This window comes from Lepidochelys kempii, chromosome 3 (assembly GCF_965140265.1).
Source record: "Lepidochelys kempii isolate rLepKem1 chromosome 3, rLepKem1.hap2, whole genome shotgun sequence".
NCBI lineage: Eukaryota > Metazoa > Chordata > Testudines > Cheloniidae > Lepidochelys > Lepidochelys kempii.
In genome coordinates this window covers 65,147,247-65,269,392 of record NC_133258.1, presented here as the reverse complement: position 1 = coordinate 65,269,392, position 122,146 = coordinate 65,147,247, and the positions used below count along the sequence as shown (strand labels likewise).

Here is a 122,146-nt window from a genome sequence, read left to right as displayed (position 1 = left end):
TAGGCGGGGTCTCCCAGGATAGCTATGGACAATTGCACATCCCACATTGGAATCTTCTGGTCCAGAAAGAAAGTCCCTGCTTGAAGCTTTCTGTACAGTCCAGTGTTCCTAAAGATGCGTGCATCATGAACTTTCCCTGACCAACCCGCACTGATGTCAGTGTAACTGCCCCAGTGACACTGGGCCCTGCAAAACCATGGAAAAGTAGCCCTTTTGGTTGATGTACTTTGTCACAAGATGGTCTGGGGCCAAAATTGGGATATGCATGGCATCTATGCCCTGCCACAATTCGGGAATCCCATTGTTGCAAACCATCAATTATTTCTGCACATTACCCAGCGTCAGAGTCCTTCATAGCAGGAGGCGATTAATGGCCCTGCACACTTGCATCACGGCAACCCCCACAGTGGACTTTCCAACTCCAAACTGATTCATGACTGACCTGTAGCAGTCTGGATAAGCCATTTCCACACAGCAATTAATTACCACTCACATTTCCACTATTAGGACAGTTCTCATTCTGGTGCCCTTGCGCCACAAGGCAAGGTCGAGCTCTGTGCACAGTTCCAGAAAGGTGGCTTTGCACATCCAAAAGTTCTGCAGCCACTGTTCATCATCCCATACATGCATCATGATGTAATCCCACCACTTAGTACTTGTTTCCCGAGTTCAGTACCGACAGTCCACCATGTGGAGCTGCTCTGTGAATGCCAGCAGCAATCTTGAATTGTTTCTTTCCATTGTAGACAGCAGGGCAGACACCACAGATTCACTCTCTGTTTCCCAGCTCATGAAATACTGTAGGACCAGCTGCATTGTGGTCATAATGCTCATCACCAGTCTGGTCAGCAGCTCAGGATCCTGTTTTGAGGAAGAGATGACAGGTGCACAGTTAACAGGGGCTGTTGAAAAACAGCATGAAATGAAATCAGAAGCCCATGGAATGATGGGCTGGAAAAAACTGCATCATGGTATGGTAAGCATGCCCCCCATGATGCACTGTGATCCGTTCCCAGATCTCCCAGCGGCAGAGGGTGGCAAGTTGTAGAGTGGGATAGCTACCCATGATGCAACGCTCTGTCGATGCAAGGACATTAACTGTGGATACGTTCTGCCAACACAAGGAGTGTTGTGTGGATGTGCACAACCAATGTAATTAAAGCGGCATATGGTCATCAATGTAACTTAAGTCGACTTAAATCTGTAGTGTAGACAAGGCTTTAGTAACAGCTCATGATCTCAGTCAAGAGAGCGACTAGAACTCAGAGCAAGCTGAGCCCACTATGTAAGGTTCTAGAAATTGTAATTTTTGATCCAATTAGAATCACAGAGAACACTGCATAGAAAAATGGTACAGAAATGAAAGCTGACATTATTTGATTACAAAGCAAAGGTAACAACTCAATAAAACAATATCTGCTATAGATATGATTTTTATTCTCACCTAATTTGCTAAATTAAGTGCTTTCAGATTCAAATTTTACGAGACAAGATTAGTGTTTTTAAGTTTAAGGTTTATTGAACAATTTAACTTATACAGTTTTGAAAAACCCCCAGTTTTCCTCTTTCTGAAAACTTAGTGCTTTATCTAAACAAATCAGACTCATCTTGGGTCTAAGACTTCATATTTGCTTTCCAAATTGGTTTCCAACTAAAGCTAGTCCACAGCTTGTTATTTTCTCATATGGATTGTGGGCTTTGGAAGTTCTGTACTTTTTGTTTCAAAAGTGTTCATAGGTGTTGCCTGAAGTCTACAACATTCAAACACCATCCTGCAGCTTTTTTAAGGTCCGTCCTTATAGAATTTACAACGTCTGAAGGCATTGTCTAACCTTACAATGTTTGCAGATCTTACACCGTAAGAATAATGAGAGGCTCTTAGTAGTCATGAAGGAATTGCATAATTTGCAGGCTGTAAGTTTCATGCTGACTAGTAAGACCGTCCCGCCCGCCATTTCTTACAAAGACGACAGAACAAGAGTTTCCCCAGGAAACTCTCAAGCTGTGCTAGCAAATCTACATTTTGTGAAAAGAGTACTGCGGGAATTTATGAATTATTAAGCTTGCTATGGTTGCTTTTTGAGAGTTTCAGGAAGTGCAGAGGGGTTCCTGTATACAATTCCCCCAGACTAAAAGCTTATTTCTCAAGAAACCTCTGGATAAAAAAATTATCATGCAATATTTTCTGTTGAAAGATTTCTCTGGTTTTCTACACAGAAAACAAAATTCTTCATTAAGAATGTTTACTTCAGAAGGGTTTTTGGGTCAATACACCTATTCTTCCTCCAAGGGATGAGACATAGAATCATTGCTGGATTGAAATTTATATCTACATGGGTTATATCTGCACTTTTTGGGCTATTAGATATATGTTTTTGTGATGTCAACTCATGTTAAGAGGATAAAGCTAAGGATGATGGAAGGAAGGAAGGAAGGAAGGAAGACTGACCTTGAAATTCTCAACATCTGAGGGGCTGGAAACAGTTCTGACATATGGGAGTTACTGTACATGTTTGAATATCAGACCCTCCAATAGGAGCCCAAATACAGATGTTGGAGAGAATGTCAAAGGTACAAATGGCTGACTGGAGATTAACTCCCATGATTTTCACTGACTGCCATTTGTGCCTTTGAAAAATAACCCTTGTAGAGGCCTAACTTCAGGCTCCTTGCTTTATTCAAATCTTGGACAGTGGTTTTGGTTTTTTGAACTATGTATTCACTCTCTCTCTCTCTCAGAGGTTTGCTTGACTGGGCTTTTGGCACTAACAAGGTTTGGAAAACTAGAAAATGGTCCTAATTAAAAATAAAATTATCTTAAATATTTTAAAATGTACTTTTCTGTTATATAAGGCATAATCAAAAAACCATGATGCAGAATGAGCAGGGAACTTGTCCCTCTCCCCAGAGCAGCAGATGGTCCAAGGACCACATAAAACTCAGGAAAATCCTTGGAGGGCCTGTACCTCTGCCCCAGCAGCCTGACCTCCCCTGGTAGCATGCCTCCTGAAGGAGCTATGGCGTCACTGACCAACTCATTCCCTAACTTTTGAGTAGCAACATTACATCAGTAACGATGCTGCTTCAAGCGGCATTAATACGGAATCTGATATTTCAGGGTCAGCAGGGGAGAATGCTGCAGAGTTCAGCTGTTTTGCCCTTCCCTACCTGTCCTTGAGAAACCTGTGGGTACTTGACTACATAGAACTCAAATTGAGAGTGCCAGCTGTGAAGCATGCACTCACTCATTTTTGTCCCATCTTCGGTCAGGGGCCAGATTCTGATGGTTTTGCCTCCCCCTTTTCTCAAAAGTAGAAGAGAAAATACTCAGAAGAGAAGTAGAAGAGAAAATCCCAGCATGCGGTACATAACAGGTAAGACAGAGAAGCGTAGTCCAGATTATATAACTGGAAAAGTAACATCAACACTTGGGTTTCTACCCACCAAATCATTTAAAATACTTGAGGACAATGTTAGCATTAGACAGCTTGTTATTATACATGGATACTTTTCTAAAGAAAACCAATCAATGTTTTATCAGCGTAAATGAGTCAACACATGATCTTCAAATAGCTAATGAAAGTTAGGACAAAACTAGCATTTCATTCGTCCTCTATGCAATTTCCTACATATTACAATTTCAGTAGAAATAGGATACATTTATTAATATAAAAATCTCCAATATCTCAAAGACAAGGTATTTTATAGATATATGTTCTGTAATTTGTGGATTTTATGTTACAGTTGATACTGGAATAAGTATTTATTTTCAACAAAATGTTATTTATTACTCGCAAAAATGTGCTTCTTTTCTGTAAATGTGTAGGAACTGCCATAAGAAGCAGAAATATACAATATACATACCAGTATACAACAGAAAAGATATAAAGGAGAAAATATATGAAGCTTTCATTTGAAAGATATGGGACAAATAATTGATATGATCAAATAGGGCCCATTTTCAGCATAATCTTCACCTGTATTAATGAATGCCTTTAAACTGCTATTGGATAAATGATCTCTCAACAGGACAAGCCTACCAAAATAGCACAAGTGGCTTCCATGCAACTGTAAGCCCCCTTTCTTTTTATTATTTCTTGGTGTTCAGCTCCGATGGAGTGTCTGCCCCACACCAGCATGGAAGGGATTAACCCCAGGAGGGAGCAGTGGAGATGAGTCCTCCGAGTAGCCTAAAGCAGCTGTGTGGGCCACAACCAATCAGAGCCCTGGTCTACACTAGGAGTTGAGGTTGAATTTAGCAGCATTAAATCAATTTAACCCTGCACCCGTCCACACGATGAAGCCCTTTTTTGACTTAAAGAGCTCTTAAAATCGATTTCCCTACTCCACCCCTGACAAGGGGATTAGCACTTAAATCAGCCTTGCTGGGTCTAATTTGGGGTACTGTGGACACAATTAGACAGTATTGGCCTCTGGGAGCTATCCCAGAGTGCTCCATTGTGACCGCTCTGGACAGCACTCTCAACTCAGATGCACTGGCCAGGTAGACAGGAAAAGACCTGCGAACTTTTGAATTTCAATTTCCTCTTTGGCCAGCGTGGCAAGCTGCAGGTGACCATGCAGAGCTCATCAGCAGACGTGACCATGCAGAGCTCATCAGCAGAGGTGACCATGATGGAGTCCCAGAATAGCAAAAGAGCTCCAACATGGACTGAACAGGAGGTACGGGATCTGATCGCTGTATGGGGAGAGGAATCCGTGCTATCAGAACTCCGTTCCAGTTTTCAAAATGCCAAAACATTTGTCAAAATCTCTCAGGGCATGAAGGACAGAGGCCATAACAGGGACCCGAAGCAGTGCCGCATGAAACTTAAGGAGGCAAGCCTACCAGAAAACCAGAGAGGCGAACGGCCGCTCCAGCTCAGAGCCCAAAACATGCAGCTTCTATGATGAGCTACATGCCATTTTAGGGGATTTAGCCACTACTACCCCAGCCATGTTGTTTGACTCCTTCAATGGAGATGGAGGCAACACGGAATCAGGTTTTGGGGATGAGGAAGATGATGATGAGCTTGTAGATAGCTCACAGCAAGCAAGCGGAGAAACCGGTTTTCCCGACAGCCAGGAACTGTTTCTCACCCTGTATCTGGAGCCAGTACCCCCCAAACCCACCCAAGGCTGCCTCCCGGACCTGCCAGGCGGAGAAGGGACCTCTGGTGAGTGTACCTTTTAAAATACTATACATGGTTTAAAAGCAAGCATGTTTAATGATTAATTTGCCCTGGCATTTGCGGCTCTCCTGGATGTACTCTCAAAGCCTTTGCAAAAGGTTTCTGGGGAGGGCAGCCTTATTCCGTCCACCATGGTAGGACACTTTACCACCCAGGCCAGTAGCACGTACTAGGGAATCATTGTAGAACAAAGCATTGCAGTGTATGTTTGCTGGCATTCAAACAACATCTGTTCTTTATCTCCCTGTGTTATCCTCAGGAGAGTGATATCATTCATGGTCACCTGATTGAAATAGGGTGCTTTTCTTAAGGGGACATTCAGAGGTGCCCATTCCTGCTGGGCTGTTTGCCTATGGCTGAAGCAGGGGAGGGATGAGGGGCTAGCCATGCGGTGTGGGGAGGCAAAATGCGATCTCGGAACGAAAGCACATGTGCTATGTATTGTGACAGGGTTGGTCCAGATGGCTATAGGAGTGTAATAGAAGGCAGATATATTAGCCCCAGGCTAAGTAGATCCCTTTTCCCTGGGTAAGGTAACAGGGAAGGTTTTTTTTTTTTTTTTTTTTTTTTTTTAAAACAGAAAGGAAATTTATTTGTAACAATTACAGAGAATACAAAAGGAGAAAGAAAAACTTAGTAACAAAACAACGCAATCAAGAGGTATAACACAACAGCTTTCAGGAGGGAGAGGTGTTCAGGTTAGCCCGGGCCCAGAGCGGGGGGGCTTCCTCGGCACTCGTGGTCTTCCACCCTCCTGAGTTACCTGGTGGCCTAGAGCGGGGGGGCTTCCTCGACACTCGTGGTCTTCCACCCTCTCGAGTTACCTAGTGCCGCGCCCAGGGTCACCGACCCTCCCTCTCCTGAGAGTGCCCAACAAAATGGGCACGGCTGCGGGGTGGGTGGTTGGGAGGGAGGGGGGGTACACCCATGTATTATAGGACCCCTCCTAGAAAACAATAATGATGGTATTCACAGCAACTAACGGCTGTGACTGGCGGCTCTCGCTCTTTCCCTCAATCAGAGGGTCAGACGGAGAGAACCGGACGGGGTCACCGAGCAGAGAACCCCGGACAGCGCCCACCGCTCCTCGAAGGTGTCAAGGGAGTCGGTGGACGCTGCCCAGAGGAACTCCGCCCGGATACGTGAATGTACTGAGAGCTGGAAAACGGCCTCGCAATCGCAGGACGCCTCATGAGCCAACCTCCGCTCTCTGGTCTTATAAATGGCTGTTTTAGCCAAGGCTAGGAGGAGGCTAACCAGGAGATCCCGCGACTTGGTGGGGCCACGGATGGGGAGTGTATAGATAAAGAGGTGGGGGGAGAAATGAAGCCAAAAGCGCAAAAGAATATTTGTGAGGAGCCGAAAAAGAGGCTGCAATCTGGCACACTCTAAATAGACGTGCGCCAGGGTTTCCCTCACATTGCAAAAAGGGCAAGTCTCCGGAAGGGAGGTAAAACGTGTCAAAAACACGCCCGTGCTCACAGCCCCGTGAAGGAGCCGCCAACTGATGTCCCCGATGGGCCTCGGGACCAAGGTGGAGTACAGGCTGGCCCACCGAGGTTGCTCGCCCTCCAAAGGTGGTAAGAGATCTCGCCACTTTGTATCGGGGCGGGACACCAGGGTGCGGGCATGAAGGGTATGGAGCGTGAGTGTATATAAATATTTCCGTGATGCAACTTGAAAACCGACCGGTTGCAGTTCATGCAGCCGGCTCGCAGTGAAAGGATGAGGGGTGTGTTGGGATCGGCAGGGTAGGGGCCCGATGGAAAGGTCCGGCGGGCCTGGGGTAAGGGATGGGCGGGGCGCGCCCTCGCACAAGGCTCGGCTAACATAAGCCCGAGCGGCGGGGGTCAAAACGGCCTCCACCTCCTGAAGCACGCGCCGGGGGGTGCGAAGGCTGGAGAGCCCCATGCGTCGAGCGAGCGTCAGGGGATCCAGCCAGTCCCCCCGGTCGTAGTCCAGGAGGTCCCCGACCCTCGTAACTCCCGCCAGGACCAACCTCTGGCGCACCGTGCGGGACTCCGCCGCCTGCACACAAAGTTGGGGGTTGTGTAGCAGGGGCTCCGTGAGGAGATCTGCCCCCACGATGGCCGCCACGGACCTGGTCATTGAGAACAGTTTCCAGGCCCGGAGGAGGTCCTGGTAGAAATCCGGTAGCCCAGAGAGGTCTCGCGGAAAACCTCTCGGACAAAGATAAAAGAGCTGTCGGTCATATCGGAGCCCATGGAAGCGGCGTAAAAAGGCATGCGCCAATATGCTCCACGTCGAACTACCTGCACTATAAAGGAGCCTCTGCAGGGCCTGGAGGCGGAAAACGCGGACCTGAGTGTACAGACACTTCAGGCCCTGCCCTCCTTCCTTCAGGGGCAAGTGGAGAACTCCAACAGGGGCCCAGTGCAATCCTGACCAAAAGAACTCCAGAATCAATCTCCGGAGGTGGGACAGGAAACCCGGGGCCGGGGCTAGGGTGTTGAGCCGGTACCAGAGCGTGGACAGGACTAGTTGGTTAAGCACCAGTGCTCTCCCCCGAAGGGAGAGACATCGGAGTAGCCTCGTCCATTTCCTGATCCGCTCAATCACGCCGCCTTCCAAATTTTGCCAGTTCTCCGGCGGAGAAGGGTGCGTGGCAGAAAGGTAAACGCCGAGATAGAGCAGAGGGCCGGCACTCCACCGGATGGTCTGAAGCGCGGGTGGGAGGGGGCTTACCTGCCGCCAGCCCCCCACCGCCAAGCCAGAGCTCTTGACCCAGTTGACTCGGGCGGAGGAGGCTGCCGAAAAGATGGCTTGGCATGCCTCCACTCGCGCCAAGTCGCCCGGGTCCTGGACCACGAGGAGGACGTCATCGGCGTACGCCGACAGGACCAGTCGCAGCTCCGGCTCCCGCAGCACCAACCCCGTCAACCTCCTGCGGAGGAGACAGAGGAAAGGCTCGATCGCCAGAGCGTACAGCTGGCCTGAGAGGGGACACCCCTGCCGCACCCCTCGCCCGAAGCTGACCGGTTCGGTCAGGGTCCAGTTGAGCCTAACCAGACACTCCGCGGAGGCGTACAGCACCCGGAGAAAACTCACAAACTGAGGTCCGAATCCAAACGCTCGCAGGGTGCTCAGGAGGTACCCATGATCTACCCTATCGAACGCCTTCTCTTGATCGAGAGACAGGAGGGCGAACGACAGACCGTCTCTCCGCCCGAGTTCCAAAAGGTCTCGGACTAAAAAGAGGTTGTCAAAAATGCTGCGACCCGGGACAGTATAGGTCTGGTCTGGGTGAATCACGTCCGCCATCACGGACCCTAGCCGCAGCGAGATTGCTTTCGCTACGATTTTGTAATCCGTGCTAAGGAGTGAGAGGGGACGCCAGTTTCGTAAATCGCGGAGGTCCCCCTTCTTCGGCAGCAAGGCGAGCACCGCTCGTCTGCACGAGAGAGGGAGGGCCCCGCTCTGCAAGGACTCAGCCCAGACAGTGACTAGGTCTGGGCCAAGGATGTCCCAGAACGCGCGGTAAAACTCCACGGTCAGCCCGTCCATGCCCGGAGATTTATTGGTGGGCATGCGACGGAGGGCGTCCGAGAACTCGGCCAGGGTGAGAGGCAGCTCTAGCCGGTCTCGGTCGCCCACGCTGACCGTGGGGAGTTCCTCCCAGAGCACCCCGCAAGCGCCAGGATCGGTCGGATCCGGGGAGAAAAGGTTTGCGTAGAAGTCACGGGCCCTCCCACACATCTCCTCCGGATCCGTGAGGGGGGTGCCGTCTTCCGCTAGAAGGCAGGTGACGTGTTTTTTGGCCCCCCTCGTTTTCTCCAGGGCGTAGAAGAAGCGGGAGCCGCGATCCATCTCCTGAAGGAGGCGGATGCGGGACCGGACAAAGGCACCTCGGGCCCGGTGGTCCTCGAGGGCTCGAAGTTCCTCCCGCTTCTCCCGGCACGCTCCGCAGAGGGACGGGTCCCCGGGGCTGGCGGCCAGGCGCCTCTCTAGCTCTAAGACCTCCCGTTCCAACTGCTCTATCGCCGCATTTCTCCGTCGGCTGGTGCCCCGAGTGTAGTTGCGGCAGAAGAGCTTGGCGCGTACCTTCCCTAAATCCCACCAGCGCCGCACCGAGGGAAAGGCACGCCACTGCTCCCGCCAGGCCAGCCAAAACTCCCGGAAGGACATCACAAAGCTCTCGTCCTCCAACAGGCTGTTGTTAAAATGCCAGTAAGCCGGCCCCGGTCCCTCTGCACGGAGGGAGACCGTGACGGCAACCAAATGATGGTCGGAAAAAGGGGCCGGCCGAATGGTGGAGGAGTGGGCCTGTGAAAGATGGAGACGGGATAAATAAATACGGTCTAACCGAGAGCGGTGCGACCGACGGGCCTCCACCCGAACGAAGGTAAACGTGGAAGTATCATCTGGGTGATGGTCACGCCAGACGTCCACTAGGGAGTGATAGTCGACTATGTCTCGAAGAATGGTCGCGGCGGCCGGGCTCGGCTCGGCCCCCGAGCGGTCCCGTTCCTCGAGGGTGGTGTTAAAGTCCCCTCCCAGGATCAGGCACTCGTGTGAATCCAGGGTGTCGAGAAATTCGGACACCTGCTGGTAAAATTGCGGCCGCTGTGAGCTCACTTGCGGGGCATAGATATTAACAAAATTGACCACGAGCCCCTCCAAACGAACTCGGAGGTGCAACAAGTGGCCCGGCACGGCCTCAGTGACTCCGAGCACCTCGGGCCGCAGGGTGGGGGAGAACAGGGTCGCCACTCCAGCTTGCCAAGCCGTGCAGTGGCTAAAGTATACCCCGTCCCCCCATTCCAGCCGCCACCTATCCTCGGCGGTTGGGTCCGTGTGGGTCTCCTGCAGGAAAACCACAGAGTACCTCCCCTCCCGAAGGTAGGAGAGCACCTGGGACCTGCGGAGAGCCATCCTACAGCCCCTGGTGTTCAGGGTTACAATGATGAGAGGTGTCATGCGGAGGGCTGGGGGGGTGGGGAGTTCTCAGGGGTGGGGGTACTCATGGCCCCCGGCGGGTCGCGTAGCAACCCGTGTCCCATCCCGTGAGTAAGTAACTCTTTCCGGAAGCTGCGGGCCCGCTCGTAGGCCGCGGCACCGCCCTTCCCTTGCCCTCTACCCTCCCTCATAAGGGCTCTCGCGGCCCGAAGGAGTCGATCAAAGTCCCCCCATTGCTGGAGAGCCAGCTGTGCCCTATCGCGGGCACCACGGCATCGTTTCAAGAACTCCCGTAATGCATGCTGCAGCTCATGGGGGGGTAGGGTTACAACTCCCAGAGCAGTCCCTGGTGGGGCTTTTGATGCAGCTTCGTGGTCCGCTAAGGCGGGTAGGCAGGGTGCGGACCGCCGACGGGGTGTCTGACAGGCTGGGGTTACTAACTCCATCTCGTGCCTTGGGGCGGACGGGGATGGCAGGGGGAAAGGTGCAACTCCTGGGGAGTCGCAACTAGAAAACATAAAGACTGCTCCCTGGGGGGAATCTGCAAAAGGCGGAAAAGAAATAACCCCAGGGGCGGCGGTAGCCTTGCAGGAGGAGGGAGACTGAACCGGAATAGGGGTGGGGGCAGGGGCAGAGGTAAGGCCCTGGGCTTCAGGAGGCACACAGTGAAAAGAAGGCGCCTCCCGAGCAGGGTCGGGGGTGAAGGGGCAAGGGAGGGGGCTCCGAGGAATGCTAGGTACTGGCTCCGGGGTGGTCGTGGCAGCCATGGCCCCAGGCGGTAAACCACTTTCCGTGGGGTGCTCACCCGGAAAGGCAGTCAGGGGGAAAGGGCATGGGGAGAGGGGGCCTGGGGTGAGATTGCCCAAATCGAGGCCGGCCGGCAGTAAATCATCCCCTCCCTGGGTGACCGGGGTCAAATCCAGGGCTTCAATCTCTGCGTACACAGAGGAGAGGCCGACTCCCACCACCCCAGGGGCCTCTCCGCTAGGGCCCGCCTCGGCGGTCACGTCGGGGTTCGTTGGGAGTTCAGGTGGTATCTGGTTAGAAGGGGCTTCCCCCGGGGCTTCGGAGGGGAGGGTCCCCCGCGGAGGGGGGATTCCACCCTCCAATGCTGGTCTATCTTCACCTCCCGACACCAGCGAATGGATCTCACTCGTGGCCGAGGCGGGAGGCTCAGGGTCGGTACCTCCCTTCCTGGTCTTCCGGGGGGCTTCCGCGTCAGATGAATGCAGCGGAGCTCGAGCCCTCCGCTTGCCTCGCTTCCCCTGGACTACAGTCCAGCCCTCCATGGCGTCGTCCGGGGGTGGAGTAGCAGGGGACGGAGCGGGGCGCGGAGGCAGAGGTTCAGGGGTTTGGGGGGGTAGCGGTAAGGCAGCATTAGGGGCGGGGGGTTCTCCTTGGGGCGAGCCCTCTCCTGCACCCGGTAAAAGCTTTGCCACACCCCCCTCCATAGGCTCTGCCGAGGTGGTTACGGCAAGAGTGGGACTCCCGTGGTCGCCCGGGCGTTGTTGGAGGGGTGCCTCTTGGGCCCGGACGGGGGCAGCGGTGGATCGGGTGGGAGGGGGGGTGGTGTCGGGTGCCGGGTGGCCAGGGGTGTCGGCAACAACAGGGCCGATATCCCGCCGGGTCTCGGGGGTCTCAGGTGCCCCTCTCCCCCGGGCCAAAGGGCAGTCCCTGCGGACATGCCCTGCCGAGCGGCAGAGGTAGCACCGGGCCTCTCCGGTGGAATAAAAGACCCTATAGCGGGCTCCCTGGTAGGGAACTAGGAAGGACCCCTCGAGCGCCTCTCCGTCACGCACCCCCGCCGGCAGTAAAATCTGCACTTGCCGGCGGAACGATAGGACGTGACGGAGGGCGGGGTCCTTGCAGCCTAACGGGAGAGGGCTAATAACAGAAACAAGCTTCCCCAGGGCAGAAAGAGCAGGTAACAGGGCAACATTAGGTAAAAAGGGAGGAACGGAGGTGAGGACGAAGCGAACGCCCAGATCTTCTAGCGGTTCCAGGGGGAGAAAACACCCCCCCCACCACTAGGCCCTTCTCCACCGCCTCCTGGGCGGCAGTCTCCGAGGCCAAAAAGAGAACGACCTTCCCATACATCTTGGAGGCCGCCACAATGGCCATGGGTCCTACCACTTTCGCCAACGCCTGCACGTATGCCTCCACGTGGGGCGAGGCGGGTACTAGGAGGCAACGAACACCGTGCTTCCTGGTCAGGGCGGGAAGAGGGCCCCGACTACTAGTAATGGCAGCGGAGGCAGTGGGAGGGCGAGATGAGGAGGCGGCAGGTGAGGGGGGGCCTGTCGCCACCCGGGCATACGTCCTGGGGGCCGGGGGAGGGATGGTCGCAGAGCTGGTGGAGGGAACAGCTGGGAGGGGTGCCGCGATCGATGACGAGGCCACTGTGGTGGGGGCGGCCTCTGCCACGGAGGGTCCAGCGGCATTAGCGGGGCCCTTCCCTTTTGGCCCGCTTCGATTTTTCCGTCTAACTGGGGGGGGGTTCCTAGAATCTAGTGGGGCAGGAACCAGAGCAGCAGTAGTAATCGCCCCGGTGCCTCCCACTGCCGATGCCCCAGCGGGGGCGGTGGCAGGGGTTCTAACAATGGAGGCGGTGGGGAAATCTTGAGGGGTGGGCAGGAGGGTAGATGGGGAAGGGGCAACCAATTTCGGTGGAGGGGCCTTGCGTCCCTCCTTCTCTGCCATTGTAGGCAGGGAGAGACAGGGAAACACTGGGAGGGGGGGGGGGCAAAAATCGGGGTCCGGTAGTAGGGGTAGGCTATGGGGTAAACAATCCGGGGGGGGGGGTGGGGGGAGGACAACCCACCACAAGTGTCCAAAGAGTCTCGCTTGGTTGGTTGTTATGCCTGGTCCAAAAGGCAAAGTCCAAAGCAAACAGCTGGATCCGAAGGCAGATGGCAGATTGCCAGCAGGGACGAAGCAGCGGGGGCCGTGATAGTTGTAATAGTGGTGGGGGGGGTTGGGGGCACCGATGGATCTGGGGGTAGCTCCCTGCTACACCCCTGTGCCGCCGCAGGCACAGCTGAAATGCAGTCAACTCCCCCCCCCGAGGGTAGAAATTCAAAAGAAATCCCTCAGTCTTACGGCCTCTCTCCACGATGATTCATAGCTGCCCGGGAGTTCTCCGGCCTCTGGCGTCTGCTACAGCTGTTGGCTCTGTCCCAAGGCCCTCGGAAAAAGTCCAGGCAAAAAGCAAAACAGCTGGGTCTGGGGGGGTCCACTCCCCTCTCCGGACAGCAGGTTGGCAGTCCTCCCCCCCTCCTCCGGGGGTTTCAAGTAAGCAAGGAGCAAAGTCCAAAAGCAGGCATCGGGGGGGGGGGGGGGGTGCTGGCGACCGGCCAGCACACTGACGCAGCTCAAAAGAACGAAAAAAAACGAAACCAAAAAAACAAAGCGTCCGGCCCAAACGCGGGGGGGGAAACTAAGCAAAAGGAAAAGTGTGAAAAATCCGGGCCGGGGGGCTGTAGGAAAGAAAGGAAAGCAAATAGCTCAGGAGCGAGTGAAGAACGATTCCGGCTCCTTAACAGGGAAGGGTCCAGAACAATCAGGAACCTTCTGGAGACAATTAAGACAGGCTGATTAGAACACCTGCAGCCAATCAAGAAGCTGCGAGAATCAATTAAGGCAGGCTATTCAGGGCACCTGGGCTTTAAAAAGGAGCTCACTTCAGTTTGTGGTGTGCGTGTGAGAAGCTGGGAGCAAGAGGCACTTGGAGCTGAGAGTGAGAACATGGACTGTTGGAGGACTGAGGTATACAAGCATTATCAGACACCAGGAGGAAGGTCTTATGGTGAGGATAAAGAAGGTGTTGGGAGGAGGCCATGGGGAAGTAGCCCAGGGAGTTGTAGCTGTCGCACAGCTGTCCCAGGAGGCACTCTAGACAGCTGCATTCCACAGGGCCCTGGGCTGGAACCTGGAGTAGAGGGCGGGCCTGGGTTCCCCCCAAATCCTCCCAACTCCTGGTCAGACACAGGAGGAGTCGACCTGGATTGTGAATTCAGAAAAACGGCCAAGCTGAGGGCTGCCATGAAGCTCCAAGGCAAGCAAATCCGCCAATAAGCGCAAGACCCACCAAGGTAGACCAGGAACTTTGTCACAGCATGTAATGTTAACTGCAAGGTTTACCATGAAAGAGTGTACCCATTGTTCTATAAAATGTGTCTTTTTAAATACCACTGTCCCTTTTTTTTTCTCCACCAACTGCATGTGTTTCAAGGATCACAGGACGATCTTCTTGCCAGAGGCTAGCGAAGATTAGAAGGCGAAAAAAACGCACTTGTGATGAAATGTTCTCTGAGCTCATGCTGTCCTCCCACACTGACAGAGCACAGACGAATGCGTGGAGGCAGACAACGTCAGAGTGCAGGAAAGCACAAAATGACTGGGAGGAGAGGTGGTGGGCTGAAGAGAGTACGTGGCATGCTGAAGCTGAAAGGTGGCGGCAGCATGATGAGAGGAAGTAGGATTCAATGCTGATGCTGCTGGAGGATCAAACTAATATGCTCCAGCGTATGGTTGAGCTGCAGAAAAGGCAGCAGGAGCACAGACCGCCACTACAGCCCCTGTGTAACCAACTGCCCTCCTCCCCAAGTTCCATAGCCTCCTCACCCAGACGCCCAAGAACGCTGTTGGAGGGCCTCCGGCCACTCCACCCCAGAGGATTGCCCAAGCAACAGAAGGCTGGCATTCAATAAGTTTTAAACTTTTAAAGTGCTGTGTGGCCTTGTCCTTCCCTCCTCCACCACCCCTCCTGGGCTACCTTGGTAGTTATCCCCCTATTTGTGTGATGAATTAATAAAGAATGCATGAATGTGAAGCAACAATGATTTTATTGCCTCTGCAAGTGGTGATCAAAGGGAGGAGGGGAGGGTGGTTAGCTTACAGGGAAGTAGAGTGAACCAAAGTGCGGGAGATTTCATCAAGGAGAAACAAACAGAACTTTCACACCATAGCCTGGCCAGTCATGAAACTGGTTTTCAAAGCTTCTCTGATGCACACCACTCCCTCCTGTGCTCTTCTAACCGCCCTGGTGTCTGGCTGCGTGTAACCAGCAGCCAGGCGATTTGCCTCAACCTCCCACCCCGCCATAAACGTCTCCCCCTTACTCTCACAGATATTGTGGAGCGCACAGCAAGCAGTAATAACAGTGGGAATATTGGTTTCTCTGAGTCAGTAAAGCGAGTCAGTAAACTGCGCCAGCGCGCTTTTGAACGTCCAAATGCACATTCTACCACCATTCTGCACTTGCTCAGCCTGTAGTTGAACAGCTTCTGACTACTGTCCAGGCTGCCTGTGTATGGCTTCCTGAGCCATGGCATTAAGGGGTAGGCTGGGTCCCCAAGGATAACTATAGGCATTTCAACATCCCCAGTGGTTATTTTCTGGTCTGGGAATAAAGTCCCTTCCTGCAGCTTTTGAAACAGACCAGAGTTCCTGAAGATGCGAGCGTCATGCGCCTTTTCCGGCCATCCCACATTGATGTTGGTGAAATGTCCCTTGTGATCCACCAGTGCTTGCAGCACTATTGAAAAGTACCCCTTGCAGTTTATGTACTCGCCGGCTTGGTGCTCCGGTGCCAAGACAGGGATATGGGTTCCGTCTATGGCCCCACCACAGCTAGGGAATCCCATTGGGTCCTGCTTTTAAGCAGGGGGTTGGACTAGATGACCTCCTGAGGTCCCTTCCAACCCTGATATTCTATGATTTTATGATTGCAGCAAACCATCCACTATGACACACACACACACAGGTTCTGCAAGGTTGTTATCACAGTTACCAGCCTTAGAGTTGCTCATGCCAAGACACTGGCCAGGTGTCCTGGACACGAGGAGGGAGCAGGGCCTTGTCAGATGCTCATCTGATGCTCCTGGAAGTTGTTTTGCAGAATCAGACCCCAAACTTCTCACTTTCTAGAGTCCATTTTTATAGGAGTTTCTTCCTATGCCAGGCTATGGGAATTGCTTCATCGTGCTGTTGCTGAATCAATCAGCAGATAGCACATTCCTGATGGCTCCGTGCTGCTAGATGTTATATTGTTCTTTAGTTCTCCCATTCTTGAGGCTGTTGGGTGGATTCCAGTCTGCCCTCCGGGGGTCCTCTGGTTATTTTCACTTGACGCCTTCTTCAGCCGATGGACACTGGATTCTTAGGCTGGCACCTCCCTGATCATTCGGTTATTATCCACACCAAGCATCCATCCACATACATCCTCTATCTCTATTTTAATCACAATTCTTAATACAACAAAAGGGCGGGGAGTCTCTGGGTGCTGTTTCTGTTGTTACAGAATATTGCTTTGAGTCTCTCTCTGTGTGAATTGCTTTGAGAACAGACTCTGTCTTAGAACGTACTAACGCAATTAGCAGCTTTCAAGTTTCACACATAGAGGGAGAGAAATGGTACCAAAAACCAAGAGACCTCTTAATTAGTAATACCCTGGAATTTAAACTATGGGGAATCAAACTCATTTGTGATTTTAATACAGAACTTCTTTAATATGATCCAACACTGTGGGATAGCCACCCATAGTGCAATGCTCCAGAAGTTGACGGTTGTCTCGGTACAGTGGACACACTCCGCCGACTACATGCACTTAGAGCATTTGTGTGGAGGGACACACAATCGACTGTATAAAAATGCTTTCTACAAAACCAACTTCTATAAATTCGACCTAATTTTGTAGTGTAGACATAGAGAGAAGTTGCAGTGAGCAACCAATTTGGGCTCAGCAGGGCTCATGTAAAAGGAGCTGCAGGGCCAGAGTCAAGCAGTTGCGGCCTGGGGCTCCAGGGGTAAGGACTGGGTTCCTAGCAGGTGAAAGAGGTGCTAGCACCATGGACAGAGCAGTTGTTGGCAAGGAGCGGGGGAGCGAGAGGAAGCTCCTAGCTGGCTGTTATGACTGAGTAGCAGAGTGACAGGGTGCAAACCACGGATGGGAGGGCATCTTAGGGAAGTGGCTGGATGAATGGACTATGAGATACTGACCCCAGGAAAGGGGAAAAACACAAAAGGTGACACAGCCAGAGGGCTGAGTCATGAAGAGGAAGTGGCAGTTCCTGGAGAGACTGCCAGCAGAAGCGGAGACAGAGTTAGGGGGTGCAAGTTGCAGACAGAGGGTGTCATCCTTGAGCTAATCCCAGAGAGACCAGGAGGAGGAGCCAGTCCAGTGGTGATTGTTGTGCCCCATGGTATCATCCAAAAACACTTAGGGCAGGTCTATACTTAAAAAGCGTGACAGCTATATTGGTGCAGCAGAGCCACTGTAGTGAAAATGCTACTACACCAAGAGGAGAGCTTCCCCATCAGCGTAGTTAATCCACCTCTGCAAGAGGCGGTAGCTACGTCAACAGGAGAAGCTATCCCATCAGCATAGCACTGTCTATGGCGGGGGTTAGGTCAGTATAACTGCTTTGCTCAGGGTATGGATTTTTCAGACCCCCGAGCGACATAGTTTAACCGATGTAAGTTTATAGTGTAGACCTGGATTTATTGCTGTAATTACAGCTGTTTCTACTTGCTCTCAGACAAGATGGCAGCCTTGAGTGACTGCTGAAATAGCAACTACTTCTTTGAATACTAGAGGGTGTGCAGGAAGTTGTTAACCCTACTCAATAGCTATTTTTAACCTGGTGTGGAAGGCTTCATTAAGGACAAACATTCCTGCATATACACACACATACCTCCTTAGTTAGAGGCTAGCAGCTTCTGGCCAGTCAGTAGAGAGTTCTGTCAGCAGTATAAAATTGGGAGCCATGTTGAGTGCTGCTCAGATCAAATCCAGTCCTGCAGGGAGAAGAGAAAGCTGTCCAGGGTAACCCAGACTGATCTGTGGGTTGGATCTCAATACAGTTTCCTACAGTTTTACAGAGACAGTGGGATTAAAACCTGGAAAATACCATAAAGGAACAATTGCAAACTGGTATCCTAATATCTTCAGGAGGTGTACTATGTCATTGAACCAGAGAGTGTGAGAGAGCTTAACAGCTGCAGTAATTAAGTGTTTTTTTCTTTATTTGAAGTTTTGAATTTGCTCAGTAATGTGGATGCTGAAACAATGGGTTAAGTAGTACAACTGAATGTTTTACTTAAATGTCAACAGTAATATCCAGGGTGAGCATATGTGAAAGCAGATGATCTCTGATTGTCAGGAGTCCCAACTTAATCCCTATATTGATTTTGTAAAATATTATAAATAAATATATATTTTGCAGCCTTAGGTTCTGTGTTATAGTCTCCATTTTAAAGGAAAAATAACATATCTCTAGGGAGTGATGTTAGTCCAGTTAGGGTGCACGGTAACTGCTGTGCTGTAATGGTTTACCTTTGGTGCATTACTCATAAAAAGAAATGTGAAATTATTAATTGTATGTGAGTGTAGCTATTTTATGGTGAAGACTGGTACCGGTGATTCCGAAGAAGAGAAGGAAAGTGAATCCTATTATAATTTCCACTTCTAGTATTTGGAAAGGTTCCTATAGAACATCCCGCTGTAGACTCTTGCAAGGATAGGAATTCATGGTCTGTGCAAATAGTTTAAGTCAGAGAGAGGAACTCTGTAGCATAGAATTGATAAGCAGATTGACTTACGTACCCTTTGCATAGGTTACACAATAGTCAGCAGAAACCCCTTAACAATATGCTTCCTGCAGCTTTTTATGATACAAGTGTCCTGAGCCGGTCTCCAAAGCCAAGATAAAGGATAAAATGTATTACCCCAGGTCATCAGCTGGTGCAAATTGGTATAACTCCCTCCACTGAATTCAATAGAGCTATGAGAACGAGGAGTAATGGTCTCAAGTTGCAGTGTGGGAGGTTTAGATTGGATATTAGGAAAAACTTTTTCACTAAGAGGGTGGTGAAACACTGGAATGCATTACCTAGGGAGGTGGTAGAATCTCCTTCCTTAGAGGTTTTTAAGGTCAGGCTTGACAAAGCCCTGGCTGGGATGATTTAACTGAGAATTGGTCCTGCTTTGAGCAGGGGGTTGGACTAGATGACCTTCTGGGGTCCCTTCCAACCCTGATATTCTATGATTCTATGAGAATTTACACAAGTTAAGAATCTAACCCTTTCAGTTAACACGCCCAGAAAGGGAGATAAGAGCTAAAATCCCTCAGAACCATGCAATTACATTAATAATTGCAACATTTTATCTTTCGTTTAATTGCTTAAGCCATGAATATTTTTTATAACCAGGGCATCCCATCTGACCTTCATTTCCATTTTTTGCTTGGTAACTCAGTATGTCTGGCCAGATGAAGAAGTTCTTCTGCATCCTTGCGATTGACATCAGCATTAGTATGAGTCTAGTTTTTAGTGTTTTCATAAGAACAGCTTAAGCCTCTATAAAGAACAATTTATCTTCACATAAAGATAACTATTTGTCCTTATTTATAATTATGTGTCCTTATTCAAGTGATATCTTCATCATTCACTGGAGATGAGAGTTTCTTCAGAAAACTGTTCATTCTGTGCTTTATTCTGTTCTCATACACTCACTGTTTGACCTTTGCTTTCTTTTGCCTAACTAACTTGATGCGGAAACCCATGCTTTATTGTCCTATCATATATGCATTACTTAATCAGATTTCTTTAAAGGGCCCAGAATGCAGAAAAGGTGTCTATGTATGCAGTCTGTTAAAACAAAGCCTTATGTATTGGACCCACCCAAAACAAATGCTTCCTTTATACTCTCCCTTAATTGGGCCAATACCTGAAAACAGGACCTTCCAATCTCTCCTAAAATCACATTCCCGCACCATGCTCTCCCACTCACTAAACTCTCCTCCTGAAGTAGCCAGATCCAAGCCATTTAGGCCTGACAGGTTGAAATGAACACCTTAAACTTCACTCAGTGAAGATCAATGAACACGGGTGTAACAGGCTGAACACCACTTTAAGTGAGTTGGTGTGCTCTTGACAAGCTGCACTTTCACAGTAGTTATAAGATGTTGCTCTATGGGGAGTCCCCAAGACAGCAAGGATGGTCTTTTAGTAAAAGATATTAGATATTGGAACTCAGGGGATCAGCCCAAGGTTTCTGCTACTCCCATATGGGAACTGTTTCTGTAATTCGCCTGTTCTAACCATACCCTTCCTTTTATTTCCAGTTCTTAAGTAGTTGTTACTGGAGAGCCTCCCTTTCAAGTTTGACAGCCAGGCAATTTATGCAGGGTGAGGCTGTTTCCTCTTAGCTGTAATCAGTGGAGTACCTTAACCCCTTCTCATCCCAGAGCAGTGTGGGTGTGTTCCCCACTACAAACAAACCTTTATTTTAATTCACTGTGACTAAACTGATCTCTGGTCTTCCAGTACACTTCAAAGAGTTTCTTTAGTTAGGCTGTAAATATCTCAGAGGCAGGACCATGCCTTCTGTCTCTAGTATAGCACTTGGTAGACTGTCAGCACTCACCATAAACATGCGTAGACTTCTCATAGGGAACAACAAAAGACAACAAAATATGGAGGAAAGAGATAAAATTAAGTTTTACAGGCTATCATCGCTTCTGCTTTAATACATAAACTAAAATTTTCTGCAATTTTAACATACTGCAGTTATTTGCGCTATGGACACCTCTACACCTTCCTCTGAAGCAGCCACCCTTGGCCCCCTGATGGAGACAAGACACAGGACAAGATGGGCCATTGTTCAGCATTGATTTGACAGTTCTAATGGTCCTAAATGAAGTTCTTATCTATGTTGCCACAGCAACCCAGCTTCCAGTTTGTGTGGGATGACAGTAAACTGGCTCCATGGGAACCAAACACCTACGCTTGTGTTGAAACTTGAGCTTGCTAAACCCGAAATTGTGCTAGGAAGAAGGAAATGGGGGGAGGAGGGGGAGTAGTAGGAGGAGAAATTATATTAAAAATACTTGTAGTGCACTGGAGGAAAGAACTGGGAAAAGTAGCTCTGACTAAAGGATTGATCAGATTTGGACTTCAGCTAGGATACTGAAACATTGACGGCATGTACTAGGGTGCCTCTACTAATATGTTTGTGCTCTAAAAGGGTTTTCAGTGATCAACTAGACATGGAAACTAGACACTGAGGCAGCATGGTCAAGAAGTTAAATGACAGGTGGTGGTGAAGGGGAGGGGGTCAGACAATTTGTTTTCTACCCGTGGCTCTCCACAGATGTATTGTGTGACCTTGGACAAGTCAATAGTTCCATTTCTGCATATGTAAAATGGAGATAAATTATTGTTGCCTCAAAAAACAAAGCAAAGGTATAGTGGAAGATTTGAAGGCACACACAGAATTTCATACGTACATGTTGGCATTATTCAAGATAGCAGTGGCCGTGTACCTACAGCCCAGAAATTCATCTGGGTTAGGGGCAACTCCCCTTCCTGCCAAAGGTGGCAAAATGTGGTGATGAAATCCATAGGCTGGGCTCCACCTAACACAGTAAGACCCCTCCTTTTCACTCTGGGGTGCACAGTGTGGGCATTCCTGTGCAATGAGCACCATCACTTTCAACTGTCTTCAACAGCAGTCAAGGGTGCTTTGAACTTCACAAGCGTGCACAGCTCCTTCCTCGATCAAGTCCCAGGGTTATGACCCTTGAGATCAGTAACCATACGTTACCATTAATACTACTCTCTCGCTGAAAATCATTTACAATCCTCAGTGTATATTGGTAAGAAGCAGTTTTACAGAATTTTGCAAATTCAGAAAAAAAAAATATTTGAGACAGCCAGCAAAAACTCAAGTACTTGAGTTCAATCACACCTCATCCCAAAAGTACATACTCAGGTGGCTAGCCCAAGCAAACACCCGTGCTGCTGTGGCCACACTGCTATTTTTAGCATGCTAGCTCAAGCAGATCTAGGATGTGTGTTTACATGCACTGGGAAGCACACTTCCAGCTGCACTGTAGACATACCAAAGACATTTATGGATGCAAATTCTGGATAATATGGGATAAAGTAAGACACAAATAATCAGACTACCCACAATAGAAGGACCTGAAATTAGGTTAGCTACACTAAACTAGAGCACATAAGAACAACCATACAGGGTCAGACCAACGATCCATCTAGTTCAAAAAGAAAAGGAGTACTTGTGGCACCTTAGAGACTAACAAATTTTTTTGAGCATAAGCTTTCGTGAGCTACAACTCACTTCATCAGATGCATTCAATGGAAAATACAGTGGGGAGAACTGTATTACACAGAGAACATGAAACAATGGATGTTAACATACACACTGTAACGAGAGTGATCAAATAAGGTGAGCTATTACCAGCAGGAGAGAAAAAAAACCTTTTGTAGTGATATTCAAGGTGGGCCATTTCCAGCAGTTGACAAGAACGTCTGAGGAACAGTAGGTGGGGGGAAATAAACATGGGGAAATAGTTTTACTTTGTGTAATGACACATCCACTCCCAGTCTTTATTCAAGCCTAATTTAATGGTATCCAGTTTGCAAATTAATTACAATTCAGCAGTCTCTCGTTGGAGTCTGTTTTTGAAGTTTTTTTGCTGAAGAATTGCAACTTTTAGGTCTGTAATCAAGGGACCAGAGAGATTGAAGTGTTCTCCGACTGGTTTTTGAATGTTCTAATTCTTGACTTCCGATTTGTGTCCATTTATTCTTTTACGTAGAGACTGTCCAGTTTGGCCAATGTACATGGCAGAGGGGCATTGCTGGCACATGATGGCATATATCACATTGGTGGATGTGCAGGTGAACGAGCCTCTGATAGTGTGGGTGATGTTATTAGGCCCTGTGATGGTGTCCCCTGAATAGATATGTGGGCACAGTTGGCAACGGGCTTTGTTGCAAGGATAGGTTCCTGGGTTAGTGGTTCTGTTGTGTGGTTGCTGGTGAGTATTTGCTTCAGGTTGGAGGGCTGTCTGTAAGCAAGGACTGGCCTGTCTCCCAAGACCTGTGAGAGTGATGGGTCATCCTTCAGGATAGGTTGTAGATCCTTGATGATGCGTTGGAGAGGTTTTAGTTGGGGGCTGAAGGTAATTAATGGTCCCTCAACTGGTTTAACAGTTGCTCTATTTGGCTTGATAGCTGGTGTTTGAACCAGAGTATACTTGTTAGAAAGACCTCCAATTTTGATTTACGCCTGGTCTACATGGAAAAGTGTCATCGGCATAGCTACATTGGTCAGGAGATGTGAAAAAGCCCCACCCCCATCTCTGTCTGAGGGGTTGGAGCAAATGCGGTTGTATCTTAGAGCTTGGCTGTAGACAATGGATTGTGTAGTGTGGTCTGGATGAAAACTGGAGGCACGTAGCTAAGTATAACTATGCCTACATGTATACAAGCTCTAAGATACACCACATTTGCTCCAACCCCTCAGACAGAGGTGGGGGTGTGGCTTTTTCACATTCCCTGATCAATGTAGCTATGCCGATGAAACTTTTCCATGTAGACCAGGCCTAAATCAAAATTGGAGGTCTTTCTAAAAGGTATACTCTGGTTCAAACACCAGCTATCAAGCCAAACAGAGCAAAAGTTAAACTAGTCGAGTTTACTATAATTAGAAAACGTAATAGTAAACTAGTCTAGTTTACTATAATTAGAAAATGTCTGAAGCATTCTGCTAGTAAGTCTGTGGTGCAGCATGAATTGAACCCAGGAAGTCTGTGGTGCAGGGTGAACTTGAATCCAGGACTCTCAAGTCCTAGGCTAGTGCCCTGCCCACTGGACCATCCTTCCCATCTGCCTTTCACTTTACCATATATGACAGTGATACTCCACTCATCATGTGCAACAAGAATCCATTATTTACCTTTTTATTACTTACTGCATCTTTACTCAGTTTGCCATACATATGGAGCACCTTATTTATCAATATTATGTACAAGAACAACAACATGTTTTGATCACTTAAAAGTCAAACATGGTTTTAGAATATCAATAAGAACATAGTGTAAGTGATCATTTACCTGAGTTAACAGTGCAATACATACATTCAGACAGTATTGCTAAGACATTTTACAGTAAAGAAAAGTGTTTCAAGTAAAAATCTATATAATCAGTACTTAGAATGGTAATAAATCAGATCTAGAAGGAAAAAGTTCTAGGCTAACAAAATTAAATATCTAATATGGACTGTACATATTTACTTGCCTCTGCAATAAATTAATATCCTAGCTGAATTGTAAGTATTAGCAAAAATACAAAAGCAAGAAAACAGTATAAAATTCCTTTACCTCAAATGCACATGCCATTCAAGAAATATTTTCATACCAAGAGTCAAATTTTAATGCATACAAAATATTTTTCTTTTTAAGAATTTAAACTTATTTATGAATGTAAATAATGAAGATTGATGCATTAAACTGTCATATCCTCAATGTTGCTTTATGCAGTAAAACTATGGACCTCTTCTTTGGAATATCCAAGATTCTGCAGAAACCTGAAAATCAGTAATCAAATTTGTTACTTCACATGTAGGGAAAGCTAAACAGTTTACAGTTCAGCAACAGTCTCTCTCTTTTTCCAAAAGATGACATGCTGAAATCACTCTGGCTATGCAAATACATTAAGAACAAATGACATGTCCATACAGAAATTCATACATATAGCATCATTTTAGTATTTTTGTGCAGTATCCAGTTCTAAAAAACCAAAGAATGTGTAACATTTTGAAGTATTTCAGATTTAGTTCCCACTGTTTTGTGGTGTTTGTTTTTGTTTAAAGATTTCAGAGACAAAATATATTGGTCAGATTCAATATTTTGTTAGATCTATGAAACTGCTCTGACTTCAGGAGATGTAACCAGCATTGATATTTGGCCCAATGTCTGGAGGATGGATGTGCTTGTTTAAACTTGCATCTTTTCTTTTTTATATTCCATGTGTTTTTAGTACGGCAATAAAATGAATATAAATGAATATAAATACACTGAAAGCTTTAATGTCTCCACAAGATTTTAACAGAACAACACCTTCAAATTCAATTCTGACTCAGCTGGCACTGTCAGAAACAGGCACCACTCAGACAGCTCTTTTCAGTAATTCCTGTATATCAGAGACATAATCCCATTTGGAGAAAGTGGTAAATTTCAAAATTCTTAAACAGCACTTAGATCTACCAAAACGTGTGACGTAGCTACAAAAAATAACTGGAAAGTGATATTTTGCTAAGAGTAAAAGCTTTAACAACTTGATGAAACTTGGGCTGTAGTTAATATTTGCATGAATGGATGTTTCTATACGTTTTAAGCTAATGTGGTCCTAAAATTTTAGTAACCTATATGACATAAAAAGAACGGCACATAGTAGTATGGAACATTAGTTTAAAAAACAAGATTTTCCCTATGATTGTATTCTATCCTTTTGTAACTATCTACTGCTTAATAAACACAAACATTTACAAAAATGGTTTTAACTTGCATATAAGGAAAATTCAAAGTACCTTTTAGAAATTCTAAAAGGGGGTAAAATTATACAGTTCACCTCAGGCACAGGAATAATTATTTTTACACTCACTGTATTCCTTGCTCTGTGAAAGGTGCTGGACCGCAGACACAAATAAGTATTTTGGAGTCTTTTTTGCTTCTTTTCACAAACTCAGAAAGGAGAGATGAAGAAATTTTTCCCTGTTTGCCGGTCCCTTCTTTTTTTGGCTCTGAGAGAATAAATTGAACCTCAAACCTGCAAAACAGGAGGAAATGTAAAAATATTGCTTCCATACAGACATCTTTAGCACTATCAATGAATCTCAGGGTAGATAAAAATCAGATATGTTTGCTGCCAAACCACTGAACTGGTGAAATGTACTGGCTTCGCACCTGGAACCAGAGTTTGTTGAAGTGCTAAACCATCTTTTGAGGGCAGTAATCTCCTGCAGGTATAGAAAGAATATTTTCTTCATTTCACTTTATTCAACTAGTTCAGTTGAATGACTAGTTCATTCAAAGTTAAGAAATCAACTGGGAGTTGAAAAAGATGTTTTCCACTTCCTCTTACACATTTTTTATTCGTAGCTGAGCTTTATTTGTTCTAAAATCTTGAAGGACACAGTGGCCAGAAAAAATTGGTTCCATAATTATTTTCTTTCATAAATCAGTTAGTTTTACATCTAAAACTTGTTTTGAAACATTGATAAACTCTTTTTTCTTATGTATCCAGCATATTTTAACGAATAAACACAATTTTACAATGCTGTTTTTGTCCATTTTTAAATTGACTTTGAATTTCCATCCAAATAGAGCTTGACACAAAGCTCAAGTAAAAAATTAATCACCTCGTAAGAAATGCATCATTCACCATTGTCTAACATAAAAATTAAGAATATGAATAAATGTAAGTTAAACTATGTAATTGTTTAAATAAATCATAGAATCGTAGGATTGGAAGGGACCTCGAAAGGTCTTCTAGTCCAGTCTCCTGCACTCATGGCAGGACTCGGTATTATGTAGACCATTCCTGACATGTGTTTGTCTAACCTGCTCTTAAAATTCTTAGAGCACAGAGATTCCACAACCCCCCCCCCCATGGCAATTTATTCCAGTGCTTAACTATCCTGACAGTTAGGAAGCTGTCAAGGTTCCTCCCCTACTCTGAACTCTAGGGTACAGATGTGGGGACCTGCATGAAAAACCTCCTAAGCTTATCTTTACCAGCTTAGGTCAAAACTTCCCCAAGGTACAAAATATTCCACCCTTTGTCCTTGGATTGGCCGCTACCACCACCAAACTAATACTGGTTACTGGGGAAGAGCTGTTTGGACGCGTCTTTCCCCCCAAAATACTTCCCAAAACCTTGCACCCCACTTCCTGGACAAGGTTTGGTAAAAAGCCTCACCAATTTGCCTAGGTGACTACAGACCCAGACCCTTGGATCTGAGAACAATGAAAAAGCATTCAGTTTTCTTACAAGAAGACTTAATAAAAATAGAAGTAAACAGAAATAAAGAAATCCCCCCTGTAAAATCAGGATGGTAGATACCTTACAGGGTAATTAGATTCAAAAACATAGAGAACCCCTCTAGGCAAAACCTTAAGTTACAAAAAAGATACACAGACAGAAACAGTTATTCTATTCAGCACAGTTCTCTTCTCAGCCATTTAAAGAAATCATAATCTAACACATACCTAGCTAGATTACTTACTAAAAGTTCTAAGACTCCATTCCTGGTCTATCCCTGGCAGAAACCAGCATATAGACAGACACACAGACCCTTTTGTTTCTCTCCCTCCTCCCAGCTTTTGAAAGTATCTTGTCTCCTCATTGGTCATTTTGGTCAGGTGCCAGCGAGGTTACCTTTAGCTTCTTAACCCTTTACAGGTGAGAGGAGCTTTCCCCTGGCCAGGAGGGATTTCAAAGGGGTTTACCCTTCCCTTTATATTTATGACAGAAGCTTTTCCTAATGTCCAACCTAAACTGCCTTTGCTGCAATTTAAGCCCATTGTTTCTTGTCCTATCCTCAGAGGTTAAAGAGAACAATTTTTCTCCCTCCTTGTAACAACCTGTTATGTACTTAAAAACTGTTATGTTCCTGCTCAGTCTTCTCTTCTCCAGACTAAACAAACCTAATTTTTTTTCAATCTTCCCTCATAGGTCATGTTGTCTAGACCTTTAATCATTTTTATTGTTCTTCACTGGACTTTTTCCAAAATATGACACTCAGAGCTGGACACAATACAGGCAGTCCTCGGATTTATGACACAATTCGTTCCTGAAAATTGCGTCGTAAGTCGAAACGTTGTAACTTAGAACCGCAATCCACTCCATTGCGGGACCAAGTGTCGTAAAGTCGAAACAAATTGTCGTAAGTCAAATCAGGGTGTGAATTCATAAACAATGAACAGCACTGACGACGTAAGTCAAATGTTGTAAAGTCGAGGACTGCCTGTACTCCAGTTGAGGCCTAATCCGCGCGGAGTAGAGCGGAAGAATTCCTTCTCGTGTCTTGCTTACAACACTCCTGCTAATACATCCCAGAATGATGTTTGCTTTTTTTTTTTTTTTTTGCAACAGTATTACGCTGTTACTCATATTTAGCTTGTGATCCGCTATGATCCCCAGATCCTTCCACAGTACTCCGTCGTAGGCAGTCATCTCCCATTTTGTATGTGTGCAACTGACTGTTCCTTCCTAAGTGGAGTACTTTGCAATTGTCCTCATTGAATTTCATCCTATTTACTTCAGACCTCCTCTCCAGTTTGTTCAGATCATTTTGAATTTCAATCCTATCCTCCAAAACACTTCCAACCCCTCCCAGCTTGTTACCGTCAGCAAACTTTGTAAGTGTACTCTCTATGCCATTATTTAAAATCATTGAAGACGACATTGAACAGAACTGGACCCAGAACTGATCCCTGCAGGACCCCACTCGATATGTCCTTCCAACTTTACTGTGAACCACTAACTACTTTATGGGGACAGTTTTCCAACCAGTTATGCACCCACCTTATAGTAGCTCCATCTAGGCTGTATTTCCCTAGTCTGTTTATGAGAAGGTTATGTGAGATCTATCAAAAGCTTTACTGAAGTCAAGATATACCACATCTACTGCTTCCCCCCTATTCACAAGGCTTGTTACCCTGTCAAAGAAAACTATTAGGTTGGTTTGACATGATTTGTTCTTGACAAATCCATTTTGAATGTGACTTATCTTATTATCTTCTAGGTGTCTGCAAACTGATTGCTTAATTATTTGCTCCATTATTTTTCCAGGTACAGAAGTTAAGCTGACTGGTCTGTAATTCCCCGGGTTGTTCTTATTTCCCTTTTTATAGATGGCACTATATTTTCCCTTTTCCAGTCCTCTGGAATCTCACCTATCTTACATGACTTTTCAAAGATAACCACTAATGGCTCAGATAACTCCTCAGTCAGTTCCTTGAGTATTCTAGGCTGTATTTCATCAGACCTTGGGAACTTGAAAACATCTAACTTGTCTGAGTAATTTTTAACTTGTTCTTTCCCTGTTTTAGCCTCTGATCCTACTTCATTTTCACTGACATTCATTAAGTTAGATGTCCAATTGCTACTAAACTTTTTGATGAAAACTGAAACACAAAAAGTATATAAATATAATGTATCCTCCTGGTTAGCAAAAAGAAGCACCACATTTAGTTGCAATTCAATCTGTTTAGATGGTTACCAACCAATGAGAATCAACCTTTCTTTTGGAAAATAACTAAAAGTGCAAGATGCAAAACAAGATTAAAATTGATTAATTAAATCAAGATGTCATACTTGCTGATTTAAATCATGGTTAAAATTGGTGATATAAACCACTGATTTAAAATAAATCTGCTCTGATTCATCTTAGAGCTAACGATTTCTATGACATACTGACTGACCTCTTCCTCTGCTAAAGGCTGACTGCCAAGACAGTCACTACCTGACAACAACATAGGATGGGAAGGGACCTCCTGGATCATCAAGTCCAGTCTCCTGTTATTGTAGGCAACCCTATCATAGCCCCTTTCATAAACTTACCAAGCTGCATCTTAAAACCAGTTATGTTTTTTGCCCCCACTACTCCTATTGGGAGGTTGTTCCAGAAGCTTACTCCTCTGATGGTTAGAAACATTCTAATTTCCAACCTAAATGTACCCATGGCCAGTTCTTGTGTCAACATTGACCATGGCGTTAAATAACTCCTCTCTCTCCCTGGTGTTTACCCCAAATGTATTTTTGTCTTTTATAGAGAGAAATCATAACCCCTCATCTCAGCCTTCATTTTGCGATGCTAAATATGCCAAGCTCTTAGTCTCCTTTTGTAAAATAGGCACTACATTGCCTGATCATCCTATTCAATTCAGTTTTAAATTTGCACTGGTATGCAGAGCAATTTGATACATGTAGTAGGAAAAGAAGAAAATTGGATTTGTGTATTAAGCTACAAGACATAATTGACAAGTCATGGAGGAAGTGACTGTGACAGTCAGGGTCCAGACACCCCAAGGGGAGAACAGGTGTTTGGACACTAAAGAATAAGCAGCTGAATTAACTGATTGCATATAATATTATTGTGTTAGAAAAATGTTGACTAGGGTCTTATGAAAGCTTGTAATGTTCTAAACTTAATAATCATTATGGGATATGTATAAAGGCTACCATGATGAATTTATAGAGAGAGAGATCTGGGCTTAAACTTTGGCTCCACCTCACAGTAGGACAGTGAGTTATCAGACAGGGAGTGGCACCTACCAAGCCAGGTGTTTGCCCAAAACCATGAGTCTCCATGCCAGGAGAAAGGGAAAAGAGCCTTTTAAACAGGTGGCTTAAAACTGGAGTTTTCTTCCAGAACTTGAGGGACAGTCTTAAAGATGGCAGGCTGTCTGTGAATACTGGATCCTCCCCATGGCTAGGGTGTAAGCTGGGAAACTGTTCAAAGGCAACAGGCAACTTGTACTAGAAAAGGGATTTTGTCTAATACAGAAGTATAAAGCCTGAAGTTTTGTCCGTTTATTTACTGTATAACTTGTATGTTTGCTGTCCCTTATTTCATCTTTGAATCTTTTTCTATTAAATAAACCTTTTGTTCATTTTTACCCCAAGCAGGGTTTGTTATGCAAGCTATGTGGAGCATGGGGGCCCAAGTGAACTGATAACTGGGGGACTGGTTTCACATCTTTGGGGCGACAAACCAGAGGGGGAAGTCCAGGTGTCTGGTAATTAAGAACCCAGGAAGGATGGATATGAGGAGGCTCAGGACCAGAAGGGCTGATGGCAGAGGTGAAAGTAAGCTGGTCCGGTCCAGTATGGTGTACCGGCAAGAACATAACGTTCTCTAGACCCCAGAATGTTCTAGTCCTAATTAATTAAGAGAACATTGAAGCGAAGTAACCCCCTGCAGTTGTTAGTGTTAAACACATTTTTCTGCTACATTAAATCTCATCTCCCACTTTAAAAGTTTAAAGAAACACATCCCTGACGTTGTTTGTCTTATTTTACACACATTCCCTGTTTAATAAAAAAAAATTAGGGGTAGTCTATTTTTTGTCAAGGTGAAAATTTCTTCGTCAAGCCAAGATCGAGACTCCAGAGGAACATTTTTCACAACGCAAAACCTGTTTTATCCGACACTTCACCAACCGGGAAGCTCTATAAACTGGCATTTCTGATCTTCACTCTGGCACAGGGCTGGGGTGCCAGACCCAGGGGCCACTCACTTGATGCGGCTTCCCACAAGCGGCGACCTGTCCCGGCTGCTCTGCGCATTGCCTCCGCCAGCACATACCGCCCCCACAGCTCCCATTCCCAGCCAATGGGAGCTGCAGAGTCAGTGTTTGGGCGGGGCAGGACGGGACAGAGGCAGGGCGTAGAGCCACCTGCCGTGCCTCTGCCTAGGAGCAGCTGGGACAGGTCGCCGCTTGTAGGGAGCCGACCAAGGTAAGTGGCCCCCGGATCCGGCACCCCCTCCTGCACACTAAGCCCCCTCCCACACCCAAACTCCATACCAGAGCCTGCGCTCCGCGCCCCCTCTTGCACCCCCAGCCCCACACCCAAACTCCCTCCCTCTTAGTTAAGTGGCATTTTTCTCTAACTTGCACTCTCCCATCATGCCAGATAAAACAGCTTTTACTATAATAATAAGTAAATAAAAAGATTTTTGTGGTCCACTCAATAGTGTCTGTCAGTCGAGATTTGGCCCGTGGTCCCCCTATTGACGGCCCCTAAAATAAATTGTTCTCCAATAATCAGCCTTTACATCTGTTTGCTCAGTAACTTTAATGAACATTATTGATAAAGATCACATTAATTTCAAAGAATTTGCCCTAATCCTCAACTGTGCATTTTCTGTAAATTTGAAAAATCTCATTGATTTTTTATTCTTTGTGGTGGGCAGTCTGATGGCATTTGTTATCTGAGGAAAAAATATTACATATAATTAAAATATTAACATTACTTTCCACTTAAGGATCTTAATATTCTGAAGCTCTCTCAGTTTCTATCATTTTTTCAGACGTTGGATGGCACATAGAATAATGTCATTTCTAAGAGCTTTTAAGCCATTCTGTTGCTATTTCTATATTTTATAATCCCAAATTTAAAAAAAAATCAGCAACCAAATTTTCAAACAGATATCGATATCCACCTCCTTTAACTCTGGGTTCTAATTTACTATTTGAGATCTTATCCAAAAGGCCTTTTTGTCTGTGTTTAAAATTTTAAGAGATTTTGGCTGTTTCTGAAGTGTACTGTAAAATGCCAGAGAACAATTAAGCACTAACAGCTGTTAGCAGAACCACAGAGAAACTCTAGCCAGATCACATCACCCTTTGCAGGCAGACAGCGCCAACAAGCAATGCATCTTAACAACTTCATGAGCACTTGGATGAGTTCAGATGTTCCAGATTCTATGCATAATTTTGCTGGAAGGTGGAAGGTTTTGTGTTTTTTTTTTAATTCTTCCAAAATTGTATAACTATCACATAGATTTGACTGAAAAATAGGTGCCACGTCTCCTCCCACACCAAACTTCATGACCAATAAGGAATATAAAAAACACACAAAAGGCTACACCATTTCTCAGTCCAGTCAGAAATTTTAATATATGAACCCAAATAAGTACAGCGATTTTTTTTTGTTTGATTGATGTTGACTTTCACAGCACACAAGCTTTCTGCTCATCCGAGCAAGTTATATACTGGTTCTGGAGTGTACTTGAGGTAATTGCTCTCTCCCTTCACTGAGGTTAAATGAAAAGTTATTCACCCAAAACCAGAAAATTTGTCTTTAATTAAACAAAATCATTTCTGAGTTACCTCAGTGGGGCTGTTATTTTCTTTAGAATTAAAAGTATTGGATTGTGGGGGTGGGACAGAGGATAACTTTACATCTCCGTCAATATGCTTTATCATGTGGGATATTCAGATTAGGAAGCAGTCTTTGGCTTCCTACTCTCCCACATTAGCCAAACCTGGTTATAATACCAGGATGTTATTTACAGTAGACTGGGGAGCAGGAATTAAGCTTTGTCATTTTGTAAATGTGGATGTCAGCTACTGTCACACAAAGACACGGCTATCCAACTTAAGTTATCTAATCTTCTTGCCAGAATAACTTTAGGTTTACTGAACTCTGGTATTTTTATAGCCTCTGTTGGAGAGCATGTATCCTTGATAACCCCTCTCAGTCTGTCTGGAAGAAATACTACCCTTGACCTTTACCTGGTTCTCCAGCCCCCACCCCACAAATATACACTCTGTCTAGTTAGGACAGGGGTCGGCAACCTTTAGCATGCGCCCCGCCCATCAGGGTAATCTGCTGGTGGGCTGCGAGACATTTTGTTTATGTTAATCGTCCGCAGACATGGCCCCCCACAGCTCCCAGTGGCCACGGTTTGCCATTCCTGGCCAATGGGAGCTGCGGGAAACGGCGGCGAGCACGTCCCGCAGCTCCCATTGACACTAAGCTGTCCTGAGCCACATCTGGAAGGAGTGAAGGTGCAACCTTACAAACTGGACCACTTACATGCAAGTGGACATGTGGCCCAAGAGCCTCAGGCATATCTGAACTGTTGTGGATGGCTGAGACAGCAGACTGAGGCAAAGTGCTGAATGATGTGAAAATGGTTGGTCAGCAGAAACGCTCTGTGTAAGCTCGAAAGCCTGTGTCTCTCACCAGTAGAAGTTGGTCCAATAAAAGATATTACCTTACTCACCATGGATCTTTAATATCCTGGGACAGACACAATTACCACAAAAGTGCATACAAAGAAAATATTGACATTTTGGGGTCAAAGTGCTCTTTAACACTACCCTGCCCCCAAGTAGAGGGGTTATGATATATATACACACTAATTTAAGATGAAGAATTGCTAAATGGTAAGATTAAGGGCCTTTAGGTATACTTTAATAATTTATAATTATGGATAGTGAATGAGTTTAGATGAGGTAACATTTAGGCCAAGCCCTCAGCCTAAATTTGCTTGGCAATGCGTGAGGTTTTGCCAGTTCTTCGCCTCTTACATAGATTGGCTGATTTGATTAAAATAATGTAACTTTGACAGGACAAAGGTGATGTTATGTTGGAAGATTTTAGGTAAAAGGGAAGTTAATTAGTATAATAAACACACAAACCTGTAATGACAAAAGTCCCCTTTTTCTGGGAAAACCCAGGAGCAGGGTGACATGGAAATGTAATGACATGAAAAGTCTAGACACAACTATAGATTCCTAAATTAAAGTTTGTGTATGCGTATTGTATGGGTTACATAAGACAAATGCTTAATGCTGATTGGAGAAAAGTTAAGGAATAGGTAATGTGGACATGTTTGAGAATATAAGGGAAGGAGGGCCCAAGATGGAGGAATACCACGCCAGAAAGCGAAGGAACTGGCCTGAAGAACCAAACTAGGGATCAGAGGAGGCGATGACCATCCTGATGTACAGGAGAACTTCCCAGTGCTCCAGAATGCAGTATCAGGGACCTCAATCAAATCCATCTTATATGTTTATTGTCTGGCATAAATATATGTTCAGACACTGTGACAATAATTCTGTCTGAAATTTTATGAATAAAGGTGAAAATTGATTAAGCCTAAATTGGGTACACTCATAGTTTCCCACCTTACATTCCCAAGATGCAGATTCACTTTTCAAGTCCTAGAAACATCACCTGAACATCTAGTTTAAAATGGAGTAGTGTACAGACATAATTATAAAAGCTATTCTTGAAACATGGTTCATGGAACAGCAGTGTTTGGTGGACAACTTATTAATGATTCATGCCTAGCTGGCTGATCACATGGTGCTATCTACTGATTTTCAACTGCTCAAAAGCCCAAATTCAGCTAAGTATTTGAGCATATGCTTAAGTCTATCCCTACTGAGAAAGGCACATATGCATGTTAAACAGCTCATGTTATAAACAGCTAAATTAAGATGAAAATTTACCAGTGAAAGCTTAAAACCCATCCCTTCTACCCTTACTGTGGTGGTGGTAAACTGATGATGTCCACTATATTACTTACCCATTTAAAAAAGAGTTACACTCTCCAGATAAGTGGTAAATATGGTAGAATTTATGATTGCTTTATAATTCAAAATACTTCTGCGAAGATAATTTCCCTAGCCTGTTAGTTTGACAATGTCAACCCCTTCTTTTTGCATTCTTCCACTGGCTCCCTTTTCTCCATTCCATCAAACACACACTACTTGTCTTCACTTTCCAGGCATATCCCCACCCTATGATCTCTCACACACTATCAAGATGTCAGCTTCCACCTCCAACTGGTCCATCATGCCAGTCTCCATCACCTATTTGTTACATTTTCAAACAAACACCTTTGCGCTTTTTCCCATGCTGTCCTTCGTGCTTGGGAGGAGCTCCCCATAAACATCTGCAAAAACTAGCATATCATCCTCCAAAGTCTTCCATGAAACTCTCCTTTTCCATAATGCTCACAAAAGAACCTTCACAATGGTTAAACTGCTGGTGAACAGAGACCACTGTCTATCATACTGGACAATATTGTCTCATTGTTTCTTTGTACTCCCCTGTCTGTTAGTATTCATCCATTGTAAGCTTTTGAGGGCAGGGACCATCTTTGTTTTGTTTTTGTACAGCTCCTAGCATCATGGAGTCCTGGACTCTGAGTAGGGCACCTAGGTGCTACAATAATACAAATAATAAATAATTTATAAATGAAATTCTATAAAACTATTTAATACCTTTTATCTTTCAGGGCTAACTGCTCCAGCTGGTTTCTCCAAAGTATATCATCTTCCGTTTTGTTGAAGAACATCAACTTCACTGTCCTTAAAACAAAAAAACCACACAACTTCAATATCAAGCTTTTAACGACGTATGAATGTGTAGCAACTATTAAATAGAAAGAAAATACTGCACATCTCCAGAACACATTTAATTATGAAGCAATTTAAGACCTATATTCTCTTAAGGACAAGAATGGCACATTTTTTAGGAATTCCACAGGCTTTAGTAACAGGACTATATACCTACCTAAAAGTGTCTCAATAGTATCTAAGTGTTACTGTGCTATGCTATTTTAATAAACGTTATGAAAGTAAAACCCTGCACACCTCTAAATAATTTGAACATTATACACTCCATGTTGTACAGATAAACTTTGAGTTTCAAAATGGTGATGATGGATTCTGGTTTCATCATTTGCCATTAGCTTTATAAATTACAGTACATTACCTAGTCTTAAAGTAATCTGGTTTTGAAGATATTTAGGTGAAAACTGGTGCTGATGAGACACTAACACAATAGTCCAACAATGACTTCTCACTGGACCCAGTACCAATGCATTATGCCCTTAATTTTAAATTACAGTTTATATAACATCCACCATCCCAAATGACCCCAGAACAATTTACAAACTACAGGTATACAGAGTGGTCAGATATCATTTTGATGGGCATTATAGAAAAAGCAGAGACACAAGTCACTTCATCTACCACTGAAATGCAGCTAACCTTCTGGGTGACTTGCTGCAACAAGACGACGACACTGATCAAGGCTCCCCATGTCCTTGTGGTAGATTAGACCTATATGATGCTGCACTGCCTCCTCTCACAGCACTCCAGTTTAGGTTAATCAATACAGTGTTTTTAAGCGTCATTTATTTTTACATGAAATTTTACTTGGCCCTCAAATTTTAACATACTACAGATTTTTCTATTGATAAGTAACTGCAACACAAAAGCTATTTGAGAAAGCTGGAGGCGACGGGAGCTGAGTAAGGGGCAGAGGCTTTTGGCAACCAGAAAAGGGCAAAAGATGGTTTTAGTTTGGGGAAGATAAGTATTCAGGAAGCAGGTGAAGTTTCTGACACTGGGAAGGCTGCACCTCCTCTTTCCCTTCCTTGGGGGCAGGGGCAGAATGACTAAGAGTTTGCCTACATGCAGAATTGCACCCATTTAAATTAAGATGCAATTTTAAGACACTTCAGTTAAAACGGTACAAAAGGCTCTGTCAACACTTCAGTCTACCACAGGCTTATTTCAATTTAGCATAAAACAATTAGGAACAGGTTTAAAACTAAAAAAATCTAAAATAAATTACTAGACCAGCATATAGGTAATAAATTATTAAATCCGCTCACATTCCATAGTTCTTGGCAATTGCATTTTACTTAACAGGTTTAACTAAACTGATGCAAACATACATAGACAAAAGTTTGTATCTGATGGAGGGATGCAGGTTTGAATTCCTTCTACCTAACAACAACAAGTAATCATATTAGCTTGCAGTTAAAGAGTTAATGTAGACATTTAAGTTATCATACTCCAGATTTAACATCCCATTGACATGAATGAGGCAGTTCATACCTATCTCAGTCCTACTGTATTAGGTAGCCTGCAAGATCAGGCAGACATGAGTATTTACATTAGGTTCACATTTATACACTTATCTTTTAAGGTCTAGAGACTATTTCTAAAAAAATAGAACGCTTACACTCTGGAGCACAATTATGTGGAAGTTTCAAAACAATCTACAATTCAGTGGCAATTTATATGGCTATGAAACTGCATCTTCAGAGTCTTGATCCTAATCCTTACTACGTAGAACTAACACCAGGCAGCACATTAAAAAAAAAACAACGAAGACAGGAGAAAATGGGCAATCTGGGCCAAAGGTACTGTCAAGGCTGATTCCCCACTCTGGCACTTTGAGTGAAGAAGGTGGGGGCCCGCAAGGATTCTAAAAATTAATACTGGCAACTCCAGGCTTGTATTAAACTCCCAAGATTACAGCTTCTCTCTGACTTTGGATGAGAAGATGCTGCCACCACACAAGTGCAAACTCCCCCCCTGCCCCCCCCCACCACTTTTGAGATCACAGGAAGGAGCACTTCGGAATTTCTTCCTTTGGGGTACCCTCAAGCCCTTTCACACACACCCCTGGGGAAGAGCTGAGAAAGAAAACAAAGGAAATCAGCTGCTGCCACCAGCTAATTACACAACATATGCACAAACCTTTTAGGACACCAAAAAATAATCCTGTTCTTAAAAAAGGTAAATTTTATTAAAAACAAAAAGAAAGAAAATTCATCTGGAATTTAAGCTTTTTACTAGATCTTAAGAAAAACAATTACAAAAATTAAGCATCAAGTTAGCTCTCGAGGTTCAGCTTAAAGGTTACAAGCAAAACAAAAGCATTTGAGGGTTATCACAGAGGAGTCCACAAGCCAATAAGAAATAAAAGAAATAACCCTAATTGTGTCTTCCTAGACATTCCCTGATTTACTTTCATACCCGAGGTTTCAGATAAGCAATTCCTAGGTATGATTTTTCATACCTGGCTTAAAGCTTCCTACAGCCTGCTCTGCGTCTCCTCTCTCTGGAGGATAAGACAGACAAAAGGGGAGTCTTGTTTCAATTTTAAAAAGTTCTAGCCTTTCCACTGGCTCTTTTGGCCATGTGCCCAGTCACTTCCTTTTACGTATGCATGCAGTCAGACTTTTTAACCCTTTACAGGTAAAGTAGAGAACAGCTATCAAGAGGGATTTTATAGCTAACTGGCTGGCTGGGTGTTCATAAAAGGAAGCTACCCTCCCCCCCTTATCACAGGTATTCTTAGGGCTTGTCTACATAGGGAAATTACTTCAGAACAGGGTAGGGTGTGAATTTAAAGTGCTAGAGTTATTCCAGGATAAAAGTGTGTCCAAAGGGGGAGTTATTCCAGAACAGCTATGCCAGTTAATTTCCCCATGTAGACAAGCCCTTAAGAAAGAGAGTCATGGAATCTTTATTGTTTGCTTTGCATATATGCAGCCTTGAAGATGCTGCATTGTGCAATATTTCATATTCTCTGTTGCAGTTAGGGCATACTTCCCATTTCTGGGAAACCTCTCTTTCCAATACTGACTGAAGCCAAACATAACGAGAACGATCTGCTATCAAAAGCAAGTTCATTTTCTGCTTCTGGAAAAAAAGGAAACAGTTCTTGTGTCACATCTACTTCATCACTGGAGTTAAAAAATGGAGAAGGGAAGAGTTCCAAGAAATTCACACAATTCAAAAGAGAGTTTCAATGGTATATAGGGTTTTGGGAAATAGTCAGGTAGGGGCCAATAAAGAGATTTTAGAAATAATTTTTATGCTAGTTGAGTGGTTGGCACACAACAAACTAGGTTCAATATAAAACCTTAGATCTCAATTTCCTTGGAAATGAAGAAAATTAAGTTTGTTACAACAATTAAGCACTGTCAAACACGTTGACGCTGTGTCCCACTTCAGCATCTGCTACTTTGGCCAGTAATTACTGAAAACCCTCCTGGAGAATGAGGGCATCTGGTAGAGAAAGGGGGTTGGGGACAAATGTTATTGGGCTCCCTTGCTGGTAAGGCACTGGGGATGCTAACTCCTGCCACACTACAGCTCAGTACTTTTAAGTGATTGCAAATGGTATAACATGCTATGATTCAATTCTGGGAAGAATATAAAAAAACTAGCTAACCTGTCCTAGAGGCACCATTCTCCAGTGATGTTATTTCTAAAAATAATCCATGGAGCATGTAGTGGTCTTACTGGTAGTCAAACTGCAAAATACTCTGGGGTCACAGGACAAAATAAAAATTGAAGTTGCCAGACTCTTAATGAGGTCCGAAGTGTATTTCTAGAATACAACCTTTAAGACTGTGATAATATTCACTTGGAAAGATAAAGCATTTTTAGTTTTACTGCAAGTTTCTGATTTTCTACCACCTCCTCTCTTCCTAAAAAAGTAGTCAGTCTTTTTTACTTACCCAGTCATACACAGAAATCAGCATCAAATAATTAAATCTGCAAATTCCTTCCAATCTAACAGCCACAATTCTACAAAGCCTTTTTTGGCAATTCATACATCAGTTGTATCATTGTCAAATACTTTACAGTATGTTGTATAGCTAAACTGTCAGATCTAAAGGTATTTTTCACTATTAAAAGAAAGATGTCTGAACATAAGAAAATCTGGGGACCAAAGATGGGGTAATTTAACATGGACATTTTTAGAACACAATACAGTGGAAAAAATGAGTTATGAATGTAATTTGGTTTTATATCATAAATCCACCTTCACAGTCCACACAATAAAAAAATATAAAAATTAAAAGCACTCCTCTTGCAACTTTTAGAAAAGAAAGTGGGGTTTCAAGAAATACGAAGGACAGGTAATAAGGAGCCAACTGTGGTCAGAACCAAGTTTAAGTAGTTTGTTTGAAATACACATGGCCCACCACCAATTTAAATACCAATGGTACCAACTTAAAGTCAATCCAACATTTTATAGGTATTCCTTATAAAAGCCAGAAGACAAGCAGAAAATAATCAGTCACTCAAACCAGTGAGAAAACATGTTGCTGCACTCTGAACAAGGTGATAGAAACCCTGTTGAGAACACCACAATAAGCGACTCTGGATTCCTTCAGCAAGTTCATAGGATTTTTAAGAGAAGAGCCTATGCATGCTATACTATGTATGAAATAATGGTCTTCTATGGAAAGGATAAGATCAAAATTAATGCCAAGATGCTTCACTGTCAGTGGACTTGCTGAGCAGTAGTGAATAAGCAGGGAATGCAAAAGAATGATAGCACCTCCATAACCACCTTTACCCTCCAACAAGGCCTTGTTTTCTCAGAATTAAGGATAAGGCATCCCCAACACACCTAACTAGCAGTACTATCCAAATGTTCTTCCAGTTAACTAAGAAGCTGATTTTTCAGGTTCCACAAGGCAAGAGACAGTTATATACCATCTGCTAACAATGAGAAACACCTGCAGCATCCAGTCACCATCTATGCTTGAGCTCCCGAAGTTCACAGATGAGGGAAAAATTTCCCTGAAACAGACCAGGCTTTACAGTATACCAAGGTACAACACTTCCTAATCCATTTTCTATTATTCCTGTAGAACTGATTTCAATCATTTACCCTCTACTTCCTCATTAAAGATTAATCTGGTTTGGTGCCTAAGCCATAAGGAGTATACTAACCTCAGACTACAAACATTAGTCAGAACATAGTTCAGTAGTTTAACCATTGGTGTGAAGCCTGTGCCTGCTGCCAATAAAAAGAGATCTTCTAAAGTTTGAACTTGTGACTTCTTGAAGCTACCTTCAGAATTGCTCACGGAAATATAGTCTCCTATATAACAAAAACAGAACAGTATATGTTACTGAAGTGGAAGTCAGAATACTGATGATCTATTCTATACAAGCTCTTATGCTGCCCTCATCACTGTATTATTTTCAAGAACAGCACTGACATGACTAATCTGTCACATATGGTTCATTCTCTCATTCTGTCACCAACGAAAAACTGGATGTGCAATGTAATGTTTTGGTAGGGTGTTTGGGTTTGTTTTTGTTTTTTGTACAAATACACAGCCATGGTTTAGATTAGTGATGACAAAGTCAAAAGTGTGTCTTGCACTTGGAGCAGTAGGCATTGAGGTTTGTGCTAACATCAATCACACAAAAATAAACCTAGGTTTTTTTCCCCAAGTAGCAGAGAAACTGTAAATAATGTACATAGAAAGAAACTTTACAATAAGCTAGCTATAATTATTTAGGGAAAACTCTGGAAGAGTAGACCCCAATGTGAATATTTTACAGCACACAGTTCCTTACAAAACTAGATAGGATATGGCTAAAGGAATAAGGTTTCAAATACTAAATGTAACAAGGGCACAAAGGAGAAAACACACATATGTAAGTGGGTACCAATTTGAACAGTCTGTAGTGGGAATGATACATATAAATGATTTAGTGCAAGAAAACACTTACCAATTTGCAGGTGGTCAAGTTCTGGTGTGAAAAGTCCATTGGGATAAATTTTGATCATTAAAATTAGGTGTGTACCATCATAGTGAGATGGTTCTTTGAAATCTGATTTCAAAGAACAAGATACAGGTGTATATGGCTTCACTATCTCAGTTCCTATGCAAACAGAAGAAAAGGGCAAAATGAAACTTATAGCACAAAAGACAACTCATACCAAATGATTTTAATGTGATCATATCCATCAAGCAGCCTGTCTACTCCTATAATTTCTCAGCAGCTGTTCCAAATTTTCAAGTTTTTTTTTTTTTTTTTTTATAAAACAGGTTTTAGCATTAAACACAAACAAAGAAAAGTAAATGCAGCCAAGTGCTATTTCAGATTTATAACAAGTCTCAGCTAATTTACTAATTCCAGCTAGCTCAAGGACTAAGCCTACTACTCAGGGTAAAATGTGTCAATGTAGCCGCATCCCCACCCAGAGCCTTTCCAACCTATTTCAAACAATTACTTTACACTGAAAAGAAAGTTTCTCTTAATACATAGCACCACACACACACACCCCCTTTGAGATGTCTCTCTCTATGGGTGCTTCACCTCAGATGCACATTTGCCTCTCGTGCCCTTGAATGGAGATTTCTAGCTAGCACTGTCTGTTCAGCCTTCACACATGCCCCATGCCTCCTCATGGCAGACACCGAGGCTATACATGGGTGTGCTCGCAAACCTCCCTTAGTTTTTCTCTACTAAGTAAGAAAATCCTCCAAGGAACAACCAAAGCAGAGGGAAAGGACGGCAATAGTGGAGCATCCGTAGGGACATACATCTTGAAGAACTACAGTTACTGCACAAGGCAATGTTTCCTCCGTTTTGAGTAGCATCCCTATGAGTACACTGTACACCAGCATACACCATCAAGGCAGCAGGTTACAGAAGAAGTTCCCAAGGTTATGTGGGAAGAAACTGAATACGCAGTTCGTAACATAAAGAGAGAGAGAAGAGTCTGGGAGTGGACGATGTTTGGTCAGAGTATCTCAAAGCAGGGGAAGATACTCTCTTCAAAGCATTGGTGCAACAGTTCACCATCTTTACATCAACAGAAAGCGTGTTCGAGGTGCATGGAAGAAATCAAAAACAATACTATTGATGAAAAAAGGCAATCCAGAAGAACTGAGCAACTATTGTCTGATCACACTCCTCTCACAAGTGTGTAAAGTCTTCATCCGTGTCATACTCAATCAGATTAAGAAGGATCTTGAAATGCATGAAAACAGAGAACAAGCTGGTTTCTGCTCAGGGTATTCGACAATTGATCACATCCACTCAGTTCAGCAGCTCATTGAAAAATGCTAGGAATATAAAGTACCATTGTGTATTGAATTTGTTGACTACAAAAAGGCATTCAACTTGTGGAGATTAAGGCCGTGCTCAACGCACTCAGTGAAATCGGAAATGACCCGAGGTACTTCGACCTCCTGGAACAAATTAACCACAATTTCTCGACAGAGATAACATTATTCAATGTCCCCTGCATTATTACTACTATCTCAGAGAAATCAGTCAAGGGGACACAATCTCACCAAAGCTGTTTGCAGCAGCACAGGAGTTTCTGTTCAAGAAATTGAACTGGGAAGAAGGAATCAGAATTGATGGAGAACAGTTAACATATCTTCTCTTCGCTGATGATTGTGTACTACTGGCAAAGGACACAGCAGAACTGGAGAACAAATTCCAGCAACTGCAAACACTTTCGCATGATATCAAGTTGGAAGTGAACACATTGAAGATGAAGTGGATGCGGAATGAGCATTGTGCAGAAGGAATCATCACTGTAAACGGAAAAGAAATCGAGGAGGTCGACAAATATATTTACCTGGGTCAGCAGCTGAGCAGAGACAACTCATTCGAAGGAGAATGCAGGAGAAGGCGAAAGGTAGGGTTGGCAAGTTTCAACAAAATAAAGACTTCTCTAAAAGATGATGAGCTGCCCATGAAGAAAAGGAAAGAACTGTTTAACTCCACTGTTCTACCAGCAATGATGTATGGAGCAGAAAGCTGGTCAATGATGAAAGCAGAGGAAGAAAAATTCCCTGTCACCCAGCAAGCAATGGAAAGGCGAATGTGTAAGATATCGCTCCGATATCATATACCGAATGAGGAGATCAGAAGGTGTAGAAAGGTAACCGATGTAGCGCAGGCAATGTACAACGCAAAGCAAAGATGGGCAGGTCATGTAGTCCGCAGGCAAGACAATAGGTGGACAATCTGCATTAGTGACTGGATCCCCAGAGACCACATGCGATCACTGGACAGACCAAAAATGCGCTGGGCCGATCCCATGACAAAATTCTATGGCCATAAATGGAAAGAACTCCCTCGCAACAAAAGAAAATGGTGTGGCATCAACTTGCATTCATGGAGGGACGGACAAGGACAAGCTGGACAAAGGTGACCCCTATGAGTGATCAATTTCAGGTGATTTCTGAGCAGAATCCCCAGGAGCAGGGAGCTTCAAAACAGGATCCACAACTGAAGATGGCTCTGCAGAGCCAAGGGCCACTTCAGATTTGACAGCATGGAGCGGGGCGTAATGACAGCATGGAGCGGGGCGTTTGAAAACATATGGATTGAGGCCCAGGTAGCAGCTCTACATATCTCAGAAACTGGGATATTCTTCAAAAATGCAGTAGATGTCACTTGAGTGCATTCTCACCCCCCTGGGGCAAGCTGAGCACCTGTAGACTTGTAACAGATATAGATATAACTTGATACCCATCTCGAAAGTCTTTGAATAGAAATACCCTTACAACTATGCACAAAAGATATGAAGAACCTAGGCAATCTCCTCAACTACTTAGTTGTATTCAAGTAGAAGGCTAAGGCCCTTCTAAAATGCAGGGTATGAAAGTAGGATTCTGGCTGAGAATTGTGAGATTTTTGGAAAGAATATCAGTAGATGGATAGACTGGTTAAGATGAAAATCCAACGCAATCGTGGATGGAAACCTAGGATGTGGACCTAAAGAAACCTTCTACCCAAAGAACATGGTGAAAGAGGAATCTGTCATCTGAGCTCAGATTTCCTTGACTCTACAGGCCAACATGACAGCAACTAGGAAGGCAGTCTTCATAGACAAAAGAAGGAGGGAGCAGGTAGCCACTGGTTCAAACAAATGTCTCGTCAGCTCGTTGAGGACTGGACTGAGGTCCCAGGATGGAGTGGGTGTCTAAAGTGGGAAAATAGGTTACTCAGACCCTTCATAAATCTGTACAACACCGGGTGACCAAAAATGGAGCATCCCCTCAACTGGAGGATGGCAGCCAAGTGTACCTTGACTGATCCGATGGATAACATGGACGTCTTCAAATCCAGGGCATAATTCAGGATAAGGGAAAGGGGACCCAATTCAGGTAGGAGGTACTGACGACGACACCAGTCAGCAAATCTTTTCAAATTCTGCAAGTTCGCAGGTTGATGTTTTCCTACTGTGTAATAGAACACGTGCTAAACCTCCATGAAGCAGAAAACCTCTATTGCTAAGGTTTCAGAGTAACAGCCATGTTAGTCTGTATTCGCAAAAAGAAAAGGAGTACTTGTGGCACCTTAGAGACTAACAAATTTATTTGAGCATAAGCTTTCGTGAGCTACAGCTCACTTCATCGGATGCATTACTATTACTAAGAACCATCCAGGAGTCATGCTCTGAGATGGAGAGCTGCCACATTGTGGTAAAGCACACTACATGTCCGAGATAGGGGATGAGGAAAGGTCAGGAGCTTGACTGGCAGTTAGACACACAGCTGAATCAGGAAAGGGTGCCAAGCTTATCTCAGCCAGGTAGGTACTATGAGAAAAACTCCAGCCTTGACCTGCCTGATCTTATCACCCTTAGAATTAGAGGTGTCAGGGGAAAGACACAAAACAGACTTCTTCCAAGGTAGAAAAGAGGCATCCTCAGGCAGAGATGACCCAAATGCCCCCTTGTACAGAAAAGACGACACTTCTTGTTTTCAGAAATGATGAAAAGATCTATCTCTGGCCATCCCCATCTCTGGAATATGTCTTTGAAGACCTGCACGTCCAGCTCCTATTCATAGTCATGGGAAAAAAGTGTCTGCTGAGGGCCTCTACAGTGGTGTTCCAGATGCCTGGAACGTAGGCTCCTGAAATTTGGATGTGGTTGGCTATGCACCAGTTCCAGAATTTTACAGCTGTGACGCACAAGGAGGGAGATCTTGCCTGATCAAGGGCAGGAAATGAAGGCAAGCGTTTCTGACTGCCCTGAGCTCCAACAGGTTGATGAGGAGACTAGTTTGTGGGCCATCCATCTGCCTCGAACTACCAGGGTACCAAGGTGGGCTCCACAACCTAACAGGGATATTTCAGTTGTTAGAGTCACTGTCAGGTCTGGAAGGTGGAAAGGGACAGCCTTGCAGATGTGGAGTTGCTTTGTTCAAAGTTCAGGGAATTCTTTATGTGTAAGGGGGTGTCCAAGACGTCCCTGGTCAGAGAATAGGCAGTTCTCAACCAATCTTTGAAGCAGCAAAGGTGTAACCTTGTATGATTGTTAACAAAGGTACATGCTGCCATATGCCATGAGGAGTTGAAGATAGTTCCTTATTGATGTCTGAGAGCTTCCCTGAATCATCCCTCCAGTCCTGACAGTCATAAAATTTGTCTAAAGGAAGGTATGCTCTAGCTGTCACTGAGTACAATAAACTGAATTCCTTGCATTGGTACTTACGTGGATTTCTTTATGTTCAGCTGTAGGTCCAACTCTCAGAAAAAAGCAAGAGCCTTCTGATTGGATGACAACACTGTCTCGAAAGAGCAGTCTTTGAGAAGCGAATCGTCGAGCTATGGGAAAATGAAGATAAGCCACCACTATGGCTAGAAACTTCAAGAACACCCTTGGAACTGAAGAGGAACACTCTGTACTGGAAATTATCTTGGCCCACAGCGAATCGCAGGTATTTGCTGTGTGATCAGTGTGTGGCTGTATGGAAATAAGTGTCTTGTAGGTCAAGGAACGAAAACCAATCCTCTTCCTCTAGCGTAGGAATTATAGCTGCTAGATTCACCAACCTGAACTTTTGAGGCTTCATGAACTTGTTCAGCTACCTCAGAGCAGCCTCCAACCTCGGTCCTATTTTGGTACTAGGAAGTATATTGTATAGAACCCCCTGCCATCGTAAGGAGAAGGAACTGGCTCTATCGCTCCTAGCTTCAGAAGAGAGTCCACCTCCTGTTTTAGTAGAAGTTCGTGAAAGGCAGGCCTGAAGAGAGGTGGGGAAAGAGTCAAAAACTGGATGGTGCAGTCCAATGTTATGATCTCCAAGATCCACTAGTCCATAGTGATCCACTCCCAAGTCTGGCGGAAATGGACAAGGTGGTCCCCAAATGGAGGGAAGTGGGCAAAAGGGTGCAACTATAAAAATCAGAGGAATAAAAGGAATCAAACACTCAACCAGCCAATCAAAACTGTTGCATAGATCAGCGTTTTTCAAAGTTCGGGTAGCGACCCAGTACTGGGTCACGGCATGTACGGCACTGGGTTGCTCTGGGCAGCACAGCCGACCAGGCTGTTAAAAATCCCGTTGGCGGTGCTGCCCAGCTAAGGCAGGCTAGTGCCTACCTGTTCTGACACTGGGCTGCACCCCAGCAGTGGGTCCGGCTTCCAGGCAAGGGGCCACAGGGTTCCGCGTGCTGCCCCAGCCCTGAGCACCAGCTCCACACTTTATTCTCTCAGTGAGTCATAATGCCAATCCTCAGTTACTAGTTGAATAACAGACAGTCTTCAGTGACAACTCTAATAAATCAATCACTTAGCATAGCAGAAATAAAGTCAGAAAGAAATAAAGACTAATTCACAATGAATGCAAAAATCTCAATGCTTCTTGGCATTTAACTTAAGTATCAACTTCATTTTTTATCTAGGAACAAATGATCCATTTCCCTGTGATGCTGTTTTAATGGTCATCACTTCCTTATTGTTTCTGTAAAATCTAGGAGGTTGCAAGAACTAGGAGACATCAACATACAGCAATTTGAGGGTTTTTTCCTACTTCAAAGCAATACATTTGGGAATTATCAACTTCCCCTTCATCTTTAAATGAAAGATTTATTATGGGGGGGAGACTGGAAGGCTTTCTTCATCACTCCAAACAACAACATTGACACAGGTCCCCCAGTCATAAAACTGCTCAGTGAATGACAAAGCTAAACTAAATGCTGAAGAGAAGAAAAAAAACGTGTGTGTTTGTTCTTGTTTAAAATAGAAGCACTTTTTTGGCATGATGCATTTTATTTTTTTAAGCAACTCAGTATTACAAGGAGTGACTGAAGTAAAGTTTTCAGTAATTCTCTTCCCATTACTGTACCTAAAATATTCCTATCGCCACCTTGCCTTTCATTATGGTCTTCCATAGTTAAGGAAGCATCAAAATTTTCTCTTTTACAGAATCTTTACATCAGTGTCTCACCTTTTTCAGAACCCTTTTTAGTAAATATGCAATGGGGAATTTGAACCAAATTTCAGACACTAACTAACATTTTATCTCCAATATATATTTTGTGTTTGTATGTTCATTTTCCCCCAAAATGTGAACTTCTGCTGTCCGCTATGCAGTAACATTGTGACATCAGAGCTACTCAGCCCCTCAATCACTCCAGTTAATTGGCATACTTGGGAAGAATCACTATTTGCCCTGGTTGTCATGGCTACCTTTGATGACTGATTTGCCTCAGAAGACTAGCATTTCTGCAGAGAAGGGGCCCACAAAGAACAGTAATCAAAACAGAGTGGGTTCAGATAAGCTCCTACTGTACTCTGAGTCTGAACTGTAAATTACACTACTTTTCAAACAACAGGTTTCAGAGTAGCAGCCACATTAGTCTGTATTTGCAAAAAGAAAAGGAGTACTTGTGGCACCTTAGAGACTAACAAATTTATCTGAGCATAAGCTTTCGTGAGCTACAGCTCACTTTATCAGATGCATGCCGTGGAAAATACAGTGGGGAGATTTATATACACAGAGAACATGAAACAATGGGTGTTACCAGCGGGAGAGCGGGGGAGGGAGGAAACCTTTTGTAGTGATAATCAAGGTGGCCATTTCCAGCAGTTGACAAGAACCTGTGAGGAAGGGGAGGGGGGCGGAAGGAGGAAGAGGAGGAGGAGAATAAACATGGCGAAATAGTTTTTCTTTGTGTAATGACATATCCACTCCCAGTCTTTATTCAAGCCTAAGTTAATTGTATCCAGTTAGCAAATTAATTCCAATTCAGCAGTTTCTCGGAGTCTGTTTTTGACTTTTTTTGTTGAAGAATTGCTATTTTTAGGTCTGTAATCGAATGACCAAAGAGACTGAAGTGCTCTCCAACTGGTTAAAACTATTTCCCCATGTTTATTCCCCCCCACCACCACTGTTCCTCACAAGTCTTGCCAACTGCTGGAAATGGCCCACCTTGATTATCACTACAAAAGATTTCCCCCCTCCCCCGCTGGTAACAGCTCACCTTACTTGATCACTCTGGTTACAGTGTGTATGGTAACACCCATTGTTTCATGTTTTCTGTGTATATAAATCTCCCCACTGTATTTTCCACTGCATGCATCCGATGAAGTGAGCTGTAGCTCACGAAAGCTTATGCTCAAATAAATTTGTTAGTCTCTAAGGTGCCACAAGTACTCCTTCCCTTTTCAAATGGTAATTCTTACTTGTTCTCAAGAAGGGTTACGTGAAAATAAGCAACAAAACTACAGCTCCTTTCCATCTATTAGTTATGCTTCTTACAAATTGGAGGTTATGGTTTTGAACATTTACCTTTTTAGAGAATGGGAAATTATAGACATAAGTCCCTACTCAAACAGTTACCCAGTTACAAAGTCTGTCATTTAGAAGCTGCAGTAACATCGACATTGCATTAAAAACATGCTTTGTTTGCAAACAACTTAATTACTTGCAATATATTGGTCAATATGGCACTGAGTGGTGAAATACAGAACTTCAAAGATGACAATGACAATAAAACACACATTTAAGACAACCACCATTTAGGCCTTCTGATTTTAGGTTTTAACTAGTAAACCCCAAAAGAATACTTTCTGGAGGCTCAGCTTCCTGTGTCCATGATGGAGCTGATGCCATGTTAATTTTTGCATTCTCCTCCCCCTTGAGATAATTAAGTGGCTGTCAATCATTTGATTGCTTTGTTTACTTTTATGTAAATGTGCTTTCATTGTTTGTCTCAGTTTACACTGGAGAGAGTACACATTCAAGCAGATGGACCACATTTCTTTGTCTAGGGTGGGGTGATGTAAGCTCTGTCTGCCAAATATATTAAAACTTTTCATGTATCACCCCTACGTACACCATGCAGTGATGCTAATGATCAGCATGTTACCAGTTCACATATGATAGCTTACATGACATCTTTGAGATGCAGATTATGACAACAATGAGTTGGTCAGGCCAGCTGACTAACTACTACATGCTGGGGTGCCCCTTGTCCTCAGGCATATGGGTGCTCTCAGGGTCACAGCACTACAAGAAAGTGCTCCTGGGAACCTTCAGTGTGAACCAACAGGGGCTACGTGGACCAATTAATGTGCAAGACATTAGCGCACTTTAGAAATCACACCCCTGTGCTTTGTGTAGACCAGGGATCAACAACCTGATCGCAGCTCCCACTGGCTGCGGTTCGCCGTTCCAGGCCAATGGAAGCTGTGGGAAGCGTCGGCCAGCACATCCATTGGCCCACGCCGCTTCCCGCAGCTCCCATTGGCCTGGAACGGCGAACTTCAGCCAGTGGGAGCTGCGATCAGCCGAGCCTGCAGACGCTGCAGGTAAACAAACTGCCCCGGCCCACCAGCAGATTTTCCTGACAGGCTGCGTGCCAAAGGTTGCCAATCCCTGGTGTAGACAAACCCTTATTACATGTAACCATTCCTGGTGTTTTTTCAGTGTTTATTGGATAAAAAATTCCCTTTTTTTGTATTGTGGGCTTTGAAAACTGGGGTTTTGTCTACATAGGCAAGTGAAAGACAAAACTTTTGTCATTCAGAGGTGTTAAAAAAACACACACACACACACACACAGAAGACAAAAGTTTTGCCAACGACAAGTGCCAGTATGACTAGCACTGTGTCGGCAGGACCGCTCTCCTGCCGACAACACTAATGCTGCTTGTTGGGGATGGAAGTTTTTTGTTGGCAGGACTGCTCAAACAGTGGCTACACACTGCGTGACTTTTAGCGGCATGGCTGTACAGCCATGTTGCTAAAAGCTGCGTAGTGTAGGCATAACCACAGATAAAACCTTAAAGATATAAGCAGAGAGAAAAAACATTTTGGCATCCTTCATCTGAAGAGACAAAGAAACCTAGCACTCTGAGCTCTATGTTAGAACCTGGCTAAGAACTGCCCAGGCATGCTGCAAGAATAATCATGGAAGAAAACTACTTTGAACAAAAGACTCTAGTTTGTTAAATTTTAGTCTTAGAAACGCATTTTTACTGTTGTTTGTTTGTAACCATTTCTATCCCAATTCTTTCTACTTGGTATCACTTAAACAGCTGTCTTTGTTAAAAAAAATGTATTGTTTTATCACACAATAGTCACCACACAGTGTTTCAAACTCAAGAGTTTTAAAATCCACAACCAAACTAGCCGGTTGGTGCTGTGGAGTGTCTCTTTAGAGGCACAGGGAACTTGATACAGTTTTGTGAGTGCTACAGTGAGAGGAACTGAGCACTGCAAAGGAGATAGTATTGGACAGAGTCAGCATTGTTGGTGTCACGCTACAAGGATTAACCAGGCTGGTCATTGTACGGTAACCAGACTGCTCTGAGACAAAACTGCACAGCACAGAAGCACCCAAGGTTACAGAGTAGGTGGTGACAACCCCTTACTGGTCTGGGTGAACCCCCAAAGTACCACAACCAGTACAACACGAAAACTAAGGAATATTACAAAGATTACTCTCTTTCCAGTATAAACTGAAATGAAAGTCCCCAAAAGCCCAGATTTTTGGAAATCCCTATGGGACTCAAAAACTGTTATTAATGAACTCTCCAAAATAGAAGCTCTAAAACAAGTAAGTGCTTTATTATTTAAATAGCACATATATAAAAGATTCTCTCTTAAAATGTAAAGAAATTCACAAAATATTTCATTAACATTACTTAAAGTTCCTCTCTGCCAACAAATACATAAAAAGTAGGAAATACAAAGTTAAGGATTTAATAAGGAGAACAAAGTCAAGCACTAAAGTTAGGAAATGCCATAGCGAACATTGTCTTTGCAGCCTTAATTTGGCCCCGATGCTTATGCATTATGATGCAGCCTCTACTTGCACATAGATTGACTACCTATGAAAAGTTAGGTGTACTTTACTTGCTGAGCATCACATGACAACTCTGTGGCAGAGGCAGGGATAAAATCCAAGTCTCCAGGGTGGCATTCAACTTCCCTTTCTCTTCTTGCAGTCCCCTGCCTCATTCAGTACAAGTCTTCTGTTAGGCAAAAAGATTCCCCCTCCGCAAGAATTAGGCAGGCACACACACTACTGAAGGGGGTTTATTCACAGTACAGGGAAGACTGAAAAACAGCTTTAAAAATATGGTGCCATAGTGGCCAGTTATATACTTTTTAAATTAATTTATTTGCATTTATTTGTACATACAGAGACAGACACTGTTACAAGTTAAGAGAACTTTGAACAAAGACAGAAAAAGGAACAGTAGGTACGTATAGCAGTTGTCCTGATTACAATAAGTATTTATGGCTATCTTGCGGGGGAAAGATGTGGGGCGGAGGGAGGGAGGGGTCGGGATGAGTGCTTACAGATATCCATTGGGCTGTGAAGGGAAGGTTTGTTCTGTTCTAAGAGCTGAGTTACTGGGCGGACATTTGACCATATAAGTTTATCTAGTGTTTACAGCTGTTAGTGTCCTTGGGCTACTGAATCATTTCTGCTTGATCTGCGGTTTCTGTTTTAGCTGTTAGCTAAATTTTAACTCTTGCCTGACAATTCCAACTTCTGTAACAAATGCAACAGTGGTATTACAGACAACAGTCTTCACTTTGAAAACTTGATTCATCCCTAGAGCAACTCCACCCTGTGCACTCAATCAACCATGGATCCTGGGTTAAAAAAAAAAAGTATGTGAAGACTGTGGGCTTGTCTACACTTAAAACACTGCAGTGCTTTAGTGTAGACACCACCTACGCTGATGGGAGGGATACTAGCACTGTCTACATGGGGACTTAAATTGACTCAATTACGTCTCTTAAGAGTGTGGACTTTTCACACTCCTGAGAGACACATTATGTCGACCTAATTTTCTAGTGTAGACCAGGCCTGTGTCATAACGCAGACACACAAGGTGGTCAAATTAAGACTCCATGCACACAACATTCATTCTGGCACTTCCTAACTTAACACCACTTGACTTTGCAAGATTTTAATCCTTTTTAATCCTTGTAAGAGGCCTTGTAATGGATAGCAGATGAAAGTAATCCTGCTGTTTCCCTTTGCCTGCTTCAGAATCCAGATAGCCCATATATTAGATCTGCAGGATGTATCCGATTGTCCATCTTTGACATCATGAAGGCTCAGTATAGCCCCATAAGTGATGTTAGCTTCACAAACTTCGTAAACAATGCATGACTGTATCTATTTTTTAAAATTTACTTTTTTTATTTACATTTGCCAGACAACCCACTCGATCTAAGAGGTTTGTCCATCTCTTAACACCCTGAAAGATGATCAGAAAGGGTTAAGGGCTCCATCTTCCACATCTTTGTGCCAATCTGAGAATAAGCATCTAGGGCTGGAATGAAAAACTACTTTCTATTGTAACTAGTTGTTTTGTGTTTTTTGGATACTTTTACCCATGGTTCGCTTCAGTATTACAGGTGCAGTTTTTAACATAAGGCGCACAGGACATCAGATGTTTCAAGAATAGGCTGGCCCCTTTACTTTGGTTGCCTAATTGGCTACAAAGTACCAACAGGCCACTTGGAGCTTTTTGCTTTTTTATCTTCCTTTCCCCCTTTTGAGTAGGGAAAAGGCTGTGACTTCCAGATTCTGCTATTGCAAGCAGACACTGAAAGGGGAAAGGAAAAGATGATACAGGCTCTGAGCCTCATATTCTTTCAGCTGCTGTTACAGCTATATTAGATGCTTTGGTACCTCTCCTTCAGGTCTGATTTTTTAAAGTAGCTGCCCCACAGGTAGAATGAAATAACCCACAGCTGCTGCTAGTGGCACTTGAAGATAGAAGCTGTCTACCCCCCCAATATGTACCTTTCATTAGTAATGAACGTATGCCTCCATGGTGAGAAAGATGGGTGCTGCTGGGCAGAGATCATAGGGCCACCAGCAGCTGCTGTTCTGCGCTCCCTACTGCAACTCTTCCAATTAAAGGAGTCATTTATTTTCATCCATTAAATAAAAGAACTGTATACCTCTTAGTTCAGGAAAGTTACATAAGCACTCAATGCCAAACCCTCTCTAGAATGGAGATACTTGTAGATTACTTAACTGGAATGCTGGATATCTGACAATGGGAACAGACAAACAGTAACTAAATGGTACGGGTTAAGGTAAGAGTTCATACAAAAGAACAGAGTAACTGACTCCCTTGACTTTTTGCAGGTATTTAACAGGCTGGTTTATTTTATTAATAAAACTGGATTTGATTTCTGTTGGTCACAGTTCAGGACACCTGCATATGTGTTTTCCCGCAGCCATCCAGCAAGGGCACCCCTGCCTCAGGCTTCCAGCTCCCCAGCCAATTTCTTTTCTAGGATGGGGACACTTCTGAAGGGGCATTTCCAGGCTGCACAGTTTCCCTGCTTCATTGTGTTATTCCTAGCAGAGACAGGCAGCTTGCTTTCTCTGTCAACAATTATAAGTTACCTCACAGTTCTTTCTACGCAAGCCTGTTCTATTCTTAAGGTAAAAGCACTACAAAGAAAGCACATTAAAAACAATAAAAGAACCTACACAAATGCTAATAAGCTTATCAGAGATCACTCCAACCTTGACATGGACTCTGGCTGGAGCAGTCCTTCCAAACCTCACCCAAGGGGTTTATTTTTGTGGTGCGTCACTGCATCAGCTCAGAATAAGCACATTCATAACAAGTTTTGTCCACCTTTTATACCAGGGGTTCTCAAACTGGGAGTCCTGATCCCTCACGGAGTCACAAGTTTATGTGGGGGGTTGTGAGCTGTCAGCCTCCACCCCCAAGCCCCGCTTCAGCTCCAGCATTCATAATAGTGTTAAATATTAAAAATAAAAATTATAAAGGGGGGATCACACTCAGAGACTTGCTGTGTGAAAGGGGTCACCAATACAAAACATTGAGAATTACTGCTTTATACAGTTCAGGGGTCTTTGATCTGGAGTTTCCAGGGCAGGTAATTAGTTTTCCTCCTCAGACAGTAGTTTCAAAAGAGTGGATTCGAAGTGGGTCATTTGCATTCCCTTTATCCCCAGGTATCCCCCTAGGAAATCCACTTCCTACATATTAATCTAAAAACCCCTTTGAAGTTTCTAATACCTGCCAGAGACTGCATTAGTCACTCTCCTAGAGAAGTTACATTCATATAATTCCACAACACCACATACACAACTGCATGTTTAATACAATGAACCTCAATAAGGTTTACCTTAATTCAATAAAGTTCATTAAGGATATTGCAAGAAATTGTCAAGATGTCTGTCACACTGCTAATGATCCAAAAAAAGCACTTTTATTAAGTAATGTTAGTGGATAGATTCAGCTATTCTTACCTGCAATAATTTGTTTGAGGTAAACGTGGTGCCCAACAGGAACCTGTAGATGAGTACTCTGTGGCAACATTAAGCAGAAAAGTTTGGTGTCATGGGTGACTTCTGTCTTAGAAATCAGTTTGCACCTTCTGTAGCACAGCCCTAAAAGAGAAGGATTGAGAGGTTTTTTGTTTTTGTTTTTTAATATGCCTGGTAAAGCATCCAAGTTAGGCTCTGACGTGCAAAAGTATTCAGAAAACAACTATATTTTTATGGGGTTTCTACAGATATAAAACTTACGTTCAGTTTTCATTTAAAAATAAGTAAATACACGCAAAAATTATATGTAACCTTCAAGCACCGAAAAGCTCCTCATATAGCTCTTGGTGCCATTAAATCTAAGCACTTTACCATAACAGTATATAGCACTTTTCCTCCTTACAGAACAGGTCATCCAGATCACTAATGATAAAAGCCTATACTTTTCTGGGTCTCGGAAAATTTCACGGAAAAGTAGTAAAAGCAAGAGCTTCTAAACAGAAAAAGGGGTTTTATAGCAAAAGGACGTTTTTATTGGATTAAAGTAAAAGCGTTTAAAACAAACTGTTCCAGCTGAGCTGTGTGTGTACATATGTCCCCAATTGCTTTATTTTCAAGGAGCATCAAATATGTGTAAGAGCCAAGAACATCTGACCATACTATTATACCTGCAAGCGTATGTGCAGGATACTGTCCATCCAGTTTGCTCTGCAATTTTCAAAGTTTGTAATTTGGCTAATTTAGAGAGTCTAATTTGCTAGTTACATATTACTGTTATTGAAACATGTCATCATTTTCTATGGTGTTTTGCTGCATATATTATTGCACTGAGTTACTTTAACATATAGCAATTAATATGGAGATCATCACTATAGAAAACTGCTTAAAAATGTAATGTTTGAGATATTGAACATATTTTTCATAAACATTTTTTCATGGTTTCTGTCTAATATATCCTATAAGAGCTTGCTTTGGATGAGTGAAAAGAAAACTCCAGATGTTATGCTTTGGGTGTATGAGCAGGATTCCTACATCATTTTATTTGAAAAGGCAATAAAGGAGTTTCATATTCTGAAATAATCATTTCAAGGTTCAGCAAGATAGCAGCAGCTATATTCCAGCACATGAAACCTTCTTAGTCAGTACTGCATATAAACTCTTTTGTAGGATAAAAATCTTCTAGAAAGGTGTAGCGGCTGATGGAGAAGAATTTTATCTGATGGACAAGATTTTATGTGCACAATGGAAAAGATTTTATACATTGGCTACCCTTTGTGTATACATTTTCAATCATTAGGAAAAAATGACAAAAAGTGACTTGTAATGCTAAACATTTTCAAAAATTGTCCTTTATCAGGATCTACTCAAGATTCAGCTATCAATTTTTGTGCAGTTACACAATTTTGTTTTAGCGATACAACAAAAAGTGAAACTTCCACAAATTGCAGTACGAGATCAATTTTGAATACTTCCTATTAAAAGCATATGAAGAGAAACTAAAACACACACAAAAATTCAAGTTGTAAAAAAACTCACAAGTGACGTTTCCACACTAACTTTATATATAAAGAAAAACACGAATTTAAGCCCCATTACAATGTTAACTATGGAGATACAGTCAGTGCCTCCATATTTTCCTAGAGACACAATAAATCACTATGTTCACTGAAAGACATCAATATATGCCAAGAATTTCATAGATTTTCATAAGAAGCATCTGGAAAGCTCTGCATTAAGATAATAAATCCCAAAAATGCAATAGTTTGAGTGTGACATTATAGAGGCCAAATTTATTTACTTCCTCTCAGTTAATTTTCATGGAATTTACTGCAAAACACTTCTAATGCACTCATTTACAGGCGTTAGTTACCTGATTAGTTAACATAACCTCAAAGATTAATATCTGGAACAAACAAATTTACATTTATCACATGGTTTTCAGCCAAGTTTTAAATACAGTACTGTGCCACAGAATTCCTAATTATCTGAAGGGAGCATGACCTGCTTGCTAAATCTTATCTGAAAGCTCACACTGCTGCTTCAATTTCAAAACCTGAAGACATTTCCGCCCATGTATTCAAATAGCTAAATAGCTCTCTTTTTGCCACAGAATCTTAGTTCCTCACAAACATTTATGATATTATTCTCACAACAGACCTGTGAGGTAAAGCAGTATTACTTCAGTGTTGAAACTGGGAACTCAGGAACAGACTAAGGGTATGTCTACACTGCAATTTGACACCCACAGCTGGCCTGTGCCAGCTGAGTCAATCTCATGAGGCTGGGGCTAAGGGGCAGTTTAACTGCAGAGTAGATGTTTGGGCTCAAACTGGAGACTCGGTTCGAGGATCCTATGAAGTGGGAGGGACCCAGAGCTCAGGGTGCAGACTGAGTCCAAATGTCTACACCACAATTAAACAGCCCCTTAGCTTGAGCCTTGAGAGCCCAAGTAAGCTGGCACAAGCCAGCCACAAGTGTCTAATTGCAGCATAGACATACCCTCAGTGGCTCATGCCCCAGGTCACACAAAGCCTGTGGCAAAACCAGGAACTGATCATAGATCTTGGTCCAAATCCAGCATTTGATCCCAAGATTATTATTCATTTTACAGTAGCACCTAAAGACCTCAACTGAGCTCTGGACCATATTGAGACACTTTCTACTCTAAATTCTTACCATCTAAAACAAGACAGAAAACGGATGGCACAGAAGACTACACAGCTGGTCAGTGATAGAGCCAGGAAAAGAACCCAGGTCACATGAGTCCCAATCCAGCACCCTATGCACTACTAGACTACACTGTGGTTGGACCTTCCTCTCTCACCAAGTCTGTGTTAATAAATTTTAAAGGCCAAAAGGCCTCAATCATCTAGTCTGACCTCTTGCACTACACAGATCATTATACTTCACCCAGCTATCTACCACTGTAATTTGTGCTTGGCTAAAAAAAATTTTTCAGAAATGTGCCCAAGTCTTGATTTGAAAACCTCTAAAACAGAGGTAGGCAAACTACGGCCCGGGGGCCACATCCGGTCCTCCAGACATTTTAATCCAGCCCTGGAGCTATCCAGGAAGCAGGGTTTGGGGCTTGCCCTGTTCCAGCACTCCAGCCGGGGAGCACAGTCAGGGTCTTGCCCCACTCTGCATGGCTCCTGGAAGCAGCGGCATGTCCCCACTCCGGTTCCGACATGTAGGGGCAGCCAGGGGGCTCCACACGCTGCCCCCATCCCAATCGCCACCACCACAGCTTCCATTGACTGGGAACCGCAGCCAATGGGATCTGCAGGGGTGGTGCCTGCACACAGAGTAGCGCGCAGAACTGCCTGGCCGCGCCTCCACATAGGAGCCAGAGGAGGCACATGCCACTGTTTCTGGGAGCTGCTTCAGGTAAGCGCTGCCCAGAGCTTGCCCCCCTGACTCCCTCCCATGCCCCCAACCCTCTGCCCCAGCCCGGATTCCCTTCCCGCCCTCCGAACCCCTCGGTCCCAGCCCAGAGAACCCTCCTGCACCTCCCAATTCCTCAACTCCAGCCCCACTCCAGAGCCCGCATCCCCAGCTGGAGCTCTCACACCCTTCTGCACCCCAACCCCCAATTTCATGAGCATTCATGGCCCACCATACAATTTCCATACCCAGATGTGGTCCTCGGGCCAAAAAGTTTGTCCACCCCTACTCTAAAAGATGGAGAATCCCCCACTTCCCTTGCCAGTTTGTTCCACTGCTTATTCATTCTCACTGTTAAAAATGGGTGCCTAATTTCTAATTTGAAAGTGTCTGGCTTCAGTTTCCAGCCATTAGTTCTTGTGATGCCCTTTTCCACTACATTAAAGAGCCCTCTTACTACCTGGTATTTTCTCCCCATGAAGGTACTTGGACACTAGTCAGTTCACCTCTCAATCTTCCTTTTGTTAAACTAAAGATTGAGCTCTAAAAGTCTCTCACTATAAGGCATTTTCTCTAGTCCTGGAATCATTTTTATGGCCCTTTTCTGCGCCATCTGCAATTTTTCAAAAATCCTTCTTAAAACGTGGGCACCAGAACTGTAAGCAATATTCCAGTATCGGTCTCACCAATGCTGTTACATTGATGATCATCTCCACTCCATTCTTTACACCAGTATTGACTACTTTTCACTGCTCTCCCTTTGGGAAGTCCACCTTGCCAACCCTCAATCCTTTATGGATTCACTCCTGTATCAGTTTTCAGAGAAGCAGCCATGTTAGTCTGTATCTGCAAAAAGAATAGGAATACTTGTGGCACCTTAGAGACTAAACAAATTTATCAGAGCATAAGCTTTCAGGAGCTACAGCTCACTTCATCGGATGCATAGAATGGAACATATAGTAAGATATGTGTGTGTGTATATATACACACACACACACATATATACACACACACACACAGAAGTTGGAAGTTACCATACAAACTGTGAGAGGCTAATTAGTTAAGATGAGCTATTATCAGCAGGAGAGGAAAACAAAAACAAAAACACTTGTAGTGATAATCAAGATGGCCCATTTAGACAGTTGACAAGAAGGTGTGAGGATACTTAAAGAAATAGATTCAATGTGTGTAATGATCCAGCCACTCCCAGGCTCTATACAAACCCAGGTTAATGGTATCTAGTTTGCATATTAATTCAAGCTCAGCAGTTTGTCCTTGGAGTCTGTTTTTGAAGCTTTTCTGTTGCAAAATTGCCATCCCTTAAATCTTTTACTGAGTGGCCACAGAGGTTGAAGTGTTCTCCTACTGGTTTTTGAATGTTATGATTCCTTGAATATTATGTTGTGCCCATTTATTCTTTTGTGTAGAGACTGTCCGGTTTGGCCAACGTACATGGCAGAGGGGCATTGCTGGCACATGATGGCATATCTCACATTGGTAGATGTGCAGGTGAACGAGCCCCTGATGGCGTGGCTAATGTGATTAGGTCCTATGATGGTGTCACTTGAATAAATATGTGGACAGAGTTGGCATCGGGCTTTGTTGCAAGGATAGGTTCCTGGGTCAGTGTTTTTGTTGTGTGGTTGCTGGTGAGTATTTGCTTCTGGTTGGGGGGCTGTCTGTAAACGAGGACTGGTCTGTCTCCCAAGATCTGTGAGAGTGAGGCATCATTTTTTAGGATAGGTTTTAAATCTCTGATGATGCACTGGAGAGGTTTTAGTTGGGGTCTGAAGGTGACAGCTAGTGGTGTTCTGTTATTTTCTTTGTTGGGCCTGTCCTGTAATAGGTGACTTCTGGGTACTCTTCTGGCTCTGTCAAATCTGTTTTTTCACTTCAGCAGGTGGGTACTGTAGTTTTAAGAATGCTTGATAGAGATCTTGTATGTGTTTGTCTCTGTCTGAGGGATTGGAACAAATGCTGTTGTATCTTAGACCTTGGCTGTAGACAATGGATCGTGTGGCGTGTCCTTGATGGAAGCTGGAGGCATGTAGGTAAGTATAGCGGTCAGTCTCTATGCAAAAGAATAAATGGACACAAATCTGACATCAGGAATCATAACATTCAAAAACTGGTAGGAGAACACTTCAACCTCTACGGCCACACAGTAAAAGATTTAAGGTTGGCAATTTTGCAACAGAAAAGCTTCAAAGACAGACTCCAAGGACAAACTGCTGAGCTTGAATTAATATGCAAACTAGATAGCATTAACCTGGGTTTGAACAGAAATTGGGAGGGGCTGGATCATTACACATATTGAATCTATTTCCCTAAAGTTAAGTATCCTCACGCTTTCTTGTCAACTGTCTAAATGGGCCATCTTGATTATCACAACAGAAGTCTGTTTGTTTTTTTTTCTCTCCTGCTGATAATAGCTCATCTCAACTAATTAGCCTCTCACAGTTTGTATGGTAACTTCCAACGTGTGTGTGGGGGGGGGGGGTGTGGGTGTGGGTGTGTGTGTGACTTTACACTCACCAGTTTTGAAATGGTGATCGGCCATAATGACAGGTTTCATAGTAGCCGTGTTAGTCTGTATTCGCAAAAAGAAAAGGAGTACTAGTGGCACCTTAGAGACTAACCAATTTATTTGATCGTAAGTTTTCGTGAGCTACAGTTCACTTCATCATTAATCAGCCATAATGTTTCACACTTTTAAAAAAACGGAATTAAATGCTTTTTGCAGCATTTTCCACAAAAGTTGCATCACTGTGCTCATGTATGGGAACCAGGAAAATAAGCCAGAAAATCTAATTTCGTTGTCCAAACTAAATGAAGTACAAATAGTAAACAAAAAGCATTAAAGTTTAAAAGTTACTTAAATGGTTTAATATGGATTAATTTAAGTAACAAAAATATTTTACTAAGTATGATTTTTGCCTAATAGTGTTTCTTTAAAGAGTCTCATATAAAGTTGGTGTCAGTAGCATAGTATTGAAGTGCTTGCCTGTCACCTCTGGGGCCTGAGTTCGATTCCCGCCTGGCACAGCAGTATGAATATGTTGTGATGATCTCAACCTATCTCCTGATGGGTAGATTTCCATACCATGCACTTTCCAGAAAACCACCTACAAGAAAATCACGTCTCAATGACTGGAAGAATAGAACAGTTGCTATGTTCTACCACTGTACTAAGTGTATTTCAATGGGTACATGCTGCCTTTATTCTACAAATATATGTTCTAACAGAATGCCAGTACCATAGCCCTCAGTTTTTTGTTTACACTTTACTGGAAAGATATGCCTAACTACAGTTAAGATTAAAATCAATTAATTATTCAACTGATTCTCTTTAAAGTATCAGATGATTGCTGAAACATACCTTTCATACAACATTTGACTTCAAATATCACCTACATTGCAACATAGAACAAAAACTAACAAAAGAGAGGGCATTGTCAACACCTATAAATAACTATTCCTCAAGAAATTCTCTAGCACTTGGTCTTTAAAAAAAATGAGGAATAAGCCTTGTGGAATAAACGTCTTAAAATCTCAAAGGCTTTCTCTTGAAGCGTTTCTCTGTATCAATCAGTCCTGAGGTATAACTGTGTGTTTTCTTGGAAATATTGAAATAAATGTTTTGTAAATTGGTTCCCTTTAGAAGTTTACCTGTCATAATTCCTAGATTACTGTAACTATTTAACTTCACTCTGTTTTACCAACACATAAAGAAAAAATTCTGCAGCAAATCTGAAGAGTTTGTCACAGACTTGTTTAGATTTCTGTTATGTTGGATCATATTAAAGAAGTTCTGTATTAAAATCACAAATGAGTTTGATTCCCCATAGTTTAAATTCCAGAGTATTACTAATTAAGAGGTCTCCTGGTTTTTGGCCTCTTGTTTTTACGGTTTCTCTCCCTCCGTGTGAAACTTGCAAGCTGCTAATTGTGTTAGGATATCCTAAGACAGAGTCTGTTCTCAAAGTATTGCTTTGAAACAACAAATACACACACATACAGACTCAAAGCGATACTTTGTAACAACTACTCACACAGAGAGAGACTCAAAGCAATATTCTGTAACAGAAACAGCACACAGACTCCCTGCCCTTTTGTTGTATTTATCTCACTTTGTTAACAATTGTGATTAAAATAGAGATAGAGGATGTATGTGGATTGATGCTTGGTGTGGATAATAAATGAATGATCAGGGAGGTGCCAGCCTAAGAATCCAGCGTCCATCAGCCAAAGAAGGCGTCAAGTGGAAACAACCAGAGGTCCCCTAGAGGGCAGACTGGAATCCACCCAACAGCCTCAAGGATGGGAGAACCACAAAACAAGATAACATCTGGCAGCACGGAGCCGTCAGGAATGTGCCATCTGCTGATTCAGCAGCAGCATGATGAAGCAATTCCCACAGACCGGCATAGGAGTAAATGCCTATAAAAATGGACTCTAGAAAGCGAGAACTTTGGGGTCTGATTCTGCAAACCAACTTCCAGGAGCATCAGATGAGCATCTGACAAGGCCCTGCTCCCTCCTCCTGTCCAGACCACCTAGCTAGCAGCTTGGCATAAGCAACTTTAAGGATGGTAACTATGATAACCTTGCAGAACCTGTGTGTGTGTATGAATGAATGTGTGAATAAATATGAAACTGAATGGAATGTTATAGCTATAACTGCTTACTATGATTCTTTCTGTATTCACAATAAATGTGGTATTTTGCCTTATTCCCTTTAATAAGGTCCTGCTGGTTTTTATTTTATTGGTATAACATTTCCATATGTGTCTGGATTTCCACATATCTGTTTGTCTAGATTTACATACAGAAGGCCATAACTGCACCAAAATAAATTACCATACTATTTCAATCAGAAAGTCAGCTAAAATCTACAGCAAACAAGTCAATTCCTTAAATTAAGAAGAACTATTTTTCCATTGCTGCATTCTCAAGCTATCTAGTCAGTGATGGGTGAGCCACAGGGAAACCTATTTATTCTTCCATTTAAATAAAAATGTTTTTGCAAAACGATAGCTAAGGCTGGAGGCGATGTTTGGCAAACAAAGATGTGCGCTTGGGATCAGAGATCATCTGCAGTGCCCATCTGACCACACATTTGCACCTCCCCCCTCTAGAGCCGTGAACAGGACTATATAAGCATCCAACCGCCCCCCAGTTCTCTCTCTGTTGCAGAGCTTATGTTTCAGTTCCAAAGCAGAAGGGAGGAGGGTGGGTAGTGGAGCACCCAGAGGGGGACAAATCTCGAAGAACCTCAATTACTGCACCGGGTAAGTAACCTTATCTTCTTCGAATGATATCCCAATGGGTGCTCCCCTCTAGGTGACTAGACAGCAGTGCCCCTCACTGGAAGGCTGGGGCTTTGGAGCAGCATTTACTGCAGATGATAGGACAGTATGTCTTAGGACAGTATCTGCTGCATGTTGTGAGTAATAGCGTAGTCACGGGCAAAGCTGTCTGCTGATGCTTTTGTGGCCATTTTGCAAATGTCAGCAGCAGGGATGTTACTGAGAAAAGCATTGAAAGTGGAGAGCGAGCAGGTGGAATGTGCTCTAATTCCAGTAGGAGGTTGTCAACTGTGTAACTGGCAGGACAGATGTATACACTATGAGATCCACTTGGAAAGGCATTGCTTTAGAGATGGCTGCACCCTTGGATCTTTTGGCCGTTGAAGGGAATAAACGTGGCAATTTTTGGAAAGGTTTACTTCTGTCCAGGTAGAAAGCTAACACACGTCTGACGTCCAGGGTGTGCAGTGCTGCCTCCTGTTGGTTGCCATGATGCTTCGGAAAGAAGCAAGGAAAGGTGGACAGGTTGACTGATATGGAAAGAGGATGGTACCTTGAGTAAAAATTTAGTACGTGGATGTAGCATAACTTTGTCTTTCTGAAGAAGTGTGTACAGAGAATATGCTGTAAGGGCACCAATTTGGCCAACCTGTTGGGCAGACATGATAGCAACAAGAAATGCCATTTTCATCTATAAGTGAACGTAGGAGCATGTTGCCATTGGTTTGAATGGAGGTCTAGTAAGAGAGCGTAGGATGAGGCCAGGGTCCCAGGTCAGGGTTGGATCCTGTATGTGAGAGTAAATATTTTGGAAGTCCTTCAGGAAATGTTTCATGAGTGGGTGTTTGACAACGGAGTGGGCATCTATGTGGCAATGGAAAGTTGTGATGGCTGCCAAATGCACACGAATGGAGCTGGTGGATAATCCTGATTGTTTAAGGTGTAAAATATAATCCAGGATAAGTGGTAGTGGAGAGCTTATTGCGTCGACCTGATGGGAGGTGCACCAGCATTGAAATCTAATCCATTGGTGGAGGTACAGTGCGTCTAGTCATGTTGCAACTGCTATTCAAGAGTATCTGTCTATCTGCTTCCAAACAGGTTATTTCCAAATCCCAGAACCATGGAGGAGCCATGTTTCAGGTGGAGAAGTTATGGATTAGGGTGGAGGATGCAACCTGCATCCTGTGAAAGGACTCACGGAGTTGATGGAGAGAGCTCGGTTGGCATGCCATCATGCGAAGGAGGTAAGTATACCAGATCTGTCATGGCCATGTTGGAGTTATAAGGATGACACAGGCTTGGTCCCCCTGCATCTTGTGGAGTACTCAAAACAGAAGGGTGAAAGGAGGGAAGGCATAGAGCAGTAGCGCATCCCATGAGAGGAGGCATGCATCTCCCAGATATCTATGTCCCAGTCCTGCTCTCGAGCAAAATCGAGAATTTTGCAGTGTGGCAAAAAGATCTATAGTGGGGAATCCTCAGCAGCTGAAGATGAGCTGACAGATTCATGTATCCAGTTCCCACTCGTGCTTGTGGGATAATCTCTTGCTCAATGAGTCCGCAGCAGTGTTCTGGTTTCCAGGGAGGTATGTGGCCAAGGTCGTGATGTCGTGTTGGATACACCAGTTCCATAATTTCAGTGCCGCCAAGCATGAAGAGTAGGACCAACTCTGATGGTGCAATGTGTAATAAGTGGGAAGAAAAGTCGGCAGGCATTCCGATCGCTCATAGCTCTAGGAGGTTGATGGGTAGGGTGTATTCGGTCAAGGACCATCTGCCCTGCACTGTATGAGTGTGAAGGTGCACTTCCCCAACTGATTAAGGAGGCATCAGTTATTAGAATCATGATCAGCATGGGTTGAAGGAAAGGAACCCTGACACAAATGTCCTTGGGCTGTGTCCACCAGGGTAGTGAGTCCTTGGCATGGATAAGAATTTGTGCAGGCTGTGTCTGTGAGGTATGTATACTGTGCATAGCCATGCCTGAAGATATCACATGTGTAACCATGTGTACTTTACCATGAACGTGGCCGCTGCCATATGGCTGAGTAGCTGGAGATATGTCCTGGCAGAGATTTGGGGGCAGGCTCGTACCATATATACAATGGTCGAAAATCTGTGAGCTGGAAGAAAGGTTCTGGCTTCTATGGCATCTAACTGTGCCCTGATGAACTCTAGGGATTGTACCACCACTAAAATAGATTTCTCCAAGTTCACACAAAGGCTGAGATTCGTGAAAAGGTCCACTGTCAAATGGATGGAATGAAGAGCGTCTGTTGCAAATGGAGACTTGAGGAGATGGTCGTCTAAGTGTGGAAAGATGAGGACATCCTGTGTGCGGAGGTAGGCAGCAACTACTGCAAGGATCTTGGAAAATACACAATGGGCCGTTGACAGTCCGAAAGGCTGTACTTTGTACTGATTATGGTCAGTGCTCATGCTGAACTGAAGAAAACATCTGTGGGCAGATGTATTGTGATATGGAAACATGCATCTTGGATGCATCAATGGCCGAGAACCAGTCTCCCTGTTCCAATGCTGGAATAATGGTAGACAGAATAACCATGTTGAAGCGTTGCAGTTTGATTAATTTGTTTAGGTTTTGAAGGTCCAAGATTGGTCAGCACTCACCCAATTTCTTCTGGATCAGAAAATAATGGGACTAGAAACCCTCTATATTAGGAAGGGACCAGTTCTATGACTCCCTGTTGCAGAAGATCTATTTCTTCTCATAGAATGGGGTAGTGAGATGGGTTCCTGAAAAGGGACAGGTAGGAATAGTGGCAGGGCAGGATAGATAGGAAAGGGGTGAAGTATCCTTCCCTGATGACCTCTAGAACCCACCAGTCTGAGGTATTTAGCCTCCATGATGGAAAGAAAGGAGCCAATCAGTTGCCAAACTGGTGAGATGTCAAGATGGTTGGTGTGACTGGAACAGGAGAAGGTATCTTGACCACACCTTCAAAATTGTTGTTTGGCTAGAGGTGCGTGATAAGTAGCTCCTTGAGGAGTTGCCTGTCTGCATTTGGTAGGGGGCTTTTGTCACCAGCGTTGAATGTCATAGTGCCACTGGCCGCGATCGTGGGGGAAGTTGGTATTTCTGCAGGTGTCTCTTTGGAACGGATGTGTAAATGCTGAGAGAGCGGAGAGTAGCTCAGGAGTCTTTAAGGGAGTATAGTGAATCACTCTTATGCTCCATGAACAATTTGGGATCCTCAAAGGGTAGGTCCCTCCACACTAGTTTGTACCTCCTTAGAAAGACCAGAGAGGTGCAGCCAGGACAGCAGCCTCATGACTACTGCAGTCGCGATGGAATGGGCAGAAGTATCCACAGAGTCTAGAGAGACTTTAAGGCTGTACGGGCCAAAAGGTGTCCCTCAGATATAAGCGCTTGGAATTGTTCTTTCTTGGCATCAGGAAGGTCTTGGCAGAGATCCTCTACCTTAGAGTAGTTGAGGAAGTTGTACTTGGCCATAAGAGCCTCGTAATTAGAGATGCAGAATTAGAGAATGGCAGATGAATAAGCCTTGCATCCAAATAAATCTAATAGTTTCCGGCCTCTGTCCTGATGGGTGGATTGAGGTTGATATAGGCATCCTTTTTCTTGCACCACATTAACTACTAAAGAATTTGTAGTGGGATGAGAGAAGAAATTCCATATCTTTTGCGGGAACATAATATTTTTTTGTCTGCCCGTTTTCAGGTGGGAGGGATAGATGCTGGGGTCTGCCAAAACACTTTAGCAGGGGGCTTGTTAATAGGTAGGGCTATTCTGGATGAGGAAGATGTGTGCAGGATATCAAGTAATTTATGTTGCTCATCTTTCACTTTCTCCAAAAGAATCCGGATGAAGTTTGAAGTCGTCAGCAGCAGCAGAAGGTGAAGTTATGATAAGGTTATCAGGGGAAGAGGAGAAATAGTGTTGGTGGAGTTTCCTCTTCCTGTTCTTCATCCTCATCTGTTACTGGGGGAGGCTCAGTCTCTGGTGGTCAAGAAACTGATGGAGAAAGCAAAGGTGTAGGTCTCCAGCTTTGCTCCATGAGAGTCTTCCCGAACTGTGCCCTATACATGGCCCAGGGGTCCCAGTATGGCCAATGTGGAGGGAGTGGAATGTGGGATTGCATCCATGGTGGTCCATACCTGGGTTCTGGTCCAGGTATGGACTGTGAATAGTGAGGACATGCAGAGGAAGTTGTTTGCGCCTGTCTTGAGTAAGAGGGCATGATGGAGCACTCCTCTTCTCCTCATCGCTGGGAAAGGGAGGTGCCATCTTCAAAGAAGAAAGGGAAGAATGTCAAGTGTCCGGAGAGGCAGGTGGAAGTGGGGAGAAGTTGTGTCTGAGCAATGGTGACTCAGGCATGTCAGATACAAGTAGGCCTTTAGGGTATCTGAATTCCTGGGGAGGAGGAAGGTGCATGACTCAGTGCCCAAGGAGAGAGAGATTCTTCTGAGCAGCCAACAGGTGGAGCTGAAGTCTTGCTCAGTGCAAAGGACTTTCTTGATGCAGAGGACTTGCTCAATGCCAATGGCTTTGTGGGTGCTGAGGTCCTGGTTAGTGCCGAAAGAGACGTCAGTGCCAGCAGTTTTGTCATTGCCATAGCTCCCAAATTGGTCTCTCTTGGTCTCCAGAGCCAAGAGACGGTGCCAAGGGCTGCAAGTCTGCCCAATTAGGCTCTTTAGACCATTGTTTCATTCCAGTACCGGAGATATTCGGACAGGCCCTGTAGCTATGTCCCCTGTCTATGGATGAGGTCAAAAGGCTTCCTGGTCCGGAAGGGCAGGAAATGAGGAAACAAAAACCTAAACTGTGAAGTAACAATTAAGGCAAAGCGAAAACAAAACACTTTTTTTTTTTTTTTAAGATAGAGGAAAGAAGAAGAAAGTACTAAACTACATTAAAGCTAACAGGTAAGGCACTATCAAAGGAGGCAAAGGGAGAAGCAGGCTGTACTGTGGATTCTGTCCCAGACCAAAGGTGGTAGAGAAGCAACTGGGGGGTGGTCAGACTGCACAGTGCTGTATATACGTCCCCCTCACAGCAAGAAGGGATAGGTGCACGTGTGTTCCAATGCGCACTACTGATGAAGATCTCCAATCCCAGGCACAGGGTGTGCTGCCGCACCTACAATGGAGCACCCATAAGGACATCACTCAAAAAAGAACCATCGATAACCACTTTCTGAGTATGGTTTTCCAACCAATTGTGCACCTACCTTATAGTAAATTCATCTAGGCTACATACTTCCCTAGTTTGAGAAGGTCATGTGAGCTAGTACAAAAAGCCCTACACTAAAATATATCACATTTTCTACTTCCCCCTATCCACAAGGCTTGTTACCTAACAAAGAAGGATATTATATTGGTTTGATATTTTTTCTTGACAAATCGGTTGCTAAACAAACCGATTGCTTGATTACTTGCTCCATATCTTTCCACATGCTGAAGTTAAGCTGACTGGCCTATAATACCCTGGATTGTCCTTGTTCCCCTTTTTATAGATAGATATTTAAAATGAATATACATACAAGTAAGTAGCTACTAGAAAAAAAACCAGACAAGTGCAAACAAGAGTCTCAAGTCCCACTACAGTTAAATCAACAAAATATATATTATATATAGAGACCCTGAAAGCATGCAGAAGCTTGCTTAAAAATTCAAACAAGTAAATGCTACAGAAACAAGCCAAAAGCAAGACAATTCTTACATATTATATGGAAATGTAAGTCAGAATTTATATGGCACTAGAAAAATTCTCCCATTAAACCCAAAGCATTTTTTATGACAGAAAATGTCTCCTCACTACATGATGTAATCAACAGGAAACACAAAAACAACAAGACAATAGTTGGGAAAAAATGAGACAGCATAAATGGAAACCGCACTACCAACGTTTAGAGACCATTACCTAACCGAGTAACCTTGCATCCAAAAACAGGATCTCTCATTCAAGTTATATGATAGTATGGAAACATTTGAAGCAACATGGTCCCTTGCACTGGAACACACCAGTAACGCCATCAAAATGCAATCTGCCAATCTTAAACAAAATCCAATATGAAATATAATATCTCAAGACAATACGACTGTTTCCCAATCTGTCCATAGATTTTTTTTTATCCCTACAGTTATATCTGAAAAGAAACATTGTTTTAAATATGAATTAAGTAATTTTTCAAAAAGAGAAGAGTGTAAGCAGAGATTTGATGGAGAGGGATGGCTGAAGGGAGCCAGTTGAGGATCCCTGAACCTTTCCTTCTTGGCTCCACTGCAAGTTAAAGACGCACAAGGGCCATGCCCACTCCCCTCCCAAACATTTCCTCTACTTATATGTGGAAAGAGGGCAGGTGGTTGTATGCCCCAAAGTGGCCTCGCAGATCAGACAACCCACCTCAGTGCAGAACTTTAAGCATATGGGTACGTTTTTGCAGAATTAGGGGTTAAGTCTCTGGCTCCATATTTCTGATCAAAGAAGCCATCTCTTTACCTGAAGATTTCTATTAGTACAGAAGGTTTCTTTTTCATAGCCCCATTAAATCAAAAGATGCATTATTTATATAACTGGCTACATCATATTCAGAGATTCTCCTTTACTACACTTCTGATCAAGGATATCTGTAGCCTGTCCAATTAGGAATAACCTGTCTTGAATAAACTTCATCTTCCCATCAAAGAACTACTGAACCTCTTAGACAGTAATGAGCAAACTTTGTGTATGTACTTGATCACTAATTAATCTGAAAGTCTAGATTATTCAGATTTGTGTACAAACAACAATTCTCTAGGAAATTTGTTTCTCTCTCAGAAAGATGGTTTTGCATACATACAGATAATTTTACACTCAAAGACAGGGAGACTACCCTTCATAAGGGCGAACAGAACTCCTTACACTGTAAGGAAGTACCACTTTCCCACATTGTTATTTTAACATCATACTTTGCTCATTTAGAGGTAGTAGCAAAAGCAGGGCATTTCAGAGTAAGGGACACTACTTACTACCACCATGTAGATAGATTGAAAGGGCTATTTAGGATTAAGTCAAGGGAAGAAAAAGGGGCTCAAATTTTAGGGTTATGAGAGTCAGGTGGTTAGATCTTGAAGGTTTTTTCTGCAAACTATATCAGAGGTGTTTAGAAGCGTTCATTCTGAGACTCCTAAAATTGTTTTCAAGATTCTCTTTCCTTTCTTCCAACCCTAGAAATGGGGGAATCCCATAGACACAGCACGCTTCTTTCAAATCAATGCAATTTAAGCCACAAAATAACCAGAAAACTCCTCACAGAAAAAAAACAACAATTTTAAAGTGCAGACAGCTCTGATTAACTAAACTACCTGGCATGCATCCAATGAAGAGCTAATGTAGCTCACAAAAGCTTATGCTCAAATAAATTTGTTAGTCTCTAAGGTGCCACAAGTCCTCCTTTTCTTTAAACTACCTGGAATACTTGTGTCAGGGCTAATTCCCCACTCTGGCACTTCGAGTGCAGAAGCTGGGGGCCAGCAAGGATTCTAAAAATTAATACTGGCCACTCCAGGCTTGTATTTAACTCCCAAGGTTACAGCTTCTCTTTGGCTTTGGAAGGGTAGATGCTGCCACCACCCAAGCACAGAACCCCTTTGAGAGCCCAGGAAGGCTTGGGAATTCCTTTCTGTGGGGTACCCCCAAGTCCTTTCACCTCATCTTCAGGGAAGAGATGAGAAAGAGGGGAAAAAAAAGAAATCAGCTTTCCCATTGGCTCTTTTGGCCAGGTGCCCACTCACTTCCTTTTACCTATGCATAGCAGTGAGACTTTTTAACCCTTTCCAGGCAGAGCCATTAGAGAACAGCTACCAAGAAGGATTTTATAGCTACTGGATGGCTGCATGTCCATAAAAGGGAGCTATGCATTCCCCTCCCCTCCCCATTTATCACAACTTGCGCCTTGTGTGACTTTACATATATCATGCTGGAGTCAAAAACACTTGTGTCTCAGTACATCTGTGGAATAGGTCTTCAAAAATTGTTGCAATTGTTCTGATTCAGACTGGGACCTCTGCAACCAGCCTATAGTTATCCCTTCCCCTGGTTTCATTCATAGGGTCATCTGTAAAATGACCGTGGTCTGTGAGGATATTTCTTCATTTTTTAAACATTCCATTTTATTTTAATAATGTATTGTTCAGAAATATTAAAAAGGAAGGTTAACAACTCAGGTTATATTCCAGGTAGCGGATAATTTGGTTAATCGGAGCTATCTCCACTTGTAAAATTGAGACAAGTTTTCTTGCTATGAGCACCATCTCTTGTATTTATAAAATCTGATCTCAGGGAGGAACAGTCAACAGATTCTAAAGCTGAACTCACTACCATCAGGAAAATGAGGTTTCACATAAGAAACATAAGCTCAGAGATACTGAATACCTCAAAAGTAGCTTTCCACTGGCTTTGTCAGACCGCATTAATATTCCAGGACACCAGGGCTCTTAATTTTGGGATAGGAAGGATCAAAGAGTAAAGCACCACATGATGAGGCAAAGAGGCTTCAAAGAGATTAATCTACCTTTGTTTAATTCATGATAACCCACCATTTTTCTGCCAAATGAAACAAGATGATCTCAAAACAAGTAACTTTTGAACAGAGGCATGCAGAGGGGTCAATATGGGCCAATCAGCACACCACAAAACAGTTTAAGCATTGGCAAGACGGATTTCAAGAAAAAAAGGCAATTTGAGCCCCACCCTCAAAACACCCAGTTCCCTGGGCACAGCGTCTATCCGCATGATCTCACTATCCCAAAAGAGATGTATCTGCAGTCACCACAGTTTGGAGCTGAAGGCATTTAGAAATCCATTCCTTAGCTGACAGTTACCATCAGACTACCACTACAACCAAGAGGCCCAGAGATCATCCATCACCCAAATGCAATATTCCCTGCATTGCTTATTCTACTGGGATGTCAGTGTCCACTTAGGTATTCTCAAGTAGATATGAAACAGAGGTATTATGATGAGATCCAACACTGGCAGAATGGTCCAAGCTGCTACCTGCTGGCTCTCCCATGTGCTGTCTGCTGTCCCCGCCCCCAGCTTCATTTCTACAAGTGCAGAGCTGCCCAGCTGAAGGAGGCTGCATCTCAGCTCTGCTGACTCTGCAACTGAACGCCACTTCCTGGGTCCTAGTGCCAGTCGTGCTCCCCTTGTGTGTGCTGAGAGCCCTCCTGTTTTCTGTGTAACAGTGAGTGCCCATGGTGGGGCAGGAAGAGGGGTGGAATAGGGCAGGGGAAGGGGAATGTGGAAGTGAAGAGCGGGGATGGGGCAGTGGGATGAAATGGGGAAGAAAAGGAGATTGGCGAATTGCGGTGGGAAGCGGGAGCCAGGTATGCGGCATCCCCTTGGCAGCACCTGGGGCTCCCCTGTTAAGTAGGGCCATTGAACTATCACCCTGACAAGCCCTACCCCACTAAACCTGGACCCCTCTGATGAGCCCCCCACACCCAGACCCCCCCTGCTGAGACCCAACCACCTTCACTCACCTGGATCCCCTGTGAAGTCCCATTGCCCCTGCACATGGAACCCCACAACGAGCCCTTGTGCATCCAGATCTCCTACTGAGTCACCCGCACCCAGACTGCCCCACACAGAAACCTGTCACCCTACACCTGGATCCCCCCATTCTAAGCCCCTCCACACTTGGATCCTGCCGGGCTGAGCCAGCCCACCCACACCTGGTGCACCTGGCGCAGAGGGCAGGGCCCCAGGATGTTTCTGGAGCTGTGTCACGGTCGGGTGCAGCCTCACTGCAGAGGCCCTGTACCGGGGGAGGTGGGAGATTACCCTGACGCTCCCACCCTCAGGGTAATCTCCCACCTCAATGCAGCCAGTGACCTGTGCTTCCCTCTGCCATGCTAGAGCCACATTTATTTACTAACAAAATGTGCAGATTTGGCAGCATTTTAAAATATTGTGCACATAATTTTTATTTTTTGGCACAGAATTTCCTTAGGAGTAATACTCTCAACCAGAAAACTCTTTACATTAGGCTGAAGGCATGACTATAAAAGACAAAAGGGAGACAACACATTTCTGTCCCCCATTCCTTGGGAATCCTGTTTTGGACCAGTTGGTAAAATATGTTTGGAAGGTACTTGCCTCAAATGTGGTTGAGAAGAGAAACGCACTGTCCTGTATAACAAATGAGACTATTTACCTCTGTCTGTGCACTTGATAAATGAACTATGACTCTCGAGTGGCTGTCCCAGTTTACTCCAAGGAATATTATCTTTTTTCTTCAGGACAATCTCCACTTTTCCCACTTTTTCAGCAATGTGTACTTAAAAAAAAAAAAAGAAAAAGAATTCTGGTGAAATTTTGAAGAAAGTTATTTTATTTAGTTTCATTGTCCTTAAGTTCAGCAAGGGCTAGTATCTAATAATCTCTCAAAAAAAAATACAAAATTACTCTGCTACACTAAAATGTCAAATGAAATGTACTTCCAGACTTCCTTGACATGTTTCAGTGTATTATTAAAAACAATAGCTTAGTATGCATGACTAATAAAGCATCTACTGTATATTTAGTAACTACATTTTGCTCTTCTGGTCAAAAAGTTAATGCTTATGATTTCAGAGTTACCAATTATTGATAAATAGTACCACTTTTTCTGTAGTGCATAAGTGACAAGCCCCTCTATTTTATGACTATTTTAATATGCAGATTAATTTCAAAAACTGATTAATCCAATCTAATGCAAAGTCCTGTATGCAAATATACTGCAGAATATGTTTCTAATCACTAAGAAACACATTTTAAAGATGCTTCAGGGGACCAGAATAATGCTGAAATTCTGTCTTAAATATTTCCAAGGCATCTAGATGTATTCACTTTAAAACTTGAGCATCCATTGTGATGACTCAAGAAAGCGGACAGTTCAGGAAGGCAGCTGGCCCTATACGACTCTTATATAGAACACTTTTTAAAAATCCATACACACTATGTTCACTCTCCAACTACTTTACTGAATATTGGTCTAATTTTACGGAGAGTCCCTTATTATAAACGATACATGTATGCAGAAAAAATATGGAGGCTCACTCCCAGCACACCAAGATTTTCCCTGACATAATTATATTTTCTTTTGAAATACTGTTCTACAGATCTATTAAGAACTATATTCTTAATGTTAGCATGACATTAGTGCCATGCAAAATCCCTTGAAAATGATACATTAATTCCTGTGGCTTCAAATACAAAAATACTGGAAAAAATTAAGTTTTGTTTGACTGTTCAAAATAGCATGCTGTGTCAAAGCATTATTCATAGGCAAAGGTATTATTTATCTGTTTAATATGTGCTAGCCAGATGGAGAAGAGCAGAACAAAGTAGATAGACTTAAGTTTCCATGTTTTGACATTAATAGGGTAGAGAACAGGAAGGAAGGAAACACCTTACCAGTAATGTCCTCTTGAACTGCATAACTCAGCTCTAAAATGAAGAAAATGCACATCCTCTTATTTAGATACAATTGGAAATCAAATTGCCTTCTCCTTCTATAGTTATCAGCATCTGTGACGCTGACAGACCAGCCAACCTGTGTATGACCCATAACAACTTAAGAGGCATTACTATTGTATCCAGTCAATTCCCTTGTATGTGAATTTCAAAGAGATGTACTAGACTAGCAATCACTAACCTGTTAATTTATAGTAATAGAAATCCAGTGTAGATGCTAAGTGTATTTGTCTGTTTACCAATATCCTGTTAGAAGTGTAAACGTAGCCAAATTAGCTTCTACATACTCATTGCTTTTCATGTCTTAATTGCCTTACATTATGTATGTGAATAGTTCAGTTAACTTTAAGATCAAAGATGTGAGATACTGCAGGAACACATTATCTACATTGCCCTCAGTTTAACAAACTATGTTATAATGGAGGGCTGGCTAATTGCCTTATGAGAATGAGAGTAACTAGTTTACTTGTAAAAAGAAAAGGAGTACTTGTGGCACCTTAGAGACTTACAAAATTTATTTGAGCATGCATTCAATGAAGTGAGCTGTAGCTCACGAAAGCTTAGGCTCAAATAAATTTGTTAGTCCCTAAGGTGCCACAAGTACTCCTTTTCTTTTTCCGGATACAGACTAACACGGCTGCTACTCTGAAACTTAGTTTACTTGTGTATGCATAAGAAATAGAAGATTAGCTTCAAAGCAAAGGTACACAGGCAAGCTGCATTGCCTATTCTTCCTCGGGGATGGGGTGGGGGGAGGCCCTGCTGTGATGATTGCTGTGAGGAGGCTTGTCAGCCTGCTAGAGAGCTATAGAAGTGAAACCTCGGGCCTGATCCTTTCATCTCAGGCCTGCTTAAACTTTAACAGGAAAGGTCTAAGCCATAGCACCGAGATCTCCAGGGAGACTTGGATTACCCTGGAATTCTCATGGAAAAAAAGTTTAATAGACTCTACACCTTAACTACCTATTAGACTATAACCCTTTGAATTGATTCCAGAGAGACTTTTACAAATCAACAGCCTTACCATCTCTGCTATGAAACTGACCTAAGGACTTTACACACATTTGTATGCATATTGATCTTTTAAACCATTTATAACTCTCCTCTTTCTTTTTCCTTTTAATAAATCTTAGATTTAGTTAAGGATTGCCTGACAGCGTGATTTTTGGACAAGATCTGAGATTCACATTCACCTGAGGGTAAGTGTCTGACCCTTTGGGATTGGTAGAACTAAGTATAGTGAATAGCATTTTCAGTAACCTCTCACTATATTAGACTTGGTTGTCTAGATGGGAGCCAAGGGCTGTTATGCCTAAAGGGGACTGTGTTTGGCTTCTTGCTAACTAGTGTAGTACTACAACTCTTTTGTTACTAATTTGATGAACCTAGAATAAACCATCAGTTCTGGGGCTTTTCTGCCTTATTTCTTGCAGTCTGCCCTGAGTATGGCCTTCTCAGTGCGGCCCATCCATGCACTCAATCACAGCATTATTCACTTACCGTGAAGTGATTCAAAAAAGCATTTTAAGTTTTTGTTATTACAGCTCATTCCATATAGCTTAGAACAATACAAAGAACTTTAGATGGCAAAAAGGTAAGTATTCACTGTAAATTAATATTTGTAAGGTGACAAATGTCACAATTTACTTAAACTCCAGGAGTATCACGATATAAATTAACATCTTGTATGGGAAATGTAGCCAGGACATCCAGAACAAAATCAATAAAGCCAGGAACAACTTCAGGAGCTTAAATACAGTCTGGAAATCATCAAAACACAACACCAAAACCAAACTTAAGTTTATCAGAGCTACGTACTTTCAACACTACTTTATAGTGCAGAATGCTGGGGAATGAGAAAGTACGTGTCCATACAGCCTTCATTCCATACAACCTGCCTCAGAAAAATCCTCCATATATCTTTTAGCCCAGAACAATCTCAAACCAAGATCTATTGACACAGTGCAGCCAAGAGGATCTGAGCACCATCATTTCCAGGAGGCGTTGGAGATGTATTGGTCATGCGCTTCGGATGAAAACTGATTCCATCACCAGAGTAGCAATAAGATAGACACCTGAAGGCAAGCGAAAATGAGACCGCCTGAAAACAATATGGCTAAGAGCTGTAGAAGCCAGCCTGGATAAAAATCAATGATTTTAAAGGGGGGGGGGAGGGGAATTGATATTTATTTAAATCGGATTTTTTGAGGAAAAACCCTGTCTAAAGATAGTTTTAATTAAGATACATTATAGCTCAAAGATATCTCATCATGGAATAGGGATTATAAATTCTAATTCTATAGTATGAAACAATATATGAATGTAATGTTTAAGAAAAGTTTTGTAAATGAGTTTCAATACTTCATGGATTAGGGACCCAATCTTATGGTCTTCTGCATAGAAAGATTAACCTAAATAATCTATCTACCCAATGGGACTCAGTGCTCAGTCTAGAAGATACCATCAGAGATACTGATGATACTACAAGATACTGCTTAGTTTTGCAGTTCTCAAACTGTGGATTTGTCTCCAGAGATAACATGCTTGTTAACAGCAAAAATGTTTTAAAATAAACAAACAAACATATAGAGGTGAGAAATAACAGACCTCAACCCTATTGTCCCTCTGCAAATTTGTACTCAATCCCTTACCTCTCTCTAGAAGTGCAAAGTTTCAAAAAATTCAATGACCATCACTGATTTGAGATCTATCATACCATTCTCTCACTAGAAGAGAAAATGTATAATGGCAGCAGGCCGTAAAAGAGACCCCGTTGGGGAATATTTTAATGAAGTTCCTCTACCTGTGGGTAAGACAGGCATGCATGTAAAATGCAAACAGTGCAACAAAGAAATGCAAGGCCTGGCTGCCCGCATGAAACAACATCATGAGAAGTGTTCCTTCTCAGGAGGAAACTGCGTTGAAGATTGTCATAAATATAAAGGGAAGGGTAAACCCCTTTGAAATCCCTCCTGGCCAGGGGAAAGCTCCTCTCACCTGTAAAGGGTTAAGAAGCTAAAGGTAACCTCGCTGGCACCTGACCAAAATGACCAATGAGGAGACAAGATACTTTCAAAAGCTGGGAGGAGGGAGAGAAACAAAAGGGTCTGTGTGTCTGTCTATATGCTGGTTTCTGCCAGGGATAGACCAGGAATGGAGTCTTAGAACTTTTAGTAAGTAATCTAGCTAGGTATGTGTTAGATTATGATTTCTTTAAATGGCTGAGAAAAGAATTGTGCTGAATAGAATAACTATTTCTGTCTGAGTATCTTTTTTGCAACTTAAGGTTTTGCCTAGAGGGGTTCTCTATGTTTTTGAATCTAATTACCCTGTAAGATATCTACCATCCTGATTTTACAGGGGGGATTTCTTTATTTCTATTTACTTCTATTTTTATTAAAAGTCTTCTTGTAAGAAAACTGAATGCTTTTTCATTGTTCTCAGATCCAAGGGTTTGGGTCGGTGGTCACCTATGCAAATTGGTGAGGCTTTTTAATCCAACATTTCCCAGGAAAGGGGGGGTGCAAGTGTTGGGAGGATTGTTCATTGTTCTTAAGATCCAAGGGTCTGGGTCTGTAGTCACCTAGGCAAATTGGTGAGGCTTTTTACCAAACCTTGTCCAGGAAGTGGGGTGCAAGGTTTTGGGAAGTATTTTGGGGGGAAAGACGCGTCCAAACAGCTCTTCCCCAGTAACCAGTATTAGTTTGGTGGTGGTAGCGGCCAATCCAAGGACAACGGGTGGAATATTTTGTACCTTGGGGAAGTTTTGACCTAAGCTGGTAAAGATAAGCTTAGGAGGTTTTTCATGCAGGTCCCCACATCTGTACCCTAGAGTTCAGAGTAGGGGAGGAACCTTGACAAAGATGATGAAAGGAATGTGTAGCATCTTCAGGTTGGTTAACTTTTTTATTTCATACTTCTTTCTTAAGGACTGCCTATCTGCCTTCTGGACTCTTCTTGAATTCTCATGTTTGAGCAAAAAATATAGTTGTTACTCCATGGTACTATCATTTTAGATGCAGTTTTGATACAAAATAAAGAGCTGAAATAAGATCTTCCTTTTACAATTTCACCTTTAAAGTAGTACTGAGTGTCAGTGAATGCAATGAATAATACTAAATGAGCAGTATGGTAATAACAATTAAATAACTGAATTGACTTATTTTGTTGAGGAGAATCCATCCTCAACATGCAGGATTCTGAAGACTATCCACCTTCAAGATCACCGTCATTTTCTGTCGTTCAGAGTGATCTGCTAATGGTAGTGTTTCAGTCACATCATGTGTGTCACATAGCCACAGTATATCTCCTGTAGCAAAAAGAAAAAAAAGCAGCTCCATCATCCAGAAACCTCCATAGATAAGCTTGTGATAAGAACCAGCAGATTACAAAAAGAGGTAATTGATGAAAAAATTGCCCAGTTAGTTTATGCAACAAATGCTTCTTTCGTTATGATTGAGAACCCTAACTTCATTAACATGGTTCAGTCATTAAGACCAGGATACAGTCCATCCAACAAAGCAGATGTTGCAGGCAAATTGCTGGATAAAGTGTATGAAAGAGAAATTGAGCAGTGTGCAAAAGGTCTAGAGGGTGAAATTGTTAATCTGAGTCTTGATGGGTGGAACAATGTCCACAATGATCTTGTTTTATATGCTAGTGTGACAGAAGAAGGGAATGGCTTCCTTGCAGAAACAATTGATACATCAAGAAATGCACACACAGCAGAATACTTACAAGAAGTAGCAGTAAAAGCTATAACAAACTGAAAAAAAATTCAAATGTCTGGTACGCAGCTTGGTCACAGACAATGATGCAAATGGATCCAAGATGAAACCAAATTTAGAAGAGAGTCCCAAGCTAACAACATACGGTTGCAGTGCTCATTTGACGCACCTCCTAGCCAAAGACTTCAGTGTTCCAGAAATAAAGGCTAATGTTGTTGAAATTACAATATATTTCCGTAACAACCACTTTGCAGCAGCTGCTCTGAAAAAAGTGGGAGGAACCAAGCTAACCCTCCCACAAGACATGGGATGCAACTCAGTAGTGGACTATTTTGAGCACTGTATCAAGAACTGGCCTAATCTGATGACAGTTTGGGAACAAAATCATGAAAAAATGGATGGCACTGTCACAGCCAGGATTCTCAACATTGGGCTTAAGAGACATGTTGAACACATGCTGAGTACCCTGAAGCCTATTTCTGTAGCCTTGAACAAAATGCAGGGAAATAGCTGTTTTATTGCTGACACTGTTGAAATTTGGAAGGAACCGAGTGAGATCCTAAAAAGAGAAATATGCAATGACAGAATTAAATTACAAGCACTAAAAAAACCAAATGGGACAAGCACTATCCCCAGCTCATTTTCTTGCAAATATTCTCAATACTTGGTACCAGGGTCAAACCTTAACTGCTGATGAAGTTGGCTATGACATGGACATCCAGCAATCATCCCTCCATAATGCCAACTATAATAAACTTCAGAACTAAAGGTGAACCATTCAAGAAATATATGTTTGCTGCTGATGTTTTAAAGAAAGTCACACCAGTGAACTGGTGGAAATCACCTAAGCACTTGGATTCAGAGACTGTTGAAGTGATAATCTCACTTTTAACAGTAGTAAGTTCTTCTGTCGGTGTAGAAAGAATATTTTCTTCCTTTGGACTAATTCATTCCAAATTGAGAAATCATTTGGGACTCGAAAAAGCAGGAAAGCTTGTTTTTCTTTTCCAGATTATGAACAAACAGGAAAGTGAAGGTGAAGACGACTGAGTTAGCTGTGGAAGCCAACATTTCAAGTTTCTCATGTTGACCTGGCTGACATAGTCGATTTAAGTTTGGTTGTTTTGTTTTTTTTAAATATTTCATTTAACTATTTTAGTTAAACACAATTTTAACAAAATCAAACCTTATTTTAAAAAACTTGAATGTTTAAATTCAAAAATTCATATGCTTGTTTTGTTAAAATGTTATATGTTGCTTTTGAAGAAAAAAATCCAGAATACATAGCATTATTGTTTTAATTAAATAAAACAATTTAAATGTCTGTCTGGTGATGTTCTCCTCCTAATACAACATGGCAAGAAAATCCTCCAAATATTAATGATTAACCTGTTGAATTGGAGATAGTTCACCTCCCAATGACTTCATAAATATCTGCTTCAATTACCTTTGGTAAATGAAATAAGAAAACAATCATTCGTTTTCTGATATAATTGTAAAATTAATCAGAAAAGTTTTCAAAATCAATCACTTAAAAATGTATAGTGTGTACCTTCTAAAAATAAAACCTACATCTATCTCTGAGTTGTGAAGAATATGTATTAAGGTTATAACAACCAACAAGAATGCACTTTTATGTAGAAATCAATGTTTAATCGAGTCTTCCTGACTAGTGATTTAAATCAATTTGATTTAAATCAAATCCACGCTGGTGGAAACTGAACTGAAAAACCTGGGGCAAAGCTGGGGAACCACTGAAAGACTTGCCAGAAACAGACAGGAGTGGAGGAACTTCGTCATTGCCCTAAATGCCAGAGGCGTAATAGGAACATGATGATGGGAAATGTAGAAGCATAAGATATAAAAATACACAAATGCACTAACTACTAGATGGGGGGGGGGGGAGACAGGGGAGGAGTAAAATTAAACTCTCAATAGAATTCAATTTTAATGTTTTCCAAAGCAAAACTAAAGCACTTACCAATATGCAAGAGATAGGAATAATCCCTCAGAATGCTGTCTACTCTCAGTCTACCATCTTGATGGTCAACTATCACCATTTCTGAATTCATCCCCTTATACAGAAAAGGAAATTATTTCAATTTAATTTCAAATACTTTTTGAACATAAGAACAAGGCTGAAGAACTCATAGAACATAGTTCACAGAATCATAGAATATCAGGGTTGGAAGGGACCTCAGAAGGTCATCTAGTCCAACCCTCTGCTCAAAGCAGGACCAATCCCCAATTAAATCAGTTGGTCATATTCACAGTAAGATTTCATGGTTCTTTTATTTTGATAAAATGCATTTACCTTTTGTTTAGTATATATGACAACAGTGACCAAATGATCTGTTTGGAACCAATCATAGCTGTAAAATAATAAGGAAAAAAAAGGAATTAATCTTGTGGGCAAACAATACATTTAAATGTCAAGAATTTCCAAGCAGACCTTTCTATGAAATAATATACCAATATATATTTTTATATCCTGACGAGAAGTCTCAAACTGATTATTTTAAGAAAGGATATTCAAACATTAAAAAACGGGAACTCTAGTTATCCATCACTAGTTAGCATATTATTAGAAAGTACGATTAAGCAAGAATGCGTACAAACTTTGCACTAACTGTATGAATGTGTATACAATTGCACATGACTGGTTTAAAGAAACTGGCTATTGATGAAAGACATTTGAGTAAAGTGAGCAGTTCATTCTTTGGATGAACAGAAATCATTTAAGAGGACTCTTTTGGCCATGTAGAATAAATATCACTACTCTCACCCCTATTTTCATTTCCATGGATCCTGTCCCTTTTCTAGGATGGATGACTCAGTATTTGATATACAATATGTCTACGTATTAGATATACATTATTTAAGTTCCAACAGGAATTTGAGTTTAATCTTACATTATTGTATTCATCTTTTAGACTAACGGACAAGAAAGCAAAGCCCTGAAACTTACTGCAAATGAGAGTGTTTGCAAGTAGATTAGTTCTTTTTGTAGTTTGTCTGAGTTGTCTTCTCTTCCCTATTTACCTCAGTCCCCATACCAAGTGATAGGATTCACAACTTATTGCACAAACCCTGAGGTAGACTAGGAAAAGGAGAAAAATGAAGTGGTTGTGGGAATGGAATCAACCCCAACTTGCAAACAGCCCCCTGCAGTCACTGTTCCTTGGGCTTTTAGCAATTAGATCAATGTCATCAGAGTCTCACTGGCCACTTCTTGTATATTCCATTGTATTCTGTTCCCATTCTACACTAGCGTATATGGAGCCAATCTTCCCTCGTGCCGCAGAACTGCATCAGTACTCCTGCACAGGGAACCTCCACAGCATCATACACTGGTGGGTATAGTTCAAAGTGTATTATCCTTACCCATTATCCTTTAAAAAATGTAATATCAGAAAATTCCATACTTTAACAAAATAAATACTGGATACTATTCAAATGTAGAAAAATTCAAGTAAGTAATATTTATTGCACTGTAGAAAAACACAAATGGGGAGGAATCCTGAATCAAGAACTAACTTTATATTTATGTAGGAGGCAGCATAGGGCAGAGACTAGTGCAAAGTCGCTAAATATACATTTTATTCTCCCACATTTCTACGGACTCACTGTAGGACCTCGAGTAAAACATTTAAAGTTAATTGAGCATGAGTTTCCCTATCTGTAAGATGTGATAATGACACATACCCACCTTCATAAAGCACTTTGAGCTTTATGGATTAGACAGTACTCTGTATTTGCTAACAGTATACACTATTTAACAAAATGTGTAGAAAAAGTGTACTATAAGAATATAGACCAGTACCTTGGAGTTAAATCTTTGGAAGAAGTATCCAATACTTTATTTTTAGGAAGCATGCCTACAAAAAAACCCATCAGAATTTATTAACACATTTGCATTGATATTCACGCATCCAAGAGTGTTAACATCTATTCCTAGTAGGAATGAAATCCAGAAAGTTTTAAAATTAAATGCATGCAATAGCTATAGCTCCTCGATACCTGGTGTTTGCATTTCCATTGGTAATTGGGCAGCCACAAGCTTTTTAGCAATTGCCCCCCGAGAAATGAACTCCAACCCCCCAAAAATTTCCACTTCACATATTCTTGATTTTCATGCAACTGGTACATCACAAAAAACTTTGGTGTATGAGCTTCCCACGGAATTAGCATCTGTTTGTGCAATATGGTCTAAGAAACCAGTGGTATGTAATTGTAGCTATATGTATAAGCATATTCTTTAACTGTCTCTTATATTTTACTTTAATTTTCAAAGCATTAGAATGCTGACCCAAGTTACCCAGATAACTTACCCACGTTTAGAGTTCCAAAAATAAAAATAAAATAAAATGTGACTTTCAGGTATGTAACTTAATGTCATACACTAATTCAGCTTTAACATCAGTAAGACAAGCAGAAACTTTCAGGCATTTTAAATCTTGCTTTACACTAAGCATCCTGCTCAAGATCTTTGTAGTATTCAGCTAGCTGCTTTCATAAACAGCTTTCATTTTAGTGTTTTTCTACTTTTTAATCACAATGACCTTGACCAAAGTCTGAGAAACTAATAGTGAGAACAATCACTATTCAGTTTGCTTGGAGAGCAACAATACTGATCGCTGACAGAGAGAATAATATTCAGGCAACAATCTGAAATGAGAACATAGGTTAAAGTGATTTCAATTCTTCTTCCTAAACACTGATGCTAAAAAGAAGCTGAACTGCGTCATTGTGGGCATGGCGAAAAATGAACAACCTGAAATGTTATGTGGTCCATGACACCAAGTGGAGGGCAGGATTTCTGGTGGAACACTCTAGGCAGAAGGGTTAAAATAGAGTTGGGAAGCAATGGTTATTGCTGTGGATGGCTGGTTATTATCAAAACAAGAGCAAGGATTTTATGTCAGGCAAGACCACTCTCCTGAGTAACCAATGTGATGTTTTCCTAAAATTAGCTTGATGTATAGCCAGAACTGTCTTACACACTTTCATGACAAGAACAAAGATTACCTTGAACAGAGCATGTTCTGATCTATCATGCATCCCTTCCAGATAGAAGTGCCCATTTTTTTAAATTTCAAAATCAGTTTCAGATGCATTAAAAACAAACCATGTTAACGAGAGATGGTTATGCATAATGGACAAGGATAAGTAACTAGGGAGTGTATTCATTTTCCCATTTAAATCAATCATCATCATCAAACAGGTTCTCTAGTTCAACCAGATATTTTGGACTTGATGCAGAAATTGCTGGATGAAATTAAGTTGTGTGTGTCATGCAGGAGATCAAACTACTAGATCGCGGTAGGCAACCTATGGCATGCATACCAAAGGCGGCACGCGAGCTGATTTTCAGTGGCACTCACACTGCCCGGGTCCTGGCCACTGGTCCGGGGGGCTCTGCATTTTAATTTAATTTTAAATCAAACTTCTTAAACATTTTAAAAACCTTATTTACTTTACATACAACAATAGTTTAGTTATATATTAAAGACTTATAGAAAGAGACCTTATGAAAACGTTAAAATGTATTACTGGCACGCAAAACCTTAAATTAGAGTGAAAAAATGAAGACTCGGCACTCCACTTCTGAAAGGCTGCCGACCTCTGTACTAGGTCATAACTGTCTCTTCTGGCCTTACAAACCTATGACTAACCAAGGAGGGAACACCATGTGCGAAATAAATGCAAATCCTTATGCACTGCTCCTAAATTTGTATATACCATAGGTGGTACAGCAGCTGCCAAAGCAGATGGGGCTAAAAAAGAACACTCTTCCAAAAGAAGAGCCACCACCCAGTAAATCTGAGGCTTGCTTCCCAACTGACGCCCTCATGGAAACACTGATACCATATTATTAAAAACGCTGTACTTAACAAGCTATAAATTAGGCGGGGGAGGGGGGAGGGAGAGAGAAGAATCAAACTCCAGTTAAATTTAGAAAGTATATCGTGGTGAGAATTATATATACACACCAGCAAACAAGATAACAATTCTGGTGTGATATTTGTGGGTTCTGTAACTCCATGCATATATAACAAAAATGAATTTGTCTGGATTACAAATGAAGCTATAGCAAGAATAGAACTTTGAAGATGACCTAAAAAAATAAATCATTACCATGTTAATCTTGATCTTTCTAATTATGTTTGTGGAACGCAGTTTTTATCCAAAAGAGTTAAATATCTTACAGTTGAGACTTATTTTAAAAATAGAATTTTCCTTGACAACTCTGCATTTCACATGCTCTAAATTATTCATCCACTTCTATCAAACCCCACTACGCCACATTTGCTAACACTGACTAGTATTCTACGCCACAAGTATTGTAATGTCATTGTCTTCAACGGGCCTATTCATGGCATAAGCTACTTTTCCACATGTATCCGTGTACTGCAATATATGTCGTGTATTAGTGAAGCTGAACCCCTGAATGCCTTAGTGAAGTCATTTGAGATGTCTGATATGACTTTAACAAGCAACAATTCACAGTTGGCAGAAGGTAGTGCACAGGCAGAAGAGAATTTGGATCACTATAGTTCAGAGGTGGGCGAACTATGGCCCGCGGGACCGTCCTGCCCGGCTCCTGGCCGGGGAGGCTAGCCCCCGACCCCTCTCCTGCTGTTCCCTTTCCCCCGCAGCCTCAGTGCGCTGCACTGCCCGTGCTGTCCTGTCGGGCAGGGCAGCGGCGTGGCTGCGAGCTCCTGCCGCTCTGAGCGGCATGGTAAGGGGGCAGGGGGGTTGGATAAGCGGCCGGGGGTACTGAGGGGCAGCCAGGGGACAGGAGGTTCTGCGGAGGGGACAGTCAGAGGACAGGGGAGTTGAATAGGGGGTGGGATCCTGGGGGGTGGTGAGGGGCAGGGGGTGTGGATGCGGGGTGTGGATAGGGGTTGGGGCAGTCAGGGGACAGGGGGTGGGAGTCCCAGGAGGCCTGACAGGGGGCGGGGGTGTAGACAGGTATTGGAGCAGTCAGGGAACAGTGAGTGGGGGGGTTGGATGGGGGTGGGGTCCCAGGGGGCAGTTAGGAGCAGGGGTCCTGGGAGGGGCGGTCGGGGACAAGGAGCAGGGGGGGTTGGATGGGTCAGGGGCTCTGAGGGGGGCAGTCAGAGGGTGGGAAGTGGGAAGGGGCGTATAGGGGGCAGGGTCCAGGCTGTTTGGGGAGGCACAGCCTTCCCTACCCAGCCCTCCATAAAGTTTTGCAACCCGGATGTGGCCCTCGGGCCAAAAAGTTTGCGCACCCCTGCTATAGTTGTACCCAAACCTGATGCTCCAATGAACAAAATGGGACAGAAAGTCTGATGAACTGTTAAAAACGGAACATTTTTCACATGATTACTAAAACTGAGGTTACTCCCTTTTTCCACTTCCAACTTAAAAGTCTGACAGCACTTTGTAACAAGAGTTGTTGATAAACCTTATGTTCCAGACAACTGCTCTGTGTCTCAATAAAACAGGTTCCAAAGACTGTGAATAAACTAATTACAACAGAATGCATATTGCCTGTTCCATTTGCCTTACCAAACTCATCACTCTGAACTATTCTGGAATATTGTAAGACAATATGCAGATAAGAGATGACAAACAGGAGGACAGAGCATCACTAAAGCAGCAAAGCGGGCAGGAGCAGATAAATTGAGACATCAAAGATGAGTTCAGGACTGTATTTTTATAGCTGTACTCAGAATTTTAGAACCCAAAAGTAGATTTCTCTAGGGTGAAACATCTTTCAGTGCTAAATTCACAAATCCTACGTAGGATTTTGTGAACTGTAATTCTCACAGTTGTCTCTACCGCAGCAACACCATAGATTGAAATGTATAATGCAGAGTTCACCAGCTAGCAATGGTTTTCAAACTTTTTGTATTGGTGATCCCTTTCAGAAGCAAGCCTCTGAGTGTGATCCCCACTTATAAATTAAAAATTGGGGTGTTAATTTAATGGGGGTTAGGGGCTGTCACCCCCACGGAGCTGACAGCTCACGACCCCCATGTAACCACCTTGTGACCCCCTGAAGGGTCACGACCCCCAATTTGAGAACCCCTGAACTAGATGTTGCTTCTCCTATTAACTTCTTTGGCTATTCCTTAGTTTAAGCTTCAAATTCTTACCATCTGAAAACTTACCATTTAAGAGTTTCTTCTCTTCAGGTAGAGTGCAGCAAGTCTCTGCAAGGACGCAAGAAAGCCAACAATGACTAAAATACTAGACAGCTACTATGGTTAAGACACAGTACTCAAATATGTTTGACTAAAAAAAGCTCTGGTCATGGAAAAGTAAATAAGCGTCAAGAATCAAGTTACAACACAGTATTCAAACAGATTAACCAGAATGACATTTCTCAAAGATCAAGAAATAAAACAGCCAAAATGAAATGATGCTATTTTATATATTGCATGCAAAACACTATGTTTAGAAGAAAATTAAGGTTTCACAGTCAATCCCTCAAAAGTTAGAAAATATCAGAATTAAGGTTGCCAGTGTACTGATTGAGACAGATCCCATGGAAAAAAATATGTGATCGTGTATTTAAAGACTTTATATAATGCAGATACACAAAGGGACTGAATTATGGTTGCATAGGCAATTGCAGGGAAAGCCCTGGGATGGAGCATATTTAGCACAGATGGAATCTTCAGAGAATTTTGCTGCCAAACTAACAAGGCTCTACTAAACATGCACGGAATCAAATTTTTTTTGAGGCTTTAACTTGGACATACATGCAGTTTTTCCATGGGAAAAGCAAAAGGCACATCCCTGCCACAAGAGTGACTCCCCTGCCAAATTTCAAGTCCTTGATCCACAGCATGGCAGCACTAGAGCTTCTCAACAAAATAGTTGCAAAAACTTATTTTTATCACGTGAGACAATGTATTTTTTCCTCTAATTCTCAGAAACAACTGTGCTGAAACTTTCAAAAATGTAAGTGTGAGTCAAACACCTAGCATTGAAAGTTTTAGCCCAAACAGTTAGAGATTGACAAAGTTATAGACAACTGAAAACACTATCTTATAATGGAAAGTGTCAGACAAGTTAAGTACAGGTTGATAGTGCTGCCTATAATAAAGATACGTATTTGGATTAAACATTCAAATTTACAGTCCTTATTCTAAATCTTTTTAAGTGTGAAATATGATTCCAACATCACAAGCTAGAAGACAAGCATTTCACTGCTGAGCACAAGTAGAAAAATGCTCTTTTCACCTAAAAATATTAGGTGAGCTAAACTTAGACAACTGTTTTCCCTATTCATTTACATTTTCACTACATGACAGCTACAGAGACATATTAACAGGTTTCAGAGTAGCAGCCGTGTTAGTCTGTATTTGCAAAGAGAAAAGGAGTACTAGTGCCACCTTAGAGACTAACCAATTTATTTGAGCAGGAGCTTTCGTGAGCTACAGCTCACTTCATCAGATGCATTCAGTTGAAAATACACTGAGGCCACTAGTACTCCTTTTCTTTTTGAGAGACATATTAAAAATGTAATGGCTTTACAAGTGAAGGATACAAAACAAAATGGTCCAGGTAGGTTCTGGTCAAATATTTGCTGAATCATGACAGACAGTCCATCTTTTATAAAAACAGTATATGTAGTCATCTGTAGAAAGTGTGATCTTTACATTTGGAAAACAAATTTGGCCCTAGAATTCCAGTACTGATTCAACGATAAGGGTGATGTTAATTATATTGTAATAGTTAAGGAATGTTAGGCACTGTAAAATCATATAGTAAGATAGTCTGTCTTGAAGAGTTCACAGTCTAAAGAAAAATAACTGAAAAGGGAGTGGGGAAGGAGATACAACATAAAAATGGGTCAGGCTGATGACTGGCAAGTGTATTTGATAGTCCCATTTTTAATATATTCAATGTATTAAAACTATCCCCAAAGAGTCTATGTAGTAGCATCATTAGTTGGTTTTTCAGAAAAATGAAATACCGACTATTGATCATGACAGTAGCTAAGCACAGGTAATACAATTGGCTTAATCAGGTAATTTGTTAGCTTCTTTGAAAAAATATATCAGACAGACTGCTCAATTTTAAAACAAGTATACTGCTGTTTGGAATTCATGTTTCTGTTTCTCAGTCTGTCAATTTGTCTTCTAGGACCATTCTTCATTATTGCTCTAAAACATTTCAAAAGAACTCAAGATTTTCCAAAGTCTTTTATACTTGATATACTTGTCGTTTTTTATTTTTTCAAATTAGTTCAGCCATTGTCTGAGTATTCACCCTCTACCCTCTGTCACCCATTTTTCACCATCAAAAGGAAACTGATCAAAACAGCACACAATGTCATCTGAAGATCCTAGACTGAAGTGGGCAAACTTTTTGGCCTGAGGGCCGCATCGGGTTTCTGAAATTGTATGGAGGGCCGGGTAGGGGAGGCTGTGCCTTCCTAAACAGCCAGGCATGGACCAGCCCCCGCCCCCTATCCAACCCCCCCTGCTTCTCGCCCCCTGACAGCCCCCCAGACTGCCTGCCCCATCCAACCTCCCCTCTCCATCGTGACAGCCCCTGGGACCCCTGCCCCATCCAACCACCCCTTCTCCCTGACAGCCCCCAGAACCCCCACCCCTGACTGCCCCCTGCCGCCCCATCCAACCCCCACTCTCCTTCCTGACTGCCCCTCCCAGACCACTGCTCCCATTCAACCCCCCATTCCCCGCCCTCTGACTGCCCCGACCCCCATCCAAACCCCCAGCCCCTGACCATCCCCCGAACTCCCCTGCCCTCTATCCAACCCTGCCCCCCCTTGTCCCCTTACTGGTGGCTGTTGGCACGGTTGCACCGGGACAGGCAGCTGCGCAGCACAGAGCACCGAGTCAGGCCGCAGCTCTGCAGCTGCGCTACCCCAGGAGCTCGCAGCCCAGAGCATGGCGCCAGTGGCGCAGTGAGCTGAGGCTGCGGGGGAGGGGGAGCAGGAGGGGAGGGGCCAGGGGCGAGCCTCCTGGCCCGAAACTCAAGGGCCAGGCAGGATGGCCCCGCGGGCTGGATGTGGCCCACCGGCCATAGTTTGCCCACCTCTGTCCAATACTAAAGCCAAGTTTCTTGGATGCCACACTATATTTTCTTCTACAACCACTACATACACTACATGTATTGCTATGTAGAATATGCTACAAATAGGTACTACTTCCTTTTTTTTTTTTTTTTTTAAGATGGGAGAGAGAGAAGTAGTGAAGGAATTTACTAATTCTACAGTATAATTTAATAAATTAGTGCTAATATAGCAATTTCAAGAGCTGGATAAATACTGCAAAAGTGTTCTGCTAATTTTAGTTCACATTTTAAATCTAGTTAACTCTCCACCCTGTGTTCTTGCTTTCCAGCAATATTTTAGCAAACATGTTTAATGACAGGTGTGTCTGTGGAAATAGCAAATTTTAAAGTTTATGCTATTCGTGGACAGCAAATTTAATTTCCCTTTCCAAGAGCATTTCTAATAGAAAGCTGATTCTAGTGGATGTTCTGCCAGAGAACAAAATCAGACCAAGGTGATCAAGCAGATCAGATTTCAAATACCTCATGAATTGCTCACAAACAAGCTACACAGCAAGAATTATTCATGAAAATTCATCAAGTAATTTCAGTGAATAACTGCAATCCATTAGCCTGTATTTGTTCATAAGTGTTTAATTTTAAAGAGCAACCTTCGTTAATATGCTAAACATTATCCCATCTTCGAGTACTCTAACACCCCTTCAGAACTGTGTAATACACACAATAGCTGTCTATTTTATCATTGTCTAGAAAACTGGGATAAAACGAGGACAGACTTTAATATTTGCCCTTTGCTGCCAAGGGCTAGCAGGACTTTCATTACTCATCAAACTGTGATCACAACTGAACTATAAACAGACTAGAAAAATATCACCCACTTCACAATGAAAAGGTTTTTGGCAAGATAATTTTCTCAACTTAATATTAACTTTCAGATACTTTAAGGCCTAAGTTATTCTTGCTAATTTATTAATTGCTGAGAACAGCAAAGTAAGCTTTTGCTATGGAATTCTACATTAAATGATTTTTTTCCCCTGAAGGAAATTGCTCCTTCTGAAAAGCTTTTATTTTATATTCACTTTTAAAAAAGAATATTGTCATATTTCAAATGTCAAACATAGCCTTGACTGAAGGGTATTTCTCAGAGACCCTAATATTATATGATTATAAAACAGCAGTGGATTATGGAAAACAGATCTGTTAATGCTACTTACTTGTAGCAATAAACATTCAGCAAATACACCTTGATCCATTTTAAAGTAAAATATTTAACATTTTATTCTTTCAAAGAAATAGACAAGTTTGTCATTTTCATACTACTGGCCCACTGCAAAGTGAAGTCCTATGTTGCAGATATTGCTAAGAAGGACAAGCTTTCAGCATGCCATGGTGGAGTAAGCAAGGAGAAAAGCCAAACAAACACAGGAAAGAAATGGCACTGGAGCAAACAGATGAGTGGCCACAGCTGTTTAACACAGCCACCTATCATGCAGTTGATGAACAAAGTTTGTATATCACCCACTGACTGGCTGAAACTCTTGTCAGTTCCAGCTGCATCCCTCCCACTGCAGGGAAGTTTAGATTGTAATTGATTCAATAGATTCCACTGAGGTTGGTTTATTTTTAATTATGTCAATGTACTTCTGAAAAGGTTATTAATGTAAGTGGTACTTCTGGAAAGATTATTCACGTAAGTGGCAGCAACTCATCTGTCACAGCTCAACTCCATTAGCTTGGAAGTTGGTTTTGTTTTGGGTTTTTTTGGTTCATTCATATATTCCAGCATTTAAGTACACAATTATACAGTGGAATTAGCTACATACAACACTGAAACACAGTCTCCTGCTTTCTCCTCCGTAAGTGCAGATATAAAGCACAATCAGTTAAACAATATGGCCCTACAGATATAACTTAAGTAAGGTCTAGTAAGGACTCATCACATCCTCATTACAATGCCTGTTAGCATTCCTTACTAGGAGCTAGAAGTGAGAGATTCATTGCTTAAAGTGTAAATTAAATGCCACTTAAAAATTAGTCACCAAAAAAATCAGTTTTACATATTAACTCTGTCATTGTTTCCATACCACTTTTCTCATATTTACTACTCAAAAACAGTGCCTGCTGCTCAGCAATATTTTTTGGGGTGGGGGCTATTACTAGCCACTTGATCATTACTAGAAGGCAAAAGGAATATAACTGACTTTGAAGCCTCTGTGAATCCACACCAGCACTTTTTAAGACAACTTATTTATCTCATCCAGTGATCCAGCAATGATCAGTTTTGGATTTCTGTAAAGCAAGCATTTTTTAAGCAGAACAAATAGTAGTATCTCCAATATGTTTTTCCATATAAAGACCAAACAAGCCTCAAAGCTTGAATTAACTCAAAAAAGCACAAGTAGGGAAACACATTTTCTTGTGCATTACCACCTGAGTAGTTAGCTTATTCAACCTGCTTAATAAAATACAAAGTACATGTTAGGAAGTGTGATCCCATAATTGACACTTTGGGTTTTAAACATTATCTAATGGAAATACCACATGAAAATGAGTTGATGCTTTACAAATTGCTCTAGATTATGCAAAGGGAGCAACCCAGCAGAGCTGGCGCAGGATGTGGGGAAATCAAAAGTAGCATCTTGTGATAAAAAGAGAAGATGACCTGTCTGAACTGCCTGCTTCCCAGTGACTGACAAACTGGAGCTAAACAGAGGGATACAAGGTATAGAAATTTATGTTTATAATATAGCTCCATCTTTAGCCAGATGGTTTTGGGAAAGTCTGAAATGGGTAACTAAATATTCTCCCTCACTTCAGAGGGACAACTCTCAAACCACCCGAGCATTTCAGGTGTCCCAAGACTTTCAAATAATCTAATTTTGAATGTATTTGATTTTAAAATATTCCATTTTATAAAATATACCTGTAGTAGCAGCAACAGGTTTGAGTGCCATTCTTCCAACAAGGCATTCCTTCAACATGGATTCATAATTAACCCAACGATGAACCTGCATGGAGGAAAAGAGTAGTTTTCATACGCTTAAGAATATTTATAATTTTGACTGCATGTGAGAAACTATACGGTGAGAAAATGAAGGTCAGTTTTTATTTTGGTGACTCAAAACACACTTGTTAAATTTTGAGATGTTACATCATGGCGGCCAAACTATGGCCCACGGGCCACATCCAGTCCATCAGATGTTTTAATCCTGCACTCAAGCTCCTGCCGAGGAGTGGGGTCTGGGGCTTGCCCTGCTCCATGCATGTCCTGGCTCTGCGCAGCTCCCAGAAGCAGCGGCATGTCCCCACTCCAGCTCCTATGTATAGGGGTAGCCAGGGGGCTCCGCAAGCTGCCCCTGCCCCAAGTGCTGCCCCTGCAGCTCCCATTGGCTGGGAACCTGGCCGTGCCTCCGCATAGGAGCCGGAGGGTGGACATGCCGCTGCTTCTGGGAACTTCGAGGTAAGTGCCGCCCGGAGCCTGAACCCCTGACCTCCTGCCCCAGCCCATATCCCCCTCCCACCCTTCAAACCCCTCAGTCCCAGCCCGGAGCAACCTTCTGCACCCCTAGCCCCTTATCCCACCACACCCCAGAGCCCGCACCCCCAGCCAGAGCCCTCACACACACACACACCCCCCAACCCCCTGCCCCAGCCTGGAGCCCCCTCCCACACCCTCAACTCCTCATTCCTAGCCCCACCCCAGAGCCTGCACCCCCAGTTGGAGCCCCCTCCCACTCCCCAACCCCAATTTCATGAGCATTCATGGGCCGCCATACGATTTCCATACTCAGATGTGGCCCTCAAACCAAAGTGTTTGCCCACCCCTGTGCTACATTCATCAACACAGGCAGGAACATCAGGGCTACAAAGGTATTAGTACATATCTAAGGACCTTTAATCAGAGTTTGATTTTTTTAAATGTCCATTTTGCTTCATTGTCTTTTGTACTGGAAGACAACTGGTCATCTTTCTTTCCTGGACCCTTGGAAAATGGGAGATACGGTAATTTGTACACTATATTTCATGCTGTGCAAGTATTTGGATTCAACAGTCTTTAAAGTTACTCTTGGATTCTTTGAATAGTTATTTACTATAAATTTTTATTATGTTTACATGACCCAAGTCAGTGTGCTAGGTATTTTAAAGGACAAATAGGAAATATTGCCCCCACCCCAGAGAGCTAAAACTAGTTTAGAGGTGATGTGTAAGAGTAACAAAGAACAGAAAAGAAGAAGAACAATAAGATCATACAGTTTAGGTACATATACACTATCATAGCTGAATTACAAGGTTATTCAACTCAACTGTTGTGGGCATCAGAGAAGCAGTTAATCTTAAGTTTCAGAGTAACAGCCATGTTAGTCTGTATTCGCAAAAAGAAAAGGAGTACTTGTGGCACCTTAGAGACTAACCAATTTATTAGAGCATAAGCTTTCGTGAGCTACAGCTCACTTCCTCAGATGCATATCGTGGAAACTGCAGCAGGCTTTATATATACACAGAGAATATGAAACAATACCTCCTCCCACCCCACTGTCCTGCTGGTAATAGCTTATCTAAAGTGATCATCAGGTGGGCCATTTCCAGCACAAATCCAGGTTTTCTCAAAAAAATTTCTCAAAACCTGGATTTGTGCTGGAAATGGCCCACCTGATGATCACTTTAGATAAGCTATTACCAGCAGGACAGTGGGGTGGGAGGAGGTATTGTTTCATATTCTCTGTGTATATATAAAGCCTGCTGCAGTTTCCACGATATGCATCTGAGGAAGTGAGCTGTAGCTCACGAAAGCTTATGCTCTAATAAATTGGTTAGTCTCTAAGGTGCCACAAGTACTCCTTTTCTTTTTAGTTAATCTTAAGTAGTCCTATGAATGAAGAAAAGGCAGTGATTTATCAGACCAGAATTGGGACAGTTTCCATGATAAGGAGCAGTACAAAAAAAAGGCATGGAAACCTTTGTGGGACAATGGGACAAACAGTGCATCAAAACCAACACAGTGGGTGGAGAAGAGGAAATAGGGCAAAACATGATAGAAGATTACTAGGGCTTTGAAATCAAGGACAAGAAGTTAAATGCAGTGGAAAAAGTGGGAACACAATTAGTCAGATCTACAAACCAGATAAATAGCAAGTTTCCTGATACAAAAGGATTTGAGAAACTAAGGATTTTTAATTTTCATTAGTTCTTCAGAGCTTTAGCTATGAGAAATACTCAAACTCTATAGTCTAAAACACCAAAGTGGAAATGGAAAAATGGTCAGGCTTTACTGTATTGGAACCTAAGTCCTGCACATGTTTTAATAACTTTTTCCCCCTCCCCATGCACCGAATGCATTAAGAAACTCAAAAAATGTGCAGTTTTCAGAACACCTTGTAACAAAGTGTTACAGTATTCTTACCTGATCAAAGAGATCTGTGCCATCTGTTCCTGCCGCTCGCATTAGCTCATCCTCACCACCAGGGTGATACTCCATATATGAAGTGACATTATAAACAAGCCCTGCATCAAAGAATGGAGATATAAATCATAGCAAAGAATTCGCTAATTAAAAATGTGTACTTTAAAATTAAAATTTGCTTTCTCCAAATAAGTTAGTATTTCAATGCTCTTCAGTCATGGGAAACAGCAGAGAGAGATCTTGGCATAAAAAATATTATGAAATAATACTGCACTATACGTCAATCCTCAGTAATGCAAAAATAAACAAGGAGAAAAACGTTAAAATGAAGCAGACTAGAAAATTCCATATCCCTACATGTCATACAACAGCTATTTTGTTTAATTAAATGAAGTAATATCAAGCAGCCTAAAATCCCAGTCCTGCAAAGACTTAAGCATGAGTTGTCCAAGTGAAATCAATGGGTCTACTTTCATGTTTAAGGTTAGTCAACTGCTCAAGTCTTGGCAGGATTAAAGCCTAAATTTTAAAATCAAGATACAACAGATGACTGATTTTAAAGTGACTAAATTTGTTCTGTGCCAGAAATATGCCTAGCTTAGAAGAATGCTAGGAAGATGCCTTTACTCAGAATTTAACTTTTCTAAGCTTAAAAAAACCAAAACAAACTGACCTTCTTCATGCCCTCAGCAATATGACATCCTGTCCATTTTAAAGGATTTCTTCTTTTAAATCAGTGGTTCTCAAAAACTTTTGTACTGGTGACCCGTTTCACATAGCAAACCTGAGTGTGAGACCTCCCCTTCCCCCCCCCCACATAAATATATAAAAAAGAGTTTTAAATAGAACACCATTATAAATGCTGGAGGCAAAGCGGGGTTTGGGGTGGAGGCTGATAGCTCGCGACCCCCCATGTAATAACCTCGTGATCTTCTGAGGGGTCCCAACCCCCAGTTTGAGAACCCCTGTTTTAAAATATCTCCCCACCCACCAATAAGAGATTCTCTCTAAACTGGCTTCTTTCTTTACTTCTCCCACAGTTGCTATATATAAAAGCAAAATATTATGAAGTATTAAGTATACATGCCCATATTACTGGTTCCTAACTTAAATTACATTTCTTCTGCTGTGTGCAAATCAGTGTATGTCAAGGGGGGAAAAAAGCTCCCTCCCTCGAGTACCAACCATATTACTATTCACAGTGTTTAGTATTTTATACTTTGCTTTGTTTTTACTATCAATTTCAGTGACAATATGTCCAGAAGTCTGCAGACTGTGGATGCTTCTTGCCTAAAATATATATAGAAAAACAGAACGCTGCCTGTGGATAGTTTGATAAAATTGTAACTTCAATAAGATTAAGAAAACTGATATAAGTTAAATGGGTGAACAATGAAAATGCAGAACATATACCTTGATATTTGCAAGATTATAAAAGATGATTTTTCTGCTGGATTTGCTAACTACACCATCTAGTGTGCAGTAGTGAATACTGCATATGAGGAGGACATTTAGTCAGTGAAAACCCAGATTATTAGGACATTATTATTATGAGCTAGATGCAAAAGGAGCACTTAAAGACGATAACGTCATCACAGAGAAACTAAATGAATTCTTTGCTTCAGTCTTCACAGCTGAGGATGTTAGGGAGATTCTCAAACCTGAGCCATCTTTTGTAAGTGACAAATCTGAGGAATTGTCACAGACTGAAGAGTCACTAGAGGAGGTTTTGGAATTAATTGAGAAACTTAACAGTAACCAGAAAAGGAGGACTTGTGACACCTTAGAGACTAACAAATTTATTTGAGCATAAGCTTTCATGAGCTACAGCTCACTTCATCGGATGCATTCAGTGGAAAATACAGTGGGGAGATTTATATACACAGAGAACATGAAACAATGGGTGTTACCATACACACTGTAACGGGAGTAATCAGGTAAGGTGAGCTATTGTTAACAGTAACAAGTCACAGGGACCAGATGGCATTCACCCAAGAGTTCTGAAAGAACTCAAATGTGAAATTGCGGAACTATTAACTATGGCTTGTAACCTGTCCTTCAAATCAGCTACTGTACCCAATGACTGGAAGATAGCTAATGTAACAGTCTCTAAGGTGCCACAAGTACTTCTGTTCTTTTTGCGGATACAGACTAACACAGCTGTTACTCTGAAACCAATATTTAAGAAGGGCTCTAGAGGTGATCCTGGCAATTACAGACCGGTAAGTCTAACCTCAGTACCAGGCAGATTAGTTGCAACAATAGTAAAGAATAAATTTGTCTGACACATAGAACATAAATTGTTGCACAAAAGTCAACATGGTTTCTGTAAAGGGAGATCATGTCTCACTAATCTATTATAGTTCTTTGAGGGGGTCAACACACATGTGGACAAGGGGGATCCAGTGGACATAGTGTACTTAGATTTCCAGAAAGCCTTTGACAAGGTCCCTCACCAATGGCTCTCATGTAAATTAAGTTGTCATGGGATGAGAGGGAAGATCCTTTCATGGATTGAGAACTGGTTAAAAGACAGGGAACAAAGGGTAGGAATAAATGGTAAACTTTCAGAATGGAGAGGGGTAACTAGCTGTGTGGTTAAAAGTTTACTATTTAACCAGTCCTAGGACCAATACTATTCAACTTATTCATAAATGAGAAAGGGGTAAACAGTGAGGTGGTAAAGTTTGCAGATGATACTAAACTGCTCAAGATAGTTATGACCAAAGCAAACTGTGAAGAACTTCAAAAAGATCTCACAAAACTAAGTGATTGGGCAACAAAATGGCAAATGAAATTTAATGTGGATAAATGTAAAGGAATGCACATTGGAAAAAATAACCCCAACTATACATACAATATGACCGGGGCTGATTTAGCTACAACTAATCAGGAGAAAGATCTTGGAGTTATCATGGATAGTTCTCTGAAGACGTCCACGCAGTGTGCAGCGGCAGTCAAAAAACCAAACGGGATGTTAGGAATCATTAAAAAAGGGATAGATAATAAGACGGAGAATATCTTATTGCCCTTATATAAATCCAAGGTACGCCCCCATCTTGAATACTGCTTACATCTCATCTCAAAAAAGATATACTGGCATCGGAAAAGGTTCAGAAAAGGGCAACTAAAATGATTCGGGTTTTGGAATGGGTCCCATATGAGGGGAGATTAAAGAGACTTGGACTTTTCAGCTTGAACAAGAGGAGACTAAGGAGATATGATAGAGGTAAATAAAACCATGAGTGGTGTGGAGAAAGTGAATAAGGAAAAGTTATTTACTTGTTCCCATAATATAAAAACTAGGGGGCACCAAATGAAATTAATGAGCAGCAGGTTTAAAACAAATAAAAGGAAGTTCTTCTTCACTCAGCACACAGTCAACCTGTGGAACTCCTTGCCTGAGGAGGTTGGGAAGGCTAGGACTATAACAGGGTTTAAAAGAGAACTGGATAAATTCATGGAGGTTAAGTCCATTAATGGCTATTAGCCAGGATGGGTAAGGAATGGTGTCCCTAGCCTCTGTTTGTCAGAGGGTGGAGATGGATGGCAGGAGAGAGATCACTTGATCATTACCTGTTAGATTCACTCCCTCTAGGGCACCTGGCATTGGCCACTGTCGGTAGACAGGATACTGGCTGGATGGACCTTTGGTCTGACCCAGTATGGCCATTCTTATGCTGCTGCTACATTCAGTTTGACAGACTCACAAAGCCACCGCTCAGCCCCCAGTCTGACCCCCCCCCCCATTCAATCTCATATCTGTCCGACCAGATTCTGCACTAAATCGCAGCCTTAGCCACGTGGACCTGGAAGTAATCAATCAGGCAGCAGTGGAGACAAACAAAACCAAACCACCAACCCAGCAAATATGTACTGCCTCGGAAGCTCAGGGCTTCAGCCACTGGGAGCGGGAGGCCTTTGGGCTTCTGACCCTCGGAAGCACTGTGGGGAGCACTGGGGCTCAGCGCTTCAGCCCCGCAGCTCCGTTCCTGGCTTCAGCCCCATGGGGGGCGCTGGGGCTCAGGGCTTTAGCTACACGGGGGCCTGGTTTCAATCCCAGCGCTCCCCCTGTAGCTAAAGCCCTGAGCCCCAGCATCGCCCGCTGAAACCGGAAGCAGAGCCATGGGGAGCCCTGGTGCCCCCCCCAAGGCTGAAACAGAGCAGGGAGGCTGAAGCCCCGAACCTCAGCAGCCCCCTGTGGGGCTGAAGCCATGAGCTGCAGCATCATCAGTGAGGCTGAAACTGGGAATGGAGCTGCAGGGCTGAAGCCCCAAGCCTCAGCACTCCCCCCAGGTCTGAAGTCCTGAGCCCTAGTGCTCCCGCGGAGCAGAAACCCTGATCCCTCAGCCCGGAGCCCCACCACCCTGCGGGTCAGAAGCCCCGATGCCCCCCACCCTGCGGCTGCAGCCCCAACATCCTCCCTCCCCACCTGTGGCCGAAGTTCATACCTCTTCTTCAGATTTACGGAACACTTCAGAGTTACAAACAACCTCCATTCCCAAGGTGTCCGTAACTCTGAAGTTCTACTGTAATAAGACCATTCCTGGAGGAATTTATTATCAAAAGTACATTTGATACAAAACAGGACAATATAGCCTGAGTGTTTCAAGCAGTAAGGGTGTTTAAAAGTTTCTTAGAGTATTTAGGCTTGGGGATGAGGAGAGAGTCTGAAAAATGCCAAGGGAGATGCTTAGTTAAAAAAAAGCCTTAGAGCATAAAGAATGGGTGGGATTGTAGGAGGAAATAAAGGCAGAGGTGTATGCAGAAGCAGTGTGATTGAGTTCTGTAAAAATGAGAACCTTAAAGAATGTTTTGGGAGAAGGGAAGCCAGAATGGGGAGAGACTGTCAGAACAGCAGGAAAGAAAGATTTTGCAGTTGTGTTTTGGATTGACTACAGGAAGGGGATCTTCTGGAAGAAGATTGAGATGCAAAAGATACCGTGGTAGTCAAGCTCTCTTTTGACTATACTTTTGCAAGTATGTCCAAGATCAAGCATGTGGCAGTAAACTTCTGAATGGCATAAACTCCATTCAGAGTATATCAAAGCTACTCCTTAAAGAGTCAAAAAAGTCGATATTGTGACAAAGCACTTTTTCTCCTCTTCTCAAGGAAGTAGTGCTTTACCCCAGGACAATTCCAACCTCTCCTAGCCCATTTCTATTTCTATGAAGGCTCTGCTGCCCCAGATCATACTTATGTTAGATGAGTTTAGTCATTCTTTATAGACCTCAATCTTCATAAACTGTCTGCAAACATATGCTTTGCCATTTTTGGAGAAAAATGGTTAGGAAAAGAAATACAAACAGCTACATGCTCAATATGTTATTCTCAGCTAACCACTGAGCTGCATACGAGCAACCAAATATCCAGAAGAACACTGCTTATACCAAGAGCTTTGGTTTTCACAATACATTTATTTTAATTACTACAAAGAAAGATGGGGTGCTTTTACTGGAATGTTTGATCTCAGATTCAGTAGAAGTCATTTAAAAAAAAAAATCGTTGCCACAGACATCTGCTACAGCTAAATGTAAACAACTGTAATTTGCATTATTAAAGTGAAGACCTAAGGATACGAATGTGCTTACACACATGCTTACTTCTCCCTTTAATTTTTTTTAAACTTACATGATATTCTAAGACAATAATATTAATTAATAAATTAATAAATAAATAATAAAATTACTAATGCTCCTTCATCTGTTGGTGTTTTTTGAACTCTGACAGGGTAAAGATAGTCTGCATGTCAGCATTTTGACTTTCATACTTTTGCCAACTTTTTTATATTGATCTTGCTGTTTCATATTGGTTTTAGTTTGATCCCATTTAAGAAACTGCATTCTGTCATTTTAATATACAAATATATGACCGGTCTAAAATATGCTCAGCTCTGTGCGTGCTTTAGAGGGAAGCGAGAGTGGAGAAAAAGTTTTCCATATGGAACACCCACCAAGTGGGGTATGCAAAAGTATAGTGACAAACACTCCAACAGGGACTAGCTAGCATAGACTGACCTTGGAAGGGACATGGTCTCACCTCAACACAATGGCTGAGTTGAAAACAAGCACACACCAAATCTCACTAAAAAGTTATAGCAAGGGAGTACCTGAACACACCCCGTCAAGAGCCAGGGAGGCTTTATAGTTTCATAAGCACAAAGCATTCTGATTCTACTGTTCAAGCTGCACACCTCTTCCAAGAAGCTCAGCTACACAACATGCATTAGCTCCGTAAGAAACAACTTCCAGGGTTCCCAATTTGCAAGTCACAGTTGACAACGTGGGAATTTACCCTGGCTGCAGTTCTTGTTTTGAAGGCCCCTTTTTAATGTCTTAAAAAGGGGAAAAATCTATAATGGTGTTAGTGGGCAGAAGAGGAAATAAGGTAAATGGGTATCCCTGTAATTTGTGCACTGAAAATCAGATTTCACTCCTGGCTTAAACAATTCAACTTTTAACTTAAACAGAACTATATCCACTTATGCCAAAAGTGGATTTGGCCTAAGTTGTAAAACAATGTCCAAACTACCACCTTATGAATGAGAAGAAATTACACACATACTGTCACACTGTTTATATGTATTTTTTGTATGAATAACCCACCTCTTATACATATCCAGCAATCATCTTTTTTACTGTGTTTTGCAAGCTCTTCTTCAGTCACTTCAATTAATCGTCCTTTCAGTCCAGTTAAGTCTTTTCCACTTTTAGTTAGTCGAATCCAATCCATAAGACTTCTGCCTGGTTTCAAAGGGACCTAAAAAGTAAAATGTATGCTAACATTGTAAAATGCTAAAGGAAAAGTGAGACAAAGTTGGTGAGGTAATAACTTTTATTGGAAAAGTGCACATTCAAAAGACTACTTTGTTTTGTTTTACAAAGAGGGTATGGATAGAGTGAAGACACTCGTTTGTTTTCTTTGCTGCTATGGGGAACACCATGGACCAAAGAGAAACTACTTAGGACAGCTACCTACTCACTCAAGGCAAGTGGCATTCTCCACTCTCTCCTTGCCCTTCAACTGCCAACATGAGCACCCACTGGGAAGATATTTGTCCACAACAAACTGGACTTCAAACACCAAATCTTCACTGCAGTAGTGAAGAGTCACACCAGTTTCATTCTGCTGCTGGCTGGGAAGTCCATGAATAGCAAAAGAAATAGAGCTATTCACAGAAAGAAGGGAGTCAAGAATACAGTTTAGGGAGAGAGAGTATTACAAACACACACTTCACATCAATCAGACAGAAGAATCTCCACCAAACTGCATAGCAGCTAAGAGGCTCAAGAAGAGATAGATACACCTATTCCTCCTCTATTCAAGCACCCAGAGAAAACATCTCCAAGTTTACTGGTCATTGACTGACTAAAAAGAAAGCCAAAAGATCCAGGGACATCATCCTAGCAGGACCTTCCCTTTCCCAAAAGTTGGAGGTGCAGATGGTATCTCACCTGGGCATTGATCTTTAACACCTTTAATACTAATCTGTGCCTAGCAGGTTTAAACCACTGATCTAATTTTCAAGCCCTACATATGGCAAAAGAGGTGAAAAAGCATGTTAAGGTACAGAAGAGAAGATGGAGAAAAAGAGAGGACTGGAGAATATTGCATAAGGAATCAGAATTTAAAATTTGACACGGTCAAAATTTTCACACAGCAGATGCCTATAAGTTAGGCTCCTAAATAAATTGAGCCTTATTTTAAAAACGCTGCGCACACCCTGCTCCTATTGAAGCCAACAGGAGTCAAGTGTCCTCAGGGCTTTTGAAAGCCAGGCCCAACTTATTTAGGAACCTAAACAGAAGAGCTTTACTGGATATAAACATCCTCATGTAGAGTTTGAGCTGCAAAATGTGCTGTTAACATCAGCGGAAGAGTTATACTTTATAAATACTGAGATAACCTAGAAAATCTAACAAGGAACTGGTAAGGGTCTTCTTTCTCTAAAGAGAAATATGAGTTATCTGGAACCATAAGGCTGTGCAGATACCTAACCTATGTAGCTATCTGGTCTTATCGCTACCACCCATGTCTTTCCTACCCCTTTGCTATTATTAGAGTGTAACAAACTTGAAACAAAAATGCAACAAGCAAGCATAAGCTCCTAAGGACAGTGAATGCGTGTTCTCAAATGTTTGTACAGCATCCAGCACAATGGTTCCACCAATACTTGCAAATTACATAAAATTAAAGAAGAAAAAAAGCATTAATGCAACATTAAAGTAAAAAAATTAAATCAGGAAATCCCAGAAGATAATTTTATAGCATATACCTTGACAAATACTACATGTAAGTTTAGATTTAATACATAAAACTAACAAAAAATAATACATATAGGTTATGGTTTACACTGGAATTGCCATCAGACTGGCAATCTATCTAGTCCTGCACTCTGACAGTCACCAGTACCAGATGCTTCAAAGGAAAGTGCAAGAACCTTCACATGGGCAATTATAAAATAGTCAGCCCATAGGGCAAGTGTCCTCCTTAGCTTCAGCCCTGAAACGCAAGGACATAAACCCTTTAACCTTATAAAATTATTAAAAATACAACAGAGTAATCGTGGACTATCTTCATTATGTATAAGATGCCAAATCCTGCTATACTCATGGAATTGATATCTTGTGGCAATGAGTCCCATAGACCAATTATACCACATTTCATTAAGCAGAGGTTTTCCCTGCTGCACATCCATAACTGCCACTTTCCTTCTGTCAGGTTTCAGAGTAGCAGCCGTGTTAGTCTGTATTCGCAAAAAGAAAAGTAGGACTTGTGGCACCTTAGAGACTAACCAATTTATTTGAGCAGAAGCTCTGGTGAGCTACAGCTCACTTCATCGGATGCATTCCCACTGTATTTTCCACTGAATGCATCCGATGAAGTGAGCTGTAGCTCACCAGAGCTTCTGCTCAAATAAATTGGTTAGTCTCTAAGGTGCCACAAGTCCTCCTTTTCTTTCTACTTTCCTTTTGGAAATGCGTGAGCTGTTCTTGCCAGCCCCTGACAGTAACGCTGCACGACAGCTCTGGCGTTTCGCATTTAGAGGAACTGATCCGCACCCCGCAGGCTTCCCCCACTCTACAGAAGTGAAGCGGGTGACCAGGCGAGAGGTGCCCGATCCCCAGGGCCCCGATGGGAGGACACAGCTGGTTCCAAACACGAGGCAGGGCGGCAGCCCAGGCCCCCGGGGAGAGCGGGGGCAGCCCCCGCCTGCCCACTACTCCGGGCCCGGCTCGAGGGCACACACAGCGCCCCGGCGCCGCTTGGCTGCTCCCTGCCCGGCTGCTGTGAGGCCCCCGCGGCGCTTCACCGGCCCCGGGCAGAGCCGAGCGACACACGGCTCCGGCGGCGCTGCCCAGGCTCCGCAGCCGGGTCTGCGCAACGCCCCCTGCAGGCAGCGCCCCGCCACCGCCGGGAAAGACGAGGCCAGCCCCCCCTGCCAGCCCGGCCCCGTACCTTGCTGCGCCCCCCCGCCGCCGCCCGCTGCTGGGAGCCGGACGCGGGGAAGGCCTGCGCTGGGACGTTCAGCATCCCGCTCCGCGGCCCCCCGGCCGCCCTCACCCCCCGCGCCGCTTCCGCGCTCGGCCGGGCCGCGACGGGACTGCGCAGGCGCGGGGGGCGGAGCCCGCCCAGCAGCCGGGGGAGCGACTCCGCCTCCTTCCGGAGCCGCGCAAAACAAAGCCGCCAACCGGCCGCAGAGAGGGGCCGGTGCTGACGTGCTGCGTCCCGCCCCCACCCCGCGAGACCTTCCCCTCCCCCGCCGCCGCCGGGCTGTGACGTGGGGCAAAACAACTTCCACGTTCCACCCTGCTGCGGTTGCTGCGTTGCCCTCCCCCCCCATTGGATTGTGCCTTGATGCGCCTTTCACCCTGGCATTGGGCCTTTCCGCGGGTTACTTTTTTTGTCGGGACACCACTGAGTCAGATGGCCCCGGCTCTCGTAACACAGCCGCGGGAATCGGCTAAAAGTGGCCAAGCTCGCTTGGACGTCTGACTGGAATGCCTGCCACCCCTCACTGGAGTGGGCCAGGGATATGGTCTCCACAGAGTATTTTGAGGTTTAATGCGTTACTGTCTGTAAAGTGCTTGAAATTCTCAGATTGGAAGTGCCCTATAAGTGTAAAATATTGTTGTTATTATTATTAAAATGTCACGAGAAAGTTAAGCTTATATGCCCTTGAAGAGGTAGAAGAAAAGAGCTATTTGCGTTGATCTGGAAGAGAGAGAAAACCTGAGCATGATGCAAAGACATTCTGGCCCGAATCAAATTTAAGGTCCACAATTAAGCATTGTAACTTTTCAAGTGACCTTGAGGTACAGTATAAAACATAGAAAGGACAGTGTGCCTGCTAATAGGCTGGACAGTTTCCCAAACTCTTGAAAGAAAGAAAATTAAACCAATCACACCCAACTTCAGCACCAACATGAGCAGTCAGTCAGGAAGATCTATGCAATCTTCTCTTATAGAATACTCCTTTCTTTCATGCTTAGAAGAACGGTACAGCTGTTAATGTTGAGGTATAAAGTATCATCATTGACATCTGAATTAGCACACACTGAACTCAACAGGGTAGTTCAGATCTCATATTTATTGTTTCAAGCTCTCTTGCAAATTCAGGTAGTCACAGCCAGGTCACATGTTGAAGGTTTTGAAATGGAGAGAATGGACTGGTTGTAAAAAAAACATTTTAATCAAGTGTCTGATTCTGCTGTCATTGCACTGTGTTGTACCTTACTCTGAGTAATTTCAGGGGGAACACTGACTGAGCACAGTACTACTACTCATGAGTGTGGGTAGCAGACTTGGACCCCAAATGATTATTTGGCTATAAATTATATTAATTTACAGGTTTCAGAGGAACAGCCGTGTTAGTCTGTATTCGCAAAAAGAAAAGGAGTACTTGTGGCACCTTAGAGACTAACCAATTTATTTGAGCATGAGCTTTCGTGAGCTACAGCTCACTTCATCAGATGTTTACCGTGGAAACTGCAGCAGACTTTATATACACACAGAAATCATGAAACAATACCTCCTCCCACCCCACTGTCCTGCTGGTAATAGCTTATCTAAAGTGATCAACAGGTGGGCCATTTCCAGCACAAATCCAGGTTTTCTCACCCTCCACCCCCCCCCCCCCCCACAAATTCACTCTCCTGCTGGTGCTAGCCCATCACTTTGGATGGGCTAGCACCAGCAGGAGAGTGAATTTGTGGGGGGGGGTGGAGGGTGAGAAAACCTGGATTTGTGCTGGAAATGGCCCACCTGTTGATCACTTTAGATAAGCTATTACCAGCAGGACAGTGGGGTGGGAGGAGGTATTGTTTCATGATTTCTGTGTGTATATAAAGTCTGCTGCAGTTTCCACGGTAAACATCTGATGAAGTGAGCTGTAGCTCACGAAAGCTCATGCTCAAATAAATTGGTTAGTCTCTAAGGTGCCACAAGTACTCCTTTTCTTTTTATTAATTTACAGCTGTCTCCACATTTGCAGGCATTTATTACTGTATGTCAGGCCAAATTCTACTTGTAGCTGTAGCAATGGAACCCCATTAGTCAGAGCACAATTTTTCTCCTTAGTTCTTGCTGTCATCTGGTTTACATGCATCATCAGTAACTATTTTTATACTATATCCTAGGGGTGGCCAACCTGTGGCTCCGGAACCACATGTGGCTCTTCAGAAGTTAAAATGCAGCTCCTTGTATAGGCACCAACTCCGGGGCTGGAGCTATAGGTGCCAACTTTCCAAGTGCCAGGGGGTGCTCACTGCTCAACCGCTGGCTCTGCCATAGGACCTTTCCCCACTCCACCCCTTCCCGCCCCCTCCCCTGAGCCTGTCATGCCCATGCTCCTACCCAGAGCCTCCTGCATGCCATGAAACAGCTGATTGGGAGGAGGAGGCGCTGATCAGCTGGGCTGCCGATGGGCAGGAGGCGCTGAGAGGGGAAGAGCTGATGGGGGGCTGCTGATGTATTACTGTGGCTCTTTGGCAATGTACATCGGTAACTTCTGGCTCTTTCTCAGGCTCAGGTTGGCCACCCCTTTTATATCCAGCAATATGAGCCCATGTAGCTGAGAGCATGATTCAGTTCTCAAGCCTAAATTCTGTCCCCAGTTTCATGGGTGTGACTGACAGCAGAATTTGGTTCCTAATGTTTACACTGAAAAAGTCATGTTGTTTGTCCCTTTTCTAAACTGCTTGTTTCCATGCACATGTATGCAACTTCATTTAATCAGTGAATGTATGATCTAAGAATACTTGTTCCAGATTAATTACTTGATATGCTCCACCAAAACTATAAAGAAAACTTTCATTGTGTAGCCACTGTACTGGGCCTGTTTTTCCATACTGTTGCACCATTTTTACACTGGTAAAGTCAATAGAGTCACATCATCATAAAATTAGTGTAAAGGAAGGAATAATCAGGCAACTTATTTTAAAATTGCAATTTGGGAATGTGTCAGTTATGGACTACAACGTATAATATATAATACATTATTCGGCTGTTTTAAGAAGTTCAAATTTGTACCTTTTCTCCCTTAAAAGCAAAAACAATCCTTAGACTAGAAAAGATAAAGACAAAAATACTATAACATTTACAAAATATTTCAATTTTTTATTACCAATAACTTACATTCAAATAAATTATCTTTAAAATACTATGATACATTTTTACATCAAGTTTAAATTAGAAAGTTTTAGAGGTGGCATTAGCACTCCATATAGTTAGCAATCAGATTCTATTCCTGAATCTTGTTCCAGTTCAACATTGTCATCTTCACTATCTGAGTCTTCATAAAAGGAAATTGTGGCTTGAACTGGGAAGTTTTTCAGAAGTGCTTCAGCTTCTTGATATAAGTAATCATAGCACCTTGACTTGGGCCAAAATAGTCTGAAATAAATATACAATGTTTTGTGTATTTATTATTGTTAGATATTATCCTTTGTGTTTCTTGTCTGTCAGCCTCCGAGGACAGAAAAGTCTTCTGTGTTTCTAACAGACACCAACTCTTCCCCCCAACCTACACAACTATCACTTGCTAAGTCAGCACTATAAAAGTTTCTCTTTTATCTGAATATCTGATAGATATTTTGAAATTTAAAATTTGTCAAAAATACAGATCTAATAGAAGCCTCAAATCTACTACCACACAAAATGTAGAATCAAAAACTAACCTGAATCCTGAGATCCACTTTTGTAACTCAGCCTCCATGCTACCCAATTAACTGAAGTTCTACAATATGGTCCAAAGACTATTTAAGATTAACATAAATTATGTGCATTGCTTTGTTACTAAGGGCCATATCCTCCTCTCACACCCGTGTAAATCAGGATCAACTTTACTGAAGTTAGGGTGTTACAAAGGTGTAAATCTGATGTAAGAAGAGAATCAGGCCCATGGGTTTTACCACAGAACTCAATAGTTTTAATCTAAAAGAAAAAAAAAATCACGAGGTCTGAATTGCCTTTCATACCAGGTACGCTTGTGTGACTTCAGTGACTACAGAGATCCTGATCTACACCAGAGTATATAACATGTGTTTTCAAAGATGGAGAAAAGGGAATAATATAATCCAAATGTCAGTTGAGAGCTATACTGGTTTGCTTTGTGTATGCTATATTGTTTACAGTGCATCATTATGTATGTACAGTATGTGGACTGTTTTTCATTTTTAACAATATAACAAGGTTTATACACATTTACAGTAAAACGGTGTTGAAAGAAAGCATTCAGAGCAAGAGTAACTTCTCAGGATGAAACTAAAATCTATATTTTCTTCCCACTTGTGGACTACATGCAACTCTTGTCCGGTGGGTCTAGTTTTTCAAACTGATCTCCCATATTGTGCCCACTGATTATAAACACCAGTGACGACAATTAGACTTTTTTCCTACTTTATTGGCAGGGACAGCCAACTAATATAATTTACACTATCAACTAATCACAACAAATTGCAAGCAAAAATGGGAGGTGAATTTAAAAAGCAAAAAAATGAAATGTAAGTTTCTAAAGATAAATGGACACTAACCACTTTGTCACCAGCACCATTTAATATATTTCCCTGTGCAATGATTCATAAACACTGGTTACATATCATCCATAACAGAAACAAATTAAGAGGAGGTTTATTTACTTATTCAAAAATACTTTCTAAGTCAGTTGTAAATAACAAATTATAGTAGGCTACATCTTCTGAACATCATATCTTTTTCACTCAAGTAGTCCGTATCACATTTCCTGTTCACTTTTAGTGTGTAAAGCCACAATTCTGAAGAGACTCTCTCACACGTTTGCATGTAAGTAGTCCCACTGAAGTCAATACAATTACTCAAGTGTGTACAGAATCAGGGCCTAAATTTGTGAGCACTTTATGTCCTACCTCAAATACTAATTTGTGTAATTACATTCTGCCTTCTTAAATTACCTGGATACCATAATGACTAGCTCTCATTACATGCAACAGATAGATCCTCTACAGTTTCAGCTATAGTAATCTTCTTTACTTCCTGACCTGAGCGGTTAGTGGTGTGTGCTATCAAACAGCTGTCAAGTTTCACCTCAGGGATGGGTGAGGAGAGTTCTGTTTGAAAAGTGTAAAATGCCTTTAGATCCTCTGGAATAATAGCAGCTTTATAAATGCAAGGTATCATTGATATGATAGTTTTTAACATTTATTTTGGTAGGCCACAATCCAGCAAAGCACTTAAGCACCTGCATACCTTTAAACATATGAGTACTTTCACGGATATCAATAGGACTACTAACACTGTTTAAAAGTAAGCAGGTACTTAAGTGCTTTGCTAGACAGGGGCTATAACGCACAGCACATTTCCGGAAAAGGTTGCTGTACTCTTTGCTCAACTGGTTTCAGACCATCTAATGTACATACAACCACAAATACATTTGGTGCTATGGGTGGAGACTAAAGGCCATAAAGTCTGCCTCAGAAGCATGACAGCTGTAAAATTAATTATCACCTGGGTCACTAAAGAGCCTGTTACTCCTTGAATAGGAACTTACCTAACTGGATGTGTATATTGGGTAAGTTTTCTTGAGGCTTCTGACATCCCATATGGACTATACAGCTAGGATTAAAAAAAGAGGAGACAAAATTTACTCCTCCTCTGTTAAATATAACATGGCAAACAGTACAGGTTAATTTACAGCAGTATTCAGTATTCTTGGTTTATTAAACTACACATTGCCATTTAACCTCAGAAATGCCCTTCACTACTGCTGCACAGATTATTTTCCAAATAGATCTTGTTTGGGAGATTGATAGTTTGTTGCTTTTGGGCTTTAATTTTTTTATTAATTATTATTATTGTTTAGTCACAGACCTGCACGGTATCCTGAACGTGTCAGATGGAAGAAAACCTGCTTGGTCTTCTCCATCTCCCTGCCAGGGCAGTATTATTGGCAGATTTGAGACACTTACCACGCTTTGATTTCTTCTCAGCTGTCTCTCTGCATCGCTTTGGGCGGGGATCCAAGGTCTCCAGAATTCCCCGGCCCTGCGGAATCAAGGAAACAGCCTGTTAAATAGAGATGAACACTCACCTAACCCTAGACTGGCTGCTCAGTTTCCACAGCCCGATGGGTGAAAGAGACATGGGGAAACCAGGCGTGTGATCACAAGTGCAATTGATCTGTCGGAAGGAAGGCGCGGTGCGTGCGCTGGGCTGGAGGAAGTGCGGATACCCGTGTTGTCCTTTGGAACATCCCCGGGAGCTAAACCCGTGAAGTGGAGGGCCGCAGCAGATGTGTGCGCTCTCCATGCTCCGCCGCTGCAGCACGGGATTCGGACGAGGGAGTGGTGCTGCTTTGCCGATGATGATCCTGAAGTAGATCAGTTCTCCCGCTAGCCCGAGGCTGTGGGGCTTTTATAGTCCCCGGCTAATGACTATTTAGGAGTCCACCCCCTCCCTTTCCTTTGCTAGTCAGATAAACAAAAAGGCTACGCGTGAAGGCGCATCAGTGTAAACAAGGAGCGTGGACGCGTGCAAGTCCCAAATGGCCCAGGGAGAGATTTGGCAAGTCAGTGTTAATCACACTTGAACAGACACGGCTGCTGTCATGAAAAAAAGCCCACGCTTCTGGGCTGTGAAATGGCAAGTGTGGGAAAGACTAAAGTGACTCTCCCAGTTTCGTGTACTTTTTGCAATACGGGTTGATGCTGGCAGGGACTGAAGCACTATCCTAGCTGCTACCACTGAAGGGAATAAAATACTCACTACTTCTGGGGCAAAAATACTTGTCTGCTTGACTAGGAGCTTTACTTACTGCCCAGGATCTAATCCATGCTGCTTCAGCAGAAATAAAGGAACATAAAATGAAAAATGAGGCCTTTAAAATTGTATTTATTTATTCACTTAATAACAAAACATACTTAGAAATTATATCAAATGCTATCTCTTCTACAAGTCTCTGATATAGAAAATATTTCAACCCTCATGACTTGATTTACTTTATCTATTAATTTATTTTTATTAACAGTTATCCCTTTCAAAGCAAACTTCCAGCATGCAATCTTATCTAGCCACAGTGTAGCTTTGCAAAAAATGTACTTTTTAAAATTGCATTTGACCATTTCTAGGGCAGTACACAGTGCTGAGAGGCAGACAAAGGAACTTCACATGGTGACGGTGGAGAAAGTGACATGTCCAGTGGGAATGGCTTTGCATTGTGGTACAATCCTACTTCACTTCACCTATTATTAGTGAATATTTACCTTCTTAACCAAGGGAAAGAAAATATTTTGCACTTTATATATTCCCCCATCGGATATCAACAATTCTGTTAATTTATGGGAGTTTCTTAAATTATAGGATATATCCTGCCCAACCACCATCCCCAAGGCACTGCATGTATCCAGACCATTGATTCATTCTCTTTCACATGGCAATGATGCTTTATTCTAATGCACAACTACAAATAACTTTGAAAATGTACCCTGTGCAATAACAGCATGTGGTACTAAATGGCCAGACTTTAAACTACAATCCACATAATTTCCCTGCTTCACAGGGTATTGTGAGGCTGTATTCAATACTGTGTGTTACATGTTCAGATGCTGCAACAATGAGCATAACAGAAGAGCCAGTAAATAACAACACTTTTGGGGGATTCAAACAGCAGGAACTCATGGGTCTGGGAGTGCATGCTTCAACAGCAGCTCTGCCTCCCTTTTAAGGGGTGTAGCATGCATTCCTTTCCCTATTGGGTCAGCCCAGCTAACTAGAGCACACACAGCCTCCAAAATGATGGAATATGCCCAGTGACACAACCAGGAGGCATGTTTGCACTGTTTGGGGGAGACTATTGGCTTTCTGGTACCAGTTACAAGCAAAGTTCTGCCCAAAAGCAGATATGGGCAGAAATTTTCTTGTGCATTTTCCTTTTGTGTTTGGGCACAATGCAGTTCATATTATTTAATTCACAGCAGCATGTGTAAAATGGCCATATTGTTAGCTGTGTGGTAAGTGTAGTCAGTTTGTTAGGTCTGTAACTTTCTCCCCCGCCCCCAGAGCTCCAAGTCAGAAATGTGGATACAGACTTAACAGCTTTCTGCTATTTAATCAGTGAGAGAAGAAGGCAAAGCTCTTACAGTGAAAAAGAAATAATTATCTAATCTATGCATTTAACCTTCTGCACATTTGTGATGTGCTCTGCCCAGATCACCTTCATGTATTGGATCTCTAGGTGTACACCATCTGTAGATTGGAGCTGTTCATTGGCTTCTAAGAGGGGTATGAGGGAAGCAAATTTTGAAGCAAAGGTTGCTCTCAGTGTAAAAAATGGCACAATGAATCATTCATAGATTCCAAGCCAGAAAGGACCACTGTGATCATCTAATCTGACCTTCTGAATAACACTGGCTATATAATTTTCCAATTTCATTAAGGATAAGAAATCAAACATTTAAAGTGTAAGATTCCCTTACTAACTCTGCTATACTGCAACATAATTAGTTATTTGAAATTTTTCCCCCTCCTATAGTGGATGAAGTTGAAGTGGTTAAAATAGATGGTATTCACCCAAGAGTTCTAAAGGAACTCAAATGTGAAATTGCAGAACTACTAACTGTGGTATGTAACCTATCATTTAAATCCATTTCTCTACCAGATGACTGGAGGATAGCTAATGTGACATAACCAATTTTTAAAAAAGACTCCAAAGGCAATCCAGGCAATTACAGGCCAGTAAGCCTAACTTCAGTATTGGGCAAACTAGTTGAAACTATAGTAAAGAACAGAATTATCAGATGCATAGATTAACATGATTTATTGGGGAAGATTCAACGTGATTTCTATAAAGGGAAATCATGCCTCACCAATCTACTAGAATTCTTTGAGGGAGTCAACAAGCATGCGGACAACGGGGATCCAATGGATATAGTGTACTTAGATTTTCAGAAAGCCTTTGACAAGGTCCATCATTAAAGGCTCTAAAGCAAAGTAAGCTGTCCTGGGATAAGAGGGAAGGTTCTCTCAAGGATCAGTAACTGGTTAAGATAGGAAACAAAGAGTAGGAATAAATGGTCAGTTTTCAGAATGGAAAGAGATAAATTCCCCAGGAGTCTATAATTGGACCATTACTGTTCAACATATTCATAAATGATCTGGAAAAAGGGATAAACCGTGAGGTGGCAAAATTTGCAGATGATACAAAATTACTCAAGATAGTTAAATCCAAAGCAGACTGCGAAGAGCTACAAAGGGATTTCACAAAACTGCGTGACTGAGCAACAAAATGGCAGATGAAATTCAGTGTTGATAAATGCAAAGTAATGCACATTGGAAAACATAATCCCAGCAATGTATATAAAATGAGGGGATCTAAATTAGCTGTTAGCACTCAAAAAAGAGATCTTGGAATCATTTTGGATGTTTCTCTGAAAACATCCAACCAATGTGCAGTGTCTGTCAAGTGAACAGAATATTGGGAATCATTAGGAAAGGACTAGACAATTAGACAGAAAATATAATATTGCCTCTATATAAATCCATGGTACACCCACATCTTGAATACTGTATGCAGATCTGGTCGCCCCAGCTCAAAAAACATGTATTCGAATTGGAAAAGGTACAGAAAAGAGCAACAAAAATTATTAGGGGTAAGGAACAGCTTCCATATGAGGAGAGATTAGTAAAACTTGGATTTTTCAGCTTGGAAAAGAGACGACTGAGGTGGGATATGATAGAGGTCTATAAAACCATGACTGGTGTGGAGAAAGTAAATAAGGAAGTGTTATTTACTTCTTCTCATAACACAAGAACTTGGGGTCACCAAATGAAATTAATAGGCAGCAAGTTTGTTTGTTTAAAACAAAAACAAACAAACAAACAAAATGAAGTATTTCACAAAATGCACTATCAACCTGTGGAACTCTTTGCTAGAGGATGTTGTGAAGGCCAAGACTATAATAGGATTCAAAAAAGGACTAGATAAATTCATGGAGGATAGGTTCATCAATAGCTATTAACCAGAATGGGCATGGATGGTGTCCCTAGCCTCTGTTTGCCAGAAGCTGGGAATGGGTGACAGGGGATGAATTGCTTGATGATTACCCATTCTGTTCATTCCCTCAGAAGCACCTGGCATGGGCTACTGTTGGAAGACAGGATACTGGCCTAGATGGACCTTTGGTCTGACCCACTATGGCCATTCTTATGTTCTTAAAACTAAACTAGACAAAATGCTCCTACTACATTGTAGTAGATACCTATCTGGTATCCTCAAGCAGGAGATTGGATAAGATGAGGGCATAAAGCAGTCTATGCAGTTATCTGAGTGTGTGATCATAAGCCAGGTTCTCTCTCTTTTTCCTCTGTTACCAAATTGTCAGCATGGAACAACCTACAGTTAGTGCATAAAATCAGATGCCTAAAGACTGAAGGTAGAATGCCTAAAGACTGAAGGTAGAATACATTTTTTCATGACTGAAGTGAGAACCAGTTTTTGTAGCTCACACTTAAGTTCTGAGAAAATCATCAACACAAGCCTTGGAACAGAAGAAAGAGGTGGACACCAGGTTGCCTGTAGAAAAAATAATAGAAAAGAGTCTCTGTCAAAACAGCAAAGATGAATTGCCACAGCATTATTTATTTCGTAATTTACTAAGGTGAGCCACCTTATCTACAGAGAGGTTGAAGAGAGGATGCACAGTTCAAATAAAGAAAAAAAACAAAGTTGAGTTCCTTTGCTGGTGACCCTTAGTTACCCCAGAGTTTAGAGTTCCTTTTAATACCTACCCTGTATGAGAAAATCTCTTGAGAAAAGAGTGACTTACCACTTATAAAGCAAACTGAAACACAGAGGTGTTGAAGAGATGAGGAGAAAATAATGACTAGCAGCTGTTGTTGCCACTGTGTGCTTACATGCTACATGACTACTCATAGCCTTGCAGTTTTGTAGTGAAGTCTCATTTATTAAGATAAAGTTATTTTTGCAATACTTTACCATGGCTGACCTAGTGGCAAGAAGGTTGAGTATGACTGGCATTGTTAAACACAGTATAGAAGAATAGCTTTATCTCCTGTCATAGACCCCTTTGCTTCCCTCTTTTGGTTAGCACAGAAGGCAGCAAAGGAATGTTAGCTTGCAATGCATACATAGGACAATGTCTTGTCTATGCTAGACACTAATCCACATTAAAACCATGCTACAACCATTTAAGAAATAGTGGTCAAGTATGATTAACAAAACAATTAATAAATAACATTTTTTAAATTTGGTGGATGCTAGTATAGTTCTGAGTGCAATATGAAGAGAATCTTTGTGATTGAGGCTGAGTCACTCATTAATTCTTGCTTAATCAAATTAACACAGTTTTTCTCTTTGTATGCCTCAGATACTAGTTCTGCATCAGATATTTGTAGCTCAGCTTTTTAAAAATACACAATATGAATATTGGACCAGATGTTGCTCTCAATTACACTTATGTAACTCCAGGGTAAGTCTAATAGAGTAATTCTAATTGTCATGCTCTAATACATTCTGCTTTAAAAACAGAAAGGAACAGAAACTAACAAATGAGGCTTTTCTGCTTTTTTCATAAATATCAACAAAACATACTCAGGGATTATATTAAATGTCACATCTTCCAAAAGTCTCTAATATACAGAATATGTCAGCATTAAGGATTTATTTATTATTAATAGCTATCCCATTCAGAGCAGCTGCACATGTAAACTTACAGGATTCAATCTTATTCAGCCACAGTGCAATTTTTGTAAAAAAATACTGTTAAAATTAAATTTTAAAAAATGTCACGGGCAGTACAAGTCACTCAAACAGAGTTACTCTGGATTCACACCAATACAACTGAGAACACAATTTAGCTCTACATATCAAGCAAATATTTATCAGGAGCAAAGGGTAATTCATTCACTGAAATTGATTTGGAGTACTTGTATACCTTTCAGCAGTTCAATACCTGGTGATGTAATATTCTTTTAATAGGACACATAGAAGAGTAAACACAGAGGTCTGGGCAGATGAGGTTGCTATTACAAACAAGGAACGTGTTCCCAAATGGCTCAGAGCAAGATCTGACAACACAGTGCTAATCACACTTGGACATGGGAATAGCTGGGCTGAAAACATTCAGCTGGCTTCATAGAAGCCTCTCTGTGAACAGCAATGGATACCTCTTGGTTATTAATAAAACATAATACATTATGTAAAGTCTTCTGTACCAGCTTACATGTGAAACGTATGGGCCTGATGCTACAGATCTTATTTATGTAGTCAAAGTCAGTGGTACTGGGACAATCTTTATAGTGGGGTTGCTGAAGGTAGAAACCATGTATTTGGGTTGTTATTACTACTTCAAGTCAGGGTATGCGGCAGCACCACTAGTTCCAACACCTAGGGAAAGAGTGCTTTATAAATTTAGAAATGCAGGATCAGGTCCAGTATAATTAGCTCGTCACTTTTCTATTGGCTGAGACTGTGTCAGCTGGGGAAATCCTGATATCAGGGGAAAACACTTTCTTAGTAATTGGTAGTTTATAGCCCACTTCCATCTTCATGTTGCCAGTTTTGATAAAATTTTACAGACATATTTTGAAAGTTAGGTGTCTGCCTAATTTATGCATGCAGCTATCCAATGTGTGTACACAAATAAGGCATTTATTTACACATTCGGCCAGTTAGGTGGTTGGTCATGACTCATGACTGCGTGTAAGTTCTTGATTCATTTGCGCATCTGGGATTTGTATGTACAAATGAGGTGCATATAAATGCAATTACAATTACACATGCCTGACTGAAAATCTGGTACTAACTGTCTTTCAAGTACATAGCATCAGATTTTTTTTTATTTTCAGATATGGAAAGAAATGCAGTTTTCCTATATACTTTGAAAACAAGATATGAATTTACAAAGAACAGCACACAATGTGTTACCAACCCTGCCACCCTGACAAGCATTTTGTATTGATGAAAAGTTTCCAGAATATTATTAAAGTATCCAAAACAGGGCTAAGGTCTAGGCAGTGCTCAGCATTTCCTATGATGTGGAAGTTTTATCACTGAGTACAATGAAATCATGTTTTGGGCCTAAATACATAAATGAAACTAAAAGGTAATTTTGGTTTTGAAAAAAGAATAAGACTCAATCAACAAATCAATCCACTCAAGTTACTTATGGCTGTAAATTGGTGCTTTCCCTCTTGTAAGGAGCTTACTTGCCCTCTTGCTGTTGTCATATTTTCTCCTACTAATTTATGACTTTGACAGTGCCCTCAATAAGTCAACACTTGTTCCTGATTCAAGATATCTGTTTATGCCCTTTGACTTAATGGAGCATAAACTCTATCAGTCAAGACCTCTTGTTTCCATACTCCTGCTACTGTTAGTTGGAATATATTGATACATCAGGAATCCATTATAGTTTCCATATTGTTTGATACAAACAATAGAAATGCACTTTTATGTATTTGAAATAACTAGTGATATTTTTCAAGTCCAGAGGATAAGTCAGAGTTCATTTTATCTCATTATGCTTTGCAATCATCCAGATAAACCCTCTAGACTTGAATGCAAGCTGCTAACCTAAGTAAAACCTTGAGCTGCTGTGTTTTCACTGTTATTTTAAGCTGCATTAGCTATCGCAACTTAAGAATACACCCTTATTGCAATGAAGACATACCCTTTAGTTATGCAGCATCAATATGACCAATACACATAATAAAATAACTTAAATGAATTAGCCAGTTGTATGCCTTCTGTAGAATGGTGAGTGGTGTCAACACCCATTGACATCAGTGGAAGTTGCAAGTGCTCAGTATCTCTTGCAATTTGTCCCGCAGTAATTCATAAAGAGATCTAATAAAAAGTCTTATTCTCATGGCTAGATTCTGAAACCTGACTCATGTTTGCAAGCACGTACTCACATAAGTAATCCTACTGAAGTTAATGGGACTATTTGTCTGAGTCAGTACTCAAATGTGTGTGTATGTAAGGGTTGCACAGTCTATCCCTCAGAGTGTTAGAGAAAACCTCGTCACACATTTTCTTTAACACAGACCATCTGAGAAAGCCTAGTGCTTCTCCATTATCTGCTAGCACAAGAATGTCCCCCTTACTTTGATTTTCCATTGGTAAAGATGCTTATTTTAAAAAAAAATTAACAGTTTTAAAGTATATTTCTAAAGTGCTTGAGAGGAAGGATGGTCTAGTGGTTAGGGCAGTAACTGGAGATTTGGGAAATATTAGTTTGATTCCTTCGTCCACCACAGACTTCCTTTGTGAGCTTGGGCAAGCCACTCAGTCTCTCTGTGCCTCAGTTCCTTATGGGTAAAATTTGGATAACAGCACTTCCCTACCTCACAGGGGTGTTATGAGGAGAAATGAAACAAAGATTATAAGGTGCTCATTTACTATGTCAATTGGCATCTATAAGTACCCAGTAACAGAGTGGCACAAAATTTGAAGACATAATTCTGAATACAATGGACTAGATTCTACACTATTAAAATCAATTGGGAGTTCATGGGACGTAAGCCATACTTTGATTCCCATTTAGGGCCTGAACCAAAGCCTTTTGATCTGGGCTTTGGATCAGGCCATTGGGACTACTAGTGTATGAGCAAGGGTGGGCCATTAATTAAACAAAAAAATCCAATAAACACAACACAATTTATAGTTTCTGAAAACTGGGCAGTGCATAAGCATAGGATTAGATTATGAGTTGTAAACTGGCAGGAATAACAAAGTATTATTATCTTAAGTTAGAACAGGGTATGAACAGGTTTAAAATTCAACTTCTTAGTGCAAAGTTTTAAAAAGATTTAGCAAAATATGAACAAAATTTACATTTTGTACAAGATACTGTGTTACTATTATGGCCCTGATATGCTGTTTTCTTACTACATAGGATGTCTGTTGGTTTAAAATTGTCACCACAGTATTTTGATAGCAAAGGGCCTGATCCTGCATCCCCTCAATCCTATGTTATAGTCCTTAGACAATGTAAAAGGCCCCATCTGGATTTTGAATTAGACTGTAATATTATTTAAAGTCTGTCTTTTTTTGCTCAAAGGGTAAAATATGTTCTCCCATCTACTTGGCTGGTGTGAAGGGTCCCAGAAAAAACAAAACTGGTGTAGCCCTGCTGTGTGGAGGAGAGGGGCAATTTTTCAGGAACCCACATATCCTTGCACCCTCTTCATGCCATAGAGCCTAGTTCCATGGGGATCCTTGAGTGCAATTACACAGGATCGGTAGACTTGAAGATCGAATACTGCATGGATTCACTAGCCCCATTCTGCACAACAGAGGTGCTAAGGCTCTAGGTCTACGCCATCAATAAATACGAAGTAATAGCTACAGAGCGATTGGCTCTGCTCTGTGGAGCTGCAGGGAGGATTCCCTTTCCAGCATGCCTCTATGGAAATACCCAGTAGTTGGAGATACAAAATTCTCCTTTGTGTCTTGTGAATCCCTGTGTTTTAATCCTGTTGATCACTTGAAAATTAAATGGTGGTCACATTGCTACTCTGGGTATCCGACTGAGGACTGCAGAGACAGTGTGCATTCACTGCAGGCTTCTCAGTGCACATGTGACAGGATGTGACTCCAAACACCAGATTGTGTGCCCCCAGGCACACTCTGGCAAATGGCAAAGACAATGCATCCAGATGAGTAAACTGCACATTGCAGAATCAAGAATATTTAATGTGACAAACCAC

The 122,146-nt window shown here is 42.4% G+C and overlaps 2 protein-coding genes across 6 annotated transcripts; both read right to left on the bottom strand.

Annotated features, from left to right (window-relative positions):
- Nucleotides 1-23,861: 23,861 nt before the first annotated feature.
- CYB5R4 (cytochrome b5 reductase 4) lies at nt 23,862-106,547 on the bottom strand. Of its 5 annotated transcripts, XM_073336568.1 has the most exons (16): nt 106,403-106,547; nt 103,549-103,702; nt 96,943-97,043; nt 94,465-94,549; nt 88,661-88,702; nt 84,343-84,397; nt 82,834-82,891; nt 82,501-82,594; nt 75,733-75,765; nt 74,492-74,614; nt 55,594-55,734; nt 41,795-41,947; nt 41,003-41,153; nt 35,729-35,815; nt 25,581-25,745; nt 23,862-24,504 (listed from the first exon to the last, which is right to left on the bottom strand). In XM_073336568.1, exons 1-16 carry the CDS (start codon nt 106,475-106,477, stop codon nt 24,450-24,452), a joined length of 1,572 nt encoding a protein of 523 aa, XP_073192669.1. In that variant the 5' UTR covers nt 106,478-106,547; the 3' UTR covers nt 23,862-24,449. The 5 variants fall into 5 exon arrangements, 4 of the variants coding, with proteins under 4 accessions (XP_073192669.1, XP_073192670.1, XP_073192671.1 ...); XM_073336569.1 differs by lacking the exon at nt 75,733-75,765; XM_073336570.1 differs by lacking the exon at nt 88,661-88,702.
- A 2,937-nt stretch (nt 106,548-109,484) lies between these two features.
- RIPPLY2 (ripply transcriptional repressor 2) lies at nt 109,485-112,900 on the bottom strand. Its single transcript, XM_073335138.1, has 4 exons — nt 112,650-112,900; nt 112,387-112,462; nt 111,969-112,033; nt 109,485-109,837 (listed from the first exon to the last, which is right to left on the bottom strand). Exons 1-4 carry the CDS (start codon nt 112,724-112,726, stop codon nt 109,672-109,674), a joined length of 384 nt encoding a protein of 127 aa, XP_073191239.1. The 5' UTR covers nt 112,727-112,900; the 3' UTR covers nt 109,485-109,671.
- Nucleotides 112,901-122,146: the final 9,246 nt, after the last annotated feature.

Bases quoted from the DNA above. Each gene is read 5' to 3' on its own strand.
- RIPPLY2 (XM_073335138.1), bottom strand. From the start codon at position 112,726: ATGGAGAGCGCACACATCTGCTGCGGCCCTCCACTTCACGGGTTTAGC. The intron at 112,463-112,649 runs GTATCCGCACTT...TTGATTCCGCAG, and splicing joins TGTTCCAAAGGACAACACGG to GGCCGGGGAATTCTGGAGAC. The intron at 112,034-112,386 runs GTAAGTGTCTCA...TTTTAATCCTAG, and splicing joins TGAGAAGAAATCAAAGCGTG to CTGTATAGTCCATATGGGAT.
- CYB5R4 (XM_073336568.1), bottom strand. From the start codon at position 106,477: ATGCTGAACGTCCCAGCGCAGGCCTTCCCCGCGTCCGGCTCCCAGCAG. The intron at 41,948-55,593 runs GTAAGAATAGCT...CTGTTTGCATAG, and splicing joins CCTCAAACAAATTATTGCAG to GAACTGAGATAGTGAAGCCA. The intron at 35,816-41,002 runs GTTAGTATACTC...TTTTGTTTTAAG, and splicing joins ACTAATGTTTGTAGTCTGAG to GACAGTGAAGTTGATGTTCT.